The 105,513-nt window shown below is 39.2% G+C and overlaps 3 protein-coding genes across 5 annotated transcripts; 2 read left to right on the plus strand and 1 right to left on the minus strand.

Moving 5' to 3' along the window:
• Positions 1 to 9,187: 9,187 nt before the first annotated feature.
• On the plus strand, positions 9,188 to 63,298 carry rnf103 (ring finger protein 103). 2 transcript variants are annotated; one of them, XM_038291158.1, is made up of 7 exons: positions 9,188 to 9,881; positions 39,128 to 39,276; positions 53,257 to 53,372; positions 55,379 to 55,801; positions 55,897 to 56,029; positions 58,723 to 58,809; positions 61,897 to 63,298. In XM_038291158.1, exons 1-7 carry the CDS (start codon positions 9,656 to 9,658, stop codon positions 62,911 to 62,913), a joined length of 2,151 nt encoding a protein of 716 aa, XP_038147086.1. In that variant the 5' UTR covers positions 9,188 to 9,655; the 3' UTR covers positions 62,914 to 63,298. The 2 variants fall into 2 exon arrangements, with proteins under 2 accessions (XP_038147086.1, XP_038147087.1); XM_038291159.1 differs by lacking the exon at positions 9,188 to 9,881 and adding an exon at positions 21,898 to 21,985.
• A 9,855-nt stretch (positions 63,299 to 73,153) lies between these two features.
• atoh8 (atonal bHLH transcription factor 8) lies at positions 73,154 to 86,866 on the plus strand. Its single transcript, XM_038291155.1, has 5 exons — positions 73,154 to 73,430; positions 73,799 to 74,860; positions 75,991 to 76,146; positions 80,526 to 80,717; positions 85,292 to 86,866. The coding sequence occupies exons 2-5, from the start codon at positions 74,198 to 74,200 to the stop codon at positions 85,295 to 85,297; spliced, it is 1,017 nt and encodes a 338-aa protein (XP_038147083.1). The 5' UTR covers positions 73,154 to 73,430; positions 73,799 to 74,197; the 3' UTR covers positions 85,298 to 86,866.
• Positions 86,867 to 90,148: 3,282 nt separating this feature from the next.
• tmem129 (transmembrane protein 129, E3 ubiquitin protein ligase) lies at positions 90,149 to 105,254 on the minus strand. 2 transcript variants are annotated; one of them, XM_038291147.1, is made up of 7 exons: positions 105,018 to 105,254; positions 104,849 to 104,907; positions 102,568 to 102,825; positions 95,321 to 95,481; positions 92,782 to 92,941; positions 92,618 to 92,690; positions 90,149 to 90,589 (listed from the first exon to the last, which is right to left on the minus strand). In XM_038291147.1, the coding sequence occupies exons 1-7, from the start codon at positions 105,220 to 105,222 to the stop codon at positions 90,405 to 90,407; spliced, it is 1,101 nt and encodes a 366-aa protein (XP_038147075.1). In that variant the 5' UTR covers positions 105,223 to 105,254; the 3' UTR covers positions 90,149 to 90,404. The 2 variants fall into 2 exon arrangements, with proteins under 2 accessions (XP_038147075.1, XP_038147076.1); XM_038291148.1 differs by lacking the exon at positions 92,618 to 92,690.
• Positions 105,255 to 105,513: the final 259 nt, after the last annotated feature.

A 105,513-nucleotide genomic window follows, 5' to 3' on the forward strand; every position in this document is an offset into this window, starting at 1 on the left:
AGGTATATTACACAAATATTGAACCATATAGAATAAAAAATAAATACAAACTTATATAAGGTGCAACAGCACCGATAAGTACAAACTTATTTGAGGTGCAACAGTGCCACCTTCTGGATTTCAGAATTATTGTACAAGCAAAACAATAGCATTTACACTCCCACCATCACACTATGTGTGATTCTACAGAACAGATGAAGAATAACAACGGATTAAGGATACAAGATAACCAACTACGTGTTTCTTTTGTTATTATTCAGCTTCAAGTAAAAGTATTGTCTTATGTATTGGTCTCACATTTGCCATACTCATGAGTCCCAGCACATCTACTACACTTCTGTTTCCCGTTGCATACTGCCGCGACATGACTGAATTTCTGACACTTGAAACAGCGCAGTGGCGGAGGAATAAATGGTCAAACATCATAGCTCATATATCCCACAAACACTTTGTCTGGTAGAGATTTCTGTTCAAACTTGAGCATGATAGAGAAACTATCACTTCTTTACCCATTTTTATTTCTTTTCAATCATTTGATTTCAACTACCTTCCCTCCTGATACATTCGATTTAATGTCATCCACTGGCACATCGGGAGAAATACCTGAAATAACGCCGCACACATATGTCTTGTTATTCAGCATTCTCCCCCTCACATTTTCACCTAGGACTTTTTTTATATTCAGTGCCCTTTCTTTTTGCTTAACATCATTGCAAATCATCAATAAAGATCAATCTCTCAAAACTTTGACGTATTTCACTTTTCCAACCAGTGAGTTGATTTCTTTAGTAAGTTTAATTGGATTCCACTTATCAAAGGACACACCCTCTTTGACCGTTTTCAAAACTATTTTAAACTCTGTCATCACAACTGATTCTCCTTCAGCCTCAGAGACAGACGATTCTGTATGTTGTCTTGATTTTTTGCGTTTGTGTTTAGCTTTTTGAGTATACCATAATTCTTCATTTTCCCTGCCATCACATCCCTCATCCCTTTCCAGGAGATCACTTCCTGACACGTCATTTCCCTCTGACATCTCTGCAACCATTCAGAGCCTGACCGTCCACCGCCAATCCTCACCCTGCCACTGCGACCCGGGCACTCTGGCATAGAGGTAGTGGCAGCTCCTAAGATTTTGCAGAAGACTACTCCCAGTCACAGTTAAGAAAGCCCCCCCCCCCCCCCCCCCCCCCCCCCCCAATATTATATATTGAAAATGCATGACTGCAAATCACATGTAAAATAATACCAAAAATGGCAGAAAATACGTATTAATACACTTAGGGCCGGATCTATCAAAGGTTTGCGTGTATAAAAACGTAAGCTATTTCACTGCGCATGCTAAAAAATGTACAAACTGATCTATCAACAGCGTGCTAAAAGGATTTGGTCTTTAAAACTTGCTAAATAGTTTTTCTGCAATGAATATGCACTATGGGGCGTTTACACGCTAAAGTGCGTCTTGTGGGAGGAGAACATGTAAATATATTAATTAAGCACTCGCAAAGTGATTTATCAAACCTGAAAGCAATTTTGCTAACGGTATCTGACTCTATATTTAACATGTTTCAAAAGAATGTGCAAATGGTCTGTATGCGTAATTGCGCACACATGGCAGCGGTCAGTGTTGTGCCTGAACGCGTTCATTGAACGAAAGTTCATGAACTCGTTCATATTTTGGGCGAACGTGAACTGAACGTACTGCATTACTCTCTGATGAACGTTATTGTGAACTCGTTCATTCTGGTGTCTGTGAACGGCACGCTCTCTCAGTTCAGCTCCGTTCAATAGGTTGCCAGATTTCTATAGAGTCCTCCAGGCGAAACCCCGGCTAAATCACACCGTAAACAGGCCTTAATATGTAGCGGGGAAAACATCCAATCTGGCAACACCAGCTACCAGCGTCGTAGCCTACAGCCGCGTGCGTCATCAAAACAAAATGCAGCGTGGAAGCCACAGCAGCAGCATGATCACTTAAAACAGTTTTATGACCAGGTGGTCGGTGAGGATGATGGCAACAAGTTTGCCCGCCGGCTTTCAGTAAAAAAATCCGCCCTTCAGTAACCTTAAATTCCTACCTCAGCCTGGTCCCTCAGTTTGTGTTAGTAAAATCTTCTTGAGCGGAGGTCTTCAACAGGGGATCCGCGACCCCTAGGGGGTCTACGGAGGTATTGCATGAGGGTCTGCATGGTTAGTTGATATTTTTATATTCCCCCCCTGCAATTTTTTCCCCCACTAATTGAAATGTCTTTAAATACTCATTAACATGAAATCAACACACTGTAGTAAACAGATAAATGGAGGCAGAAGATGTCTTTCAGTCATCAATGCTCACATTCAGTGACACACAGGAGCTCTTTCAAGCTGGGCACCGTTTCATTCACAACAACCAGGAATCAGAATCAGAAAAACTTTAATAATCCCAGGGAGAAATTAATTTCTTTACATTACTCCATCTGTAATAGAGTGACTATAGGACACAATTTCATACAATATATATAGTTAGGGGTCCCCGCTCCATCTCGCCATCAGTTTGGGGGTCCTTGGTCTGGAAAACATAGAAGACCCCTGTTCTTGAGGGTTTTACTATCCATGTAACTTGTTTGTTAAACCTGCCTGGTATAATTTTCCAGGATTCCAGTATTCCTTTTTAGTATGTATTGAAATGGAATTTCAAATGGAAAAAATTATTAAAATAAAAAAAAAAAACATTTGCACCTTAAAGACTACTTTCCTATTTTTCTTTTAAGAATTACTCATAAAAAAGACCATTCAAGCAGCAAATTTTTCCTGATGTTTTTGAGAATATACTGTAGGGGTGAAAGCTGCAGCTGCTACTAGTGTGAAGTGAATGGACAGCAACAAAGCGTTAAAGCAACAATGGGGAAATGCTGTCCCCTCAATGCTAATGTAAACCCTGGTTGGATAAGGATTCAAAACTGGATATGAAGATGAAATCTGACGCACAGTTTCAGGGTTACAACTGATAAAATAATTGCTGTCTGTGGTTCTACAGTAGGCTATGGTGTAATTGAGCAATATATGAAAAAAAAAAGAACTATGAACTAGTTCATTTTTTGGTTTTGAATTATGAACTATGAACTGAACTAGTTCATTTTAAAATGTGTGAACTGAACTTTGAACTAGTCCCACGCAATACCAGATAAAACTCCTTGCAACTTTGGATCTCCCAATCTAGTTTTTCAGATGTGCTGTCTGACGTTCTAAATGCCATGTCGCCCTGACGCCCTAACGGAGAAACCAGACCTCCCCCCTGCGCCTGTGGAGCAACATGCCAATGCTGCGGGGATGCGTACGCGCAGTAATCTCATCCACAGTCACTTCTTGTGAGCCATTTGGTATGTGCATTTTTCTACAAGCCAATACAAAACACCAGTTTTTTTTTTTTTTTTCTTTTTTTTTTTTACTGCAGTGAAGTAGAATTTCAGCCACATACCACCTTAGGGAATAAAGGTTGCCAATGTGTTTTCTTTATATATATATATATATTTTTTTTTTTTTTGGGGGGGGGGGTCACTGTAAGATTTACATTTCTTAATGCACTAGTTTGTACAAACTACTTTGCCGCAAACCACAAAACGCGCAAAACCATCATTTAAATAGGGCGTCTCCAACAGTTTTGCACCTGCCACCAGTTACGCAATCACTCTTGTTAAATCACCCGCAAACCATGGTTCAGCCCCTTGCGCAAAATTCCAGTTTGCGAGCGCAAATTACTGCACGCAAAATTGGATCTTGATAAATCCGGCCCTCAAAGTCATTTTAATGGCCTTTTCAAATACGGTAGTCATTGGGGTTGGATGGTTGCACAACAAGATATTTGGATAACTGAAATAACGATAAAAAATAAGTAATGCTTTATTAGAAATTTCTGTGTAAAACTATAACAATTCTATGAAATGTATGATTTTCCGCAGAGATGTGTCCAAGTCTGAACACACTTCACTACACTTATCATTGTGTATTAAAAAAAGATCTAAACTAAGTATTTAGCCTGTCAAAATATATTAAGTGATAGATTAACAAACATGTTTTTGGTTCTACATACGTTTTCAGATATTTGTAATGCGACAGTCGTGAAAGCAGTTTTTAGGTTTTTTGCAACACCCTTCCATGCAGAACCATCTCATACCCTTAAAGCTACAGTGTATAATTTTTAGCGACATCTAACGTTCAGACTGCAGACCGCAGCATCATGAACGTCTCCCCCCCACCGCTTCTCCCCCCCAACAGTACGGCGAGCGTTACGGGACAAAATGTCTTCCACGACGTCCGCATCACCTAGCTTCTCAAGTGATGAGGTTTGTTTACATAGATAATTTTAATACTGCCATCTATTGTTCAGTACCGTCTCAGTTCATCTCTCTCAACTTGCCGTAGTTACTTTCGAGCGTAATGGGCGATCTCGCAATCGCTAGTTTGTTGGCTCTGCGCTGCCGTAGCGCAAAGATGTCTGCCTCCATGGCTGCGAGACCCGCTCCTATTTAATTATAAATAACGAATTCTAAGGCAACGCAAATATTTAGGTTAAGAGGCTGAGCTCGTAGATGATGAAAAATAACATAGTTATGTATAATATATTACATTTCTGACTGTATATCCCTGTAACTATTACACACTGTAGCTTTAAGGCAGGCCATCTTGACATTCATTAGCTTGACTGAATATATATTCCAGATGTCAAAATGCATTTATTCCTAGTCAAAATTAACATTTCAGATATCAAAAATAACATTCCTCTTATCTTAAAAAAAACCATTTCATATACCTGAAATGTTTATTTTAGATAGGAGGAATACTACAAAAATATCTGAAATACAAACAAATATATCTTAAAATGGCCACTTAAAATTAAAGATTTGTAGATATCTTAAATGTAGATCTTACTAGTACAAATTTGATTCCAGAGTACTTAATATTAAATTTCTACTGGTAGAAAATGTACTTAGTGATATCTAAAATACAATTCTGACAAGGAGTATTGTAATTATGACTCGTAGAATCCATCCATCCAACCATCCATCCATTTTTCCAGATAGATGGCACCAGTTTTAGTCTGTGAGGCAGACACCCTGTCAATTTTTAAGGCTAGGCTTAAAACTTTTTTGATAAAGCTCATAGTTACAGTGACTCAGATTATCCTGGACTATCTCTATAGTTATGCTGCTATAGGCTTAGACTGCTGGAGGACATAGGGACAGACCCCTTTACATCATTATGCTTCATTCCATCTCTGTTCTCCCATTCATCCTGCCTATTTTATATTAATACGTTAGTGAAAATATGTTTTTAAGTATCTAAAACTGCATTTTAGGTAGAGATTTTTAAAATTTAGATATCTGAAATTACAATTTAACTAGTCATATATCAACAGTTGATATCTGCAATTATATTTCTACTTGTAGAAATATATTTTAGAGGTCAAGAATTGGATTTCTGGATATCTGTAATGGTATATTCATTTTAGATATCGGAAAGAGTAATTATGACTAGCAATAACTCTATAATGGAGATCTTAAATTAGAATTCATCCTTGTCAGAATTATTTTTTAGATAGGAAGAATGTTTATTTTAGATATGAAAAATGTTATTTTAGATATCTGAAGATAAAAGCCCAATACACATGAATGGAAAACACAGCATCATTTGTACTGGTAAGAATTACATTTTAGCTATCTAAAATGTATATTTTAGATAGCTTTAGATAGGAAAATATACAGATAAAATGTATATTTTAGATAGGAAGAACGTTATTTTAGATATCTGAAATGTTCATTTTGACCAGGAAGAAATTAATTTGAGGCAACTGAAACATATATTCAGTCAAGCTAATAAATGTCAAAAGGGCCCCTTAAAATTTGTAAAGATTTCTAGGTATTTGAAAGTTCACTCTTACTAGTACAATTTTATTTTTGGCAGCCAGAAATGTAATTTTTATCTGGCAGAATTGTAATTTAGGATATTTCCGGGGGCGTTCAATAAGTAATGCCCCAGACCCACTTGAAATTTTGCATGTGGCGTTATTTAAATCTCTATAGATTAAGTGGAAAATTACAGCTCTGAAAAATTCGTTGTTTCTGACTTATCGGTGTTTGAACTGAGTAAAGTCTGAAATGAGGCCTGTTGAGTGTCGAGCAGTGATCCGGTGTTTCTATTGGACAGCACTCACACCACAGGTGTCATGATTTTACAAAGTTCAGACTCTAATGCAGAACACAGAACAGAGAGACCAGGGAAAGGGTTTAACGGGTTTTATTGAAGAGGTTAAACAGAGGGAGAAGTGATGCTCTGAACACTGCCCAACAGGAACTGTAAAGTGAGGGGAAGACACAGCAGTAAGTTCAGGCTCAGTAGGGAATTTGACTCGTGAACTTGGAGAAGAGGATTTGGTTGCCGACTCACGTTTCCAGAGAAGTTGTTGAATCCTTGACTCCTGTCTGTGTGCCGTGGTTCCAGTGTTTGTCTGATTCGGTGGAGGGCGGAACAGGGTTTACCCAGAATGCGGTTGTTAGTTGGTGAACGGAGAAACTGACTGCCACTCAGATTTCCTGCGGTACTTGAACGGGTCGTAGTGGAGAATAATCCCTTTCTCAGTGAGAAGCCCAAACGATCTCTTGGGGAAAGTGGATCCAAACCTCCTGTTTGAACCCCACCTCAGTTTGAAGCTCAGTTGATCCTTCCAGGGAGAAAAGGTCCGAGAAATCCAGTTTGCAGGATGACTTCCTGCCGGGGGCAAAGACAAAACCAAAATTAAACTCAGGTTGAATAAAACTCAGTTTGACTCAGCAAAACTCAGCTTGGCTAGAGTACCCTAAACTGGCAAACACTCTGGCGTTGCGGTAGTGGCAGTCAGCAGCTTAAGAACACTCTGTTTAAGGTGGAAACCATCAGCAGGTGTGTGAGGAGGCGGACCAGAACCAGGCTCCCCCTGGTGGATGAAGGGAGACAAACACAGAAACACAAACACAAAGACAGGAGTCCTGAAAACGGGAGACTTTTGATGAAATTAAAGTAACTTATGGGACATAAAAGTCTCCCATTGTGTGTGTCCTTTCAAATGCAAAAAATCAGACTTGACTCAGTTTTAACACCAGTAACCAGAAACCACAATTAGTTCAGAGCTGTAATTTGCAATTTAATCTATAGAGATTTAAACAGAGGTGTCAAGTAACGAAGTACAAATACGTTGTTGCTGTACTTAAGTACACATTTTAGGTATCTATACCTAAAAATCTGTAAAAAGTATTGATACTTTTTACTTATTTTTCTTCTTACTTCTGACTTCTACTCATTACATTTTCACACAAGTATCTGTACTTTCGGTTACTCGTTTACTCTTGACTTCGGTTTAATGCAGAGGTCATGGATTAGCGGACTGCGCCGCTTCTCCTGTTACCCTGAAATCCCACATCCTCCATCTCCGCTCCAGACCTCCTGCGCAAAGCAAAGCCTACAGCCCCCTCTGTTCCTCCCGTATTGCTGCGCTCCGACTTATCCTCAGAGCTCGAGGAGAGCATGCGCGATACTATCAGTAAATTCGTAGGAGCAAAACATCCAGAAATGAACACTTAATTTAATATGACATATTAAATAATTCCCATCAGCATCCAGCTTATGTGCGGTTTCTGATGGAGATGAGAAATCTGTTTCCTGGTCTGTTGAAGAACCAATAGTTTGCATCCAATCTTTTAAATAAATGGTGTTAGTTTTTGAAATATAAAAGAACTATGCTCTAATTTTTTATTACCAATCTGTTGTTACGATATTTTATTTTGACAAACCAGATCTTCTTGCCGTTCTTTTTCTTCTTTGGTGTGTGTGCAATAGCGGATCTTGACCTGGCCGGACCTGAGCGGAGCCTGAACATTTAGAGTATGTTTGGCTCAACCTGCTGCTGTGAGGCAGGATTCTCCACCATGAATCAAAAATAAATATGGATCCAGGCTCAGAATGAGCTCCTTGATATGTCCTTTAGAATGGCTTTGTCTCCATTCAAACCCAGGTTTAAAGCCTTGCAGGGCAGCATAAAGCCCACTGCTCTCATTAAGACAGAAAATAGAAAAAAACAAACAAAAAAGAAAACGGTCAGTTCAGGTGTTTTATGAAATATGTGAATCAGGAAATTGTCTATATACCAAACTGAAAGATTGTTGTTCTCTACTTCAAAAAAAAACTTTGGATTTTTTAATTGAAAAATTTTCTTCCTTTTATTTATTTTTATTTTTATTATTTATAGACTCAATGTATAGCGTGAATGAATAAAAACCTCATTTTATTTCAGTGTTAAATTCTGTTTAAAGTGACAGATCATTAAAAATGCTGCTGATTTTTAATTGGTTACCCCTGGTTTAATGTTTATAAATATTTATTTCAGATCTTGTGCACCATCCAATGCAGATCATTGCTGCCATCCACATCTAGTGAAAACTAGTGTAATTGGATGAGTCATATAACGCAAACACTCATTGGTTAGCTGAAGGAAATCATCAGAAGCAAGCAGGTGTTCTTCAAACTGCAAATATGAGTTGTCTATGCCATGCTACAATGTAGGATTCAGTAAAAGATGTTGAAATGTCTGAAAGGTTTGGACACAGGCGAGAGCGTATCGGGAGATGGAGACCTACAAGACCTCCCTCATCCTTCGCTCTATCTCAAAGAATGTTTAGAAATAAAATTGAGCTTTCAATTCACATAGTGGCATCTGGCTGTTTTTTAAAGGTTACTTTATACTTTTATACTTTAAGTAGTTTTTGGAGCAAATACTTTTTCACTTTTACTTGAGTAAAGATACTTCAATTTTTGCCAGGGTGTTTTTAAACTGCAGTATCTATACTTCTACTTAAGTAACAAATGTGTGTACTTTTGACACCACCGCATTTAAAATACTTCACATGCAAACTTTCAGCTCGATCAAACATCTGGAAGTGGGCCAGGGGCGTTACTTATTGAGCATTTCTGGCCAGTAGGAATGTCATTTTGACTAGGAAGAATTATTTTAGAGATCAACAAATGGAACAATAGAGAGGACAGCGCTTCTAATAAATGTAAAATGGCCTGCCATAAGCGCTTCTAATAAATGTAAAATGGCCTGACATAAGCGCTTCTAATAAATGTCAATATAGCCTGCCATACCGGTATGCTTCTCTGACCACCACTGATGACGTTTCACAGTTTGCCTAGATCTCGTGAGATTGGCGATTGGGTGAGATGTTTGCTGGACGTCACAGTTTTTTTTGTTTGTTTTGTTGTTGTCATATGGTGGAGAACAACATCCAGCGGTTAAATAATCACCAACGGGCCGTGAAGGACTGACGGCTCCTGGTTGTGGCTCGCGAGGCTCCCGCTGTTTCCTGATGTCCGTTGCGGTGTTTACCCCGCAGACTGGATCTCTTTCTCGCGGCTGTCAGTGAAGGGATTTGGAGATTGAAGGCCTTTTTCTGTCCCCTGTCTGCAGACTGACGCTCATTGAGCACCGTATGAATTTCCAGGCCTGCTAACAGAAAGGTGGTTTCTAGCGACAGTCGGGAGAGCAAAGGAAGGCCGAAGGTCCTGCCTCTGAGGGGAGACCTCGGATGATGTGCGCCTGAAAGCTGCTGGATGTTAGATCTGCTCAGCGCGCGCCTCCACTCACAAAATGTGGTTAAAACTTTTCTTTTTGCTCCTTTATTTCATGATGTTGTTTGTGCTCGCTAGGATTTTTGAAGCTGTGGTTTGGTATGAGACTGGTATGTTTGCAACGCAGCTGGTAGATCCAGTTACTCTGAGTTACAAGAAGTTGAAAACCATCCTGGAGTGCAGAGGACTGGGTTACAATGGCCTGGCTGAGAAAAAGGATGTCAGCGAACTGGTGGAGAAATCAGGTAAAAACAACAAAAACCTCAACCCTGGAATTAGGACAACAGATTGGACTGATACAGCGGCTTTTAAGGCCGATCCTGGTTATTTTAACCATACATGTGCTGCTAATTATTTTGGGGCCATTTCTGCTTTTTATTCCTGTCTTTATATTATAAAAATGACTCATTAGCCCATTTTCCACTGAAAGCCCCCTGATTTTGAACTCTTGATATCGTTGCTCTGAAAAACCCAAAACATTCAGCCTAAGATAAACTACACTACACCTTCAGCCCAGCAGGTGGCGGTGTGGGTACCAGATCTGCTCAGGTGCGTAAGCCAGTAGAGGCCTGCATTGGACAGATTTTCCAGTCCCGCTCCCGCCCAAATTTCCGCATGAATCCGACGTTCGCCTACTGCTCAAGACAATTCATGTTATTAGTTTGAGGAATTAAAAGTGTGTGCTTAGCTGAGGACATTATTGGCCGATTCTTCACCGCATTGGGTGGCTCGAGCTGCTGCTTCACAGCAATACCCAGCTAACCTACCAAAATCTACTACGGATATTAAAGGAATAGTACACCCAAAACATGATTAGCCTTCATTTTCTACTCACCCCCATGCTGAACAACACTCTGGAGTACTTTTTTGATATCTCAAATGCATCTGGAGATCTGGGAGGCTTCTTGCTGTCTGCTGACATTCAAATAATGGAGGTCTATGGCGCCCGAGGCAGAAAGGTCCATAAAAGTTCACAAAAAACGTTTCAATATTCCTCCATACTGCTCGTCCAATGTATTCCAAGTGTCCTGAGTGGGTAGCATCCAGAATTTACTCGAAACGAAGTCATTTAGAATGTTTTTAGACAGAGACGTGGCTCACATCATCAACCCCGGACAACGCCATTAGCCTGGAGGGGCTAGCTACTTTCCGCGCCGACAGAAACAAAGAACTCAGCGGTAAGAGCCGAGGAGGCGGACTCTGTGTTTACATCAATAACAACTGGTGTAAAAATGCTAGAATAGTCTCAAGTTTTTGCTCTCCGGACATAGAGCTTCTGACTGTTAGCTGCAGACCCTTTTACCTGCCCAGAGAGTTCACTGTTGTTACCATCACAGCGGTGTATGTCCCCCCCAGCGCTGATACAAAGGAGGCCATGAGTGTTCTCTATCGGACTGTCTCTGAGCTGCAATCTACACACACAGAGGGCGTTTTCATCATTGCTGGAGATTTTAATCAGGCGAATATGAAAACTGTTCTCCCTCATTTTTATCAACACGTGGATTTTGCTACTCGTGGAGAGAACACTCTGGACTTAGTTTATACAAACATAAAAGACGCATTCAGAGCAGCCCCCCGCCCCCACATCGGCTCCTCAGACCACCTTTCTGTGATGCTAATTCCTGCATACAGACCCCTGCTGATCAGAGCAAAACCTACAGTGAAGCAGGTGAGGGTCTGGACGGAGGGGGCCATGGATGCACTCCAGGACTGCTTTGAATGCTCTGAATGGGACATGTTCAAATCAGCAGCAACATATGACAACAAGATCAATGTTGATGAGTACGCCATGACTGTTTCAGCCTACATCAACCACTGCATCGAGGACGTCAGCACAACAAAGACCATCACCACCCGAGCCAACCAACGGCCCTGGATGACTGAGGAGGTCCGCCACGCGCTAAAAGCACGGAACTCAGCCTTCAAGTCTGGTGACAAGGAGGCACTGAGGACAGCTAGAGCCACCCTGAACCGTGCCATCAGGTTAGCAAAGCGGAACCATAACCAGAAAATCCAGCATCTGTTCCACGACGCCAACAACACCAGGAGCATGTGGCAAGGCATACGGGCGATCACAGACTACAACACGCCCCCTGCCCCGGTGGATGAAGTTGATGCTGACTTCCTAAACGGACTAAATAACTTCTTTGGGAGGTTTGAGGCACTAAATCGCACTCCAGCAGTGAAGGCTGTCCCACATCAGGAAGAGGAGGTTCTCTGCCTTGACACAGCCGACGTGTGGAAGACTCTGAGGAGGGTCAACCCGCGGAAGGCCCCAGGTCCCGACAACATACCTGGGCGGGTGCTCAAGGAGTGTGCAGGTCAGCTAGCTGGTGTCCTCACGGACATTTTTAACACCTCGCTGGAGCAAGCCACAGTGCCAGCATGCTTCAAGTCTGCCTCCATCATCCCAGCGCCAAAGAAACCTCAAGTCACCTGCTACAACGACTACCGGCCCGTCGCACTGACTCCCATCATGATGAAGTGCTTTGAAAGGCTGGTAAAGGAACACATCGTCTCCAGTCTCCCCCCAACACTCGACCCGTTCCAGTTTGCCTACCGGCGAAACCGCTCCACTGAGGACGCCATCTCCTCTGCTCTTCACCTGAGCCTGGCCCACCTGGAGGAGAAGAACACCCACGTGCGGATGCTGTTCCTGGACTTCAGTTCAGCGTTTAACACCATCATCCCACAGCACCTGGTGGGAAAGCTGGAACATCTGGGCTTCAACACACCCCTTCGAAACTGGCTGCTGGACTTCCTCACCAACAGACCTCAGTCAGTCCGGGTCGGTCAGAACACCTCTGATGTCATCACCCTCAGCACGGGCTCCCCTCAGGGCTGCGTCCTGAGCCCCCTGCTGTTCACCCTGATGACATATGACTGCGTCCCCAGGTTCACCACCAATCACATCGTGAAGTTTGCGGACGACACCACGGTGGTGGGCCTCATCAGGGACGACAACGACCGGGACTACAGAGAGGAGGTGGAGCAGCTGGTGGACTGGTGCAGTGAAAACAGTCTGATCCTGAACGTGGAGAAGACGAAGGAGATCATCGTCGACTTCAGGAAAAACCGCCCCCACCATGCTCCACTGCTCATCAACAGCTCAGCTGTGGAGGTGGTCAGCAGCACAAAGTTCCTGGGGGTGCACATCACGGACAACCTCACCTGGACTGTAAACACTTCATCTCTAGTGAAGAGGGCACAGAAGCGCTTGTACTTTCTGCGGAGGATGAGGAGAGCCCGCCTGCCCCCGCCCATCCTCACAACCTTCTACAGAAGCACCATAGAGAGCGTTCTGACCAGCTGTCTCTCTCTGTGGTGTGGAGGCTGCAGAGCTTCTGACTGGAAGAATGTGAGGAGGGTGGTGAGGACAGCGGAAGGAATCATTGGGGCTCCTCTTCCCTCCATTAAGGACATTTCATCACAGCGCTGTGTGTCCCGAGCCCGTAATATCATCAAAGACCCCTCACACCCCCACCATGGACTGTTCTCCCTGCTGCCCTCTGGAAAGAGGTTCCGCAGCATCCGCTGCAGATCCACCAGGTTGTGCAACAGCTTCTTCCCCACTGCCATCAGACTGTTGAACCTTTGATCCACAATCCGAACTCTGCACCTATTGCACATTATCGGGCATCAAATGCTGCTGAACTTTTAACTTTTAGCCCTTTAAATTGTTCATCTCATTGTATTTTTCAATAACGCATTTTTTGCACAAATGCCATTTTGCACTGAACCACTGCAACTTGCACACTGTCTCTTATCCTCTGCACTGTTCACACTTTGACCACTGCTGCACTTTTTGTATTTTTCTATAACTCGTGCCATTGTGAAATATCAATGCAACGTTCATAAGCTGTATGTAACGCAATTTCGTTCTGTATGCACCCTGTGCATACAAAATGACAAATAAAGAAGTCTAAGTCTAAACAGTAGTGTATAGGATTTCCTGAAAGCGCGCACATGCGCGATCACGACGCTACGGAAGCCGGCAGACCAAACCAGCGCATTCAGCTCGGCAAAGAACTCATGCTCTTCCTCAACACTGAAGTCCTCAGACATTTTTCTTTCGTTGTTTCTTTCTTTGCACAGGTAAACGGCACATTTCTTCTTCTACGCTTGCATTATTGGAAGAGCAGACGCTGAATGCGCACTTTCATCTGGTTTGGTCTGCCGGCTTCCGTAGCGTCATGATCGCGCATATGCGCGCTTTCAGGAAATCCTATACACTATTGTTTATGCTCTAAAAACATTCTAAATGACTTTGTTTCGAGTAAATTCTGGATGCTACCCACTCAGGACACTTGGAATACATTGGACGAGCAGTATGGAGGAATATTGACACGTTTTTTGTGGACTTTTATGGACCTTTCTGTCTCGGGCACCATAGACCTCCATTATTTGAATGTCAGCAGACAGCAAGAAGCCTCCCAGATCTCCAGATGCATTTGAGATATCAAAAAAGTACTCCAGGGTGTTGTTCAGCATGGGGGTGAGTAGAAAATGAAGGCTAATCATGTTTTGGGTGTACTATTCCTTTAAGAGCTGTTGAGATATAAATAGTTTTTAATAAACAAACACAGTTTGAAAATAGTCTTTCAATTATTTGCTTTAAAAGTTGCTGTCTGATATATATTTATGTCTCCTCCACGCTTTGTAGCCATCCTGTAATGAAGAATGGCTTTGTTATCCTTCCATAAAGCTTAGATTTTAATTATCGTTGTCCTGTGGACAGAGTTTTGTTTCTCTCACTAATTCTCTCCTCTCTGGACCCTCTTTACACATATAATTATTAGGAAACATCTCTAAGAATTAATATTTTGTCTTTCAAAAATAACAATCCCACTCTATGTACCTTGAGAAAGTACACATTCTGGTGTTTTAATTGGAGAAATAAAAAAAGGCCTCAGAAAGGAACAGTGGCTTCTCAACCTATTCTCATTATGAGTGCGTATGAAATCATACGAAAAGTTATGCACCGTAATTTCGTACGTTTTGGACGTTTTTTTTCGTCGTATGCGCATCTGACGCACCATTCACGAATATAGAATATAAGTTACAATTAGCCCTAACCCTGACCCTAAGCCTAACCCTAAGATATAAAACAGCAAGCAACGTAGTTAGAGACATGAATAAGTGATGATTGCACTGTTTTTCCCATTTTTACGTCCTTCTGCTTTTTTTTTTCTGTCTGCCAGCGCATGCGCACTGATGTGGTTTTTTTTTGAGGAAAAACGTCCAAAACGTACGAAATAGTGTGCATAACTTTTCGTACGTTTTCATACGCACTGATAATGAGAATATGTAGGGCTTCTTAGGCTACGTTCACACTGCGGGCCTTGATGCTCAATGCCAAATTGTTTTTGTGAAATCTGATTTTTTTCGCATTGCTGTTCACATTTCCAAATGCGACTTGTATGTGATCTCCTGTGTGAACTGCAGTCATACAATACAAGTATCCTGCCTAGTAGAGGACGTCACAGGCCCGTGTGCTCTGTGTTTACCGACGTAAACATGGATGGTAGTGCCGGTGTGCATCTAGCAATCTTTCCCAGCCTTAAAGACCATCTTTTCAAGATGGTTAAACATAAGTACTGCTCTCGGCATATCGTCTGCCATGGTTATTGTTTTTGTTGCCGCTTCTTAATAGCAAGACCAAGAATAGTGTCCTTTGTCGGGTATTAATGGCGTTCTGGTCAGATGGATGCGACCTGGCCGCTCAGACGCAGGTCGCATTAGAAAAGATCAGATTGGTATCGGATTCAGGACCACGTAGCCAAGTGGCCTGGATCGCATTGGTAAAAATCGGATCTGTGTTGTTCAGACTGCCGTGAAAAGATCAGATTCAGGTCGGTCGCATATGGGCCGAAAAAATTGGATTTGGGTCGCTTTAGGTTGCACTGTGAACGTAGCCTTAGAAAGGACAAAATTTTAGATGTAACCATCGGCAACACTTTGTTTTTGCTTTTGAATATTTTAGCTAAAAGGATATTTGTTTTACCAGTACTTTCAATCAGTTAATCTTATTCATTTACAAGGGAAAAACAAATAGGACATAAATAGGGTCATGTATTTTTTTTAAATTTATGTTACCTGAGCAGGTAACTCGTCATATAACGTGTTAAATAACTGATGAAATAAGTAAAAGAGAATCTAAGGTGTTTTATGTTTTTTTTTACCTCATACATGTTATAAGGTCCTTATTGAGCAAGATTTTCCTTTATTAGTCAGTGGAAAAAAGCACACATTTTTGTTTACATGTCCAGCAAACTCAAACTTTAACCTTTGACCAGTGTGCTTAAGTTTCATAGAAGCAGCACTGAATATGAATGATCAGCTTTCCTGCCTTTGGCAGCAATGTTTGTAAAAAGAAATATGTAAAGATTTGATGAGTTTCCTCCATTCTTGTGTCAATTAAAGCCCCAACATGTTCACTTGGAAATTAACTTGGACTAGGCCATCCAGGGTCTGTTGAATTTACTGTTATTTTTTATAATTCTTCAAGAATTTACCCCTAAAATCCTTTTGATATTCACCATCATCAAACATTCCGTTTTAGGACCGCAGCTATCGACTATTTTGCTAATCGATTAAACTGCAGATTATTTTTTATTAATAATCGGATAGCAAAAGATTCCTTAAAGAAGACTTTTCGCAAAATTAAACCAGGTGAAACTGAAACATTTTCACTTGACAGACAACGATTTTTAACTTATATGCAAATAATATGTAATTAGTTTTTTTTTTGTACAATTTTGGTAGAATTTCTACTCTAAGCTAAAGCCATGTTTTAGAATCTTAACACTCCAGTTAACAATTAATCATTTGCTAAATTAGTTGACGGTTATTTCAATAATCGATTAATTAATCGGTTTATTCCAATTAATTGTTTCAGCCCCTCCTCATTTGCATAATTAGGCAGAAATACATACAGAAATGTAAATACGACAGGCAGAAATAAATAGATATGAAGAAATAAATATGGTAAAAAAAAAATACAAAGGAAGAATAAACCAGACAAAAATATCATGACATGAACAAAATAAATACTTAAGTAGATACTTCTAGATACTTGAGAGAAACTCTCAGAGTATATTTTAAAGTGAATAAACTTATTCTGTTAGTTTGCAACTAGATTAGCTTTGGAAATGATCCATCCACATGATTAAACCTAAAATAACAAATAAACTGTAGTATGTTTAAAAAAGCATGGCAAAACATTCACAAATATTAATAATTATTTTTTAGATTCAATCTATTTTCCAACCCAAACGTTGCATTTATTTAGGGTGTGTTATTATGATGTGTTATTTCAGTGTTACCATTGCTACGTGGATGTTCATTCAGTTGTTTAATTTTGTAGAAACAAATCCGATCACAGACATGAAACAAAGTTAAAGTCATTTCAAATGGCAACGGTCTGGCTTTAAGAAACACTAAAAGACTAAAACATTTAGTAGTCAGTAACGGTAATTTATGGAATCACCCAATTCCATAAATTACCTAACTTCTTTTTTGGACTTTGGGAAAAAGCCGGAGCACCCGGAGAGAACCCACACATGATAAGTATATAAAGAATATATATATATATATATATATATATATATATATATATATATATATATATATATATATATATATATCTATACATATCTGTATATTCTGATGTATTATAGCAATATATTAAAAATTAAAAATTTTAACACGTCTGTTTGAAGAAACATGAAGACCCTAAAAGTTTTATATTATTTTTAACAGTATTTCAGGAGAATAAAAAAAACAACAGAGAGAAGAGAAAAATAGCAAACTGGCCTTTTAATCAAACCAACTAAAAAAGCTGAAATGTTTTATAGCTGGAGAGAAGTCCAGCTCGTCATCTTCAAGCCAAAACAAAGATAAATACAAATACAGCAATTCTCCAACACAAAAATTCCCAAATAAAAATCCAAACTAGGACTTTCATCCAGAAAAATACTTCTGAGGTTTTTTTTTTTTTTTTTTTATTGTTCCCGTTCAGAGACTCCTCCCTCAATGTGCAATAAAATTGATTTTTTTTCATGACTCAAGATAAAAAAACAAACATGGGTTAAAATCTTTTTAGTGTCTGATGGTTGGCAGCTAAAATATGGAGTTAGATCCTACGGTTCTTCTTCAGCACCTCCAAATACTGCTGCGTTGCTCTGCTGAGGGGGTCCAGCTCTGCTGCGCCGGCCAAGCTTTGCTCAGTTCTTTCGATATGTTTTTATCCAACTCACTCTGCATCTTAGCCAGGTAGTCCTCCACCCTGCACTCTGTCACAGGACTGAAGGGAAAACCAAAGCTCCTGTTGAGGGACCCGAAGGTGGCCCCGGGGTCCGCTGGGGAAAGACCCACGGGGCTCGTTTGCAAGGAAAGACCTGCGGCACTCACTGAGCAGCTTGGAGCTTCTGAGAGCCGACTGTTGGTCCTGTCCAGTTTAGCAGCGAGGGACTTCCGCTGGCGCATCTCTTCATTGTAGAGCTGTCGGTAGCGCTCTAGTTCAGACTCTCTTTGGTTCAGACTCTCCAGCTGACCGCTGCGGGCCCGGCCCAGCTCCGCCTCCAGCTTCTGGATCCTCTGCTCCAGCTGGGTGCGCAGGTTGGCCTCGTTGGCAGCTTTAAGCTGGTCTAGTTGTTCTTGAGAAGCTGCCTGGGACTGGAGGAACAGGTTGATTTGCTCCTCTAGCTGGTTACGAAGAGACGTTTCCTTCTCCAGCTGTCCCTGCAGATTATCCACCTTTTCCTTCATCCATCCGAAGGTGTACAATTCTTTTTGAAGCTCAATGTTCCTCTTCATCTCCAGATCGAGGCGAGTGTCGGCGGCCTTCTTCTGCTCAGCCATTTTCTCGGCTTTCTTCTTTTCCATCTCCATCTGAGAGGTGAGCTCTCCTTTTTCTTTTTCCAACTCGGCAAGACGCAGGCTTAACTTAGAGCGGCTCTTCAGCTCCAGATCGAGGCGAGTGTCGGCGGCCTTCTTCTGCTCAGCCATTTTCTCGGCTTTCTTCTTTTCCATCTCCATCTGAGAGGTGAGCTCTCCTTTTTCTTTTTCCAACTCGGCCAGACGCTGGCTTAACTTAGAGCGGCTCTTCAGCTCCAGATCGAGGCGAGTGTCGGCAGCTTCCAGTCGGGCGTTCTCGATCTCCAGCCGTTGCACGGCGCCCTCCAGCTGTTTGACAGTCAGCTCGGCAGCAGCGGCGGCAGACAGCGCCTCCTGGAGTTTCTGAGCTGCACTGCTTAGTTCCTTCTCCCTGTCGCCCAGACTGCTCTTCAGGCTGTTGATCCGTCGCTTTGCCTGAACGTACTGATCCTCACTTTCATCAAGCTTTACTCTGAGTCGGTCGTTGTCTTTGAGGAGCCGCGCTTTCTTCTCCTCCAGGTCATTGCGATAGCGTGTGTTGACCTCCAGGGAGGCTTCGCTCATTGACAGCTTCTTCAGAGTGTCGGCTAGCTCCTGTTGTAGCTGCCTCATGCTGGTCTCTCGTTCATTTTTCTCTTCCTCTAACTTATAAATCTGATCACGAAGATCTGCAGCCTTGGCAGCCAACTCCTTGTTTCTGTCCTCCACCATCTGAACCCTCCCCTCGCCATCAGAGCGCAGCTTGGACAGGATGTCTGTGAAGCGCTCCTGGGCGTCTGTGACGGCACGCTCCTTTGCAGATCCCTTGTTTATGGCCTCCTCTAGTTGTTGCCGTAGCAGCATGGCCTCTCTCTGGGCTTGGGCTAGCCGTTTTTGCGTTGCTTCACGGCGTGCTGCTGCACGGCTGACCTGCTCCCTCTCTGCATGCAGAGCGTTTTCTAGTTCCTTGGTGCGAGTCGCCGCCTGCTCCTTCTCTCTCTGCAGGACGTCCAGCAGCAGACCTTTCTCCGTTAGCTGCAGAGTGACCTGATACACCTCGTTTTTCATGCTGTTTGCACGAGCTTCAGCTTTGTCCAGCTTCTGTGACAGGCTGTTTACTGCCTCACGCTGGGAGGCTAATTCACCATTGAGTCGGACTCTGATTCTCTGGTGTTCTTCTCTCTCCCAGATCAAAGTTTTCTCAGAGTCTGAATGAGCTGCCAGACGGAGCTCTGCCTCCTGCACGGCTCCGGCCAGGCGGCTGCGAGTCGACTCCACCTCTGCCTCCAGCGTCACACGGGCCTGCCGTTCGTTTTCCAGTCGGCTCGCCGTTTTTGCAAGTTCTGCCTTGAGGGCGGCCAGCTGGTTGTTGCAGGTGAAGACGGTCTGGGCTACGCTGTCGTTGCTGATTTTGAGGTCTCGCCGAGCGTCTTCCAGCTGCTCTTTCAGCGTCTCGTTCTCCTCCAGCAGATGGCTCTCTTTAAGCTCGCCATTCGCCTGCGATCGTTCTAGATCGGTCCTCAGCATGGACAGCTGCTCCTGCAGCGAAGCCGTCTGCTGGAGAAGCTCTCGTTCTCCGTCACTGGCTTCTGTGAGCTTAGACAAAGCCTCACTGCTGCTGCTGCTGATGATTCTCTTGTTCTTCACCTCTTGCTGCTTTTGGAGATGACTGTTCAGCAGATTTTCCTGCAGGGCCCATGTGCTGCGTTCCTGAGCCAGCAGCCTCTGAGTCTCGGCGTTCTCCTTTTCCAGCTGTTTGATGTTTCTGATCAGCGTTGTCAGATCCAGCTCCATGTTTCTTAGTGTCAGCTCCACTTTCTGCTTCACCTGAACGTCCATCTGTTGCTGCTCCTCCAACCTCCGCAGCTTATCCCTGGTAGCGTTGTACATCATGGTGGCATGATGACTGTTTTCCTGCTCTTGCTTCAGTTGAAATTTCAGGTTTGTGACTTGGGTCTGTAGTTCTAACTGGTTGCGCTCTAGCAGAGATTTTGCATCTTTAACTTCCTCCAGGGAGCCTTTTAGCGCCTCCCTTTCCATTTCCAGGTGGCACACCTTCTCTTCCAGATACCCATGGTGGCTTTTCACTTTTTCGATGGAGCGTTCATTCTCATGGAAAATGTTCTGCAGCTTTGTGATACTGGTTGAGTTAAAAGTGGATGAACTCAGCCTCTGCATGAGGAGGGATGCATGACGGTAGCCTGAGTTGGCCGAGTCCATGTCATCTGTGGATGTGTCCGAGGACTCGGTGAGCTCATCTAAAACGTCTCCTGTGTCTATGTCTTCAGGCTTCTTCATCTTCCTTTTCTGCTGTCTTCTAGTCAACAACCTTTTTTCATCGTCCGACACGTCACTTAAGAGTTTTAAGCTTTTATCTTTTCCCTGTTGGGTCACTTCTGTGTTTTTCGAATTAGATTGAGCTAGCATGAGGAGGGATGCATGACGGTAGCCTGAGTTGGCCGAGTTCATGTCATCTGTGGATGTGTCAGAGGACTCGGTGAGCTCATCTAAATCGTCTCCTGTGTCTATGTCTTCAGGCTTCTGCATCTTCCTTTTCAGCTGTCTTCTAGTCAACAACCTTTTTTCATCATCCGACACGTCACTTAAGAGATTTAAGCTTTTATCTTTTCCCTGTTGGGTCACTTCTGTGTTTTTCGAACTAGAATGAGCTAGCATGAGGGGGGATGCATGACAGTAGCCTGGGTTGGCCGAGTCCATGTCATCTGTGGATGTGTCCGAGGACTCGGTGGGCTCATCTAAATCGTCTCCTTTGTCCATGTCTTCAGGCTTCTGCATCTTCCTTTTCTGCTGTCTTCTAGTCAACAACCTTTTTTCATCATCCGACACGTCACTTAAGAGATTTAAGCTTTTATCTTTTCCCTGTTGGGTCACTTCTGTGTTTTTCGAACTAGAATGAGCTAGCATGAGGGGGGATGCATGACAGTAGCCTGAGTTGGCCGAGTCCATGTCATCTGTGGATGTGTCCGAGGACTCGGTGGGCTCATCTAAATCGTCTCCTGTGTCCATGTCTTCAGGCTTCTGCATCTTCCTTTTCTGCTGTCTTCTAGTCAACAACCTTTTTTCATCGTCCGACACGTCACTTAAGAGTTTTAAGCTTTTATCTTTTCCCTGTTGGGTCACTTCTGTGTTTTTCGAACTAGAATGAGCTAGCATGAGGAGGGATGCATGACGGTAGCCTGAGTTGGCCGAGTCCATGTCATCTGTGAATGTGTCCGAGGACTCGGTGAGCTCATCTAAATCGTCTCCTGTGTTCATGTCTTCAGGCTTCTGCATCTTCCTTTTCTGCTGTCTTCTAGTCAACAACCTTTTTTTATCCTTCGACACGTCACTTAAGAGTGTTAAGCTTTTATCTTTTCCCTGTTGGGTCACTTCTGTGTTTTTCGAACTAGAATGAGCTAGCATGAGGAGGGATGCATGACGGTAGCCTGAGTTGGCCGAGTTCATGTCATCTGTGGATGTGTCCGAGGACTCGGTGAGCTCATCTAAATCGTCTCCTGTGTTCATGTCTTCAGGCTTCTGCATCTTCCTTTTCTGCTGTCTTCTAGTCAACAACCTTTTTTTATCCTTCGACACGTCACTTAAGAGTGTTAAGCTTTTATCTTTTCCCTGTTGGGTCACTTCTGTGTTTTTCGAACTAGAATGAGCTAGTTTTTCTTCTTGAGTTGAGGAATCCATTGCTTGTATACAGGAAGGTAGTTTTACACAATGTACACACTTTATCCACAGGTTAAAAGATTAGAATAAAAGTAAACAGAGAAAAAGATTCTGAAAAGGGAAAACCTGTGTTGACTGTTCGCCGCCCTTTGTGAAATGTGTTTGAATACTGAGGTCTGTGATGTCACCGGTTTAGAACTGATGACATCACCTATGAAGCCACACCCATTTTTAGCCACACCCATTTTTAGATTGCCTTTTAAGTCCAGAATTCAAACTTGTCGGTTGCATTCTAATCAACAGTTTTTCTCTTTTTATTTTTCTGACTAGTCCCGCAGTTTTCAACTGATTTCAACAGTTTTGGTATCAAAATGTTCAGCTTGTTTGGGAGAAACCTGCTATGTCTTTTGGTAAAGATATTTTTTGTAGTTTTCGCGATATTCAGCTTTTTCTGAGTTTTATTTGTCCCATGGAAATGCATGTAGAATTCTTACATTTTCTTACATTCAGCTAAAACTTCATCATATTTGACCTTTAACTACTTCAGCATACTTTCAGCTAGAAACACCATTCAACTTTTAAAATATATCCGTATCTTTCTGTATTACTCTTTAACTCGACTTTTTGCTAACTTTTATAGTTTTGCTTCAGTGAAACTTTAAACTTTAAAAGAAAATTTAAAGATTTTCAGATTTATAATGGAAGTCTATGGACGGGATTCTTCAACTGCTAGAGTGCGTGCTCTAGCTTTTGAGATGTTCTGTTTTTTCCAAACAAATTATTCTCACTCCCTCATTTTTCACTCAATTGAAATAAATTTATACATCAAAACGTAGTTATTTTTGCCCGACAGTGTGGCCCAGACCACGAAGAAGTCCACACTTCCCCAATAGAAATCCAATGAGAGACTTTCCAAAAATCTCAGACAAAATCCAAAACAATACATATTTTCGTATCGCTCCCATTTGTTAACTATTTGATGTACTAACATGAAACTTGGTATAGAACATCTTCAGACCCTTCTAGCACTCACATTGAAGGATTTTTTTCAAAATCATTTATGGTTTAGCTGTTTAGCTGACTTGTTCGGGCATAGGAAAACGTTGATTCTGAGAAAAATCCTCATACTCAGAAAAAACAAATTTTTACATAATTACTGTGGCCAAATAGTTTTTAGTAGAAACATAAAAGTTGGCACAGTCGAAGCCGAAGGATGGCTGAAAGATTTTTGAAAGATTTTTTTTGAATACCTTTTACGGATTTGGCTCACCGCTCATTTGTTCAGAGGGGAAGTTTTGCTTTTGAGAGCGCTGCTCTACCATGAAGCTGCATGTTATTTAATTAGACCAGCAGGAGTGACAAACCTTCTTATTTCTCCTTCCCATTAAGGTTGTGAATGAGCTACAGCCTTGAAAGTTACCCCAATCGGAGATAAAGGATAGCTGTCGCTCAGACTGAAAGAATTTTTTAGATATCATTTACGGTTTGTCTTCAGCACTCGTTTGTTCGGAGTTGATTTTCCCATTCAAAAAAGCCTGAGAGGAACAGAACGATACTGCTGCGCGTTTCTCTCTGTCACTGACAGTCTCGTTAAGCGTTGTCAAGGTAACCGAGCTTCAAAAGGATTTTACCTCTGTCACTTTAAACAGCACATTTTAATCTAATAGAGGGAGACAACACTGATTTAACATTTGGAAATGGATACAATATGACTACTGGCCATGACCCTTCCCTTCACACGCAACCCTGATAGACTTTCAAAATAATACTCCGGGGACCCTACAAAATAAAAGCCCCTACATTAAACTCATTTTTTTTTTTTCCCAGCATATGGCTCAACATTATGACCCAAACTCAACCACTTTTTTAAAATTAGACTCTAGGGGGGGTTTTCAAAACACACCCCACAGCAAATTTCAAAATAAAAGCCTCCCATTGCCACTTCATCTACTGCCCTAATAACAGGGGAAAAGAGTGATTTAACGATTGGAAACGACTGGGTCTGACCCTTTTCTCAACACACAACCCTACTAGACATTCAAAATAAGACTCCAGTGACCCTACACAATAAAAGCCTCTATATTATACTCGTGCATTAATTGATGCAAATGGCTCAGCATTATGACCCAAACTCTACCAGCTTGTTTCTATTAGACTCTAGGGATCTTTTCAAAACATACCCCAGAGCGAATTTCACAATGAAAGTCTCCCATTTACGCTCTAATACAGCATCTATTCACCCGATAACATGGAAAACCAGTGATTTCATATTTAGAAATGGATTCTATATCACTGCTGGGCATGACCCTTCCCTTGACACACATCCATGATAGACTTTCGAAATAAGACTAACGGGACTCTATAAAATAAAAGCCTCTTCCTTACACACACTCATTCATTGTGCCGTATGGCTCGTAGCTATGACCCAAACTCAACCAATTTCTTCAAATTACACTACCAAGGCCTGTTGACCACACACCTCAGTGCATATTTCTTAATCAGGTTCTAAGATTTACACTGTAATAAAGCATCTGCTAACCTCGTAACATGCAGCCTAAGCCTTCCAACGGTTCTTTCATCACCACAGCGGCTCGTAACATGCAGGTTAGTTTTTTGATAAATTCAGCTCCTTAAGTGGTATTAGCTCTCTTTCTATAAGCTTCTCTCTCTATCCTTCCTCTGCTTCTCGTGGTCAGTCTTGCACATAGGTTTGTAGATTTTCAATCCTGTAAGCATGACACTGTTTTTTTTATGCTGATCAACCGACACATTTTAAATGATTTCAAATTGTTTTGCCAAGTCTTGACATTTCCACATATGATTTCAAAATTTTGATACTTATTCAATACCATCTTCCTCAACATTTAACTTCCCACCCTTAAAACTACAAATTTTTCCTTCAACCAGATAAGATTCAAGTTTTTCTTTGTAATTTCTTTTCTGATTCAGCTAATTTAATACTTTTCAGCCTATGCTGTGAACTTTGGCTTCATTCTGCTCTCTTTCTGGACAGGAATTAAGCTTTTCTGTTTGCTGCTAATTCATAACACGCCTGACATGTTTCTGGGCTGTAGGTTAACCCCCTTCAAAATGTCTTTATACATTTTTCTAGAAACTTGGGAGACATTATATTAAGACCCTTCTAGCGTCCATATTCAAGACATTTTTTGATATCATGTATGGTTTGGCTGTGCAGCTTTTTAGATGAGTTTGTTTCTGCCATTTTACTGCCAAATGATTCTACCCTACAAAATCTTATGATTAAATTGTTTTCTGCAGTTTGAAGTTTCTGATGACTTCCTACACATTTTCATATGTTCTGCAGGTAATTTCAGCTTTTTTCATTCAGCAAAAGCATTCCCACTTGCTGTTTCTCCGAAACAGCTTTTTCTAGTACCAACTGTCATTGTCATATGACTTTTGATTTTTGTGATTTTTTTTTTTTTTTTTTTTTTTACGGTGTCCTGTCTGGCAATGTGACAATAAGAATAACTGTCTAGATGCCATAAATAGCCCAACAGATTTTACTATCTCAAGCGTAGCAGTATGACAATTGCCATATTGCTCCACTTGTTTCATGCATATAAATTGCTTTATTATAATTATGCAGGGAGTTTTACAGTTTATATGGACACTGCAATGTAAATAGAGCAGAAAAACAGAAGAAGAAAAAGGAAAAAAGAAAAAGAGAAAAGATGAAAGAGGAGATAGAAAGGAGACAATGACAAAACATTTCAGTCTGCTTCTTCATCTGCAATGAGATGTAAAAAGAACAGCACAACCGAAAGACATGGTACGAGACATACAATAAAATAACACATTTATACTATTGCTGAAGTAGTATTATTTAGTCTGACATGTACTCTATGTTACCTGAAGATATGAATGTGGGCTTTCTGTATGGAAGTGAATCTCTGAGTACCTGGAAAAAAGCACCTGTAGCTGTTTGTGAGAGTGCACTTGTGCATGTAAAGTTTATCCATAGAGAAAATGCTCAATAGTAGTTATTGAGAGCCGAAGAGTCGCCCCCCCCACCCCCCCCCCCCCCCCCCCCCCCCCCCAGAGTACTGAGTCCAGCGCCGGGAGACCCAAAGCCCCAGATGCCCAAAGGGACCCCAAGAGCGAAGGCACCAAGGAGGGGCCTGCCCCGGGAAATCAGACCCCCACCAAGGGAGGAGGAGAGACAGCCCTGAGGAAGTCCCCCAGCCACCGCAATGTCGGTGCCGCAAGGACGAGTCCGCAGCCAGCCACCCTGAAGTGAATCCGGCCCTGGGCCCCTGGGATCCGAGGCCCCAGGGGCGCCCGACCCCTGGTCAGGAGCCCCAGCCAGGCCCCGGCCGGCCGGGCCCCGCGGAGAGGCTGCCAGGAATGAGCCAGAGCCCACACGGGCATCCACTCCCAAACCCTGAGCTCCACCAGTGCACCGGCGAGCTGCGACGCCAGCCAGCTGAGGCAGAGCAGAGACTTGAGATGTGTTTAGGAGAGGGGGCAGTTCAGACCCCAACCTGGAAGAAAAAAAAAAACTCAGTCTCAATCACGCCTTCCCACCCTAGTGCCCCCACTGGCACCACACAAATAAAAAAAAAAGGCAGACACACATTCACACATAACACTAGCATCCAATAATACCAGGACCAAAGACCCGGCGGCAACGGTGGTTGGTCCCGGGATTATCGGATGACCCAATAAGTGAACCTGAAATCCGGATGGGCGGGAGGGGAGCCGCGACAGCGCCACACCAACCTATGTCATTCCTGCTTCAAGCCCGGCCCCCCACCCCGGACCAGACCACCCCCAGTAAAAGCCTCCCCGGGATCGGGGCCCACCCATCCCACGCAGACCATCCAACCAGTACCCCGCCCCCCCACAAAATACTTCAACCACCAACTAAAAGCCCCTCCATCTAACCTTCTTTGGTTGGAAGGAGGGGCCCGCAGCCACCACAGACCAGGCGGCTCGCTCTTCGGCTCGCCACAGGGCCGACACCACCACTCCCCCCCATCCTGTCCATCCACAAAAAAGGCATCCCCCGCCCCCCCCCTCCAGAGATGTGATCCCACCACTACATTAACACTCATACCACACAAGCGACAGAAGACACCCAGGCCGAGATCATTCCCACTCCCCCTCCCTCCCCTTCCCCCACTAGCAAAGTGCAAACCCCTCAAGGGGTAAGCATCTGCCATAGGTGTTAATGTCCATGCCCCCCCCCAGCCCAACAGGCACCCCAGCACACCAGAGGCCGCACTCCTCACAGAACCCGAACCCCCGAGGCCCCACTGGGGCCCCCGCCCGAGGGCCACGCGCCCCAGGAATCCCAGACCCACCCAGCAGCAGCGCAGCTACCAGGCCGGTAGCCCACGTCCGCCACCATGGAACCCCCCCCAAGAGCACCGCATGCGGCTGCTGTAGGACCCCCCGAGGCGTCCCAGGCCCTGCCCCGATGGGGGCAACAGACCCCAGGGCTAGACCCGCCATGCCAGGCACCCCACTCAGAGCACCCACCTGAGCCTACAGGAACCAAGGACCCCCGAACCAGCCCCCGCGACCCGTAGGACGCACCCCACAGCCCCCCACTATACTAAGTGATGGAGTCGATCAAGGGAGCCCAGAGAGATCGGTCTGATGGGGATGCAGATGCTGTCTCAAGATTAGATTATATGATTATATGATCCAACAACATATCTCTGTACTGATTGATGCTGAGTTTATCCTTACTTTTCCAATTCATGAGGATAGTTTTCTTTGTGATACATAACGCAGTGAAAGCCATGCAAACTGATTTTTTTTCCAGAGAGCTTCCTTCAAAGTAACCCAGTAAGCAAACTGAAGGGGAAAGTGAGATTTTACAACCCAGGCACAGTGATAGGTCCTTACATACCTGTACCCAGAACCTCTGAACCGGCGTGCATAACCATAACGCGCAAATATAATTATCAGGATGATTGCCTGTGCACTGTCGACAGATGTTCGATTGCGCAAAACCCATCTTGAATAATCTTTGACCTGTATAGTGCACTCTGTGGAGGATTTTGTATTGGATTAATTGTAAATTGGGGTTTCTAGTCATGTTAAAAGTTCTTAGACTTATCTGAGCCCAAATGCTTTGTTCAAAGCTGACTGATAAATCCTCCTCCCATTTAATAATAGGAAGAGATATTGTAATATCCAGTTTAGTCAGTGTCTTGTATAATTTAGACAGTAGTTTGGGGGGTTTTAACTCTAGGAGCTCTGATATATTAGTTGGAATTTGTAAACCTCCATCAATATGCTTAAAATTTTTCTAATTATAGCTTTAATTTGCTCATATTCTAAGAATTTATTTTTAATGCCATATTGCAAATTTAATCTAGCAAATGTGATAAACTCTGTACCTTCAAATAAATGATCTAGATATGTAATACGTTTATTCTTTCAGTACGGAAAATTTATCACATTATTGTTTTGTAGAATGTTAGGGTTATTCCAGATGGGTGTACGACTGCACGGGATAAGTGATGACTTCGTTATTTTTAGAAATTCCCACCATGCTGTCAGGGAAGAGCTGATGTTAATATTTTTAAAACATGAGTGCCGTTTGATATTAGAGCTAATAAACGGCAAATCTGAAATTATGATATTACAGCATATTTCCTGTTCTGTTTTTATCCAGGGCTCATCTACGGGATTATGTTTTATCCATTTAGAGATGTATTGTAGTTTATTTGCTAAGTAGTAGTTTTGGAAGTTAGGTAAATCTAATCCCCCTCTGTCTTTAGTTTTCTGTAGTGTTTTTAAGCCGATACGAGGGGGTTTATCCTTCCAAAGAAATTTAGAGATGGAAGAATCTAGAGATTTAAACCATTCGGGTGATGGTTTATTGGGGATTATTGAAAATAAGTAGTTAATTCTAGGTAAGACCATCATTTTAATTGAGGCTACCCTACCTATAAGGGAGATCGAAAACGATTTTCATCTTTCTAGGTCCTCTTCTATTTTTTTTAAAAGAGGGATGTGGTTGAGTTTTGGTAACTCAGCTAATTTAGATGACACAGTAATTCCCAAATATTTGATAGTTCCTAATTGCAATTGTAGACCTGTGGGACTCTGTAGAGAGCAATTAATTGGTAGTATTATAGATTTAGACCAATTTATAGGCAAGTATTTTAGTGCTGGAGATAAAGTAATACATCATATGCGTAAAGACTAATTTTATGTTCTATTTTCATGCCTTTTATGGCTTTAACCACATTAGTTTGTCTGATTGTAGCAGCTAGAGGCTCAATGAAAATGGCAAAATCTGAGGTGGAGAGCGGGCATCCCTGCCTGGTGCCCCTATGGAGACAAAAGCTGGAAGATGTTTGATTATTTGTCCTGACACAGGCTGTTGGGCAGCTGTATAATATTTTTAATCAATTTATAAAGGAAGTGCCAAAACCAAATTTATGTAGAGTAGCAAATAAAAATTTCCAGTTTACTCTCTCAAATGCTTTTTCTGCATCTAAAGCCAATGTATAGGATTTAAGATTTTTGCTGTAGGAATAATCTATTAAATTCAGCAGTCTGTGTGTGTTAGCAGCTGACTGCCTTCCTTTAATGAAACCAGTTTGATCTGGGTGGATTATCAGAGGAGTTACTTTATCTAATCGTTTTGCTAAAGCTTTGCATGTTATTTCAATATTCACATTAATCAAGGATATGGGAAGATAACTGGTCAGAAACATAGGATCTTTGCCTGGCTTAAGCAGGAGACTGATGGTGGCAGAATTCATATTAACTGGAAATTTGCCATTATCTTGAGTTTCCTGCAGCATTCTGTGGAACGTTTGGGCCAGAATGTTCCAGAACTCTTTATAGAACTCAGTAGGGAACCCATCTGGACCTGGTGCTTTATTATTTGGCATGCTTTTTAATGCTTCCTGAACTTCAGCTGTGGACAGCGGTGAGTCCAGGGTCACCCTTTGACTCTCTGATAATTTAGGAAGAGTTATTTTATCCAGAAATCGCTTGATATCATTATCTGATGGATTTACCTGTGATGTGTATAAAGATTTATAGAAATCTTGAAAGGCATTGTTAATTCCCTCCGGATCCTGTAATATATTACAAATTGAGTATGTAACTGCAAATACAGTAGTTTTTTCTTTATTTATTTTTAGCTGATTAGCTAAGAAACTTCCTGACTTATTGCTATGTTCAAAGTTATCAATTCGGAGGCTTTGAATTAAAAAAATTATTTTGTTTTTCAATATATTCGTTTAGCTCTAGTTTTATTTTACGGATTTCGCCTAATTTTTCCGCATCTAGCGAGCTTTCTAGTAACTTAACTTTTTCCTCTAATTCCTGGATTTTTTTTTTTGTTCCAACTTTTTTTATGAGATGAGAATTAAATAATTTCTCTTCTCAACACTACTTTCCCTGCTTCCCAAAGTATAGATGCTGATGTTCCTGGTAAATCATTGCACTCCAAGTATGATGCCCACTCTTCCTTGAAAAATTTGAGAAACTCTATCTTTAAGCAGTGATTTACTAATTTCCAGCTCTTGTTTTGTGGGGCTATTTTTTTATTTATTAGGGTTAAAGTAACAGGAGCATGATCACTGACAGCAATAGGATGGATTACAGCATCTGAGACATCAGACAGCAGCGAGCTGCTGATTAGGAAATAGTCCAAACGAGAGTAGGAATGATGGACATTAGAAAAGAAAGTGTATTCCGTACTGTTAGGATGATGAGTTCGCCATACATTGCAAAGGCCAAAATCACTCATGTATTGTTTGACTACGTTTAATGATTGCCAACTGCGCTGAGTCCCTGTTGTATTCAACCTGTCCATTTCTCCATTTAGACCAAAGTTGAGGTCACCCCCAATAATTAGAGAACAGTCCCCGTGCTTTGAAAGAGCATGAAAAAGTTTGTGGAAGAATGAGGGGTCGTCAACATTTGGACCATATATGCTGACAATACATAACTTTTGGTTATGAATAGATATTTTAATTATGATGAATCTGCCTTCAGGATCAACAATTTTGTCTAATAAAGTAAAACTGAGGTTTTTGTGGATTAAAATTGCTACTCCTCTCTGTCTAGAGTTATAGCAGGCTGCAAACACATCAGGGAACTCAGGGGAGTTAAGATCACTTACAGTTGTCGCTGATTTATGGGTTTCTTACAATAAGACAACATCTGCATTTAATCTTTTAAGCTGATTAAAAATCTTAAGCTGTTTCTCTCTGGTGCCAGCTCCATGCAAATTCCATGTCACAAACCTTACATTCACCATAGTTGTGAGTGAGAAGATGAAAATTACATGCCTCTGAATAATTAGTTTATACCTAGACCCAGGTAGCATCAAACCGTGTGCTTGTGATTGTGTGGACCACAGGGAAGAAGCAGAGGAATAAGATAAAGGAAGACAGAAAATTAAGAGAGTGCAATGAGTAAGAAAAGGTGAAAGAAGAAGAACCCCAGCCCATGCATTCTGTACCCAGCTGTAACTAGCAGTCATACCGTGCAAACGTGCTCTAGAGCTGTGCTTTTATTTCATTTATCTCCATGAAATGTTCTGTTCACTTTAATCAGGTGTCACATGCTTTAAATCCATCTGTTGTGCATCTAATAAAGCCAAGGAGTCATCTTCTGATCCCTGAACAACTGCCCATTAATACAAAGTTTGTCAACTTTTACTGGAGCTCTGACGCCTTCACTAATATATTTCTTCCTGATTGGGAATAAGACTCGCCTGCGATCCAATATTTCCTTTAGATTCTGGTCATTAACACTGAAATCTGTTCCTCTGCGCTCTCTGCCCTGACTCCTGACCTGCTCTTTTTGCTTGTAATGCTCAAACTTATCTACAATTAGTCTAGGACGGGATTTATCAGGCTTCTTACCTCCGAGCCGGTGAACGAGATGGAAGGTAATGTTTTTTAACTGTTCCGCCGGGATTTTTAGCTTCTTCTGGAGGAACCCACGAACTGTCACCTCAGGGTCTTTTTCTTGCTGCTCAGCGATTCCTGCGAAGACGAGATTGTCTCTCATGCTCCGCGACTGAATGTCCAGAATGGATTCCTTGATCTTTTTATTTTCGGCGGACAGCTGGATCATCCCCTCGGTGAGTTTGGTGACTTCCCCCTTCAGTGCTACGTTTTCAGCAGTGACGGAGGCCAGCTGAGCTTGGCTGAATTCCAACGACTCTCTCAGAGCTTGAAACTCCTTATGCAGGACTTCTACCAGGGCGAGGCGGGCGTCCAAGCTGGTTAGCTTTTTGTCGATGGTTTCCAGGATGTCGCTGTAGCTCCTGTCTGGAGACAAAGTAGAGGTAGAAGCAGCACTGGTTGAACTAGACCGACATCGTTTCGTAGAAGGTGTGTTTGTGGATGCGGGATTCCTTGGCTTCCCCATTACAATGTTGTCAAAACACTTGTCCAGGTAGCTCTCCAGGTCTCATCTTCCAGTTTGTTCCCTCGGAAATACGGTACAATTGTCAAAGTTTAAGACTGCTTTGTTTTATTTACATTTCTTGGCTTACTTACCTGAGTGGAATTGTTTGTTTTTGAATTACCAGTATGTCGCCATATTACTTACGCACACAGCTCTCGCAAGATCTCAGCTGCACATCCTGTTGTTCTCCTCACAGCTCAGAAAACCCCTCACTGCAAAGTGTTTTACCTCTCAGCTATTTGCTAATTTCGGTTGAAACGGTAGGCATTTCAGCATCACATGATTTATGACTTTCAAGAAAACACCGTAGGTATTGATATTGTAAGGTACGTTGTTAGATGTAAAATCTGCAAAAATATTTGCAAATAGCTGGTGAATGTTTTCAGTCATCCAGGCCCAGTGTTGTTTTTGACAACCATCTTAGATTTAGTCTTAGTCCTAATCTTCAGAACGAAAACTATTATTAGTTTTAGTCGCATTTTAGTCATTACAATATTTGAAAATTATATAAATTTTTATATAAATATGTAAAAAGTTATCCTTTACAATTTGGAATGACAACCAGATTATTTACCAGACTGACAGCTCTAGCCTACAGTAGATACTACATTAGCTGGGAATAGAATGCTGCCATTTAGTTCATCATTGCTGTTGGCAGAAAACATTGATTTATAGAATTTAAATAATGTTTTATGAATTAATGGCCTACTCTAAAAAAAAAAAAAATGTCTCACAAATGTTGTGAAAATAGTAGATCTAGATCAACACATCCTATTGGTTAAAATAGCAGACAGACAAGCTAACAAAATGTACAATAAAGGAATGGTTTTAGACATGCAAGGTTTCCATCCCAAAGCAAACACTTCCTGATCTATTATGAATTATGCATTACACACAGATCAATAAAATCTTCATTGCTCAAAAAATGCAAAGAAAAAAAAACATTCTCCTTTCTACTTTGGCAATTTTGGCTTTATTTCTGAAAATTTGCCCCTTAGTTACAGCTATTCAGGGGCAAGGCGAACCTCGGGATCCACAGGGCAGCAAAAGGTCACAATCAGGAAATACAGAACAGACTTCACAAAGCTAGAGTTAAGTCTCACCAAAACGCTCAAATAACCTGGCACTGATGAAAGGCAAGCACACAACATAAATAGCAGAGGAACCAGGTGGAAAGCATCTGCGTTAGCCGCAGAACCAATTAGACAGGGGAGCAACAAGCAAAGGAAAAAACCGAACCATCAGCGGCAAGATCATGACACTTCTGAGTTGGAAGAAATAAAGTATTGATAGTAAAGGGATTTTTTACGCTTGGCAGAGGACGATCAGCCACATAATTTATTAAGCAGCGATAGAGGAGCCATAGTGCTCAGAGCGAACCATTACAGTGGAGCGTGAAGCACAGACTCTGGACTGCCGGACCATTATTTTCTCAGACTCTGTCACTGCTGCTAGGATCCATCTGTGCTCCTGCAGAATGTGTAGCGCTGCACTAGTGCTAATTTTACCATCCATTTTTAAATTTAGTTTCAGTTTTAGTCCAGTTTCAGCATCGCTTGTTAGTTTTTATCACATTTAGTCGACATCATCCTATTTTTATTTTGTCTAATTTTAGTCGACTATAAGTCGAGCATTTTAGTCTTTATTTTAGTCCAAGAAAACATAATTTTATTTGTTTAGTTTTAGTCAACAAAAACTGTCAACATTTTAGTCTAGTTTTAGTCAGGACATCATTTTAACCTTTTTTGTCAGCAGATAATATTTAACATTTACTAAAATGATTTCACATTTCAACATTTTATCTAATCTTTTTGATAAAAAACATAATTTTAACCCTTTCATGCATGAATTACGATAGTATATGTTATGATTTTTTTACCAAGTGTTTTTATTACTCTTTATGAATGAAAAAAACATTTTCATAAATTTTTTTTAAAAATATACTTTCTTTAGGGAGTTGGTAACATGTCCACTTGGGTGGACAATGCGCATTTGTGCAACTGATATAACCTTGTTTTGTTTTGTTTTAAAGAAAACTATTGTTACTTGATGGCCCCATATTTTTTTTACCTGCAAGGATCGCCTAGAATAGAAGGAATGAGCAGATATTCCTCTCCCTCACAACCCATGTGCTCCTCTGTCAGCCATTTTGTTTTTTTTGAGGAAAAAAAAGTCACTTGCAAAGGCTGAGGAGTAGGTGGCAGTTTGACAAGTGGCAGGATGATACATTAGCGTCCACTGTAGTAACATATGTGCAAATGTGACATTAAAACATGTTCATTTAAGAGAAAACAACCATTTAATAACTGTCCACTGTAGTGACCACTATGCATGAAAGGGTTAAGGAACACATGCAGACATGGAAGGTGTTCTGACAATATTTGCATATTTATTTTGAACATTGTTAAGGTTCAAAGACACAAACACAAATGCTTGCATTAAAACAAATAAAAAACACCTGACAAAGGAAACAGATAAATAAAATAAAGTGTCTTATGAACTTAACACAAGTGCTGGCTGTTTAAAGCTAGTTCACATAGAATAATAAAATAAACAGATTTGAGGTCAATGTTGTGGGAAAAAAAACTCCAACTGATACAACAAAATTGCTTTCCTACAAGCTAGTTCACATGGTATATAAACCATAAGGTTTAGCTTGCTAGTCCTGAGAGTCAGCTTTGTATTTGGTGTGGGCAATAAAGGAAGCTTGTATAGCTGGCCTGTCATTGTTTCTGGGTGGCTGGTAGGTTGTTGTTGGTGGTGTATCTTCAATCTGGAACAGAAATTAATAAAATGTCAGGATAGATGCACAGCATAACAGGAATTCCAAGTGTATAAGTAGCATATAGGTCTGTTTTTTCCTTAACAAAAACTAAGTCTCTGTAAAAACTACATTTGACAATCCATTTCAAACTCATACAAACAACCTAACTATCATTTTATGCAGGAATAAATTGCAGACATTTTTATGTATGCATGCATTTTGGTTGTATTAATATTGATGCCAATTCAAATCAAATGTCCTTGTTATAGTAATGTGCAGATAAACAGAGCAGCATTTATGTCACCAAATAAAGACATTGGGAGTTTGCATCCCAATCCCTGCAGTGTTTCCCCTAGCAATGGCTATTTTGTGTATGAAAATCTGGGTAAAAGTTGTTCTGAATTATGTGAGGCGTATTATTTTTATTTTGTCTTATCCTGATAAATAGTTTCAGTTGGTTTTAGCATTTAGCATACATGTGTAGCTGCCGAGGTGTTTTGTGTTAACTATAGTTCACTTGCAGCTCCTAGATTACATAAAGCGTCTGTCTGCTTTAATCAAACTTGCAATTTAACTGAAACTATAGTTGCCCGGCCAGTATAACATATCTAAGTTAGCACAAATTTAACTTCACATACAATTCTATCAACAAGTGGCTACGGTCGCTACGTGCTACGAAGCTAGCGTAACGTAGCCAGCTTGGATACTAAATGCTATGAAAGTTAGCCAACATTAGTAAGTTTATCATTGGGACATTATAGCCGTTGATTTAATGTTACATTACAAACAACCACCACCAAATATTTCTGTTAACTTACCGTAATGTCTTTCTGGTGAACTGCGACGGTTCTCTTCAGGTTTGTTGTGTTTTGTCCAGATACCATGTGGCCACATTCCTTCCCTTCGACTAAAATCAAGCATTTGGTTTTGTTCTCCACTTCAATGAAGCGAAAATGTGTCCATATATCACATCTCCTCTTTCTCCCGAGCCCCGTGCAAAGCATGTTTTACTTTTAACCTGTCGCCGCCTCACCTTGAATCCAGCTCCAGTCTGCTCCATGTGTTGTGTAGGCTACTCTGTGCCGCCCGCTCCAGGTTTGAAAGTGGGTGTGTGGCGGAAGAGCTGACGAGGAGGAGGCGGAGACAGGATTCGACATAACCATATCATATAATAATATGTAATTTTCGTCTCGTCTTTGTTTGTGAACTAAAATGTCCATAGATTTTAGCCTAGTCTTTATTTACCGAACTGGATTTTCGTCTCGTCTTTATTAGTCTACGAAAATTATTTCTGATTTACTCCCAGTTATTGTTTATTATTAGGGATCTTAGTCTCGTCTCGTCTAGTTTTAGTTCAGTGAAAAATGTGCGTTGATGAAAATATTTGTTTAGTTTTCGTTAATGAAATTAACACTACGCTGCACGGCAGTTGGGGGGGCAGGATTAATGAAGACACAGCAGCACGGCTTATATTGCTTAGCTGATTACAGCACGATGATGCAGTATAAACATCTCACCGATGACCTCCTACTTTTTTATTTAGTCTCGTCTCGTTGACTAAAACTGAAACCTATGACTAGTCATGTTTTACTCATCAAATATCCATGTTTAGCTTGTCAGTTTTTCTTTAATGTTATGAAAAAAAAAGAGCATCAATGAAATGATTTCGTCATCTTCATTGTTGACGAAAACAACACTGTCCAGGTCACTGTCATTTCAACAAAAGTTAAAAACAACCCACTGGACATTGTTTTCCAAGTTTGAAGACGTTTTGCTTCCCATCCCTTTCTCATTTCAAAATAAGCTTTCTGGATGGGAAGCAAAATGTCTTCAGACTTGGAAAACAAAGTTCAGTGGTTTGTTTTTTACTTTTTGGGAATATTTGTAAATTGTTAGATAAACATTTAAAGAAATACACTATATTGCCAAAAGTATTTGCTCACCCATCCAAATTATTGGAATCAGGTGTTCCAATCACTTCCATGGCCACAGGTGTATAAATTCAAGCACCTAGGCATGCAGACTGTTTTTACAAACATTTGTGAAAGAATGGGTCGCTCTCAGGAGCTCAGTGAATTCCAGCGTGGAACTGTGATAGGATGCCACCTGTGCAACAAATCCAGTCGTGAAATTTCCTCGCTCCTAAATATTCCACAGTCAACTGTCAGCTGTATTATAAGAAAATGGAAGTGTTTGGGAACGACAGCAACTCAGCCACGAAGTGGTAGGCCACGTAAACTGACGGAGCGGGGTCAGCGGATGCTGACGCGCATAGTGCGAAGAGGTCGCCAACTTTCTGCAGAGTCAATCACTACAGACCTCCAAACTTCATGTGGCCTTCAGATTAGCTCAAGAACAGTGCGCAGAGAGCTTCATGGAATGGGTTTCCATGGGCGAGCAGCTGCATCCAAGCCATACATCACCAAGTGCAATGCAAAGCGTCGGATGCGGTGGTGTAAAGCACGCCGCCACTGGACTCTAGAGCAGTGGAGACGCGTTCTCTGGAGTGACGAATCGCGCTTCTCCATCTGGCAATCTGATGGACGGGTCTGGGTTTGGCGGTTGCCAGGAGAACGGTACTTGTCTGACTGCATTGTGCCAAGTGTAAAGTTTGGTGGAGGGGGGATTATGGTGTGGGGTTGTTTTTCAGGAGCTGGGCTTGGCCCCTTAGTTCCAGTGAAAGGAACTCTGAATGCTTCAGCATACCAAGACATTTTGGACAATTCCATGCTCCCAACTTTGTGGGAACAGTTTGGAGCTGGCCCCTTCCTCTTCCAACATGACTGTGCACCAGTGCACAAAGCAAGGTCCATAAAGACATGGATGACAGAGTCTGGTGTGGATGAACTTGACTGGCCTGCACAGAGTCCTGACCTCAACCCGATAGAACACCTTTGGGATGAATTAGAGCGGAGACTGAGAGCCAGGCCTTCTCGTCCAACATCAGTGTGCGACCTCACAAATGCGCTTCTGGAAGAATGGTCAAAAATTCCCATAAACACACTCCTAAACCTTGTGGACAGCCTTCCCAGAAGAGTTGAAGCTGTTCTAGCTGCAAAGGGTGGACCGACGTCATATTGAACCCTATGGATTAGGAACGGGATGTCACTTAAGCTCATATGTGAGTCAAGGCAGGTGAGCAAATACTTTTGGCAATATAGTGTAAGTAATACATTAATAAAGTTGAAGATTATAAGGGACAATACATAAATAAGGTAAATATTACAAAGGCAAAAAAAAACAAAAAAAGCTAAATCAAAGAGATGTACCGGTATATATATTTATGTATCACTGTAGAATTTTATTTCTATCTACATTTATTTGTTCATTGTATTTTGGGGGGGCAATTAATTGTATGCTTTATTATTTTGGAGCATTTATCTATGTTTAATTATGGCCATAATCCGATCCTCGATATGTGCTGCTGATACATTTAGAGCCAATATTGCCTTCACTTCCCTCATTTACATTGACACAAAAATATATTTAAAGTGACACAATGATACAAAATTTCCACACAAGTATCAGTTTTAACAAAAATAAAACCTTTCTCAGCAAATAAAAACATCCTTATAGCAGATGGAGGAACAGCAATGCATGCGTTTCCTGTGATCTCAAGGCGTGGTGGTGCTGGATGAGATTAGGCAAAGTTTCTCAAACTTTTTGTGCTACAATCTGCTGAAATGATCACCTTTTAATGTTCTTATGTTTTAGTAATTATAGAACAATTAGAGTTTATCATCTGAATTTTCTGATTTTTATTCCCCTGTCTAGGTGAACTGACTCAAGGTGAGCTGTACTCGGCCATCAAGAAAGAGAGGGAGCAGACAGAAGCTGGAGACTCCAGTACTACAGCCTTCAGTGGGGAGATGCACTTCTATGAATTAGTGGAGGACACTAAAGATGGCATTTGGCTGGTTCAGGTAAAAGTTGGAATATGGATGTTCTAGTTTTTTTTTTTTTTTTATCTGCAGACATTACTGGTGTGTTTCAGCAAAAGCAGGGAATTGTTTGGGTTTCTGGTGATAGGCGATAGGTCATAAACAGTCCAGGAAGATGCAGAATTGAATCATTCGCCACTTGAAATATTGGCTATTATTTGTGTGTTTGTTCCTGTCGTGTGTGATCTTTATTAGTTTTTCTTGTTCTACACCACCAAGAACTAGGACGGTAGTTGGGTCGTGCCTGGCAGTATTTTCTTCTTTTGACAGGTTTTTCTGAAAGGTTTTCTACTTCAGTGACCAATTGTTTCCCAAAAAGTTTTTGCTTGTGCTGTTGCCAACTTTGCAACTTCTTACAACACTTTAGGGACTTTTATAGGGCTGAAGCAATTCATTGAGGAGCGGAACAAGGGACCAACGGAGAGACCTGAATCAGCCCCGACAGACCTAAAGACTGAGATTCTATCTTCTATCAAGACCGAAATGACTACACTCTTCCAAAATGAGCTTGCAACGGTAATAGCTAAGGAGTTTGGAGGGATTAAAGATGAGCTAATGCTAACAGTTCGATCGGAGATTGCTAGCTGTACTGCGGCATTTCGAGCTGAGCTAGCTACTATGAAAACCACGGTGTCTGACAGGGAACAGGGGCTCTCCGGGTCCTCAGATGATATCACGACTCTGCAAAACTCCATACAACAGTTAGAGAAGAAAGTGGTGTTCCTACAGGATAAATGCGTGGACATGGAGGGGCGAATGCGGAGGTCCAACATCCGCATTTTGAACATCCCGGAGGAAACCTCTAGCACCCCAATGTCAATGTCGAGGCTGCTTCGACAGATTTTAAAATTGGATAAAGAGGTGATCATTGACCGATCGCATCGCACTTAACCGGCGAGTCGCATGGGGGGCAGACCGAGACCGATAATAAGTGAAGCTGCACTACTATCAAGATTGTGTTGACATTCTTCGCCGTGCCCATGATGCTGCTCCGCTTCACTACAATGTTACTGCTGTTTCCATCTTCCCTGACTATCCACCAAGTGTAGCACAAGCAAGATCGGCTTTCAGTGAGGTCAGGAAGCTACTGCGGGGGAAGGAAAACGTGCGCTACGGACTACTACGCCCAGCCATACTACGGATCACTCACGACGGCACCGACAAGCGCTTTCGGGATGCTACGGAGGCCATTAAGTATGTTAAAAATAACATCCCATGAGGAGGCTCACTCTTATCACCTATGCCCCTTTTATTTTCAACCTGTAAAGTGAAAAAAGTAAATAACTGACAATCCTGATATACATTTTGAAAGATTCCCCCTGAAAGCAGGAGTTATGTTATTGTAAGAATATTGATACAGATGTGTCAAACTCACCTTGTTAAGGTTTTTTGTTTATGTTACATATGATTGCTCTGTTAACAAACGGGCATAATATAAATGTCATTACGTTAAATATTACATACTTTTTGAAACAGCTTTTTTATCATTTATATTTAATTTTTTTATTTTCTACTTTTTTAAATGCAGAGCGGGCTGCTACGCTAGAGCTCTTATAAACACATAATGTTTGGATTTTGTTGTAAAGGGGAAGGTTTTGATCACCATGTTCAGGTGGGTGATTGTTGGGGTTGGATACCTGTTGCACCAAAAGTAGTTTTACTGTTCTTCTCTGTGTGTGTGTATAGAATAGTGATGGGATTTGCACTTTTATATGTGTTGATTAGACATCAAAACAAATACTCAATACTCAATCTTTTATCACAAGCCACATTGGTAGTCAGTTACTGAATGTCAATAGAAGTACTTGCCAGACCAAAGTTAATTTAGTTAGTTGGAACATAAAATCTTTGAACAATTCAGTAAAACGGAGAAAGGTGCTTTCACATCTAAAACAGATGGATGTAGACATCGCTTTTCTTCAAGAGACACATTTAAACACATTTGACCATTCTAAACTCAGAGGAGGGTGGATAGGTCAGATGTTTCACTCAAATTTCCATTCGAAATCCAGAGGCACAGCCATTCTTGTGAAAAAATCTATTTCTTTTACGGCTACAAAAATAGAAGCTGATTCAGCTGGCCGATTTATAATTGTAGTGGGAACTTTAAATTATTTACCTGTCATCCTTGCAAATATATACGCCCCAAATTGGGATGACACTGTAACGCTAGGGCTTCACTGACTGCTAAATGAGCTCAGAAGTACATCGGCCACAGAGTCAAGGGGTGTGAATAAAGCACAACAAAAAAAATTATGATTAATAGTTTTATATTTATTTATTGTTCTAATAGAAAGATTATTGGTTACATTAACATGTTATTGAGCTATATTATATGATTTATATGGATATGAATTGATATAATATACACACACACACCTTGGGGTGGGCAATTCCAGTTCCTGGGGGCCGGTATCCTGCATGTTTTAGATGTGCCTTTGGTTCAACACACCTGAATCAAGTACTCAGATAATTGGGAGGACTCTGCAGCAACCGACTGCATACTGAGGAGGTAACTCAGCCATTTGATTCAGGTGTGTTGGACAAAGGATGGATGTAAAAGTTGCAGGATACCGGCCCCCAGGAACTGGAATTGCACACCCCTGCCTTAGATCAATATAATTTCAAAGGAGAAAAAAAAAATATTCCAACAGGATAATTCAAAAGGAAAAAACTAATAAAAAAATGTAAACAGGTTTGCAGTTCATGAGGTCCGTTGGGAATCCAAATTCAGAGGATCTGGGTTTGTAAGTACTCCAAAAAAGTACTCCAGAGTGTTGTTCAGCATGGGGGTGAGTAGAAAATGAAGGCTAATCATGTTTTGGGTGTACTATTCCTTTAATTTATTGACAACACAACAGACGGATAACCTTTTGAATAAATGAGTACACAAAACGTATGAACATGGTGAAAAAATAGGGAAAATGCTGGCGCACCAATTACGTCAACAGCGTGCCGATCAAACCATTCTTTCAATCAAGGTTGAACATGGAGTTAGCATCACTGACCCTCTGGGGATTAATTCCAGATTTAAAGAATACTACACGCAGTTAGTGGCTTGCCGTGCATTTCACACCTAGGCCTTCGGTAGAGCGATGTCTGACTCAATCCAACCCTCAATAACTATTTTATGGTTATACAACTTCTACTGAAGGTACAGCTGCGACACACATAAAAAAAAAATTAAAAAAATAACCTGATAAAATTGCAATATTAATTAGAAATATAGTAACATTTTACTCACCAAAAATCCTGATTGTTTGTACACAAAATCCATCCTCCTTTCTTTCCTCAAGAAGATTTCAATAACTCTGTTGTGCAGATTATCCGTGCGTTTCACTTCCATCAAGAAAGCCTTTTCTATCGCCATCAAAGCTAAAGCTGAAAGTTGAGCCTGCCCTGTCGTATTTCTGGCATAAGTTTTAATTTCGCTTAAGGGCTGAAAATGTCCGTTCAACAGAAGCAGTAGACACGGGCATGGTCACCGCCAAACACACAAACGTGTATAGCTGCCTCATGCTCTCATTGAGATTTTTCTGCTGAAGGAAGTCAAGGAGATCAGTGGGAGATTTACCTGCAAAATCATCCATGACATACATTACAGTTAGTTCTGTTCTTAGCCGAGGTAGATCGAAAAGTGTCCCATGACTCTGTGCTAAGCTGGAAAAGGCTGCATGAGGAAAATTTTTCTGGTATTCCTGAAACTTGTGGGGGTCGAGGAGGCTGACAAAGATCAGTTTTTCGTGGTCTTCAAATCTGGTCTGTGTCTGGCAAATAATATTGTCCATAATCCTACCGTGGAGTTGGTGGAAGTGCGCACGAGGATGGATCTTGCGCTGGACCTCTTCGTGCACTCGGAGCGCCCGCGGTGCGTTCAGTGGCCTCGTAGATTTCCTTGTATCGGCTCCTCTCTCGCTCAACGGTGTCACAAAACTCCTTTACTCTTGCCAGACAAAACTGTACATCCAGTTTTGTGTCCTGTAGTATTGAAAAGAGCACATCTGCGTACTCAAAAATGCCATTAAATGTGTGAAGCAAAAAACAAAACTCAAAATCATCCAGACGTGCTTTAAATCCATTAGCACAGGGCACAGAGTCCTCATCATACTCGTCATGATGCTCCAGAATGTGATGAAACAATTCCTTAGAGCAGTGGTTCCCAAAGATTTTCTTCTGGGCCCCCCTTTGGATTACAATAAAATGTCCACGCCCCCCCCATAACCCCCCGACCCCCTCCAAAAAAAAAAAAAAAAAAAAAAAAAAAAACAGATATAATAAATATATACACATATTTTGTTTTCAAACTCCACTGAAGTTTATTTCACACTTCAGGTTGCAACAAAACAAACGATACACCATCTTTACAGTGGAACACTTTTGTGTAACAGTATTTTTTTCATAGTTCTATACTGTAGATTAGAAGAGGATTCTTTGTTGTCTGTGTTATTTTAAACATATTTCTTTTTTTTTTATTTGTAACAATATTTAACTTTGCTATAATCTATACATTAAAAAAGCCTCTGTGCAAAATGGAGTGAAAACATTGAACAGCTCCCTGAGAGTTTTTTCTTTGTACTTTAATCCTCCCATCTTTTCAGTGGCTGTAGTGAGCCTGCTTTTTGCTGTAGATCTTCTCAAATCTGGGTTGCAGTGTCACAACTGTCCATTATGCTCAGTCAAGCAAGCACTGTTTTTTTTTTGTTTTTTTTGTTTTGTTTTTTTTCCTTCACTCATACCGCTTCCCGCGCCCCCCCTGCAATGGCATTGCGCCCCCCCTAGGGGGCGCGCCCCACACTTTGGGAACCACTGCCTTAGAGCATCTCTCTTCTCAAAGACTGTATTGACCACTCTGGATGCGTACTGCCACCGTGTTGGTGCCACACGAGGGAGACGTCGCTGGCAGATTTCGTCCAGTAGTTGCGTGCGCCGAAGTGATCTAGAAAAAAATGCAGCAAGGCCATTAAAGGAATAGTACACCCAAAACATAATTAGCCTTAATTTTCTACTCACCCCCATGCTGAACAACACCCTGGAGTACTTTTTTGATATCTCAAATGCATCTGGAGATCTGGGAGGTTTCTTGCTGTCTGCTGACATTCAAATAATGGAGGTCTATGGTGCCCGAGACAGAAAGGTCCATAAAAGTCCACAAAAACGTGTCAATATTCCTCCATACAGCTCGTCCAAAGTATTCCAAGTGTCCTGAGTGGGTAGCATCCAGAATTTACTCGAAATGAAGTCATTTAGAATGTTTTTAGAGCATAAACAGTAGTGTATAGGATTTCCTGAAAGCGCGCGCCCGCACGTTCACGGCGCTACGGAAGCCGGCAGACCAAACCAGATGAAAGTGCGCATTCAGCGTCTGCTCTTCCAATAATGCAAGCGTAGAAGAAGAAATGTGCTGTTTACCTGTGCAAAGAAAGAAACAACGAAAGAAAAATGTCTGAGGACTTCAGTGTTGAGGAAGAGCATGAGTTCTTTGCCGAGCTGAATGCGCTGGTTTGGTCTGCCGGCTTCCGTAGCGTCGTGAACGCGCATGTGCGCGCTTTCAGGAAATCCTATACACTACTGTTTATGCTCTAAAAACATTCTAAATGACTTCGTTTCGAGTAAATTCTGGATGCTACCCACTCAGGACACTTGGAATACAGTGGACGAGCAGTATGGAGGGATATTGACACGTTTTTTGTGGACTTTTATGGACCTTTCTGTCTCGGGCACCGTAGACCTCCATTATTTAAATGTCAGCAAACAGCAAGAAGTCTCCTAGATCTCCAGATGCATTTGAGATATCAAAAAAGTACTCCAGAGTGTTGTTCAGCATGGGGGTGAGTAGAAAATGAAGGCTAATCATGTTTTGGGTGTACTATTCCTTTAAGGTGGCTGAAAAAGATCTTGCATTCTTTAAGCTTTGAGGCCCCCTGAGTCAATGCTAAATTGAGCCGATGTGCATAGCAGTGTATGAATAAAGCCAAGGGTGCTCTCTCCTTAACTTTAGCCTGCACCCCATTTAATCCAGAAGACATGACCGCTGCGCCGTCAAAACACTGTGCCACAGCTTTATCCAGACATTCATTTTCCACCAAAAATCGGATGATAAAACCTGCAATGTCATCAGCTCGCTTCCCACTGGTAACATCCTCAAATCTGACAAACCGCTCCTTGACACCTGTGCCCGTTACATAACACAGAACCAGCGCGAGCTCTGCTGTGTTACTCCCGTCTGTCGTCTCATCCACCATTACAGAGACAAACGGTGCTTTATTAACTTCCCTTCTGATCTCTTCCCCCATCACTTCAGCAGCGATCAGATCGTTTTGTATTTTGCCCGACGTCCCAGTAAACACTTTATTAGTGGACAGATGGTAATGGAAATCCGTGTTGCTTTCAGCAATGAGAGAAAGAAGCTCCACATAGTCTCCTCTGTTTTTAGATCCTGCGCTTTCATCGTGCCCCCGAAATGAAAGTTCCTACTTGCCCAAAAAAATGACACAGTCTATCAGTCTTTTTAAGATTTCTCTATTTTTCTTCACCTTTTCGTTGTGGAGCTCCGTTTCCCTGCGCACTTGCTCGCTGAGCTGTAGATCCACTCTGGTTTCTCCAAAAGTTTTGGAACACACCGTTGCTTGTAAGTGTCCAGCAGTGCTGATTCACATCTGTGCGCACAGATGATGTCATACACACTCCGCTTTGTTTTTGAAAAATATAAATATAAAAACTATAACTGCGGATGTCTGGGGGACAGTGATTCGCCTACATGTTATAAATGCTGGCCTACCATAAAGAACAAAATATGAACAGTTTAGTTTGTGCCTTCAACTCCTTGCCCATAGGAAGACATTACTTGTATTACAAAACCGAATATCTTCGGAACAGCTCCAAATGACACAAAACTCATATGGATGATTAGAACATGATGTAATGATGTAAAATCAAGGGCCCCATGTAAAAAAGCCTGTTCCCCTTTAATAACCAAAGCCAGTAAAACCATATTATAGAAGTTTTGATAATGGTTGTCATGTGATGCTTGAAAATAGATTGGTTAATCCACAATGTGTATTAGTATTGTGTTTCACATTAGAGATGCACACGTTTGACTGTGCTTCTATTTTTTTTTTCGGGTAGGGGATCCATAAGAGGACCAGTGTCGGTTGAAAAATGCCAGGTCTAAAATTTGTTCCCAGTCTGAGCCTGCTCTTACTCCACCCTTTCACTGAATTACATGGTCTGACCATGAGAAGGTGCTTCTCTTTAGATCTTAATGTCCCCAAATCATAAAAAAAAGAATATTTTAGTACAAAGATTGATGTTTAAAAAACTCAGAGGTGTTTGCTGCAGGTCGATTTGCTTTTTCAGCTTTTCCACGATTTCTGACTTTATTAGCTGCTTGTTTGTGGCTCCAACCATTTTGAGAACTAATGGTTGCTGATTGGTTAGAAAGCTGATATCAGCATATATTGATAACCAGTGGGGCTGAAACAATTAATCAGATTAATTGTGATTAATCGGGTATTGAAATAATCAACTGATATAGTAATCGATTAACTGTTAAAAGGAGTATAGACTCTAAAATCTACATTTAACTGACAGAGCAACCCATGTAGAGCAGAAATGATACAAACATTGTAAAAAATAAATATATATATATATATAAACATCTTGCATTTAAGATAAGAAAAGCTTTTTCATCTCTCAATATGCTCTATCCAGAAGTCTTCAAGCGGACAAGCTTTAGTTTCACCTGGTTTAAATTAGTCTCTAAACTCTTCTTTAAGGAACCTTTGGCTATCCAATTATTAATCAATGGATCAAAAAGAAAGATGGGGGTGGTGTGCTGCTGACCTCAACTCGGGACATTGTATCTCGGTGGGCGGAGTACTTCGAAGACCTCCTTAATCCCACCAACACGTCTTCCATTGAGGAAGCAGAGCCTGGGGGCTCAGAGTCCGATTCTCCCATCTCTGGTGCTGAAGTCACTGAGGTGGTTAAGTAGAGGTGGTCCCTCTACTTAAAAAAGGGGACCAGAGGGTGTTTTCTAACTACAGAGGAATCAAACTCTTGAGCCTCCCTGGTAAGGTCTATTCCGGGGTTCTGGAAAGGAGGATCCGTCGGATAGTCTAATCTCGGATTCAGAAGGAGAAGTGTGGTTTTTGTCCTGGCCGTGAAATACTGGATCAGTTCTACACCCCCTTGATCCTGGAGGGTGCATGGGAGTTTGCCTAACCAGTCTACATGTGTTTTGTGGATCTGGAGAAGGCATTCGACCGTGTACCCTCGGGGGATCCTGTGGGGGCTAATCCGGGAGTTGGGAGTACCAGGCCCTTTAATAAGGGCTGTTAGGTCTCTGTACGGCCGGTGTCAGAGCCTGGTCCACATTGCCAGCAGTGAGTCAGAGTTGTTTCCATTGAGGGTTGGACTCCACCAAGGTTGCCCTTTGTCACAGATTCTGTTGATAACTTTTATGTACAGAATTTCTAGGCGTAGCCAAGGTGAAGGGTCTGTTTTGATGGCCTTAGGATTCTCTCTCTCTCTGTTTTCCATCACCAGGGTTCTTCATTTAGCCGTTTGAGGCTATTAAGGCTGATCAAAACACAGGTTATGATGGAAACAGACTAAGGCTAATAATTAGAGTGGAAATAAACTACTTATCATGCTGTTGTAATCATTTATTACGGAAATATCATGCAAAATGACAGAAATAACCAGAAAGAAAAAGATAGAAATTGTACAAGGCTGCTAATCAATATTTCTGCATTGACCAGGTCATTATTAACACATGAATAAAAATCTATATTTTTTGGATGCGGAAGATCTGTGTTTGTTTTTGGTATAGAATGTTTCTTTTTTTATCCCTGTTTGCAAAAAACATATATAGTATATTTAAAAACTAAGGTATTTTTTTAGGGTTTAACAAGCCTTTTCATGAAAGATAAAACATTAATCCTAACAATCTTCTAAAGTTCGGTCTTTGGTTGAAGGCCGAGCAGAATTATTATGGGCTTCAGTTGCCCTTTATTTTATGCCATTTGGCTCATCGAAGCGAGTTTCTTAATCCTTAAGATTATTCTGCATTTAGGCCTCAGGATTAGTTTTGCTTGGATAGAAAGAGTCCTGTACCTTTGGCTACCTTTGCTATAAAAGTTCATGGAAATGTATGTAAAACTGCCTAATGACGTATGGAAAGTTTTTAAAGTCAACTGCTCGACATCAGTAGTCCAGCAAAATGGCAAACAAAAAAGCCAGACAAAAAGTTCAAATCTTTTTTTTTTTTATTTCAGTTTTTATTAAACTTTTTTTTCTGTTAAAGACTGGATGGATAAATATTTACCATTTATTTCTAAAGAACCTACTAGCCCATTGCTTTATCTTTCATTTACCTCCTAAACACAGAATAACAAGGTTATTTTTTATTTTATTCTTATCATAATAATAGTAATAATTGAAATCTCTGCCTTTAACCCATCCCCATTGGGAGCAGTGGGGCTGCCACTGTGTAGCGCCCGGGGAGCAGTGTGGGGTTAAGGGTCTTTCTTAAGGACCATAGTGCAGGCTGTGGGGATCGAACTGGATACCTGCAACCTTCTCAGAGCACAAGCGCACTGCTCTAACCCACTAGGCATGGTGTAACCAATTAAAAATCAGTGGGGTCCGAATAAAGAAAATCAACAACCAGGATGACATTTTTAATTATAATCCGTTAATTTAAACAGCTTTTAACACTGAAATAAAATTAGGTGTTTATGCATTCATGTTATAAATTGAATTTTGAATAGAAAATATAAGAAATAGAAAGTTTTTCCATTTTAAAAACTAATTTTTTTCTGTTTGGTATATAGACAATTTCCTGACTCACTTTTTTAAAATAAAATATCTGAACTGACCGTTGTTTTTTGTTTTGTTTTTTCTTTCTTTTTTATGGCTTAATGAGAGCAGTGGGCTTTAGGCTGCCCTGCAAGGATTTAAACCTGGGTTTCAATGACAGTGCTCATTCATGTTCACGGTAGAGAATCCTGCTTCACAGTAGCAGGTTGAGCCAAACATACTCAAAATGTGCAGGGTCACCTTTGAGCACACCATTTCACTTTTCGTTCACCATTTCACCGCAGTTCTTCCAGCAGTCCACACTTTCTCTTTCTTTTTTTCATTGTCTTCTCCTTCTTTCTCATCGCCCGCTTGCCACAGGTTTGCCTGCTGTGTCTAAAAGTAGCAGCAGCAGCAACCCAGACTGACAGCAGCTCATTGGCTAATTTGTATCACATGTAGCCTAGTGCCGACGCTCAAGATGGCTTTGGTAAATAGATAGATAGATATAGGTAAATAGATAGATAGATATAGATAGATAGATAGATAGATAGATAGATAGATAGATAGATAGATAGATAGATAGATAGATAGATATAAGTAAATAGGTAGGTAGGTAGGTAGATATAGGTGGATAGATAGGTAGATAGATATAGGTAGATAGATATAGGTAGATAGATATAGATAGATAGATAGATAGAGATAGATAGATAGATATAAGTAAATAGGTAGGTAGGTAGAGATAGATAGATAGATATAAGTAAATAGGTAGGTAGGTATAGATAGATAGATAGATAGATAGATAGATAGATAGATAGATAGATATAAGTAAATAGGTAGGTAGATATAGGTAGATAGATAGGTGGACAGATAGATAGATAGATAGATAGATAGATATAGACAGGTAGATATAGATAGATATAAGTAAATAGGTAGGTAGGTAGAGATAGATAGGTAGATATAGATGGATAGATGGATAGATAGATAGATAGATAGATAGATAGATATAAGTAAATAGGTAGGTAGGTAGGTAGATATAGGTAGATATAGGTAGATAGATATAAGTAAATAGGTAGGTAGGTAGGTAGGTAGGTAGGTAGATATAGGTAGATATAGGTGGATAGATAGGTAGATAGATATAGATAGATAGATATAGATAGATAGATAGATAGATAGATAGATAGATAGATATAAGTAAATAGGTAGGTAGGTAGAGATAGATAGATAGATAGATAGATAGATAGATAGATAGATATAAGTAAATAGGTAGGTAGGTAGGTAGATAGATAGATAGATAGATAGATATAGACAGGTAGATATAGATAGATATAAGTAAATAGGTAGGTAGGTAGAGATAGATAGATAGATAGATAGATAGATAGATAGATAGATAGATAGATAGATAGATAGATAGATATAAGTAAATAGGTAGGTAGGTAGAGATAGATAGGTAGATAGATAGATAGATAGTGTAAAGGAAGAAAATATTCTAACATAGTTAACTTTGGAAAAAGGTTGGCTTTTCATTTTCTTCCCTCTCCAGGTCCACCCGGCGAGCTGCGTGTGGTCACTATGAAAATCAGCAAGGCGTGTTGACGTCACAGAATTACAGAGTTTAATCCAATATAAGACAATGCATACACTTTAGAAATAAGACAATGCACAAACCTACACCAGAAACTGCAGAACAACAGAGACATACATTCCATTACCTGACATAGGAGGAAAGAAGGCAAAGACGTACAAGACATCTTTGGAGAGTTTGCAAGAGCAAAATCTGATCTTTTTCTTCTATTTAGAAAGCTTTATCCTCTTGTATCTAATCCATTCAAAAAGGGGCTGGCCCTCGGTCCTCCAACCAAACGCCATCTCTGACACTGCTTGGGCTTCCCCTTATTTACTGCAAACATCTGGGGTCATTTGCTTCTTTGTTTTAACAAGAAAAGGCGGAAAGCTTGTCCTGGCATCTAGAATTCCTAAAGTCATAAAACACAAGATAAGCTCTCACAGACAGCTTGTGGAATGCGGGGGGCCTCATCATCCCTGGTTGTTTATTCTGGAAGACTTTTGACCTTCTGTAAACCAAGCAGAAATCTCTCCTGCAGGCTTAACTGTTATTCACCCCCCAGGAGATACTCATTCTATGGGCTGGTGGTCTAAATACTTATCCATTAGTAGTTTTAAATCATTAACACAGCCTTGTTCAAAATTAAGAAATATGTTCAAGTGAGAGTGTTTACACATGCCATAAGATTAACTGTATTAAAGTCTAAAAAATAATCATTTTTCTTTAACAATAGATAGATAGATAGATAGATAGATAGATAGATAGATAGATAGATAGATAGATAGATAGATAGATAGATAGATAGATATAAGTAAATAGGTAGGTAGGTAGGTAGGTAGATATAGGTAGATATAGATAGATAGATATAAGTAAATAGGTAGGTAGGTAGGTAGGTAGGTAGATATAGGTAGATATAGGTAGATAGATATAAGTAAATAGGTAGGTAGGTAGAGAGAGATAGATAGATAGATAGATAGATAGATAGATAGATAGATAGATAGATAGATAGATAGATAGATAGATAGATATAGAGAAATATATATGTAGATATGGATTTTGAAATTTGCATTTTCCTATTCTCTAGCTTTTTCTCCGCCTCAAGCTTCTTTTCCAAACAGCCGCTTCATGATCAACTGAAAGCAGTTCCGCGCAAATTAATCGCGATATAATATATTTGATGAAATTGTCTTTATAAACATTTTTTTTAAATAAAACATTTCAAATGCCACAATAATCAGATTTAATTAGTGCCAATAACATTTACAAAATAATTTAATGACAATGATTTGTAATGATCTGCAGAAACCCTGTTTTGCTGCTTTGAATTTAATAATATAGCGCATGCTTTCCTCAAACTCCAAGGAAGTCGGAGTGGAGGAAGACTGGAGGAAGAGCAGAGGCTGTAGGCTTTGCTTTGCCCAGGGGGTCTGGAGCGCAGCGGAGCGGTGAGGGAGGACGTGGGATTTCGGGGTTTTAACCACGTTTTGAATCGTTCATCCTCCAACCACTTTTGCTGAAAGTTACATTTTCCCATTTTGTCCTAAAATTAGCTTTGCTCTTTCACCACAGCACGTATATGCGACACAGACAGCACGTTGGATCGAGTGTTTTAACTTTGTGCACCAGCTGTACCCAGTAGTCAATTATAGGTTCCGCCTGATTATCACACTATCCTACTAAACAAAACAATGTTTTTGTAGTCAACATAAATTGTGAACAACATTGTTTTTGTTCCATCAAGTGTTTGTACTTTTCAATGCCTCCAGACGTTGAAATTAATGCTTTTTAATGTTATTTAAGGCCTTGATTTTCAGAAAATGTATTTAATTACTTTTAATGACCTTTAATGACCCGCGGAAACCCTGTATGAAGTCAAGAAAATGACTTCATGCGTTTTATAAAAGGCAAAATAAAAAAAGAAATCAATTCATAGAACTCAATCTTAAAATCTTATTTTAAACTGAAATAAAGTTTTTTATTTTTTTTCAGTGGCCCTACTCCTCTTCCGTATATCCTAAATTTACAGAAGAGGATTAGGGCCATTGAAAAAATAAAAATAAATAAGTTAACATTTTTAACATTTAATATGGGGAAAAAAAGTCAGTATTGTGAGAAAAAAAGTCAGTATTCTGACTTTTTTCTTATATTAAAATGAAATTAAATTTAAAGAACAGCTATCTTTTTTACATTTTTCAGTGGCCCTACTCCTCTTCCGTATTAATTGGCTGCTGTGGTTTTCTGCATCACATCCCAAGTTATCTGATTGGTTTTAAACAGTTTCTTTGGACTGATAGTCCTGATCTTGGCTTTGAAATCAGGCATTAGCTGCTGGAGGTGGGCATCGTGGGGTCCCAGAGTCATCTCTGTGTATTTGTTTTGCCCAACCACTAAACCAGGTAATTCCAACCTGCACAATGAAATTAACTGTGCTGATTGGATTCTCCTGCTTCAGTGGATGTGCTGTGTATACCATGAACAGTAAGTCAGTCTGGCTGGCCAGGCTAGGAGAGAGAAGGAAAAACATCTCTGCATCCACCGTGTATTCAAAATACAATTACAACTTTCTGACCTGATCTCTACATATGTGGTTGCAGGTTATAGCACGGGACCAGGAAGCTGTTCTCAGTCAGTCCAGTTGGGGAATAATGGTTCAGAAACTGTCTCAGTTTGGAATCAGAACTGGGACCTTCAACTGCTCCAATGACTATAGGTAAACTCTGCCTTCTTCCTTCCAGAAGATGCTTTTTAAAACGATGAACACTCAGTTTTAACAAAAAAAGGTTTAGTGATTACACAAGTCCTTTTGAATGACCTTTGTTCACACTTTACGCATTTTGGCAGGATGCTTCTGGGATTTTTCTTTTTTTTTTTTTATGTATGTGTTTAGGTTGTTTCTGTTTTAAAGTGGATTTAGACTATTGAGTTTTGGTCTCTAAAGAAAACAAAAATGAGTTAGCAGCAGGTGCAGCAACACGTTTCAGTGGCAAACATGATAATAATTGTGATATTTATTTAATACTCACAAGTATACAATAAATGCCTGTATATTTCCTTGTACCGTAAATAAAATAAACATAAAAAAGTCTGAAAAGGGTTTATTGGCAGAAGCAATAACTTTATAATGCCAACCCTCCATAGCAAAAAAGATGGCTAAAAAAAGAACACAAGGGATGGCTACCTTTTATAATGCATACCAAAATACAATTTTTGGAAAATAATGAATGTACCATAATAACATTTAGAAAAAAGCTAATACAGCCAATATCGTACTACCTGATTCCTAATATTTAATCATATTATTCTTAAATCTGTTTTTAATCTTTGCCAGAACTAAGGATATTAATAATCAAGTAAGTAATAAAGAAGTCAACACTGACCCCTGCAGGACACCAGTGGTCATTGCCAGTAACTATGAATCAGTATTTTTAATGTGGACATACTATGGTCTATTCTCTAAATAACTCTTGGTCGTTGAAACAGCTGCACTCTTAATTCCATATCTACACAATAATTAATCCATGACAGTATCAAACGCTTTATTTGGGTCTAACAACACACCTACAGTGTATTTATTGTCAATGGCATCAGATATTTTTTTCTGCAAGATCAACAAGTGCCCGAACAATAGTCCTATCAGGTCAAAATTAGATCGTCTTATATGAACCGATATTGACCTGATATCAGTATAAATAACATATTCTTTTTGTTTTTTACTACTTTTTATTTGGTCAAATGTTATATTAAATAGACATTCAAAAACAAACATCGGGAACAAGATGGGTAACTTTCTGCATTGCTGACTTGTTGAATTGGTCTCATGCAAGGTGAGGATTTGACCCGATGTTCTTCTTACCTTTTGTTTCGTTCAGCTCCGAGTCTTTCAAAGGTTCCTGCCTCAGAGAGTAGGTCAGTTTCCCGTTGTCTCAAACAAACTTTTATTACTCATTTTGAGGTGGGCTGTGTTAAAAAGAATTGATCAGAGAATATTATTTAACAAAAACTCAACCATTTATTATTAACCAATTGGTTCCACAAATCTTAAACAGTATTTCTATCGGCCTGACGATATGTTTTGATCATAATTTTTTCGCTGATATCGGACCGATATCTTTTGTTTAAGGTGACTGATATCAACATTACTAATTGGGGAGGTGCTACAGTTGAACTTGGTCTTTGCTTACTGCACACATCTTCTCAGAAACTTGTAACCTGTTGGGACTCTTTTTCAGCTTGAAATATCAAAAATAAACACAGTGTCAACCTTATATTTACCTCAAAAGCTCTAATCCAGGGGTTCCCGAATGTTTCAACCTGTGACCCCACACATAAAAGTGATAAAAACTGGTTAGCCCCTAAAAATATATAATTATTTCTCTCTATATGCAAAATTTGTGAAGTAACTATATTCTTTTTTTCAGATACATTCATTTTAATGAATCAAATGTATGATTTTAAATGTAATTTTTCATCATTTAACAGTGCATTTAATTATTTCAGTGTACTTTTTATAATTTAATGGTATATTTACTGTAATGTTTAAATCAATATGGATAAAATGTAACATCTAAAAAGCAATATCAACATGTTTTATGGTACATTTATTTATTTCTTCCCCCACGGAGTTTCCTAAGGCCCAGTTGGAAACAACGCTTTCAGTTATTTACGTGGATTATCGTAAAAACCTTTCTAACATCTTAGTTTTCCTCTGTCCAACAGGTCATGTATCAAACGTCATTGGCAACACTCGACTCTCATCATGTCGGCTCCTCAAACCTCAGCTTCCAAGGGTAAAGTCATGCTAAAGGAATATTCTGGACAAAACATTGAAACTGAGCACATCTTTCGGTGGATGACCTCGCATCTTTCCCGTCGAATCAAAACCGTTCGTCGGTCCGCTCAGCTACGTAAGGAGTGGCGCTCTGACCCAGCTCATCCAATCAAGATGTTTCTGTTCTCTCATCTGGCCCAACCTCCTGCCTTCTTCTCTTCGCTGTCGGTGAAGTTCACCGGCAGAATCGAGTTTATTTTTGTGGATGTACGTCACTGGGACAACCAGAGCTTCCTCTTAGACATTGGTGTGACACGGAGCCCTGCTTATATACTTAAAATGCCAGAGGGCATCTATCACTATGGTAACAGGTAATATGGCAATATCTACCATTAGTAGTGGTACATTTAAGTAACTGCCCTGAATATTATTCTTCTTTCATTTATTGTTTTCTTTCTTTCTGAAGTACCGGGGAGTTTCTGTCTCTTGCTGCCATGGATACATTCCTACGTTCGGTCCAACCAGAAGTCAATGATTTATTTGTCCTCAGCCTGGTGCTCATAAATCTACTGGCATGGATGGATCTCTTCATCACACAGGTCAGTCATTCAGTTTTATTCAGATGCTTGATTGACGCCAGGCAAAAAGTGCTTTCTCCTGATATTGCTGCTACTACATTAATTAGCCGCTTTAGGTGGGGCACAACTTAATCGAGAACATAAAAAAAAAATAAAAAAAGATTAAAGGGGAAAAAGTGGAAAAACAACCTAAAAGAATCGATTTAAAAGCATGCGTGAAAGCAGATTATAAAAGACTTTTTAAATTGAACAGTAAAGGGAGATTTTTCATATGCATTGGCAGATGGTTCTGAAACTTCTGCTGTTTCTCAATTCACTAGAACTCGGACTCGTGTCCTCGCCAAGTACGGTATATTCTTGACAAGAACACAGGAAAGTCTGGGCTCTAGGAGAACGGGAGCACGTAGCATGAGTCTGGGTCAATTGGAAGAGAAGCGTACTGATGACGTCGCCACGCGTTCGGCTCGTCTGGAGCTGCATTTCATTCCTGTTATTAATTAATTATTACTTTTTTAATTGAGAGGGAGAATAATAATGAACACAGTCATATAAACACAAATCAAATGAATATTTTGCCAAATAGAACAAAAAAATTGCCATCAGAGCCAGCAGTCCTTCACACACGGCTATGCTGCTGAAGACGGGCTGTAGTTAGCTCTGGCTGCTGTTAGCCTTGAAGGTTGCCGCGGTCCTCTCAACGTTTATTATGCATTAAATTGGTAAATGGGCCTCATAGTGACACTTGAAAGTATAATATTAGTGTCTTAAATGGTCTTAAAACGTACTTTTATTGAACAGCAGCAAAAGAAAAGTGAACTTTTAACTTAATACTCTGAGCTCTGTGAGCGCTAACCTGGAAGCTGCTGCTGCCGCAGTGCATGCTGGGACAGCTGTCAATTTCAGGAATGGACAAGTCTGCTCTGATGCATGCTGGGTAAGGAGGGAGGGGCGAGAACAACATCTGGGTACTTTCTCCGTTCTTGGTCTACTGTTCTTGTGAATTGGAACAGTACATTTATTGGTTGATCTCTGTTTAAAGCCAGACAGCTGCATAAAAATTTGTGAAATCATCTTACTGCAATGACAGATTGTTGTGCTTATTTAGATTCATATTCTAACAGATTTGGCTCTTCTTTCCTATGTGAAGCACAAAACAAGATCATAAAGTCTTTTTGGTTGGCTCCAAGATTGTAAGATTTGAATAGATCGACGTTTTTTGCATGTAGAACGTTAGAGGTTTAAGGACAACCAGGCTTTGTAAATAGTCACACAATATCTCCTGATCATCTGCCCTCAGGTGATAGGAAATATTTATCCACCTCCATAACTTAAGATTAAATAAACACAGTCTACTGCCCTTCAGCTGTTCTTCTGGAACAAAGTTCTCTGATAAGCTGATCGCTTGTTTTATGGACGCAGGCCCAGACTTACACAGACATCTCATAAACAAACTTTAGAGTTCTGTTAGCAGACTATATGTTAGCAGAACCTAATTTAGTTCAAGTTAAACTGTTATAAAGATTTCCAAAGTTACCCGCCAAACCAAAAGTTCATTCTAATATTAGATGTTATTAAATTATTGGATCTGGGCCCAGCTACACGCACAGCTTTGGTGCTGGTGGACTGGTGTCCTGCAAGCTTTAGGAGTTTAGTCTAGTTTAGGTTTAGTTTTAAGTTAGATTTTAGTTAAATTTAACATCACATTAGTTTAAGTTCCATTTAGGTTTAGTTAAAGTTTAGTTTTAACTTTAGTTTAAGAATAATTCAGTTTTAGATTCAGTTTAACTTTAGTTTAGCTTAAGTTTAGTTTAAATTTAGTTTAAGTTAAGGTTAGTTTTTATTTTACTTTAGTTTGAGGTTTAACTTTAGTTTAGGTTTAATTTAAATTTAGTTTAGTTTTCATTTTAGTTTTCAGTTTGGTTTAAGTTTAGTTTAGTTTTAGTTTATTCAGACACATCCAGTCACATTGTGTTTGCACAGACAATTTTATGCCTGAAAGGCTTATGAATGCCTGCTGTCTTAAAAGAAATTTAAGCTACACTCTACTGAAAAACAATAAACAGTTTAGGTATAATACAATAAACTATATTTCACTTAGGATGGTAATTTTCAAATACAATGTTGTGCATAGCTTTTTTTAAACTAACTGATGTACATGACTTAAACTCTAGCAATATTCCACTTTCTAACTCTGTCAAATAAATACATCTCATTTGGATTTCCTTTTTGAACTTTTGTAAGGTGAATTTACATTTTCTCTAAAATCTTATTTATTTTCTTAAACAGAAAATAACTTCTGTATACAATCAGATAGTGATTTAATTTTGCTCTTTACATGAATTGCATTATTCTATAGTATACAAGATCTTTAATGGGGCGTCGCCGCCCCAATACCTGGTCCAAATCTATGAAGGGTTTCTTTCTTAGGACGTTTAATGCTGCCATAACTGGGGACTGTTTTAGTTTATTAGGGTAACACACTCCTGCTTGTTCTGTTGACCCGGTAGTTACGGTTGCTCGTTTGATATGTTAGTTGCAAACGTTGTTTTTATTTGGGTTAAATATGGCAAAAAGGATTACATTATATAAAGAGTTTACTTAGAGCTCACACTCTTCATAAATAGGTCACCGTGTTATAAAATCATAGGTCTTTTCTTGCTGCTGTTGATATTTATTTGTCATTTTCAGTCATTGTTATTTATTTTCTTTGACAGGGAGCAACAGTCAAACGATTCGTTGTGCTGATCAGAACACTTGGAACCTACAACTCCGTAGTATTGGTGTCTTGGCTTCCTGTTTTGGTAGGAAATGATCTACATCACATTCTGAAAGCTTCCTTTGTTAAATTTATATGATGTTCGTCGATTTATTAATTCATTATTCATTTGAACAACCAATGTTCTTCAAATTTATGTTTTGTTATTTAATTCGACAAGTACCGTATTTTCACGACCATAAGGCGCACCGTACCAAAAGGCGCAGTCTCAGTTATGTGTGCCATTACTGTATTTAACACACATAAGGCGCACCGGATTATAGGGCACGGGTTTTATATACCGGTGCATATCCTCTACTACGTTTAAATACCTCTACTGCGTATTTAAAAATAGAGCGGGCCCAAAACTGAGTATGATTGTGCTTTATTTATGTATTTATTACAAAGTATTAATCAAACCCATCGAAGTCATCATCCTCTGTTTCTGAATTAAACAGCTGCGCTAAATCAGACATGCCAATTTCCCCTTCTTCGCTGTCAGAGTCACTTTCCGTGCCGGGCGGCTCCTCGGAAATGATGCCGGCTTTTGCGAAAGCTCGAACAGCAGTGCCAGCAGACACGTTAGTCCAAGCATCTACAATCCATCCGCAAACGGTGGCGTAACTTGCCTGGCTCTGCCTTCCACTTTTCATAAAACTGTGGTCTCCGTCGGTCATCCATCGCTCCCACGCCGCTCGAGTCTTTCCTCCCACTCGGGCCACCTCGCCTTATGTCCGCGGAAACTCAGCTGCGTCGTCTTCACCTGTCGGAGTTCGTTTTCCATCTTCCTCCACTTGCGAACCATCGATTCATTAATCTTGAATTCTCTCGCGGCTGCTCGATTTTCATGTTCCTCTTCTTAGCTGATAGCCTTCAGTTTAAACTGTGCTTCATAGGCGTGTCTCTTCCCCCTTTAACATTCTCATGGTGGTCTCAACAATGTCCGCAGTAACAACACACATAGGGCGCACCACACTATAGGGCGCACCGCACATTTTGAGGGGAAAAAAAGACGTTTATATGCGCCTTATAGTCGTGAAAATACGGTATATAAGGAGTGCACACAGTACTAATCCTAAGGCTTTGCACTTTCTACACTTAAATTAATTTAATTCCACAATTGAAACAGATTTACTCTACAGAAAAAAAACCTTGCTTTAGAGCAGTGGTCTGCAACACTGGTCCTCAAGATCTACTGTCCTACAGATTTTAGATGCATCCCTGCTTCAACACAGCTGAATCAAATGATTGATTACCTTTTCAAGCCATTCATTTGATTCAGCTGTGTTGAAGCAGGGATGCATCTAAAATCTGTAGGACAGTAGATCTTGAGGACCAGGGTTGGAGACCACTGCTTTAGAGTGAAAAAAATTTAATTCTTTCAAAAATAACAAAATGAATCAAATGTAAATCAGTAACTCACAGCCTTTTTTTTCCATACCGTGTTTAACCACCTTTACTGCAAGTATTGCCAGTTTTGTGTGTATTAACCACACTTCATTACAAAGTGTGTCATGCTATAGGTCGCATTGTTTGAAAAAAAAATGAGGGGAGATGTTATACCATTGGCCGTTCGGATCAGTTTGGCACAAAGAGGGAACAAAATAGTAAGTTTGGTTGGCGATAAAATTAGAAAGACAAAATAATAGTACATGACTTTCAAATAAGACATTTTGAGTAATGAATATTGAGTAATTACATTTACATGCTACATTGCTATAGCCTGACGTAGTCCTACTCAATTCTAGTCAGAATATGAGTCTGATACTGCTCCATAGAGCTGTGATTATGGGGCGTGTTTCGAACAAACCGGGAAAAAAAATGCCTCTGCACTCAATTGGATAGACCTACAACCAATAAGAGCAACGGAGTGCGTGACGTATGTTAAGCGACGCATAGTTGTTGTCAACAAAAATCAAAGCGTGCAGTTGCACGCCTAGAATAAGAAGATGAGTCTTGATCGCGTTTCTCTGTTCCCCTTTTAAAATAAATTTGCTGTCGATATCTTCTAGAACAGACCTAATAGCAGAATCTACTCACCTAAGCTCTCCAGCCATTGTTGTTGTCACCCAAGCGCGCTTTGGTCACATGGTTGATTACGTTACTGTTGATCATCTGTCCATCATTGTATAAAGCCCGCCCTGACAATTTGATTGGATCGCCTGAGAATGGGCGATCATACTCGCGCTACTATTGAGCAATGCCAGACCGAACTTCCCGACCTCAAACCTTGTGGGCCGGACCAAGTTCAGAATGGCACCCAGGCTAACATTGCTATGCATTGAGTAAACAAAACCATCCCCATCAATATTTTCCGCCAAAATGTTGCATACAAAGAAGCATGTTGCAAACAAATGTGTGACATTTGAGTTTTTAACACAAGTTTTGTTTGTGAACAATAAGATTCATTTGAGTGCAACATGTTTATTTGTGAGTGATAAGATTTGTTTGTGTGAAATGTGCTTCATTTTTGCAAAACATGCTTTATGTGTGTATGTGTGCAACATGCTTTTTTGTATGCAACGTTTTGACAGAAAATTCACTCCATAGTTCTAACGGTACTAAGTATGAATCCTTGACAAATAAGGAGGTAGGGTCCCCATGTCTCATCCGCTATGCTATAAAATATGTTTTAAATCAAAGCTTTGTAAATGGCAGAAGTTATGGTACATAGAAATATGTCTCTTCTTTAAACAGAAATCCATAGGCAGTGGGGACGTGTGTACCTACTGCACTATAAAGGTGCTGTAAACAAACACACCCTCCCATCTGTTTATGAAGCTCTCCGTCAAGCAGTAACATTTCTTTCTACCATCTTTCATGTGATACCTCTCCACTTGCATATTTGATCCACACTAGATTTCAATCAAACTCAAGTAAAATTGTCAAAGAAATATAATTCTACTTAGAAACCTTTGGCTTTAAAATTCCTCTGGTGCTGCTTCTGCAGCAGACCTGACTCGATGCATAGCAATGCTTCCTCTGCGTCCTTCATAGTCATGCGGCGTCCTATCCAGTAGGCCTATATCAGTGGTTATAACATTTACTGCAGGTACTAAAGTGTATGCATTCAGAGGCTAAGCAGAAAGGTCAATAAAAACGTAACTTCTTTTGTTTTTCCCCCCAACCCCAGGCTCTCTTTCAGCTTCCCTATCTGGACACTCTGTATGGTTACAGTCTGAAGTTGATACGTTATGCGGACACCACCACGTTTGCAAGTTTAGTGAGAGCCGACTGGACTTTTTTCTCATCCCATCCAGCTCTCTTTCTGTCCACGTACCTGACCTATGGCTTGCTGATTGACTACTTTGAGAAGAAACGCCGCTGTTGTTCCAGAAACCAGGAGGACGGCACCACCAACCTGGAGTGGTTAGCCAGCCTGTGGGACTGGTACGCCTCTTTTCTGCTTCACCCCATCGCCTTAGTGCAACAGTTCCCATCGGATCACTCGGAGTGGGAGGACGATCCCAGCTTTTTATTTGAGCGATTGGCTTTCCCGGATCTCTGGCTTCGCCCACTAGTGAATGTAGACTATTTAAAATCTCTTCCGACATGGAAGGTTAGAGCTTTTGTTCACCAAAGCCAGGATGTTTCTTGTGTCCATCAAGACAATGAACAGGACATATCGGAAATGAGCAGCCAGAGGCCGACAGATTCCTCTCCTGCTGGCACAAACAGACTTCCACACATCTGCTCAAGGCACACAGGGTGTCTGTGCAATCAGGTTAGCAGCAGACTCCCTGGTTTGCATGGGGACCCAGATGCCAACAATAGCCGTCAGTGTGCAGAATCTGCCCATCTTTCCCCATCCTGCTGCTGCTGTAGAAACGAAAGCCTCCAAACAGTTGAAAAATCGCCGGAAGAGGGTGGCAGCATTCCCAAAAAAGTCTCTGATGATCAGGATTGTGATTGTTGCGGGTGGCCCAGCGACATGCTTCCTTGCACAGAGTGCGTGGTGTGTCTAGAAAACATTGCGAATGAGGAGCTTCTCATGGGGCTGCCCTGCGGCCACGCCTTCCACCAGCAGTGCATTGTGATATGGCTGATGGGAGGTAAGCACTGGTGTCCCATATGTCGCTGGCCCAGTTACAAGAAAAAACGTAACATAGTCCCACCAAGCACTTCCACTGAAAACACCTTGTTGAATTGATCTGTTTGTACAACTAAACGCTTCGCCTCTCCTTTTGAAGCTTGCTGAACAATTGTCATGTTTTACTGTCAGTTAATCAGATTCAATATGGACTGGTAAGGTCATAAAAAAGCATTAATAAATAATAATTGCTGTCATCATGGCCTATAAATCATTTTGATTTAACTCCTTACGTCTATATTAAATGACCATCATGAAAGGTGAAACGGATGAGACCAGGTGACGCCATTTTCTGTGTCAAAGGTCCATCAGGACTGTAAAAGTAGAAAAACCTTGGTGTATCTGTTTAGATTATAGTCTACCCTCTGTATATTTATAAGGAAATCCGCTTCTGGCCAAAATAATAAAGAATAATCTTCCAGATTAAATCTGTCATCTGAATTAAGTGCAGTCATTCTTGAATTTTTCTTACCTGCTTAATACTTGTGGGATTGTGGAGGAGCGAGGGCTGAAACACCTGCAACAAAGGGAGAGAAACTGACTGTAGAAGGAAATTGGGGATTCAAAAAGATAAAAAGACTACTGGTTTACATAAGGACATCCTTCCAGAGGAAACTGTTATTTTCACCACTTAAATAAGCAACCTGAGTGTCTTATCCTTACAAAGCACCAACATGTTAAATGAAAGCTTGACTTTTGCAGGTAATCTTTGGTGTTTTATTATTTGTTTTTATAGAAAGGCACTCAGTGTTTTGAAAATCTCGAGGATATTTCAATAAAGGTTCTAAAGTAGCTGAGAAAAACCGGGATTAATTATCTGTTACCAGTTTTCTGCTCTCACAACCAGACACAAAGGCTCTCACAGACCTCTAAGAGGAGGGTCACAGGATCATTATGATGTGATCCCTGGGTATATGGAGGGCCAAAATATATAATGAAAGACATAAATATGACTGAAATACACAAATTTAACATGAAATTGATAGAAAATTTATTTCAATCTGGAGAAACAACGAGAAAATATGCCCTTAAAACATTTTTATTCAATTACATTTATACAGGTATCATAGACAGATTGGTTAAATTTTTCTGAGGAAAACCAGCTAATTGCATGGAATAGTTGACTCTCCAACCCCTTGCACTGAGCATGCATGTAGCAACAGTGGAGAGGAAAACTCCCTTTTAACAGAAAGAAACCTCAAGCAGGCTCAGTGTGAGCGGCCTCTGAGATTCAAAGAGACCCAAGCAGACATACAGATAGTGACATTATGGAACTAAGTACTTTGGCGCTCAGGCCTCGGCAGAAGACTTCTATACAGTGAATCAGCATTTGCCTGAAGGAAGAAACAGAAAAAGAATTAGAGTAATCTTGCAGCGGGGCTTGGACACTGGTGATGGAATAAACCAGAAGGTGAGTTGGACTGAGAATAGACTGAAAATTAGGGAGGAGATGGGGTGGTGGGGTGGGTGAAAGTTTGCTTGCATGCAGGAGAGAGAAGCTAGCCCAGGAGCCTAATGAATGGGATCTTGAGAAATTATTGACTTTGGATAAGGTGTGGCCAGAGATGATTGGTTGAAACTGGATAAGGTACATTGCAGGTGGTTCAGATAATCTGATAAGAGTCTTAAATTTTCGCTTAAGCTTCATTTATCTACCTGATACAAAAATTAAATATATCAATAAACTGTCAAATGCACAATGAATTCTCCCAGTATATAATAAAAGTAAATTAAAAATGATCAGTTAATTAAAGGCATAGTAAAGGATTTTATTTTTCCCGGGTGGATCATCAAAATAAGTGGTCCTGCTAATTGTCAGTCATGCTGGTGATATGTTTACATAAGACCATCTTATGTGCTCGTCCCCAAAATTGCAAATCATCTTTTGGAAAGTAAACTTGTAGCAGCGATGCAAACAGCAACTTTTAAATAGAGCATTCATGAGGAGAAAGGGGTTTGTGCACGCTCTCACACACGTTTAATAGGCCTTCCCTTTAGGGAACAGGTACAGATTTGTGCATAATTTGTTTAAAAGTGGAGAGGGCGAGTCTTTTCATGAATTCACCAAAATCCTCCTCTGTACTTTTAAGTAAAAGTCTTTTAGAAAATATATTTATTTAAATGAATTATTTAAATGTATATGTATAAGTAAGTATAGAGTGAAATGATAAGCATTTTGGGGGGTTCGCCTGCCTTTTTTTTTTTTTTTGTGGGTCAAGTAGGGCTGAAATAATTAATTGGATTAATCAGTTATTTCAATAATCTTCAACTAATCTAGTAGTTAATCGTTAACTGGAGTTTATAGACTTTTAAATATGTCTTTAGCTGTCAGAGCCACCCACTTAGAGCAGGAATTATGGCAAGATTGTCAAAAATTCTATAAACATTTTGCATTTAAGATGTAAATATGCTCTTTCCAGAACTCCTCAAGTGGAAAAGTTTGAGTTTCACCTGGTTTAAATTCATAAAAGAAATCTTTAAGGAACATTTGGCTTTTCGATTATTAATAGATTAATCTGAAAAATAATTGACTGAATAATCGATTTGCAAAATAATCATTAGTTGCAGCCCTAGGGTCAAGGCTGAAATGTTTGCAAACCCCTGCTTTTTATTACTGTTTTGTTTCTAATTAAAGGCACCCAGATTAAATTTTTTTTCTACAGATCTAAAACAGGTAGAAAGCAGTGGTTTTAGTCGGGGCAGGCCTGTTCATCTGAAAACATGTAATCAGTGTCCTTTTACTGATTACATGTTTGCTCTTTTATTACCTTCTGAATAGAAAAATATCTGAAGTATTAGAAATTAGCATGTCAGCTATTACAAGAACAAAAACTAGACTACGGTAACCAAGGGCGTAGGTTTGATTTGAACTTTGGTGGGGACACTATTGGTTGGGTGTCATTGGTGCTGCAATATGCGTGCCCTTTTTTATGCTCGATGTGGGCATCCGTACTGATAAGACGAATTCATTGTTAAAAGAGAAAAGTATAATTTTGCTACATTAATAAAAATTTTATAAGCACTACACTCATTAGATGCTGTTTATCAATGTTTGAAGTATCACTGGCTCTGATGAATGTGGAATTAGGACTGTTTTCCACTTTGTAAATGGTTTCATTTGCATGACTAATAGAGAAGGTAAATACAATATTTTCTTTTGAAGATATACAATTGTGCAGAGTTAAACCCCACTCTTATATTTTACCTACTATGCTCTCTCTGTATCCAGCAAAATAATACATTCATTAAAATATTAACTTCACTATAAAAGTTGAACATCTGGGCTGTAGTTACTCTGTATAGCCCATTTCATGTATTTTATCTAGGGCTGAAAAAATGAATCGTATTAATTGATTATTTCAATAATCGTCAACTAATTTAGTATGTGATTAATCATTAACTGGTGAATGGAGACTATAAAACATAATATAAATGTAAAATAAATGTCCCTTTCCCCTATAGAGCAATCAACTTAGATCAGTAATTATACCAAAATTGTAAAAATACTATATATATATATATATATATATATATATATATATATATATATATATATATATATATATATATATATATATATATATATATATATATATATATATATATATATATATATATATATATATATAATATATAAGATTAAAAAAAAAAATTTGTCTGTCAATATTCTCCATCCAGAACTCCTCATGTGGAAATACTTTAATTTCAGTTTATTTAGACATCACCTGAAGCACTGAAGGGCAGCTGCTTCACCTACAAGCTGCCCTGCATCATTATTACTGGATATCTGTGTTTCCTACAATCATTTAATGTATAAGTGCAATTTTAATAGTAAAGGATTAAATGTAACACAACCTTTTATCATTGTCCTATATTGCTTACTGTCTGACTGTTTAAATAGCTTCTTACTGTATGTCTATTTTCTTTTTTAGTGGAATCATCTACAAACACAACACTAAGAATGAGCCTAATTGTACCGTATTCAACTATAAAATAATTTTTAACAATTATAAAAGACAATATAACACTATCTTATCTGTAATTTAACATTATCCAAAATAAACAGCCAAATTCAAGCATTTTTACCAGACATTAATGTTTGTACTAATTTACTTATAGACTGTGTGGAAATCTATGTAAGATAAAATCAATGTTTATATTCTTCCTTTGTTTGTTATTGTCTTTATCCTATTTCTAGAAGTATAAATAGTCAATAAAATAGAACTATTATTATGTGGAACCCTAATTATGCTTTTTAAATGAAAAACAGCAGATGTTTAGGCCCCATTTCTTGTTGTTGTACTCTATAAGAGAAATAACACCTGCTAATAATTATACCTTATAACTTTCTCAAAGAGTCATAAAAAAAATGAAAACAGTAATAGCAACTAAATATTGGTAAAAAGGAAACCCTCACATTTTCTTTTTTAGTTGGCTGTGGATAAGAATCAGAAATGTTGATGGCTTACAGCCTTTATTTGCCCATTTTCTGTCTTCAGAACTCCTGGCTGACTCAGAATATTTCGCTTTATAAAAGAAAAAAAAAGGTTTTTGTTTTTTAGTGTACATGATATTCATTTTTTTTTAATTGGGACTAGTTTTGTAGCCTAATATTTATTGTAGTAACCGCAGCATTCTAGTGTGAATAAATTTTCAATTTTGTGCTCCAAGCACGCCAGGACTAGAAAACAGCCAATCAGAGAGAGAGAAGGCGGAACTTAAGGCAGAACAACCAATGAGAGTGGAGTTAAACAGCGCAGCACAGTTCCATGCGCTGCTACATGAAAGGGACAGGAGAGACCAGGCAGAGGAGCTGCGAGAGGAAAAGAAGCCACTGCTGCAACAACTACTGCTGTAAATTATAAACATGTTGCTCACATCCAATTATTGGTCGGGACAATTAGGTCGGTTCAAAATTTTGGTAGGGACATGTCCCTATGGTCCCTATGCAAACCTACGCCCATGACGGTAACTTCCCCTGTTTCTGTTAAGACCTTATTCATCTCATTTGCCTGGTAGTTATTATCCAGGAGAGCAGACACAAAATACCAGCTGATTAGAGTTCAGAAATAATAATGGAGCTAAATAGAAACCAGAGAACATTTTATTTCCCTTTAGGATCAATAAAATATTTTAGAAATAATTTTAATTGAATACGGCTGGCGCCATCTTGTGCCTAATAGTGGATCTGAAGGAGAGCACATGATATGCAGGTTTTCTATCTTCATGTGATCGATATACTGTAGGGTATTCAAATATCTAAAGGTAAAAACAAAGGCAAACAAGGATATTATAACATAAATTGAAAAGGACATTTTCTCAGGAGGCAAAAAGAGACTGTGCCTTATTGGCACCATCTTAAAAGATTCTGATTACTTTATTAGCTGCATCAACTTAAAATGGAAAAAAAAACTAGGGCGCAGACATAAGAGAATGGTGAATGTTTTTTTTTTTTTTTTTTTTTTATTTCTCTCCTGATTCCAATAGGAATCTTTAAGTTCAGTAAAAGAAACTGATTGGTCCAGCCAAGTGATTTTAAGGTAAACCACTTCCTGCTAACAGATTTGAAATGCCTCTTTCCATTGCTGTAGATTGTAACTGATCTTGGATCCAAGACAAACATTTTTATCTGAATCCCAAGAAAATAAAAACACTGGTAACATGTTTTGTTTGTGTTGGGTAGAAAGGGGGCCTCTGATGTGCTGTGCTCATTTCGGAGAGCCTTTAAATTATGTCATTACTGTACGTTACAGAAAGGCACATGGACGATGTTAGCGAAATCCAGGACTACAGCCTTCCAAAAAACAAAGTAACACAAATGTAGTGAGCAGCTCTTCATCACACAAACCAAAACCTACGAAATTGATTACATTTGAATGTGCATTTCCTTGTGGTGGTCTCTGCAAAGAATTGTGGGTTTCTCATGGTTTGGAAGTAATAATGTTCTCTCCTATAGACAACGCTAAAGGCTGAGTTTTTAATTTGATTAACTTTATATTTTCTCTTTCATCCCCTTTGACATGATAACCAGCTCATAGTTCATCTTATTAGCTGTTTCTTTCCTATATAGAGCCACCTATGGAGCTAATTTACTGTTACCTTTCAAAAATAAACAGTATTTATAGATCAGTGCCTCCATTTTTCTCTCATATGTCTACTTCTGTCCCCTTGAACCCCAGTCAGCCTTGGTTTCTTCCTGTTAAAAGTGAGTTTTTCCTCTCCACTGCTGTGCATGCATGTGAGGAATAGATGTAGATTCAACAACACAATGCAAACAAATGTCTACTGTCACCATATGCTCATGTAGATGGAACAAATCCTGCAAAGTCAAAAGACTGGATGAAACCAGCTGGGTTTCATTTGATAGAAATATTTAACCAATCTGACTGCATCCCAAGATGCCTGCTCAGCATATTTTCCAGGGGAATCCGTCTGCATAATTACAAATTTTCCGAGGTGCCTCTTGTAGACAATTCAATTGCATGGAGAGGTGTGGAAGCCAAAAATGAAAGTAATTTGGCTGTTTGGACCTCACGAAACATCAAGCATAAACTAAGCTTTAGGCGGACGGAAACCTAGACGCATCAACTTTCGTCTTTATATCGAAATTGGGAATGGGGGAAGGGATATATCTGCGATAAAGCAATCTCCACATTTGTAATTATTTTGTGTGGGAAGGTTCCTGCAACCCTAGTCAAAGTTGCTTAGTGTCAGCGAAAGTGATACAGACTCCCTCAGAACATGACAGAATTGTCATTCTCTCCGCGACTTTCGCCCTATTTGGGGGAAAAACAGCTGATTGCATCGACTCATTGACTTTTCAGCAATCCCTCACATCAAGCATGCATGTACTGACAGTGAAGAGGAAAATTCCCTTTTAACAGGAAGAAACCTCCAGCAGAACCAGCCTAAGTGTAAGCGGCCATCTGCTGAGGCCGACTGAGATTCAAGGAGACTGAAGCAGACATTGAAAAGGAGCAGAGATACAAAAGGCAACTTTAAATAAGCTCCAGAGACGGCCCCGTCGTTATAGATTGAATTAACAAATACTGAAGAAGGGGAAAAAAGAGATAGAATCAAGCATTATGATTAAAAGGGTCCTCCAGCAGCCTACAGTAAGCCTATAGCAGCACAAATGGAAACAATAACTCAGGTGGTACAAGAAATGTAGAACCAAACAACAAAGCACACTGATAATGGTTCCCCTGGCTTCCTTCCATGTTGCACTGCATTATTTACTATCCTGATTTCTGTCACACTGGTGACATCATTACCACTAACACACCATGGTCTAACATATACCCAGCATTGATGCCAATTGCAAATAATAATCTAACAAGCTTACAACAACAAGCTAACAAGCCAAATGCAGATTATTAGCTGGCCTCTCTGGCAAATTAGTCCTAGAACCACCACTGCCTCACCAGATCTGCCTCTGGATATTACAATGCAGTGAAACTACCCATATAATGCTGGTGAAGATTCTGGAGACAAAACACCCAGACCAAATATGAGCAGAGTGATGTATCATTGCAGTGAGGAATGCTCTGATCTTTATATTGGACAAACCAAACACAGACGCATGGCCCAACAGTGACCTCCTCCGGACAAGACTTGGACCGGACTCAAAATTTCAGCTATCAAAAACCTACAACGCAGCGATAGAGCTGATTCCTTCCTGCTATCATGGCCCCCATACAGGGGAACAGAACAGTTCCCATACAGGAACCTCGCTTGTTCAGCAAGGGCAACAATTCCCTGTAACGACTCCCCTTTAAGAGACGAAGGGCGTTTCTCAATATGCGTTCTTGAGCGTTCTCGTGTGCTCGTGTACTCGTGACAAGTCATCAGCCTCAGCCCGAGTACCGTTCCAATTCTCGAGAACGCCAGATCGAGAACGCACCAAATCCCCGGATGTTGTTCTCGCCCCGCCCTCTTTATCAAGCATGTATCAGAGCAGACTTGTGCGTTCTTCAGACTAACCGCTTCCCCAGAATGCCCTGCGGCCGCAGCTTGATTCGAGACAGCGCTCACAGTGTTAAGTTAAACATTCCCTTTTCTGCTGCTGTTGTTCTTCAAAAGTACGTTTTGAAATCGTTTGAGGCGATAACATTATACATTTAAGCCTCCCTGTGTGGCCTGTTTACAGAGTTAGTGCGAAATAAAAAAAAAAAGTCCGACGTTGAGCGGACCAGAGTGACCAGCAGACCTCTGAGGGTAACCGCAGCCAGGGCTAAATTTACCCCGTCTGTAGTGCACTTCTCTCGGTCTAGTTATGTGTGAACTACCGCTCGTTCTGATGGCGTTTTTTTGCGGTTCGGTAATTTTTTTTTATGTTTTTTAAGCTTTAGAAATAAAAAATATTGTTTTGTGTAGGGAATAAATAGTTTTGACTGTTAAAGAAATGCTAAACAACGTTGCATGGGATGACGTCACGAGTACACTTCTGCTCCAATACACATACGTGCTCGTGTTCTCGTCAAGTCCGATCTTCCTGCGTTCTCGCCAACAACGGACTTCACGACGAGAACGCGAGTACCTACTCGCGTTCTCGTGAATTGAGAAACGCCCATAGACAGTGTCATGGTTTTGGTTCTGTTCAAATTTTATCTCTGAGTTTTCATTGGTCTTTCCATTTCTGGCTGGTTTGTACTATCAAGTGGAGGTGGAGTTTTGAAGGAGGACCAAAAATGTAGACACAAATGCTGAAGGTGGTAACTTGCAGATTTTAATAGCAAAAGGGTAACAGAAGCAAAAAATAAAAAAAACATGAATCCACACAATCCAAAACAACCGAAAAAACAGGAATACTCACAACAAGGGGGCAAAGATGTGACAACAAACCAGAAAAGAGTGAATGAACAGGAGAGAAATGGGAGAGAGAAACAATGACCAGGTAATTAGCAGATTGGGAGCAGGTGTGAACAGAGGAGGCAAGAAGGGAGCTAGGGAAAAGGAGACTGACACAAGAGGCCAAACAAGAAATATCTAAGAACTCAAATACAATAAAAAATAACTAGAACACAAAAATGGAAAAAAGACCAATGAAAACTGAGATAAAACTTGAACAGATCCAGGTATCAGGTATTGCAGGCCAACAAAGATCCCACACAACTGCTGATTCATAAAGGGGTGGACCCGTTCGACCGGCTCAATTTACATGTTTTCTAAGCCAGAACAAGGCACTGTTTTTGGTCCACTCTAAAGCCTCAAACTCAACAGTATTTCTGACATTTTGAACTGGAAAAAGCTTCCTAGATGAGAGGCATAATGTCTTCAAACTTGGAGACATAGTCCAGTGGATTGTTTTTTTAAAAAAACCTTTTTGGAATACCCATATAAAAACTTTTTTTTCTTCTCAAAAAAGTCCATCAAGTAACTAGTTGCCACCCACTTCTTGTGCTTAAAAAAATAATACATTGGCCTGTTGTTAATATTAGTGTTGCACCGATACCAGTATCATGTGGGGCGCCGATCCAGCAGTAAAATGGTGGTATCAGCCAGTATCAACAAATAGTGAACCGATACCATTTTGAGAGCCAAAAGTTTATTCAACTATTGTCACCCATTCCAGGTAAGCAATAAAAAGTTCTACTGGATTCACTTTGTATTAGTCTTTTTCCTGCTTTACAAAGGTAGGCAGCAGCTTGACAAAGCCATGATGGCAATTATTTTACATCCAAGTAGTATGCAGTTCTTCATATATACTAGACCGACCAGACATCTTCCTTGTCACGGACATGTCCTACTTTCCACACCAAAAAAAAAAAATATTGTCGGGTGGGGGGGGAGAGACCGAGCTGTCAGATCCAGGAACTTCGAACCCGACCCCGTGACATTTTGGAGCAAATATTTTTTCACTTTTACTTGATTAAAGAGGTAAAATTATTACTTCAACTTTTACCAGAGTGCTTTTTAAACTGCAGTTTCTATACATCTACTTAAGTAACACTGACACACATATCAATTTCTAACAGATGGTATCAGTATACTGCACAGCCAGGTATCGGGTATCGGGGCCAAAAATTGGCATTTGTGCAAAACAACTTAATATGCACCTCATCATTTCTGCTTAGTATGTGTTTGTTCTTTTCTTTTTTTTCCAGAAACAGTTACAAAGCACATGCAGATTATGATGTGAACTGGAAATAAACACAAGCTTTAAAATCATTTTGACCCAGTGTGATTTATTCTGTGGTAAATCTCATCAGGGTATCCAGAGCCTGTGGCTGGTCCTCATTAATTAGACTAGGGTCGCTTTCTCTCTCCGCGTGTGAAAGAGAGGGAGAGCGCGTGCAGCCAGTCAGACAGACGCCAGTGGAGCTGGACTGGGAGGAGTGAGACACTAGGTAGTCTTTCCAACATTAGCGGTGGGAGTTCTCCTCTTTGGTGGACGCTCAGCGCCTTGGATTCCTTGATATAAAAACCTCAAAGCGGCTCAAACTGATGCGGATCGCTGCCCGGTGAAGAAGCGTCTTAATTAAATCAGTGTGGGAGGAAAAAACAAAAAAACACAGGAAGGTTGCTCCGATCTTCGCATCAGCGCGTACGGCTGCAAAAAAGGACCCATAGCTCCAGTAAGAACTGCTCATGAAGTCTGCAGAGAGATTCAGACGCTTTTCCTGACACATTGGAGACAATATTTTCTTTTTGCAAACTTTTTCTTTTCTTTTTTTTTTTTTGTAATATATATATATATATATATATATATATATATATATATATATATATATATATATATATATATATATACAGAAGTTAGTTAGAATTCAGCTACACTGTTTCTTTAAAACTTTTTATCTCTGGACTTCATTTTTTTCTAATTGATTGTGTAGAAAAATCCATTGTAGAAGCTGTTTCAGCTGTTGCATATGTTCATTTAGTGTGTGTGTGTGTGTGTGTGTGTGTGTGTGTGTGTGTGTGTGTGTGTGTGTGTGTTATTCAGAGTGTTGCTATGCAGACAGACTGGAGCCACTCTCAGACAGCTTTACTGTAACCTCACTCTGAGGCAATGCCCGGCCTGTTCACACTGAAAGAAACCCTTGGAGCAGAAGAAAGCCTCTCCAGTCCAGCTTGTGTGGAATAGCAGATGTTACACAGCTTGGAGCTCTAGTGTTGATTTTTCAGGATGCTGTTATGCAGACAGAGTGGAGCCACATAAAACCTCCTGGTAACAGCCATGACTGAGCACATCCTGTTATGCAGCTTTGCAGAATGTGAAACAGCATTTGGGTTTTCTGCTTGTAGTTTGCTCTGTAACAATTGTCTTTCCTAAGGTTGTAAATATTTTATTTGCATAGAATATACATGTGTTGTGCGGTTTTCTCCTCTGAATGAAACTTGAATGAATGAACTTTGCTTTAACTTCTTCAAAATGAAAAAAACTATTTCGCTGGATAATTATCTGAACAGCAAGAACAACAAGGAGTCGATGGTGATTTCTGTCCCAGGTACGAACAAGAAGTTCAAGAGAAAGTCCCGTGAGCCTAAAAGACTATTTCCTAGTCTAGAAACTGAAAGCATGGACAGATTCCCAGTGGACATGTCAGAGATGGACTGTGTAGATGATGGCCAAATGGCTAACTTCAGCAAGTTGGCTCTACAGAGACAGCTGATGATGTCACATGATGTTATGTCCAACAGCAGGGGCATTTTGTCAACCAGACAAGAAGACAGTTCGGCACCAGGTCAGAGCGGTGCCATCGATATGAGGGTTGGCATTAACATGCCATCAGTATCTCCAAAAGTGTCCCAGTCACCTGCCTCTCCTCTATCATATCATGAAATCTCCCACTGGCCAATTTCCATCTCTCAGCCCTTGACCAACAGACTCAAAGTGGGGCTACCTTCCACTTTACCTCTGCCAGAACCAACGGGCGGCCCTACCTCCCCCGCCCATCAGTCGCTCTGTTGGGAGTCATCCCTGCCTTGCCAGTCTGCAGCTGTATCCGTACCCAGGACCTCCCAATGCCTGGACCATGGGAAAAGTCAAGTCTCTGAACAGAAGGTAAATATACCCGGACCGTAAAGCAGTACATACTTTGTACCATTTCTTGATTGAAATGTAGCATACATTATATTATACCACTAAATACAATATCTTGAATGCTGATACAGACCGTTAACTTTTTTAACACAGGAGATATTTAAGGATCAGTGCTTCTGTGTACCTTTTCTATGTCTGCTTCTGCCTCCTTTGGTCCTCCTGGAGGTTTTCTTTCTGTTAAAAGGATGTTTTTTCTCTCCACTTTTGCTGCATGCATGCTTGGTGTGACGGATTGCTGCAGAGTCAATGACATAATGAAAGCCAATTGTCCCTCCATGCCCATGCAGGAGGAACAAATCAATTCGCTTGGTTTCCTTAGATTGGATAGCTTTATGTCTCTGTAAAGTCCCCTGATATGAGAATGTGTATCGGGAATTAACACTTTATAAATAAACTAAACTGAATTGAATCATTACAAGCCAGGTCAGACAGACTATATAAAAACTTTAGATATTGTAGATTATTACAGATTTAGCCGAACATTTTGTTGTAATATTTGTAAATAAAAAAATGTAATATTGTACAGTGCATAACGAGTAGTAATACCTCTTGACCTGTTACAGATTTTCTTGTGGAGGATTTTATGTGATTGGCCAACGCAAAATACTGTTATAGAGCTGAAAGAACAAGCTTGGTTTTTCTAATATTTTTATGTGGCGCAGTTTTGTTTTCAGCCCTTTTGCCGGGATACCTGAGTGCCTCCCGTTGCTTTACCTGTTAGGAATAAGCAGGAACTGGTGTGTGATTTAGTCCAACTGTTTTGGTGAAGGCATCAGAGGTTTGAAAGCTTTCCTTTAGTTCACAGTTAGGTGCAATTTTGTGCTGGTATTCTGAATTAAATCACAAAGTATATTAAAGGTTTTATCTCATGACTTTACTTCAAGGGAATGTTGTAAGGCCATGTATTTACTACATTTCTTTTCGTATTTTTGTTTTGTTTCTTGTGTTTGCATTGTGTTTACATCCTAAATAGAGGTTTAATAATTAATTTAGCAACTCTAAAAGAAAAAAATAATTGTGATCTTTGTTAGAAAAAGCAACTTTTGATTTGATTTGAAATGATCCGCCTCGGTTTAATTTTCTGCCCTCAGGAGTCTGCAAGGAAGCGGCCTGGAGTGGATTCTGATTCACGAGGACGTCTTCCAGAGGTCAAAGCTATCCAACAAACACGAAGGCTGCTTGCCAATGCCAGGGAGAGGACTCGCGTCCATACCATCAGTGCTGCGTTTGAGGCTCTAAGGAAGCAGGTAAGAATCTTTTTATTTCACATTCTGGCTTAATAGCTGCACAGATTACATCCACATTTTCCTGCAGGACTAAAAGAGTGATAAGATATGGAGCTTTCATTAAATGCATTAAATGCAAACTGTTATAAGTTTGATTTTAGACATATTTCCGCTTGTTTTATTGTTTTTTCCCTTTTTTGCATACAGTCTATTTGCAGAAAAAAACAATAAAACTGTTATGGAACTTGTATGCTACAAATGTGTCATTAAGTCTTTAAGACAAGGTTGTCTTTGCCTTGAATTTAAACTGGCAATCATAGATAAGTAGAAATATAAGTCAATAATGCTATATTAAAACACTCTTTTCAAAGAAAGTGTGCATAAATGTATCTATTAGTCATCTCTTGTATTCATTTTTGAACATTGCCCTGAACCATTTATACTGATGCTACATTTACACCTAATGTGATTTGAGAAGCAAAGAAGCTCCTCCTGCTTCATTTTTGATGCTTGTCCACATTAAGGTCAGACGTGCCTCAAGAGCATCTTTGATGCTACTGAAGCGCATCCAGAAAATGATAATGCTTCTGCTGTGTTCAATGGCAGAGAGCAGCTTTGCTATATTTGCTGTTTTAAGTGGAAAAAAGTGGTTTTAATATGTTTTTAAGTAAGAAAGTCCTTTTCAAAACATCATTTGTGCAGTCAGTTCATCAAGATTATGATCCTGCCTTCAAATCCACTACTGTTGGTGGCTGAAAGGTGATGTTAGCTGTTTTCTTATACGTAATCCAAACTGCACACACAGGAATAATAAAAGCTAACTTAGCAGGTTTCGACACTTTGAGTTAATTTAGGCGTTAATGAACTGTTTCATTGCAGTGATCATAGCGGAAATGCATCAGCAGTGCTGTGTCCGTCTCCCTGCCAGCTCATGGATCAGCTTCTCTGATTGGTTGATGTGGCGCGTCGAGTTGCAAAAGTTCACTTTTTCCAACTCCAGCAGCTGCTGCTCATGAGGTGCTGCTTCAGCTGCTCAGATCCATCAAGATGCGCTTCTCCTGCTGCTCTAGACGTGCTGCAGGACCTTTTGATGCACCTCAACCATAGACTGCATATAAAGCAGCTGCTTCTACTGCTTAATTCGTGTTCGGTCTGAACTTAGCATTAGATTTGTTAGAGTAATATGTAGGGTTGCACGATATTGGGATTTTGGCCGATATCCGATATGTCAATATTTTAAAACTCATGTAGCCGATAACCGATATCGATACTGATATTAAAGCTGGACAAAAATAAGTAGTCATTGAAAATAGCAGTTTTGTTATCCATTTCTGACACTTTGAAAAATAATATACTCAAATATATTTTCATATGCTGATATCAAATAGATTTTTAAAAACACGGTATCGATCTATTTTACTTTCAAAATCTCGTGAAATTTCATCGTTCTGTTACAAACTCTCGTGATATTTTGCAAATTCTTGTGAGATTTTGTTAGTAAAATAGATCGATACCGCGTCAATATATCAACATATAAAAATATGGCAAAATTTCGTGAATTTTCGGGGGATTTCGTAGTATAACGATGACATATAGCAATATTTCATTAGTAAAAGAGATTGATATGGTGTTTTTAAATGGCAATATATCAGCATATGAAGATATTGTCTTTTTTTAATGTATCAATATTTTTTCCCTCGTCTTTAGAAGTTTTTAAGTCTGTAAAAAAGAAGTTTTTGAGGAAGAAGAAGAAGTAGTATTTTTTATTTTTATTTTTTTAGACTTTAGAAACTCAGAAGCTGATCAAATATCGGGTTAAATATCGGTGGGGTGGCCGATATCCGATATTCAGTTTTAAGGCTGATACAGGCCGATACCGATAGGGGGACGATTATATCATGCATCCCTAATAATATGCATAAAATAAATGTTATTTTATATTAATATCTCAAAGCTCAGTGTTTATTTACATCAAATATTGATGGCTCAGAATTTTACATTCTCATTTATTTCTCATAAAAAAGGCGGTTTATATATTCCTCATTCTGCTACGATGGAGAATTTACTGTTTTTTCTTTAAGTAAGAATAAATGTTAAATAATTAGCAAAGCTTAAGTTATAAAAGAAACCGGATTTTTAAAACCAAAAAAAGCCTGTTAGAGGTTGTTTGTTTTTACGCATATAGAGCAGTTAGATCCTGCTCTTTCCTAAGGCAATGGAGAACGTTAAACTAGAGTAACACAACAAACATAACATTTTAAACACCACAGCAGCTTTCTAATGAGGTGGAAAATGGTGAGGCTGTTCTCAATTAGGATCATGTTGATTTAGGTAAAAAACTAAGAGTCGTCTTTGCTTAAACAGCGACATAGTCGGCTCTGTGCTAAAGCAGAAACGCTGGATTTTTTGGAAGATGAAGGCAGATGTTTAACTAAGTCAGTGTCTAAATGATTCCTTCCATAATGGTGGGGGTGGTATGGAAGAGGGATGAGGTGTCAAGTAACGAAGTATTTGTACTTCGTTACTTGAAAAAGTGTACTAAAGTACACTTTTTAAGGTATCTATACTTTGCTCCATTACTTATTTTTATTCCTACTTATGACTTCTACTCATTACATTTTCTCAAAAGTATCTGTACTTTCTATTCCTTACATTTTTAAAACAACCGTTACTCGTTACTCTTGGTTCGGTTTAATACAGAGGTCACGGATTAGCGGACCGCGGTCCGGTGTTATACCAAAAAGTGCATCCCTGCTGAGATTAGCATCCCCAGTGGCGGGTGGGAGCGCGCCTCGCTCTGCATATCAACGAGGAAAACGGATTAAAATATGACCAATGGAGCTACTTGTTATATTAATGATATAAAAACGTTAAAATATACATCTCGTGGGGAAAAAAATTGTGGTTATTGGGCAGATTCATTTGCAAAATTACGAGCGTTATGAACAACATTAAATCCAAAGATTTTGTCCGAGTTACGGCTGATTTATTTGTTGTAGTCTCTTGTTATTCACACACAACAATAAGCAGTGATAGCCGACAACAAAGATTTGTCTTAAGCGGAAAATAAAACCTGCATCTACACAGCACAGCGTTCACAGACCAGAGATACATTCAGGAGCGTCAGATAGCTATGGTGCATTCAGGAGCATTGGACATTTCATACTTACAAGGAAATAGACATAAATGGAATAGAACTTAACTCATACAATAATGTATTTATTCAGAAACAGTGTGGGCTTTCTTACAATACTGAATGCTCTATAATTATATTTCTGTTTTTTTTTTTTTGATTATGCACATCTGCTAGCTTTTTATTCTAAAAATCTATAATATTACAGCAGCCAATATCAAAGTTTTTTAAAAGCCTGTTTAAAGCTCCAAATGAGGCTTCAGATCAGACAGTGACGATTGTGCTGTCATTGTTTTAAAGGACAGAGTCTGCATTTGCTGACCCTTGTCCTTTAACTACTGATGGATATACAGGAAAACAGTCATACAAGTGTCAACTCCTCTGAGATAGCGCGGGATGCAATTTTTGGCAATGAGGTCGGACACAGGCAAGAGCGTATCAGGAGATGGAGACCAACAAGACCTCCCTCATCCTTGGCCCTATCTCAAAGAAAAATTGAGCTTTCTATTCATATAGTGTTATCTGGCTGTTTTTTTTTTAAGGTTACTTTTATAATTTAAGTAGTTTTTGGAGCACATACTTTTTCCACTTTTACTTGAGTAAAGAGGTCAAGTTGATACTTCAACTTTTCCCAGAGTGTTTTTAAACTGTAGTATCTATACTTCTACTTAAGTATCAAATGTGTGTACTTTTGACACCACTGGAAGAGGGAGACGTGGAGACTGAGGGCTGCAGCTGTACATCTGGACCCGGCTGATCATGCAGCTACGCAGGTCAAGGACGGGCTGCTGCTCAGACAGCAGAACTCAGAGATGCATAAATCAAGCGAAATGCCACTGGGTGTATGAATTTGATTAATAGCAGTGAAACAGATTAAAACTTTTATTTTTTAAACGAGGATTCTCCATGATATAGGCCCTAAAACTAGTTCCATCAGCTGATAAAATTCACCAAAAATCTATACTTTGCAGAAAAAAAAAGTTATTGAGCTACATTTGAATCAAAAGCGATGTAGATTTAGCCAGGATAATATTTCTACCTATTTTTCAGTTCATACAGTTGCTTTTCATTTCAGTTTCTCTGTGGTTTTATTTTTTTTTTCCTGACCTGTATCACCAAGATAGTTTTATTTTTGAACAAAAATCTATTTGTTCTGTTGAATGTTTTATGGTGTTTATGTATATTTGTTCTTTTTATTTTTTTATTACAGCTTTAAGGAGCCTAAAAAAGGAGGCTAAAAATTTGAGTCTCTTATTTTCTCTTTTAGGTGCCATGTTACTCCTATGGACAGAAACTTTCCAAACTGGCTATATTACGCATTGCCTGCAACTACATTCTGTCTTTGGCTCACTTGGCTGAGCTGGACTACAGCTCAGATCACAGCAGCGTGAGCTTCTCTCAGTGTGTGGAGCAGTGTACCAGGACCCTACAGGCTGAGGGGCGGAGCAAAAAAAGGAAGGTGAGGAAAACCAATATGAAATCGAAATATATATAAGAGCTGTCAAACAATACATTTTAAAAACTCTGATCATATATTTTGCATATGATTAATAATAAACAATTATTTTGTTTGCGTGTTTATAACGCAAATAAAGGAATGATACGAGAAAACTTAGTCGTTATCTTCCTTAACGTTCCTGACAAACGTCAATAAAAATCTGCCAATATTGAATATTAAAGCCCTGAATTAAACATGTTATATTGAACACTTAACATTAGTTTGTAAATATCAACATGTTGGTTCTTTAGTACATTTTATTAAACTGCTTCTGATTCATGTATACAACCAACCAAAATATATATATATTTAGTTAGTGGAGACTTTAGGAAAAGTGTAGAGGGTGAACAGAATTTGAGCCAGTAGAGTTCTTTGTGGGGTCCTCTAACATGTCCTCACATACTGCGGTTGGCCACTGAGGAACTCCACTAGCTAGTGTAACAGGTGGGGGGTCCACTCCTGACTGCTCCAGCTTTTCCTTTTAAAGTAGTGGTTGGATGGTGGGGAAAGCACAGGAAAAAAATCAAAGAACTCAGTCCTGACAGTGATCTGAGGTCCCTCCAGGTGGGTCAGAACTCATCATCTACCCGATGCCCGCCTTAAAAACTGCTCCAGGCCCGTTTGCTTCCCCTCCTTCTTATTTCACTGGGGACAGCTGACCATTCATGCAAGGGCGAGCAGATGATCCCTGGTATAAACAGTAGTAGTTTGCATGTGAATTTTCCTATCAACCTTTCTTAAGACTTTTTAGCCACTAATCCAGGAATGAAATGCAGATACTGAAAAGCGAAGGAGCCTCAGGTCCAGCATGTCGGAAGGGATGGCATAAAAGCTGAACTGAAGTCCACAAAAATACCCTTATATGCAGTAACATGTGTTAGGATGCTGTAGATGAGTCAGAGCCGTAGAAGTGGTTATAAGATCTTCATCTTCTGTAAAATGGTTGGATTTAGGAGACACATTAAAAAAAAAAAAAAAAAAAAAAAGCATGGATAATCATCAAAAGGAATTACCACTATAAGGAATTAAAAAGTTGCATTAAATGAAGCAAATTAACAAGTTTTAGAGAAAACTAGACAAATTAAAATATAACAAAACTGTATATACATATAAGAAAAAATTATGACGTGTTAATAATTATGATTTAAAATGTAAACGTTAATTAATGAATCCCTTAATAAATCTTCCAACTGTCTTAAATTGGAGATAAAGTAGGAGAAAGAGTCTCAGAGCAGATGTTAGGAGTAGAGAGGAAGTGAGACTGGCGCCGCAAAGGGCAGGGGGCAGTGGGAAGGCACACTCTGAAATCACATAAAGGCCAGCAGCTGCTTAAGAACATTTCCCCCTGTTGTCCCTCTACAGGACATTTGCTCAAATAAAAGGAAGGCCCATTGTTTCTTAAAGACTGACAACAAAAACAAAGTTTTAGTCATTATTAGATTTTTTTCTGCTATGATAAACTTAGTAAAGTGTTTTACCAAACTGCAGGTTGCATTTTGCTCCTATATGTAGGTTTACTCATTTTGGTCGATTTGGTGCTTTTGTTCATAAAGCTGTTTTGAAATATGTGAATAATCATGACAAGGATGTGCAGATTTTACAACAACAATCATTTTTTTCCAAAAGACTTACAGCTGGAAAAAAAAAGCTACCTAAAACTACATGTCAGCTATTTTAAGGATCTATGAAAAATGTAAATACTGTAAAAAATGTGTCATTCATCCCTGAAGATCAAACATATATATAGATTTATTACATATTGATATGTATCCGACATGAAGGGAATTATTTTGGTAACGCCTTCTTTTACAGTACATCAGTAACCATGGCAACAGCATAGCAAATTACACTTTATTAATGGGTAACAAGAAACACTTAATGGAAAATTTAATGATGCTTTGCATCAGATTTTAGGTGGACAAGGTAAAGTCAAACCTTTTAGTTATTAAATCGTTATTACCAGGTAACTCCGTCATTTCACCGACCGCAATAAATTAATGTGTTATTATCTAGTAAAATGCAGTTTATTACTTGGCAATGACAAAACAATGCCAATCTTTTTAAATAAACTTTTATTTATATGGAACTTGAGTTCAGTTTTAAAATGCTTTATTTACCCGATAGGTGGCGGCAAATAATAGAAACTGTTATGTGGTAACCTAATGGTAATTACCCACCAAAAGTTTCCATTTACAGTGTAACATACTACTGTAATAATTAAATGCGGGTAATTATTTTGAAATGATACATCTTAATTTTATTACCAAAATGTTATTACCAAATAAGGTTTTTCTCGTTACCAAGTAATAGAGTGTGACTTGCTATGTTGCTACCATGTTATTACATGGATATAGATGTACCGTAAAAGAAAGTGTTACCAAAATAATTCCCTTCATGTGGGATACATATCAAGAACAAGTAAATCTATATATTTGTTTGATCTTCAGGGATGAATGACACACTTTTACAGTTTGAATATTTTAATTTCCAATGCTAATCACAAAGGGAAATTAAATATTCTAAGTCTTATGTTTCTTCAAAGAGTTCATATAGGTACTAATGGATGCAGACAGGAAAGATATTTGGAATTACTGCTGTAATGTGTTATTTTCATGTCATTAAAAAAATAGTTTAAACGTTAAAAAGTTTACTTTTTAACAAATGAAACATGTAACACAGCAAATATATATTGCAATAAACAAACCCCTAATACAATCCTTAGACTAGTAAACTTATCAGACAAGAACCTTTAACTCAATTTCTAGCGTCGGTTGCATTAAATATTGACTGAATAAACAAAATCTTGTTTTCTTACATGTTATTAGACCTGTTTATAAAACTTAACAAAATAGGGACCTATTGGGTTACTAAATGATATTAAAGATGACTAGAATATATGAAACATTTCTAATTTCCAATGAACAGAGATGTAAACATGCCAGTAGAAGACCGAGCATGTCGCTCCGATATGCTGTCAGACTGTTTACCCTCCGATTAGATTATTAAGATGCTAATTGTGATGTAGTTCTCTATTTTGAGGTGTCGCTTAACAATGAGGAGTGGTGCCCTCTACTGGACGTTTGGTAACAATGAAACTCTGAAAATCCTTTTGAGCAGATGTTAACAATTACCTGCATGAAAAAAATGTAATCTAAACCACTGATTGGCAATTAATCGTAAGTCTTTATTTGATTGCATCCATAAAATGGTGAGAGGGATGTGCTCCACCCTTTCTGACAGCACAGTGGAACCTAAAAAAGTTGTTTTAAACATATTTTCTGGTTTTAAACCTTTTTTATTTTAGGTTTACATTTAGTTTTAATTTTCCAATTGATAGTTTTTTCACTAAATATTGTTTGGTTTCAAATCTTTTCTTTTAAGCTTAAAAACTTAAAATATAAAAAAAAAATTAAACTAAAAGAAAGAAAAAAATAATAATATAAATAAATAAATATATATATATATATATATATATATTATTATTTTTTTTTTATTTTTTTTTTTTTTAGTTTAATAGTTTCGGGAAAAAAAAAATTTAAATGCCAAATTCAACTCAAACAAAAATAAAAAATAAATTAATCTATCTGGCTGGCTTTCTAACAATAGCTAGCGAACGATAGCTAGTTTTTCTAATTATAAAGGTATTTTGGAAAAAATAAGAAATAAATTAAAAAAATTACAATTAAAAGCCCCGAATCAACTCCAACGAAAATTTATGACTTACACATAAATCATTTGATCATTGATTACATTATCAAAATACATAAACTATTATGGAATTAAATGGAGCATTACTTGTTGATCAAAATGGAGGTTGAAGATCAGAGATGGGAAGTAACGAAGTACAAATACTTTGTTACTGTACTCAAGTAGATTTCTGATCATTTTACTTTACTACTTATTTTTATGCCGACTTTTTACTTCTACTCCTTACATTTTTACACAAATATCTGTACTTTCTACTCCTTACATTTTAAAAAATTGGCTCGTTACTTTAGTTTTGAATCATTTCAATGGAGTTACCGTTATTATTTTTCACGTCATCAATACCAAATTCAATCTAATTGGATGGGAATCTACGTTGCATTTGACGCACCACTACAAGATGAATCGACAGATTCGGCGGTATTCATTAGCTGCAAATCTTTGCAGCTTGGTGGCGGTGGCGTTAGCATAGTAGCATGGACGACGAGATGATTGAAAATGAACACAACGGAGATCTAGTCCTATTGGCAGACATCCATTTAAAATGTAGGCAACGGCATGAAAAAAGTGGTTTCTACTTTTACTTTTATACTTAAGTAAATTTACAAGCCTTTGTTGCTTTTACTTGAGTAAAGAAGTTTAATCAGTACTTCCACTTTTACCAGAGTATTTTTTAACACAAGTATCTGTACTTTACTCAAGTACGGAAAGTCAGTACTTTTGCCATCTCTGTTGAAGGTTGACATGGCAGTTAAAAAGTTTATGTATAAGTGACTTTATTTTCATTTGTACTGTTTAAATTAGTCACTGGTGTTATTTCTTTCTTTTAGGAGTGATGAAGAAGTACTTGGAGGAATAAGAAGATGAAGTACACAATGAAGGAGGAATGAATACAGAAAAGTCTGACTTATGTGTTGAGTTATTGTCTTTTTAGACACAGTTCTTTAGACCGATCCATTGGGGTGTTTTAGTTTTGTTTTCATGAGCGTATGTTCCTAAGTAGAGAATATGCAGTGCTACCCATGCAAAGCCGCTGTGGTGTAGGTTATCTTTATTAATGCTCTTAAAATTGTAGCACTACATTTTTAACAATGCAAGAAAATTAACCAGAGAAAAAAACTGACCACTGCAGAACAAAAAGCACATTAATAACTTAGTAATCAGTAAAAAAAAAAAAAGTGATTTATTGAATGCAGATGCATTTTTTGGATTTACAGATTTCACTAACCTTTTTTGGGCTTGATGATTAGCGAACCTGTAAGTTGCAAAGGGCCTGACACCACATGTGCTGTTTTAGAGCACTAAATCAGAAGAAAACAAAGCAAACTGCGACACAAAGCAACTTTAAAACAGATGAAAGACGAGTATATGAGTCTGCAAAGGGATTTAGGGGCATTTCCAGGACTTTGCACTCCACAAAATGAGAAAACATGGAGCAGTGAAACGAGTGAAATGGGCCGGACAGCGCCTTTGACACAGACACCCTTTAGGAGCAATATTTCATATAAAATCCAGATGAAATATGAAAACTTCTGAAACTGTGGGCCGACATGCATAAAGCTGCTCCTTTTTCACCATTGAAACAGTTTTGGACGTCTACAGGAGCATCACAAAAACGTATTCACTCTAGTAGCAGGTTTTCTATTATGTCTACTTGGCGTGGTCAGGACGCCGTGTCTGATCAAGAGGTTTTCGGATACTCTGCATGGATGAGGTCACACGGTTAAGAGTGAATTCTGCTCTACATGAGAAAATCCTGAATTGACAGGTTATTAGGTTGATTTTCTGCTGTTTCTCTTTCTTCATTGAGCTATTTTTTCTCCAGAATATAAATGGTTAAAAAACAAAAGAGAAAATAAAAAGCCTTAAAAGTGTTTGTTGTTCTTAAACATTTATGTGTTACCAGTGAAGGAAAAAAACCCATAGAAAACTCTAAGGAGAAACCTTTATTTTAATGGCACTATAATACCTACATCTATTTGTATTTTCTCATTGCATCTATGGTCTACGATCGTGTGATTTTAGTTATATTTTTATCTTCTTAGTTCTTTAGAAAAATGATTGGTCTAAATATATGGAAACAGAATACATGTTAGCTGGTAATGTCCGGATTAAAAGACAGGTTCAAGGAGGAGAAGAGGTGGCCAAATAGTTTTAAAGGCGTGGATTTCTGTCCGGGAGATTATGTAAGATCCACCAGAAACTGACTCTTGGTTCCTTTTGTTTACTCCACGATGCTCCCTAGGTGCTGCTCTCCAACTGATGGTTAAATGCATACATTTTGTTGTAATGTACACTTGCAATAACGAAAAAAAAGCTGATTTTCATTTACTTTAAACCAATAAGTACTGTGTAGGCCTACTCATTTCTATTGAAATTTATCATAAAATATTTTTTTTACACTCTTCCTGTGTCTATCGCTTTTCTTTGCAAACATGTATTTTTTGTTTTGTTTTTTGTTCTGTGTGCTCTCACATGTTAAAGCTTGGATTCTCCGCCATAAAGTTACTTTATGGTGGAGAATCAACTTAAAACATACTGATGCACACTCACATTACAGGTTACGACTGTTATTGACATCAACTAAGCTGCTTTTTACAGCAACGTCAAGGCATTTAATTAATATCAGCGCTGTCTTTCCTCCTTCAACTGAAATTCAACTAAAAGTGATTAATAAGAACAAATTGATGAAAAATTCAAAGAACTTTTTTTTACAATCAGCTACAAAGTGTTGAGATGAAAAAACGATCTAGAAATAAGTAAAAAATGTCTTAAATTAAGTGCATTTACCCTTAATTTGAGTAGGTAAATGAGATAGTTTGCCAATAGAATGAGTATTTTTACTCTAAAATAAGATACTTAGATACCGGTAATATGCACTTGAAATAAGACGATGCAATTGTGTTTTTTTTTATTTCAAGTGTAAATGTTCTTGTTCCATTGGCAAAATGTCTGTTTTACCCTCTTAATCCAAGAACAAATGCACTTATTTTAAGAAAAAATGACTAATCTAAATCTTGATTTTTTTTTTTTTCCCAGTGCAGAACTCTGATCCCATCCCATATTGATAGACCAAAAATCTTTTTGATTGGTTGGAGAGACATATTTTCACAAATGTGTGCACATTGGTAGTCTGTACTTGCCTGGTGGCTCACAGACTAGTTTTTTTCTGTGGTGTTAAAATGTGGGTACACATGGGTGCTCACCTGGACAACAGATTTGACTGCAGACACAACAGTGAAGAAGGCTTTACTTCTTAATGTTTATTTCTTCAGTGTTTGCAGCCAGATGCTACATATCTTCTATAAATGTGCTGGGGAGAGTTTGATCTCTTCTTCCATCTTCTGCTGAGGTAACAGTATTGGAGCTAATGATCTAAAAAAGCTCAACAACCTAATAAAGAAGGCTGGCTTATAGAAACTACTCTGGAGTTTTTTGTTTTTTTTTTTACAAAGAATTATTCTTATAAAATGAAACACATTAAGGACAACAGTGAGCACCCTTTTCGGAAGATTGTTTAACTTCTGTCCTCTACAATCATCTCCTTTATTTTTTTTGTCGGGATCTGATGATCGTTTTCACACAATTTCACAAAGAGGTTCTCCGGCTTTCTGTGCTCAGCTTCTTGTCCATCTTTGGTGTATCCAACAACCGTAGATTAAAGGATTCAGTCTGGTCCTGGAAGTCAGATGTGTACAGAGTCAAAAGGAATGGAGAGAGAACCGTCCCCTGTGGTGCTCCTGTGCTGCTGACTACTTGATTAGACAGCTGAACCCTCAGTCTAACAAACCGTGGTCTGTTTGTCAGGTAGTTATTGATAAAGGCGATTGTTGATGCCATAGACTGCCATGCTTGGTCTCTGAACAAGACCCTTAAACTCGCTGCTCCCCAAGGATATGGGTTATATGCAGAGGTAAATTTCTCCTATGTGAGATCAATAAAGATCAATTATAAATGATCAGTTATGGAGTGGGCTATGGCAGGCTGGTTTTACATTTATTAAAAGCCCTCTCCTCTCTGTTGTTCCATTTGTAGATCACCTAAATAAATAAGATTCTTCCTGATAAAAATCACAATCCTAGACTGAACTGTAACATATTTTCTAAATTGCATTTTTGTAACAGAAATTGAATTTCAGAAAGTTTTATATATCTAGAAATGCTTACACATTTTAAGTGTCCATTCTGATATCAGCTTGACTCAAAATGTAGTTATGGTATCTGAAAAATATTTTGTACACTTAAAAAAATGCAAATCTTGACCAATAATATTAGGAATATGGAGATCTGAAATTAATTTATAGACATCCAGAATGTTTCTTCTAGATGTGAAGAATGTCATTTTGTTTGAAATGGTCATTTAGACAAAAATGTTTTTTTCTTTTTCAGATATCAGGAGTAAATATTCAGTGAAACTAGTACATAATATAATGGCTTGCTATAGACGTTGTGACCATGATAACATTAGGGGATTGTTTCTTGAATGGTAGTAGATCAATGTATCTATTAGGTCTAAATACTAACATATAGAACCTGTGCATAATGCATCCCTCATGTTTCTTTTACACAGTAAACACACTAAGTGGCTGTTTGCAGCCATGCATGATGTTATCATTCCAAGAAGTAATTCCTTTTCCCCCATGGAATTGAAATCTGAGAATTATTTCAGTAGTTCTTCATTTACTGTAAATATAACTAAATAAAAAAAAATATCCAGATCTCACTCATAATAAATAAAACAAAAACAAATAATCTCATGCCCTGTCAATTGTCAGTTGTAGAATCATCTACTTATAAATATTTAATTCTCTGTGAAAAAGTGCCGATCAATTTTTAAAAAGAGCCTTGCCAAACGAACATGCCATTTAAAAAAAAAAAAAAAAAACCTAATGTGTGTAACGGATCTAGTGAAAGATATATTTATTCAGAAAACTAAAATAAAAATCTGACTAAATCAGGAAATAAAACAGTGAGATTGGCTGTAAGGAGAGCAGAGACAGAGGATACTCCCAGTTTACCGAAGAAAACCTACTGACCAGGTTAGCCCTGGGGAGAATGTTACTATGGTGACAGAAACAAGTCAGTTTCCCTGTTTTCAGGTAAACCTGCTTGGTGAAACAGACCCCTGGATGACTGAGAATCTTCACCAGCACTGGAGAAATCAAACACTGTGATCTCACAGTGCTGTCTGCCTTGATAACCCCAGAAATGACAGTGGGTTTGTTGAAGCAGGTATATGATTGCATCTCCAACTCCACGGTGATGAGCAAACTGAGGGGGTCCTGATAGCATTTGTTTGCTGAGGTGAACCAACAGAGTGTCTCCACCTTCATGACGTGGGATGTGAGGGCAACAGGTCTATAGTCTATAGGCTAATGGAGTCTTTGGTACTGGAACAGAACCTCTATGCAAGTCCATCACCTCTCAGATTTAATTTGTTTGAACAAAACTGATTATTCTATTTTACTCACATTTTCATTTTTAAATTGGATCCGCCTGTTTCATAATGTTTTTCACAGAACTGACATGGCTGCTCGGGTTAAAAGAACACAAACTGTAGTGTGCTAAGGAAAGAGACGCAAACAGAGAGAATATAAGAAGCCCTTAGAAAACACAGAAACATCTATGATAATCATAAAAACTGCTGCAATGGGAATGAAATATTACAATGCTTAAAAGACATTTTGGTTTTAGATTGATTTTCTTTATTTTTGGCGTATTTATCAACATTGTCTCAGCTGACACATAATAGTATTGTTTGCTTTTCCAGCCTTTTAGATCATTTAAGACAGAAGACTGCATTCATAGTTCATGAGTTATCTAAAGGAACCAGCATTCGATTCAGCCCTGCTTTACAGGCTTTTATCTTGATGAAAGAAAAAAACCAGATGTGGTTTGATCTGAGAGGAAGAAGTCCTTAAAAGAGCATTGTCTGTGGGTCTGGTCAGCGGACCACGCAAACATCTAGTATGCAGAATTTGGCTCTGCATGTAGGACAGGGGACCTTGCTGGACAACCATGTCTCCAGTCTCTGTTGGTCCTGGCGGCTGGCAAACCATCGACCCAAACAAAAGAGGCACCACATGGGCCTGCAAAAACACTGCTGGCACTCCGACTCGTTTTCCATTTCTGCAGTGAAGACAGACTGATATTAGAGGAAGAACAGACTCCAATATGAACAAAAGTGTTTTCATTACCTTGTGAAAACCATCAATAATTTAATGTGAGGCTCCGATAAAGAGCCTTTATCTTAAACCTTGACTGTAAATGTGATACTCTTTGTCTTTTAAAAATATATGGAGTAAATATTGTTCCATTTCTGCAAACAAATACACATTTTTTAAACAAGCTCGGAAAAAATGCACAATCCTGAAAGGAGTAACTTTGCTTAACAGATTTTTTTATTTATTTTTTTTTTTACAGATTTTACATTTTCACATTTTAATTTAGTCAAATTTCTCGTTATAGATAGAATTTTACAAGTCGCAATCTTTTATATTGTGTTTTACCAATAATATTCTCATCACTTCAAGCCCAATAAAAAATGTTTGCTCTCAAAGCGCAAACATTTGATTACATTTGACTCCTAAAATATGGACCAATAAAAATGTTGTTGCTAAAGGCCAGCAGACCAATAGAAACGAATCTTTGCTCTTCACTCTAGACCAGGGGTAACCAATTAAAAATCAGCGAGGTCCGACTTAAGAAAATCATCAACCAGTAAAGGTCCGGAGATATTTTTAATTATTATCTGCTACTTTAAACAGAATTTAACGCTGTAAAAAAAAAAGAGGTATTTATGCATCCATGTTATACATTGAATTTCTATATAAAACAAATGTAAAAAAAAAATAACTTTAATTTCAAAATCTAAAGTGTTTTTTGAAGTAGAGAACAACAATCTTTCAGTTTTTGATATATAGACAATTTCCTGATTCCCATATTTCATAAAACACCTGAACTGACCGTTTTCTTTTTTGTTTGTTTTTTTCTATTTTCTGTCTTAATGAGAGCAGTGGGCTTTATGCTGCCCTGCAAGGCTTTAAACCTGGGTTTGAATGGAGACAAAGCCATTCTAAAGGACATATCAAGGAGCTCATTCTGAGCCTGGATCCATATTTATTTTTGATTCTGTTCATGGTGGAGAATCCTGCTTCACAGCAGCAGGTTGAGCCAAACATACTCTAAATGTTCAGGCTCTGCTCCGGTCTGGCCAGGTCAAGATCCGCTATTGCAATTGCACCAAACAGGAAAAAGAACGGCGAGAAGACCCAGTTTGTCAAATTAAAACATAGTAACAACAGATTGGTAGCTACAAATCATAGCATAATTCTTATTCAATAAACACCGTTTATTTAAAAGATTGGATGCAAACTATTGGTTCTTCAACAGACCAGGAAGCAGATTTCTCATCTCCATCAGAAACCGCACATATGCTGGATGCTGATGGGAATTATTTAATATGTCATATTAAATTAAGCGTTCATTTCTGCATGTTTTGCTCCTTAATTTATTGATAATATCGCGCATGCTCTCCTCGAGCTCCGAGGATAAGTCGGAGCGCAGCAATACGGGCGGAACCGCGGAGGCTGTAGGCTTTGCTTTGCGCAGGAGGTCTGGAGCGGAGATGGAGGATGTTGGATTTTAGGGTAACAGGAGAAGCGGCGCAAGTGACCTTTAGACACTGTCCTCAGACAACATGAAGTCATTTATATATGTTTTAAATCAGGGTGGCTCCGGATTAGCCAGCAGGTGGATCCGGACTCGGACCGCGGTCTGCTAATCTGTGACCTCTGCTCTAGAGGAAAGCCCGCCTGCAGAAGTAAAAAGAACGTCTAAAAAATAATGCAATTCCTAAAACAAAATCTGAAAAAAATATCAATTTAAATAATACTATAAAAACTGTTAAAAAAAGTAAAATGTATAAAATATGAAAACCTAAAAAATGTTATAAAATAAAATCTGAGAATAGAACACAATTCTTCTAAAATGTAAGAAGTTTTTCTAAGTTTCATTTCTAGACGGCATTTTTCTTCAAATTTTCATTTACAAAGCGTGTCTCTGTTTGCTGGAATAATGGAACAAAATTCCCTCCATATGAAGGAAAATGATATTTCTCCAGCAGAAGTAATTCCCTCCCTTTATCCAAGCTCTCACCTGCTGTTTGGCAGAGTCTAACCAACTTGGTATTTGCTGGAACTTGCATGCAGCCGATACAGGGCTCTACTTCCTGCAGACGTACGTTGCATTTGCTTACAACTCTTGACAGCGGTTAAAGAAAAAACGATTTAAAAAAGATGCAAACAAATGCAGAAAACTACCTGACCGCTGGGGAGGATGTATGGCTGATTTAGCTCCACCTGAGCTCTGAAGGTTTCCAGAAAGAGCTCACTGAATGTTTGGTGGATCACAACGTTGGGAGACGTTCTGATGGGAGACTGGAGCTTCTGCCTGAAATCTGCATAATCTGTTGAGTTGAGACTGAAACAACAGAAAATAAAAAAGGATTCAAATTGTTAATGAATTCATTTTGTGTGGAATATGTGTTTACAGTGAACCCTCGTTTTCGCAGGGCTTACGTTCCAAAAAACCCATGAAGTAGGAACCTTTCATTTCTTTTTTTACAATTATTATTAAAAACTTGTTCAGACTTATATCCTCCTTCCCTAATGATGGCTTTAAATGTATTGTTCACGAACGCTTCTGCTCAAGCGGTGTTCCCAGACGCAGTCTCTCTGTGCAGGGAAACATTTTTAAGTTCAAAGTGTTTCTTAAGTTTTTCAAACCAGCCCTTGCTAAGATGGCATTAAATGCGCTTTTTACTGCGTGAACAGCCCTGGTTGATGGCTCTGTGTCTTCCCTGTCATGAACGTCATCGCTGTAAGTTTGATAAAGTGTGCTAGCTTTAGTGCAGACAATGTTCATATCCAGCGTAATGTTCTTTTTTTCTGCAGTCATTGAAGGAATAGTGGTGGTCTTTTATTTCCGGGTGGATCATCTAAATAAGTGGTCCTGATAATTGTCAATCATTCTGGTGATACGTTTACGTAAGGCTGTCCTACGTTCTGGTCCCCAGTTAGCTATCTTTTACCCCGTTTACACTACCCTTAAAAAACTGAGCCGAAACCGGTCCGAGCTCAGTAACTGAGATAACTTGTCGTGTGTGAACGGAAACAACCTGAACTGAACCGAGATAAACATAACCGGACCGCGCTAACTGCAGACCAGTTCCCGAGGTGGGTTCGGCTCGGTTTTTTCCTGGCTCGGTTCTCTGATAACAAGAGCGCATGAGCAGAACGCGTCATCGCCGACTGGCTGAACATGCCGATTCACACTCCATTCAAGTACATCCGCGCAAGGTTGCCGTCTTCGCCTGACCCACCGCAAACACGGAAGTACAGCAATAATAATCAAGCATAACTTTCTGAATGTGACGGGCGCCGCCATTTTGATTTGCTTGATTCCCTCCTCCTTCGTCTTCTTCTTCTTGGGTTTTACGGCGGTTGACAAACAGCGTTTGGTGCATTACCGCCACCAGCTGCTTGAGTCCCTCCTTCAATCCTAGCAGTAATACCGCACATCGTCACTAGGAGGCGAGGAGTCGAGATAACCGAGATAAGTGTGACGTGTGAACGGTCGTCAAAACTGAGCTTGGCCTGGTTACTGATCCAAGCTCGGACCGGTCTCGGCCTGGATCGGTTTTTCAAGGGTAGTGTAAATGGGGCTTTTTTCTGCGCATGCGGGCTTTCAGACCTATATCTGTGGTGAGCTACAGTTTCAGACACTCACTGTAGCTCACCTTTCTCACTACGGTTCTTTGAAAATGGTCGAGGGTCGTACGAGACGAAGTCTATGAGAAGAAAAGAAAGGCCTCAGAAGAGGCAGACATATCCCGGAATGCATTACAGGATTTCCTGTCACAGTGGCCCGCTGTCGCCAGAGGCTGTTGCTACTTAGCGATTAATAACAAAGATGGCGCAGACACGGTGCGGTGTAGGACGAGTTAGGTGACCGACGGGGAGCAAAAAACAGTGATCATCTGTCCGAATGGTCAGTTAACCGAGTTTGCGATAAAGTCCACTACATAGTCCGTGCTACATATAGTGATTAAGGGATTTAGGGATTAGGGCGAACGCTCGGACACAGTAAGCTAGTATGAGCTATGGGACAGAACATTTTAAACAGCGCCTGCACGAGGAGAAATGGGCTCAGGCACGCTATTGCACGCATTTAATACGCTTTCCCTCTCGAGAGCAGGTACAGGGTTGTGCAGGTGCATTTTTTTTAAGTAGAGAGGGCAGGTGTTTTTTAAAAAAAAATCACGAAAATCCTGCACATTACCTTTAATTTACAAAGCTAATGCAGATCCCATCCATACCGTGGTCTCGTATGGATGTTGTCGTCCCTATGTTATTTTCCTCTTTCTTTCTGGAACAACGGAAGATTAATTCATTCCGTAATTGTGATCTACAGCCGTGTAGCTTCTACCCTCCTTTAGGATGTCTAGAAGGTTAACTTTTCTGCAATAGTTAGCCTCTTTCTCTGCCTTTTGGGCCCGTCCGCAAGTGCCTTTATCTGTGCAGGACGTTTCGTTGACATGAGTGGTTTTAAGGGAAACTGGCACACTTAAATTTGGCAAGCTGTTTTAGGTAAATGTACATGTATATTAAAATATTAAACTGTAAGGTTGTTGACACATTATTGGTAGAGAAGCATGGAGAATGTTTAACCAATCAGAATACAGAACACAATGAGCAATGCAAATCCGTGAAGCAGAAAGGCCGTGAAAGGTGAACCGCGTTATAGCGAGGGTTCACTGTAAATATATATTTTAATTGTAGCACGGTGAAGTAATCCCACCAGATATCGAATGGTCTGACTGCAGGGTTGATGCTCTCCACCCTCAGCGTCAGGATCTCTATGGGGGACTGAGAATCTGGGTTCAGCTGATGCTGCCTGGACTTTGTCACCGTCACATGACAATCACTTTGTAAGGCCATATAGATGTGATATGTGGTCACCTACAAACAGAAAAGGAGATAGTCAGCTGCTAAGAATCAAAGATCATATAACAAATAATAATAAAAAAGAGCTGCTGTAACCATAACACTGTGATATGATCCTTTAGGTTGTCATGTTGCCAGAATAGGCACATATCTACATGAGACAGAGGACAATTCCTCTCATCTTAAAAAAAAAAGGATAAAAGTCCACTGGAATGTGGATCTTATAATCCTACATCACTCCTAAATGTGGTCGGTAAAATACGTGCATAAATGCTTTCTTGATGCTTAAAAAACTTGATCTAAGATGATCAGACTGGATTAATCTAAAAACATCAACTGTCCTCAAACATACAGAGACTTTAAATATTCCCTCTAATCTGATTTGATCCAAGACAGAAGTAATTACAACATTTAATGCTAAAAATGATTCTGATTGAGTTGAGTCGGGTCATTTTTTTAAATTCTTTGGGACATTTTAACTTTGATTTTGTAAGATAGAAATTCTCTATTCTCCACATCTAGCTGTTGTCTGCACTAACAATAATATTTCAAGGTTTTCTCATCTCCAGTGTGGCATTATTGTTAGAGCAAAAAGAGGTGAAGGCTGCTGTCTGCTCCCCCCCACTTATTTTTGCTGCAACAATAGAGACCCTGGTCACGCCTCTTTGGTATAAATCTGATATAAAAGAAATAGTTAGAAGTACTGGTTGCCTTTCTATTACAAATGTGTGCAAAATTACATCAATGTTCTGCTAACACGGACAATTTAATGTGCTTTTCATGAATTGGACAATAGAATAGAAAATAAAAAACAAAGCAAATAAAGATAGAAAAAAAAAAACATCAGAAAAGCAGGTAGTGAAACAATTAGACCACAAGCGTGAACTAATAACACCTCAGATAGCAGTTTAACTTCAACAGTCAAAGGCAGGTGTAAACCATTGGATTTTCTACAATGACTTCAATGAACTCAGGCTTTCAGCAATTTTACAGTCTACTGGGAGTTTGTTCCAGATAAGTGGAGCAAAGGAACTAAATGCTGCTTCTCCATGTTTAGTTCTAGTTCTGGGTGAACAGAGTAGGCTGGAACTAGAAGACCTGAGTGGTCTGGGAGGTTGATACACTGACAACAAATCTGTTATGTTTTGAGGTGCTGATCCATTCAGGGATTTATAGACTAATAGAAGGATTTTAAAGTCTATTCTCTGAGCTACAGTGAGTCAGTGGAGAGACTTCAGAACCGGGCGGGTGTGCTCTACTTTTTTAGTTCTAGTGAGAACACAGGCAGCAGCGTCTTGGATCATCTGCAGCTGTCTGATGGACTTTTTAAGGCAAACTTATGAAGACACTGTTGTATTAATTAATAATCAATTCTACTAAAGATAAATGCATGAATGAGTTTTCTAGATCCTGCTTGGACATTAGTCCTTTAATCCTGGAGAAGGTCTTCATGTGATCAATTCAATTCTTAATTTATCTTTATTGTCATTAAACGAAGTTTAAAAAAGTGCCATCAATCAGTGCATATGCTTAAAAACAAAAATCACTGTCCCATCATTTACACACAATATAAGAAATAAATAACAAATAACTGATACAAAACAACTAATAAATAAAAATAGTACATTCTCACACACATCCATAAAATAAAATGCTTGGTAACTGCCTTTATGTTCCTCTGAAGGTTCAGGTCCATCATGACACCAAGATTTCAGCCATAATCCCTGGTTTCTAGCTCTAGTAGCAGAAGCTGTGAGCTAACTCTGGATCTCTCCTCCTTTGGTCTGAAGATTATTACCTCAGTTATGTTTTTGTTCAGCAGGAGAAAATGATGGTGCATCCAAACACTAATTTGCGTGGTTATAGTAACTGATCTTGTTGTTTGCTATAATCTGAGCTAAGGGAAGCATGTAGATGTTGAATAGGAGGGGCACCAGAATGGAGCTTTGAGGAACCCACACATGTGATTTTTCTGGTCTCTGGTTTAAAGTTCCCTACTGAGACATAGAAGACCCTGTTCTTCAGGTAGGATTTAAACCAGTCCACCGTGGAACCAGAAAGGCTGACCCAGTTTTCCAGATGCTCTAATAAAATCAACAGTATCATATCCTGCAGGTCCAATAATCCCAGCACTGTGGTTCTTCCAGAGTCTGAATTTCTACGGATGTCATTGAACACCTTAACCAGGGCAGTCTCAGTTAAAAAGCATTTTCAACACTGGTTTGTTAATCACTCTTTTAAAGGCCTGGGGGGAAAACACCCAACATAAGGGATGTGTTTAAAAGTTAAAACCTTATTAATAAATCCTGTGGCTAAAACATCAAGACAGGAGGAAGATAAGTTTAGCTGCTGAGTATTTTCTTATAAACTTTTGCAGTTTATTTGGCAGAATTAGGGCATTTTAGCAGATTTTATTCTAACTGGAGACATACTTGGTACTGGAGTCGGCTTTGATGTGCAGACTGCTTTTCTGATACCTTATATTTTCTCAGTAAAAGTTTTAGAAAGTCATTGCAGGCATTTTTAGTGAGGCCACAGAAAATAGGATGATTTGTTAACCTGTCGACTGTGGCAAATAAGGCGAGGGCATTGTTGATGTTTTTGTTGATTATCCCAGAAAAGATAACCTGATTCTGCCAGATGGATTTGCTCCGCATATCCATCTGGAAACCTTCCGTTGAAGTAATTTTGGGAAGGGGCGAAAATACTGGTTAGCCGATTGGCCTATGTTGGTGATAGACGGGCCAAATAAACCAATCAGATCAACGAAGCATATGACGTAACAGAGCGACGACAAAAACACAACCACAAGCCAGGCTACTCTTGCCAAAACCAGTCCGGAGAAGAGGAAAAACATCTTTTCCTCTGAGAAAAGCCTCAAGAGCAGTGTTTTGCTCTTCTTTCAGTGAAGAAATACTCTGTAATTCCGATAAAACTTGCTCGATAGCCACGCTAACGCTAGTTTCATCGGCTGTAGCCGCCATGTTCTTTAGACTGAACTGTCGCGCTTCTCGTTGCGTCACACCTCAACCCGCCTCAAAGCCAACGCTGATTGGACGTCTGTTTGGTGAACGGCTCCAAATTTTCTTCAACGGAGAGTCTCCAGACTGAATAACGAGTGAAACCTTGAAAGCTCGCGAGATCAGGAGGGTCTCACGAGGCTACAGAGAAGAAGGATCATCTTGTATATTTTAGTTTTTAACTTATATATGTGAAGTTTATCTGTATAGATTTCATAATGAACCTGGAGTCCGTTCTTTCATCGCCTTTGTTTGGCTTTTTCAGCACTCCCCCTTTTCTTTTCTCACTGCTGGAGCATTTCTCCATGGAGATTTAATCTTTAACTGGAGCAATGGAATCAATGAGGTCTGAAACTTTAGAATGGAAACAATCAACCAGCTCATCTACTGAGTTACATGGTGAAGTGGAAGCAGGAGGCTGTGTAAAGTTATTCATTGTACTGTCCATGATAACACGCTTTCTTTTAACATCTCTTTTGGTAATTAGATCAGTGGGGAAGTTGGGTTAAAAAAAAGTACTGAAAACGGTCTGATAGGGAGACACCAGTTACAGAATTGTTAAAAATATTTGGATCTTTGCTGATGACCAAGTTTTAAAATATGTCATTGATTGTGAGTTGGCTGTTTAACCCTTTATAGGAAACTCAGTTAAATACACTGAAAATCCATTTTTCAAGCCAATAGTGTTATTGGAATCTTATTACCTTTGTAACATAAAAAAATATGGATATTTTGATGGCAAAATTCAATGTCAATGTAATAAGAAAAGCCAACTTCCTGAATATATTAAGAAAAATAACTAGAGTGATTCTATAAGAAATTCATGAAAAACACTCTTTTTTTTTGCTTAATGCTGATACTGGCACTTATTTTTAGTTTATAAATCTAAATATAGTTGTTAACTAGGCTTATTAACTTTTAACTTTACTTTGTAACTTTTTACTTTTTTTTTCTTAACTTGACAACCTATTTTTCAACTTAATTTATCCTAACAGTCATGTTTTTGTACCGTGGGAGGAAGCAGGAGTACCCTGGGAGGGAACCCACGCATGCTCAGGGAGAATATGCAAACTCCACGCAGAAAGACTTAAACTTAATTTACAGTAGGAAATATATCATTCAAGGGCTCATCTAATGGGTGAAATGCCAAAATAAGATGTACCGCCACATAGCAGGAACTTTGCTGAATAGGTGGATATAGATCTTGTGCTTCTAGACCTCACTGAGGGACGGGGGGAGGTCCATTTGTAAAGGGGATGCTAGTGATCAAAAACACTAACTTGCCCTTTAAAGGGTTAACATGTTGAGTCAAAACTAAAACTTTTAATTATGTCACACAGTTAATTTGCAGCTCTGTCTTCAGGGTTGTCAATATGTACATTAAATTCCTCAAACAATAATTAAGTTGTCGTGTTCGACGCATATCACAGATAAATGTTCATTGAAACCGTTAAAAATATTGGGGTTTTTTGGGGACTTTGAAGGTCTATAAACATGTCTCGAACAGAGCCTTGCACTTGGACGGCCAGATGTTTAAAAAAAAAATTCAGTCACCCGAAATCAATTTTCTACACTTTAGTGAATCATTAAACAGAATAATGAGTTTTCACACTTTTTTAAACAGTCTAGTCTGATGGAGAAGATTGTACATGAGGTGTCATCTCTCATAAAATCTGCGTCTCCTTATTTTCATCTAGCCATGTCTCAGTTAGAAACATTTAATCAAGATTTGGGTGAGTAATACAATTATAGATTAAAAGGATTTTCCTTACAGAGATCTTATATTAATTACAGAGCTAATCTCTTTTAGGTAGCATCTTTATTTATTTGCTATTGTAATAATTACCCTATTTATTGTATTAATTGCATGCTTATTCATTTATCGAGCAGTTATTTATTTATGTATTTATTTTTAAATATGGTAGAGCGGGTCCTCCATAAATTAAACCTTTTTAATATCGTCTCTCTTACTGGTTGAGCTTCAATTTCCAATTGGATGGTTTACTTTTGTTTGTCCTTTCAGCTCTGTTGTTTTTTCCATGTATTAAAACTTAGATTTTCCATCCATCTTCATTTTTAGGCCCCAGTTTTTCCTGGAGATTATCAGTTCTGATCAAATTGCTACTGGAAACCAAAGTATTTCACAAGAAAGTGATTTGAATGACCGGATTGCAAACGCTGCTATCTTTCTTTGCATGCGGAGGAGCTGAAAGTAGGGGAGATTTATGGCATTCAATTAGCTCAATTGCTATTTTGCATCCTTAATTAAAATGCTGTCAAGAAAGGATTCCAGATCCATGGAAGCTTTGGCTAGGATTCTGAATTAAACTGGGAATCTAGTCAAGAATCAGACATGTGTGAAAAGTGACTGGAAAAACACTAATATTGTGTTATATTTTTGGGGGACAGCTGTGTTGACAGGCCCTACAACATTCACAAAAATAATCCAATTTAGGTGAAATTAAAAAAGAAAATGGCATCGTTTCCAGAAAAGCTCAAAGATTTCTGCAACAGTTATTCGTAGGAGTTTGAAACCCAACTTTTTGTGCCCAACAGAAAATGGAAACTGCTCAAAGAAATGGTCCAAATGAAAGGAGGGGTATAGCCTACTTTATGAATAAAAAATACCAGTGTGAATGTAGGCAGTGCCAGCGCAGCAAAATGAACAGAACTCTAATTATGCCATTTTTTTCATCGATCCTATATGCTGAGAATATAGAGAACAATTTGATGCAGTGCACACTGGGTAAAAAAGCATATAAGCTGGCAATTAAAGGGGAAAAAAACTAGATTGACAGACCCTCCTCAACCTTCTTAATGCGATAAGTAGATATATAAACATATGATCTTGAGTTAAAAGCCAGTTAAGCCTAAAAAAGTGCATTTGTTCCTGGATTGAGGAGGTAAAAGAGACATTTTGCCAATGGAACAGGATAATTTATATTTAAAATAAGAAAACACAATTGCATTGTCTTATTTTCAGTGCATATTATCTAATTATCTTATTTTAAGAGTAAAATTACTCATTCCATTGGCAAACTATCTCAGTTACCTGCTCAAATTAAAGGAATAGTACACCCAAAACATGATTAGCCTTCATTTTCTACTCACCCCCATGCTGAACAACACTCTGGAGTACTTTTTTGATATCTCAAATGCATCTGGAGATCTGGGAGGCTTCTTGCTGTCTGCTGACATTCAAATAATGGAGGTCTATGGCGCCCGAGACAGAAAGGTCCATAAAAGTCCATAAAAACGTGTCAATATTCCTCCATACTGCTCGCCCAATGTATTCCAAGTGTCCTGAGTGGGTAGCGTCCATAATTTACTCGAAACGAAGTCATTTAGAATGTTTTTAGAGCATAAACAGTAGTGTATAGGATTTCCTAATAGCGCCCCCATGCGCGCTCACGGCGCTACGGAAGCCGGCAGACCAAACCAGCGCATTCAGCTCGGCAAAGAACTCATGCTCTTCCTCAACACTGAAGTCCTCAGACATTTTTCTTTCGTTGTTTCTTTCTTTGCACAGGTAAACAGCACATTTCTTCTTCTACGCTTGCATTATCGGCAGAGCAGACGCTGAATGCGCACTTCCTTCCGGTTTGGTCTGCCGGCTTCCGTAGAATCGTGAGCGCGCATGGGGGCGCTATTAGGAAATCCTATACACTACTGTTTAGGCTCTAAAAACATTCTAAATGACTTCGTTTCGAGTAAATTCTGGATGCTACCCACTCAGGACACTTGGATTACATTGGACGAGCAGTATGGAGGAATATTGACACGTTTTTGTGGACTTTTGTGGACCTTTCTGTCTCGGGCACAATAGACCTCCATTATTTGAATGTCAGCAGACAGCAAGAAGCCTCCCAGATCTCCAGATGCATTTGAGATATCAAAAAAGTACTCCAGAGTTTTGTTCAGCATGGGGGTGAGTAGAAAATGAAGGCTAATCATGTTTTGGGTGTACTATTCCTTTAAGGGTAAATACATTTAATTTAGGACATTTTTACTATTTTCTAGATCATTTTTCCAGTGTCATTAACTGACCTATTTCTGAGGAGGTGAGCATTTGAACACCCACCTTCAGTATCCAGCTGTCGGTAACAATAACTTGGGCTCCAGGCACTCCTGTCACAACTTTATCTATCCGTCTGAACTCTGTGTTGATGTTTGCTGCCACGTCACCAGGGCTGGAATAGGGAGGCTGTGCGTGAGCTACAAGTGTCCTGCTGATGGGATGGTGACGCCAGCGGCAGCGGTACCAGTAAATGACCAGCAGCCAGCTGGTCAACTGAAGGCTCACAGAGAGAAAGAGGAAAGCTCTCCAGTTGTCACTGACCTGGCGGAAAACAAGAAAATTGAGATCAGATTAAAGACTTATTTTATAATCTATTTGAATTATAGAATAGGATAAAACTGAATTTTTTTTATTGAACTTAAGTCCAACAGTATGGCTGGACTTCTAGACAAAAATATATATATAGTCCATTTCAACCCTTTACATTTGCTTTTTCGTTTGTTGGACATTTTCCATTTCTCATAAGCTGGCGGAATGGGCAAATAAGTAGACCCAAAAACATCATGTCATTTAGGACAGTAGTGGCGTTTGCTACTTTTGAACTAGCAGAACATGGCGGTCACATCGATCATGAAACATCTTTAAGTTAAATAAAACCTCTTTGCTCACATGAGGCAGAAGCTGGTTTCTGATTCACAGCTTACATTTCAGCACTTAAAGGGCCAATCCACAGCATTTACCAACCCTAGACAATCTTTGTTTAATTCTGGTTACAAATCTTACATACTGGAGTGTTTTACATTAATGATAGCGCTAATGTTAGGGCATAGAGCTTGGAATCCTGAGGTTGCCACTCTGGCTCCCTGAGCAAAGACCCTTCACCCCACACTGCTCCCCGGACGCCACAAATGGCAGCCCACTGCTCCCCAAGGGTTCAATGCAGAGAGTGAATTTCATTGCACTGTACTGGTGACAGTGTAATGACAATAAAAGCTGTAAAAAAAATTAAAGGGGTTATAGAATCACTATATAGGACAGAGGTCTTCAACAGGGGCTCCGTAAAGGCACTGCAAGGGGGTCGCACAAGTTTTGGTTGATTAGACTTTTTTTTATATTCCCCCTGCAATTTTTTCCACTAATTGAAATGTCTTTAAATCCACATTAACATGAATTCAACACACTGTAGTAAACAGATAAATGGAGGCAGAAGATGTATTTCAGTCATTAATGCACACATTCAGCGACACACAGGAGCTCTTTCAAGCTGGGCACCGTTTCATTCACAACAACTGTACCATCAACCAGGAATCAGAATCAGAAATACTTTAATAATCGCAGGAAGAAATTACTTTTGTTACATTACTCAATCTGTAATAGAGCGACTATAGGACCAGTTTGATATAAAACAATTTCATCAATATATATATATATAATTAGGGGTTCCCCGCTCCATCTCGCCATCAGTTTGGGGGCCCTTGGCCTGGAAAACGTTGAAGACAGCTGATATAGGGTATCTGGTGGGGTTCCTTAGGGTCTCTGAATAGCATGTGTAACATTGGTTGGGCTGAAAATCGCATATTTGTTGCTCTATGAGCCCTAATGCAAGCCTGACTTTCTTCTTGCATATTTAGTAAAAGAAAAAAAAAAAAAAAAAAGAAAAAAATAAAATATATATATATATTGATCGTAATTAATTCAAATTTCCTATTATGTTATATAGTTCTATATGCAGTTATATAGTTATATATTGACATTTAATCATTGTTTAGCCCATTTGTTTGTTAGAAAAACAGTTTGTTTTATATCCGTGAGTTACTGATTCATTACAATTAGATGAAGCAGCAGACCACCTTTCTGCCAGATCACAGCTTTTTAAAACAGCCTTTAAAAATCTCCGGATTACTAGAGTTTTTCTCCTTTAAATTTCATAATAAAAAAGAAAAAGGACTAACATAACTTCCAAACACTAGATTTTATTACAATCATCACCTTAAAAGGCGATCTGCATTTAAAGGGAAAGGAAATTGTGAAAAATGCTGTAAAAGAATCATACTTCACAACAAACAAATAATATAACACCAAATGTTTTTGCAGCTAGTGGTGTTACACAGTCAGATAAGTTGATCAGATATCAATACAGATATTAGAATAATAGATAATGAAATAATAAAACCCCTAGTTTCAATTTAGGCAGCATGCAAATAAAAAAGGAGAAAAACCTAACTTTATTGTGTCTTTTGTCTTAGCCATTTGTTTGATCAGTTGTTCCTGGTTAAACAGGCTCAGATAGAGTTGTATTAGAGAACCAATGTAATCTAAAACATGTTTAATGTTGATCTCTTACCTGTTGAATGTGAATCAGGTTTTGTTCTGGGGCAGCAACACACATTCCCAAGTAATATCCTGGAGAGAAGAACACAAACAGCCCAGAGGTAAAAAGCCCAGACTATTCCTGCTGTAGGTGAAACCTGTCTACGTCACCTGTTTCTATCTCCTCTGTCAACAGAACCCACCTAGAGGCAAACAGCTGTGGATAAGAACAGTGAGGCTGGTCCTCCTCAGATGGTGCTCGATGAAGCTGATATCCTCGCTGCCCAGCCAGGATGAAAACACATTCTGGATGGTTAAACCCGCAGCGCGGAATTCATTAGGTGTGAAAATAAGGCAAACAGCGAACACAGTGTAAGCCAGAGTGAAAGATAACTCCGGACTCTCCATAGTCCCTCACGACACTTCCGTTCCCTACACTTCTTTTTGCTTTACGGCAGACGGCAACCGTGACTCTAAGAGGCATACTGCCACCTACTGTACTGGAGTAGTATTAAGAACAATTTTAGTAGATAGATAGATAGATAGATAGATAGATAGATAGATAGATAGATAGATAGATAGATAGATAGATAGATAGATAGATAGATAGATAGATAGATAGATAGATAGATAGATAGATAGATAGATAGATAGATAGATAGATAGATAGATAGATAGATAGATAGATAGATAGATAGT

The sequence above is a fragment of the Cyprinodon tularosa genome, unplaced genomic scaffold (assembly GCF_016077235.1).
Source record: "Cyprinodon tularosa strain WSP-4 unplaced genomic scaffold, ASM1607723v1 ctg295, whole genome shotgun sequence".
Lineage (NCBI taxonomy): Eukaryota > Metazoa > Chordata > Actinopteri > Cyprinodontiformes > Cyprinodontidae > Cyprinodon > Cyprinodon tularosa.

Coding starts and splice junctions, on each gene's coding strand:
- rnf103 (XM_038291158.1), top strand. CDS start 9,656: ATGTGGTTAAAACTTTTCTTTTTGCTCCTTTATTTCATGATGTTGTTT. Junction 9,882..39,127: donor CGAACTGGTGGAGAAATCAG/GTAAAAACAACA, acceptor TCCCCTGTCTAG/GTGAACTGACTCAAGGTGAG. Junction 39,277..53,256: donor ATGGCATTTGGCTGGTTCAG/GTAAAAGTTGGA, acceptor ATGTGGTTGCAG/GTTATAGCACGGGACCAGGA.
- atoh8 (XM_038291155.1), top strand. CDS start 74,198: ATGAATGAACTTTGCTTTAACTTCTTCAAAATGAAAAAAACTATTTCG. Junction 74,861..75,990: donor GTCAAGTCTCTGAACAGAAG/GTAAATATACCC, acceptor TTCTGCCCTCAG/GAGTCTGCAAGGAAGCGGCC. Junction 76,147..80,525: donor TTGAGGCTCTAAGGAAGCAG/GTAAGAATCTTT, acceptor TTTCTCTTTTAG/GTGCCATGTTACTCCTATGG.
- tmem129 (XM_038291147.1), bottom strand. CDS start 105,222: ATGGAGAGTCCGGAGTTATCTTTCACTCTGGCTTACACTGTGTTCGCT. Junction 102,826..104,848: donor ACCTGATTCACATTCAACAG/GTAAGAGATCAA, acceptor GTTTTCCGCCAG/GTCAGTGACAACTGGAGAGC. Junction 90,590..92,617: donor TAGACTCTGCCAAACAGCAG/GTGAGAGCTTGG, acceptor TCTTCACTGCAG/AAATGGAAAACGAGTCGGAG.